The 144179-nt window shown below is 40.9% G+C and overlaps 1 protein-coding gene across 5 annotated transcripts; it reads left to right on the plus strand.

The window, feature by feature from the left end:
• Positions 1 to 13372: 13372 nt before the first annotated feature.
• On the plus strand, positions 13373 to 91902 carry PIK3R1 (phosphoinositide-3-kinase regulatory subunit 1). Of its 5 annotated transcripts, none has more exons than XM_084628852.1 (16): positions 13373 to 13505; positions 18323 to 19022; positions 61691 to 61783; positions 63747 to 63821; positions 66845 to 66976; positions 67873 to 68074; positions 68246 to 68325; positions 78870 to 78972; positions 79662 to 79760; positions 79885 to 80065; positions 80541 to 80666; positions 82574 to 82716; positions 82961 to 83137; positions 83237 to 83305; positions 86835 to 87005; positions 87515 to 91902. In XM_084628852.1, the coding sequence occupies exons 2-16, from the start codon at positions 18689 to 18691 to the stop codon at positions 87702 to 87704; spliced, it is 2175 nt and encodes a 724-aa protein (XP_084484978.1). In that variant the 5' UTR covers positions 13373 to 13505; positions 18323 to 18688; the 3' UTR covers positions 87705 to 91902. The 5 variants fall into 5 exon arrangements, with proteins under 5 accessions (XP_084484978.1, XP_084484979.1, XP_084484981.1 ...); XM_084628853.1 differs by having other exon boundaries at positions 61706 to 61783; XM_084628855.1 differs by lacking the exons at positions 13373 to 13505; positions 18323 to 19022; positions 61691 to 61783; ... (2 more) ...; positions 67873 to 68074; positions 68246 to 68325 and adding an exon at positions 75017 to 75340.
• The last annotated feature ends 52277 nt before the right edge of the window (positions 91903 to 144179 follow it).

The raw sequence follows: 144179 nt of genomic DNA on the forward strand, positions 1-144179 counted from the left end.
CAGAGGTTGCATCTGTTACAGTCCCTTCCTAAAGCCTGACTCTTTAACTCAAGCTGTTGAGACTCACTTTTAGCTTTGGAGGTCCCCACTCAGTAGGACCACGATCTTGGCTACCCTCTCTTCGAGTACCTCTACAGTGCAGCTGGGCATGAGAATAGCAGATCTGGTAGAGGTACTCTAGCTAGCTCATTAAAAATAGAAGTGAGGACACAGTGGCTGTACGAGCCCATCTAGCCCCCTGGGTACGTACTCGCTTGTAAAGCCCAAACCCAGGGGTTTTCAACCTGTGGTCCACTGACCCCTGGGGGTCTGCAAACTATGTCTGAGATTTCCAAAGGGGTCTGCACCTCCTTTCGACAGATGTTTAGTGGTCCGCAAATGAAAAAAAGGTTGAAAACCGCTGGCCCAAACCAAAGCTATTTTTAGTGAGCTAGCTAGACTACACACGCTGCTATCTGCACCTCTGGCAGCAGTCCAGCCCTCTGAGGGCTCCTGCGCCCCTCTACAGTCACAAACTGCAACTGTCTGCATCAGTGAGGATACATCAAGTTCATTGTTGCAAATCCCATTGACACTTACATGGGAGCATAAGGTCCCAGATACAACAGCAAAGCCATATTTCCAGTAGGCCAGAGAGTGAGCAGTGTGAAGGTACACAAAAGGAACCTGATTTTTCTCTTATTTAAGATAGGGTAACCAAGAGCATCTGTGGAAATCAATGGAGTTACACATAAGCATACACAAGAGAAGTATCAGGCCCACATAATGTCTATACTTCGCAGCAAACAGATCTCCATAGAGGCCCTGTGCTACCATGCTTATGTTGAGAGGAAACAAGACTGTGGCATATGGGGCCATGCACAACACAGATCCTCTGGGCATAAGCCTGTGAAAGGTCAGAGCAGTGGGCCACATCTGCAACTACATTTTTGAAGACAACCCATTCTGCACAGCACCTGAGGGGATGCTTCTCTCTCAGAAGCAACTAGATAACAGAAGTGAGCCTGCCCCTTCCTTGAAATTACCCTGGCCTGCCAAATGCCATACACATGCATCCCTCATAAGGTCTTAACATGGGGGTGGCTTCTTCTTTGGGTGGCTGAAAGAATCAGACAGGAAATAGATTTTAAAAGGGCAATATGAAAAAAGTGATGTAACTTAAAAAGGTTTCCATCTGGGGAAATGAAGGCCCTATCTGGCTAAGAATTCTACCCTGCCCCCTCCTTTCCCCTTCAAAACAGGTGCTCATGATTGGGGTGGTGAGGAAGAGAGAAATCCACCTAGCATTTAGCTGTTATATAGCACTTTCTATCAGTAGATCTCAAAGGGCTTTATGAAGGGAGGTAAATATTATCCCTATTTTACAGCTGGGAAAACAGGCACAGTGAGAGGATATGATTTGCCCAAGGCCCACCAGTAGCAGTCCCAGGACTAGAACCAAGGTCTCCTGAGTTGTACTCCCGTGATCTACACACTAGGCTTTGCCTAAGCCTTGTAATTCTGATGTCTTCGTTGGGAGGGGAAGAGATCTTCAGTACATATTAAAGTCTCATGAAGGAGATTTGGGTGCAAAATAAAGTATTTATTTCTACATCCCAAAATAAAAACCAGCTGTTTGTTTTCAAAGCTTACATGACACCCTAAAGACACAAGGTAAAATTTACCCCCATGCAACCAGCAGCAAGCCAATGCTTCACTAAAATCTCACCTGAGCCCTGCCTAGCTATATGGAGTGGGCATCCATCCAACCTGAGAATAAATGGTGCCCTTCTGATCCTGTTCCCACAATAAATCGTTGAAAACAGTCACTTTTCAATGAACTGCAGTACAAGTCTACTTCTTTTAAGGGTTAAGGTGAGACATCATACTTTATTAAAAGGTGCCACATAGATGGTCCTCTCCAGATGACAATTGTGTAGGAATTTTAGTCTATAGTGCAGAATCTTCACAAAGTATAGGCCCTTTTTTAAAATAGTCTGTTCCCTAAAAAGCATGTTTTTCAAGCCAGAGCTCAACAGTCCATGTCTGAAATGCCATTCCTAAGTGTTCTCTCGTTTGGGGAACCAATGGCAGCCAGAGAACTATTTATAAACACAGCTGGATTAAGGAGTCTAGAGCCCTCGGCACAACTCACAGTAAAATTAATGTACAACCGTGGCTCTTGTATTAGCACAAATCCACCCATCTCACATTCATTACAATGTGAAAATCCTTTGTGAATCCCATCATATTAGAGAGAATAAGGGTCTTCCAATATGTGAAGACCTAAATAACATCGAGATTCTGAAACAAATCCAGAAAACCTTTAGCTTGGAGTTCAAGAGCTTGAACACTCAGGGTTTTCCCCTGAAGATTAATGGTGAGCAAGATGGAAGGATGGCACCATCCCAAACAAATACCTGATCAAAGACCCAACCAAAGAACCCATTGGCTTTTCACTCCCGTAGAAAATATGGTCCACATCACAAGGCAGATGCAGCTACCTCCCTCATAAATAGGGACTGTGACACAATCCTATTTGTTTCAAAGTAGCAGCCGTATTAGTCTGTATTTGCAAAAAGAAAAGGAGTACTTGTGGCACCTTAGAGACTAACCAATTTATTTGAGCATAAGCTTTCGTGAGCTACAGCTCACTTCGTCGGATGCATCCAACGAAGTGAGCTGTAGCTCCCGAAAGCTTATGCTCAAATAAATTTGTTAGTCTCTAACATGCCACAAATACTCCTTTTCTTTTTGCAAATCCTATTTGTGACTTCAAACCTTGGAACACCTCATCAACCAATGTCTCACACAATCATATCCTGGTGGTATCTCTTCCATCCAATGTACATCACCTGAGGCAATCAATTGCATCCCCACCAGTCTAGACCTGAACATCTAACATTGATGTTTTTTTGCTATGCAAAAGAAGAAGACCAGGCTCCATCAGCTGCTGCTCTTTCTAAAGAATCACAACCCCCTCACCTGCCATCCAGGTCTCTCATCCCAGGCTTTCCACAGTGCCAGTGTGGAACAGCCCCAATACGGTCCCTTCCCAACCCTTATCTCTCTGTATTGGACACAGGCTACTTCTTATATGGCTCCCTCACAGGCAGTCAGGTGATCCCGGAGACACACGACTCTTGCTGAGAAACTACAATTCCCAGAATTCCTTTTCCTTAGTGAGTGACGCCTCAGTATCAGGCCTTCTTGGGACCACTTCTCTTAAAGGGGTTGCTTCCCTAGAAGAACTATGATGAGATGGAACTAAGCCACAATAGTACCCCCACTCCCATAGAGTTCTTTGCTGGGATGATCATGGTGAAGGCTTTCCCCGAGCCATAGATTGCGGAATGAAATTGGAAGGGACAATTCACAACTTTTGGCGCTTTTGTTTCAGGCTCTCTGCACACTGATGTAGGCGGCTGTTGAAAAGCTAATGCAGCTTTTGTATTTTCCACATGGCTTTGAGGGGCTGATGCTGTAGGTATCTATTAGCCAACCCTCCTCCCTCCTTTGCTATCCAAAAAATAACTAAATTTGTAACAAACATTACTTGAATTTAATAGATTAACTAACTCTATTCCAGGCATTCTTTCCCTACCTGAAACATTACAGGGAGATAGCCTATATTCCAAACAACATTTAAAATAAAGTGCTAGAATTGCCGGAGTTGTACAAAAGCCCAGGATCATCATCTCACATGAAATGTGCAATAACAAGGAACAATTCCAACAGTAATGGGCTGCATATCAGCAGCCTTATCTTTGAATTTACATGCTTTCCTCAGAACTCTCAATTTCATTTTAGTATAGCTGTTTTTTTTTTTTTTTAGGGTTGGGTTGTTGTTTTTTTTTGTGGTTTAACAGTTAAAAAGAGAATTGGGAGGGAGTTGCACCACTTCAGTTGCACGTAAAAACATTAAATTATTCTGTTATTCTGAGGCTCACTGATAATAGGGAGATGACAACTGAAGCATGTGGATAGCATTGCTCTCATTCTATTAGTAACTGATGGATTTTATTTCCAATTTAGCAAAGTCCTGGGCATACTTGTTTTGATATATTGTTCTTAAACGGCTACCCATAACTGTTTTTTCAAAACAACACTTTTCTGCAGTATTCCTTTAGGTTGGACAGCTGACACCTTGTCTTTTTCTGCTTTTGTAAGAAAATAACTTGTAAACAACAATTCTGTTTATATTTAAAAATACTAACTAAAATTTATTTGATCACTTTTTTGGTGATTAAAACATTAGTAGTACAAAAAATCTTTCTGTAACAATTTATTATATCTGGCAAACATTTCTTTTAAAGTTGCCAATGCCAACTGAAATGAATTCCCCCCCCCCAAAAGGTTGTATATCATTTTATTATGTTTGTTTTACACTGATATTAATTTTTTTCTTTAAAACATTTTATTGTAATGCATATTATTTCATAATATAGAATTTTTATAGCAGCTACAAACAGCAGAAACACACTACAAAAAAGGACAACTGCAGTGACAACAGTGGTATATACGTTTATATTATGGCCCCAATTTTCAAAAGTATCCTCTATTGGTGTCTCAAAAGTAGGTGAGTAACTTTAGACATGAAAATGCTTATGTCAGAGGACATGCTTGGCTACTTTCATTTTTGCCAAAAAAAAAAAACCCCTACCCGTGAGGATTCTCCTGATGAGGGTACTTGTCCAATGGCTCTGGCTGCAACAGTGGGGTGGAACTAATACAACCATTGTAAGTTTCATTCTGCTATTCCTGTCGGAAAAATGTTATGTGAAGGAACAATAGAGGCACTGCTTTTGTAGTTTAGTATCATATGCGAAGGTGAGAGACACTCTTCCACTCCCTTGCGTCCATTACTATCTCAGATTTATGAAACAACCTTGATTTTGTCAGTGCTACCATTTGGGGCCTGATGGAACAATATCTGCTACGTTGTGTTGAGATTATATTCCAGCATGACATTATGAAGTTTTGTCACTATGTAGCTTGATTTCAACATGGTGTCAAGTTGGCACAAATTCATCATTTGACAACTTTATCCCAAAGGACTAAGATTTAAAACTAACAACTCTAGTCCAGGGTAGCAGCAAAGAATCATTCTTGTCTGGTGCTTCAGCACAGGGTATTTCCCCAGCCCAAGCAGCGAATGAAAGTGATCAGATCCTGCATTTCTCATGAACCTTAAACTCCCACTGATTTCACAGGATAGGGCCCTAATTTCATGTTAGTTTCAAGCTACTGCTATCTCTCGAGGAATTTTATGCATGAACATTTTATGTACATACTACTGCCATGCAGAATTTGGATCATTCATATTTATATTGAAATATCTTTCCCCCCATCCAAAAATAATTCTGTTTAAGTTGGAAGATCAACCTGCTCCTAAACTTTCACCATCAACATGAAAATATTGCATGGCAGGGCCTTGTGCTTTGCATGCTTTGAAGACATGAAGGTGCTGCCTATCTACGAGATATATCACTATTTAAAGTGATCACTGACTGCTACGAATAATTGTTTTACGGGGAACTGGATGCCTCAGATGGCTGGAGTCCTTGGACTAAACCGGAGAGCCTTTACCATATGAGAGTTTACACAAAATGAGTTGCAGTTCATTTAAATCTAACTGGCAGGGTGGCATCCCAGAGCACAACCTCTCATGGACCAATGTGGTCCTGCAGGCATAGAATCATAGAATCATAGAATATCAGGGTTGGAAGGGACCCCTGAAGGTCATCTAGTCCAACCCCCTGCTCGAAGCAGGACCAATTCCCAGTTAAATCATCCCAGCCAGGGCTGTGTCAAGCCTGACCTTAAAAACCTCTAAGGACGGAGATTCTACCACCTCCCTAGGTAACGCATTCCAGTGTTTCACCACCCTCTTAGTGAAAAAGTTTTTCCTAATATCCAATCTAAACCTTCCCCACTGCAACTTGAGACCATTACTCCTCGTTCTGTCATCTGCTACCATTGAGAACAGTCTAGAGCCATCCTCTTTGGAACCCCCTTTCAGGTAGTTGAAAGCAGCTATCAAATCCCCCCTCATTCTTCTCTTCTGCAGGCTAAACAATCCCAGCTCCCTCAGCCTCTCCTCATAAGTCATGTGTTCTAGACCCCTAATCATTTTTGTTGCCCTTTGCTGGACTCTCTCCAATTTATCCACATCCTTCTTGTAGTGTGGGGCCCAAAACTGGACACAGTACTCCAGATGAGGCCTCACCAATGTCAAATAGAGGGGAACGATCACGTCCCTCGATCTGCTCGCTATGCCCCTACTTATACATCCCACAATGCCATTGGCCTTCTTGGCAACAAGGGCACACTGCTGACTCATATCCAGCTTCTCGTCCACTGTCACCCCTAGGTCTCTTTCTGCACCTGTCCTCTTTTCCCTCTTGGTTCTCCGGGTAACTTACTCATAGCCCTGAGTACTTCAAGTAACCCCTTTTGGGGGGATCTAATTTATTATGTCTTTACAAAAGTCAGTCTCCTTTGGCCCTTTCAGGCCCACCCTTCCCTCTTGGTGCTTCCATATAACCCTTATTCCAGGGCTTCAAGTTCCCCAATTTGATGCAGTTCCTCCTGAGTCAGGGAGCTCTGCCAGTCTCACTGCAGCCCCTGGCCTCTCTAGAGAGTCTTTTCCACAGATCTCCTCCTGCCTTGGTCCCTGTTGGTTCTTCCCATTGGTTCAGGGACCCCACAGCTCTTCTTCTTTGGGCTGTACTGTGATTCAAGATGACTTCCCCAGGTTACCAGTCTCCTCTGGTTCCCATCCCAGGGACTTTCTCTCCTCACTCGATATGCCCCTGCAATTCTCTTCTCCAGGCTGTCTGCCCTCTCTCCCTTTCTGAGAGTCACTTGGCAGCTGTGTTTATCATGATTATCTACCTGATTAAGACTTGGTCCCCATCCCCCATCTTGTCTGCTGCTCCCTTGAACACCTATTTCCTTAAAGAGCCCATGTCATGGAACCAGGGTTGGCTGGCCTTTCCCCCCCACTACTCCTTAAAAGAGGACACACCACCCTGTTATGTAAATCTATCTGTTTCTTGCATAGTGCCCATCATCATAGAATCAGAATCCCCCCAAGCTCAGATGTCCATATTAAAACCCATCTCACAACTGTCACCTTTATTAATAGTCTCAAAAGAAAAGACATAAATTTGATGGCTATAGACATTTAATTACATTCTCTAATTTCTAGGGGGTCCCTGTAAGACAGTTTTAACTTACACTGGGTGCATCAGTGATACAGTAGTTGTAAAAGCTTGTAAGACTATTACTCATGATGTATTTGTTGTCTACACAGAACACTTTAGTCTGCAGAGCTATCTGACCTATACCTTTCGTGAACATGAAATAATCTGTACAGGATGGCGGGAAGTGTTGTAATGGAACTTCACCAACAGAAGAAGAATTACTCATATTTAATAAGAGGCAGAATCTATGTTTATATCATTTTACTTGGCTGAAAAATAAACACAGATGTCACATTTGCAGATATGTTGTTTGTAATACATTATTTTACCACTTTCTGCAATGTTGCAGCTAAGAAAACCATTAAATATTTCTCTCTGTGTGTTGTAGTGCTGATCAAAAACATTCCACTGGCATTTTGTTTTGAACAGAAAATAGCTTTTTGACAAAATGAAATTTTTGCGAAAAATGTTTTTGTTGAAAATTTCTGGGGTTTCTGGAAAAAAATAAAAAATTCAGTGTTCGGTGGCTGAGAAATGAACCCCCACCCCACAACGTTTGGGTTTTGACATTAAACCTAAAAAACGTTAAAGAATTTTGTTGACAAAAACAAAAGAATTCATTTCAATTGACATTTTTTGCAGGAACAAAATAGTTTCCCAACCCACTCTAGTGTTTTGTAAGTTTGCTCATCACCATAATATCGGAGCACCTTCTAGTTAATAGATTAGCACATCAAGGTCCCTGGTGAATGTAAAAAATTCTTTGGCTTTTCTCCTTTTACTGATTGTAAAAAACTGCTCATGGGGTAAGGTTTTTTTTGGGTGTATTGAGGTTGGGTAATTGCTCTAAGAGTCATTCTGAATGATTCTAAGTATTGTGGAAAAGTTTAACCAAAGAGGAAGGTGGAGCAGTATGACTGGTCAGGATTTTTGGCTCCGTCAGATGAGTGATATTCATGTGCTTTTTCTATGTGCCTGGTCAGGCCAGGGTGATCTTGGTGGATTGAGGAAAAATCTTGGGAGCTTCGGAGATATCATCATCACAGCCATATTCTGTCAACTGCAGAACAAAAGTCTCATTCTTACCTCTGTAAACATTCTTGCTTTGAATCAAACAAAGCAAGTAGGTTCTGCAAAAGCTTTCCATTTGCAATATGTAGGGACTATAAGTACATATGACTGTTATCTTACATGGGAATTGTAAAGATATACAACTAGCAGCTAGCCTTTGCTCTCTTTAATATCAGTATGAGTCATAAAACTAGTCCATTCTTCACCTCTTTTACTTGCAGCATGGCTGTTACTCATGTGCCCATTCAGCTTCTTTACAGTCTATTTAGTATATATTTGGCTGGGTTTGCTTCCATGCATCTCAATATGATAGCAAGCTTGGGCTTTTTCTTTTATGCATTCCTGTGTGATTTTTAGCATCCCCTCCATCTCTGTAGGTCATGGGTGGCAATGTATTGATGTTAAAAACGCTTTTAAGCAAAGAAGCAGCTTGCTTTTCATGTTACTGTTTTGCCTTCCAAAGGCTATCCATTAAGTTTGATTCTTTGGAATACTATATGCCCTTTGTCCTAGCTCTGACAGGAATACATCACAGTTCACAGCCTTTAATTCTTTCTCTTCATTGAGATTTTTTTCTCCCTTCTTTCATGTTTGCAATGAACTTGGCTTGGTTTTCTGTGTTTATCCTGACTCCACATACTTCTGCTTAATCCCTTGGGGTTTTACATAAGTAACTTAGCAAAGACAAAGTGAACTGTGCTGGTGTAGCCACAGACTTACTATAGATACACACCCACCCACCCACCCACCCACACACACACACAGAACATGGAATAAACAGTCTATCTTACAGTTCATACACGGACTCATCTTCAACCAGCACTTCTCAACTGCATTTAAATCTGCTGGTTAAAATCTGTCTATTCCAGAATAGTATGATATCTCAAGTGTCCACAGGACTCATTCAGTTGATGACAAGTGATGCAGACACTTCACTCCTCCCAAAGCACTTTCTAACAGAACTTCCCTACACACAGACACCCCTTACAATCTGCCTCAATGGATCAAATTCATCCCCACTGCAAATCCACTGAAGTCAATGGAATTACCCAGACATGAATTGGACTTAAAATATAAAAGATTTTAAAAGCAGAAGAAGAATTTTGAAACTTCCCTGCCTCCAAAAAGTAATCTGACAGTGAATGCACAAAAGGGGCTTGTCAGGTGAAATTGAAGTGAGGGACCTGATGCTGTGGGAGATCTGGCTTCCCCATGGATTCTGTTTGGTGGATGCTACTGCCATCATCTCAGATTTTTTAAACAAATACAACCCTGGTTTCCTTTCTCTCACCTCAGTTTTTGTTTTTTTTTGAATTTCCAACTTGAGATCAGGCTGAACCTCTTTCCTACAAGGAAATATGCTCCTTGGGCTAATTTCACTCAAGTACAGCACAGTAACTGCCTCTGAATATTGGGGAGAGAAATGTGCTGATCCAGTTACACTGCTGCATTGCCCTAGATAGGGCTCTTACATGCATCAGGGACTGAGGATGTCTTAGAGTCAAAGGACAAAACTCCAGGGAGCCTCTTTAAACTCCAACTCTACTTTGCTGTGACACTTTGTATAGTTCCACACTACTTGCTGATTTGATCAATTGCGGCTTCCTTGAGGGCAGGGGGGATGGCACAGCTTTTTTACTTATTTATTTTTTATTTTTAAAGATGCTGGTATTCTGGCTCAACTCACCTAGTTGCTAACAGACAGCAATCACAAACCTCAAAGTGATCAGCACCAGCTCCAGAGAATGATATGCCTAGGGTAGACGGAAGTTCCGCTGATTTATTGCACTCCCTTAGGCAGCCTTTGCCAGCTGGCCTTCTGTGGAGCCCCGATGAATGCAAGATTAAAGATGTCCTTTACAGCACACACCTCCTGTGAATGTGGCTTGCACCTTGCTAATCCAGTTTTTGTGAATTGAGTCCTCTTTTATTTCACCCTTCCCCCACTTCTGTCTTTAATTCTTTTCCCCAATTGCTTGGTTTGACAATTTTCCCTGCTTGTTATGTTACATTGTGGCTTTGCCTTTCAGTTGGTTAATGAAATTTTTCAGAAGAAACTTTGGGCCTGATCAAGCAAGTCCTCCACAAATGTAACTCCCATTGAAATACATGCCCTCTTTACATGCAGAGGGCTTGCAGGACTGGTCACGTATTTCTTTCCAAGCAGCTGTTCAGAGGAGAAGCACCCACAAATAGAATTTTCGCCACCTGTACATTCACAGTTCAAGGCCCCAAACTGCAGAGGTTCTTGACGTGTCTTTAAATCCTTAACTGACTGACCAATGCCTGGAACTGGCTTTCCAACCAGGCCAGCCTTCTAACCCCCTTCAAAATTCATGTGGTTTCTGCCCTCAGCTACAGAAAATCCCAGAAGTAGCAGTCTGGAAAGAAGAGGGGTACCTTTCTTTTTTTTCTTTCCTCTACCTTTGCCTTTAGTCCTGCATTTTTTAACCCTTAACAGATGTGTGATGGATAGGCCTGGCAGTTCCCTCAACATCCCTCAATTTATTGTATTTAATATATAAATTACAGTAATGTTTAGGCAGGTCCCTATCACGATTGGAGCCCTGTTGTGCTTGTTGATGTACACAGAAGCAGAAAACACCTGTGCTGAGATAAGTCAACCTAAAGAACTGATGAAGGAGTGGTGCTAATGGTTCAAAGGGAGTCCATTCAGTTCTCCTTGGATGCAAAGGCAGAGGTTGCAATGAGACTGGGGATTCAGAGAGGAGGAAAAAATATTAAATAGTCCACAGAACCCTAGAAGGAAATCATGGGAAAACTTGCCTCAGGAGAACATCTTTGAAAAAAAAAAAAAGTTTGATTTTATGTTCTAATTAAAAACTTGTGGAGTCAGATCAGTGAAAAAATGTTCCTGCTGCAAAGTACACCCTACCCTAAAACTCATTTGTTTAATATTGGGCTTATATAATAGTAGTAACTAATTTAACATACCAAAGAGAAATGTAAAGTTTAATAATAGAGTTCAGGGTTTTCCAGAGTTTTGTGATTAAAAATCCCTTGATTAAAAAGAAAAATATAGGGTCAAAAGTAAGCCAGAACTCAAAAAATATTTAGTTTCCTCCATGCCCACTATCCACTAACCTTTTAGAGAGAGTGAAAACTAATTAGACTGTACTGAAATGAATCTGTTTTGCTCCCTACCAAAAGTAGCTACAATCAGTCGATGAACAGATTTTTTTTTTCCACGAATGAACCACTGAAAACAGGGCAGTTCCACACAAAAAAATGTACTTTTGTCTTAATCATCAGGCTTCACACCATATATGTTTTTGAGCATCTGCATCACCTTATCAGTCTAAGTCTTGCTGTTTCTTCTACCACATTTCAAAGATCTGACCTTTTCCCGCTTTCCAGATAGGCAAAACTCTTGTCAATGCCCTTATGTCCTGTCTTGATTACTGCAACTGCTTTTTGTCTGACCTCCTTGACACTCACATCACCTTTCTCCAATCCATACAAAGCACAGCTGCTAAAATCCTCTTCTTGGCTCGTCAATCTTACAATATCCCGCCCTTCTGAATCCCTCCACTGGCTCTCCCTGTTCCACCACATCAATATTACATTTCTTGTCCTTGCTTTCAAGATTCCACCTGTGCCTACACATCCAGCCTAGTCCCTTATCTTGTGACTCTGTCCACTCATACCCAACCCCCAATGACACGGCCTGGATTTCCTGTTTGCTTCTTGCATGGCTGTCTCTGCATGATTTTCCATGCTGCTGGCCTCTATGCATTACATGTCCTTCCAGAACTGACCTGCCAAGCCACTCTCTCACTGAAATCCCTCAAGACCCACTTGCACACTGACACCCACAAGTAAAGCATAACATTTGTATACATATTTATTATTTAATTTACAATCAAATACCTGTTCTAGCATGATGTGTATATGCCTTAACTGCACGATCCTGTTGCTGCAACCCATGTGCTTTTGTTACACCCACTGTTGTCACATATACAATTTAGAGTGTAAATTCTTTTGGAGCAGGGACTATATCTTTTTAATCTGTACTGTGTGGAGCCTAGCATACTTTGGCACTGTAAAATGATAATTAATTATACCTGCCTAATATCTTGGTTCCCACTGCCTCCCATTTCACTGTGCTTCTTGCTTTATCCTCCCCTTCCCCCCCCCCCCCCCCGGCCAAACCAGGGCTGTTCACAGTAGTGACACTTAGGTCCTTCGCAGCTCTGGGTTCGCTACAGCTTAGAGCATGTACCACTGGATGGAGGTGAGCAGTGCACAAGGGTTCGTTACCATCTGTACCAGATTTTGCAGGCTAGCCTCGTTTTTTAAATAGGACTGTCCCATGGTCAAGTTTGAGGACTTGGGAAATATCATCACATTGTGACAGGATGATGTTTTGACACAACACCATCCTGTTGCATCATGCCATTGGGTCAGCCACCAATGAAGAGGACACTGCGTTGCAGTGGGTACCTATAATACACCCACACGGGTACCTTCTGGACACTCTCAACCCGACCCTCATGTATTACATTATTATTAAAAAACAAAACAAAACACCCAAAGAGGATCAGGATGCCGAGAGGAGGGTGATCTCTCACTGGCCCAACTCTCCTCCCCCGTTTCCCTTCCTTCCCCTTTGTGCCTTGATGTCCTTTGCTGCGCTGAGTTGGATTCACAAGGCCAGTGGCCTGCCTTGGGGGCCGGGGCTGTGCGTACAGCGCCACGCACAACTCGGCTGCCCCCTCACCTGCCACGGCCAGGAAAAGCCAGCGGGCCTCGGGGTCCCTGCGGGGTAACCGAGGGGCAGCTGCGGGCCTTGATTTCCTTCTGCTCACCCGCGGGGCGGTGGGGCAACGGAGGGCCCCAATTTCCGCCCTCTCGGGGCTGCTGGGGGGTCTCCGGGCAGGCCGGGAGAGCGGCTCCAGGCGGCGCCCGCCCGGCCGGAAGCGCGGCGGCCGCAGGACCCGGGCCGGACCCAGCAGGCGCCCGGGGCCGCGGCCAGCGCTGAGGCTGCCCGCTGCATGACAGCGCGGCCGGGTGGGCGGCGCCCGGCCCTCGCAGCCGGAGCGGGTTGGTCGGGCGTGGGGAGGCGGGGCGCACGCCGGGCCGGGAGGGGGCACCGAGCGGAGGGGCGCTGGGGCGGCGAGCGGAGCTGCGGGAGGCGAGCGGGACGCGACGGCGGTGCCGGGTGCAGGGGCTGGAGCGGGCTCCCGGCCGCAGGGAGCGAGGGACGGCGCGGAGCCGCTGCGGACGGTAAGGGCTGTACGCGCCCGGCCCCGCCTGCCCCGGGGAAGAGCTGCCCGAGCGAGCCGGGGGCTTCGGCGCTGGGCTCCTTCCTGCACGGCCGGGGCCTCTCGGAGCGGGGGCAGGATCTGAGCCCCGCGCGCCGGGGGTGGTGGCAGGCAGGCAGGCAGGGCAGGAAGCGCTGCCCCGTGCTGCAGGCAGCCTGCGTCCCCGCGGTGGGGGGCGTTGGGCTGTTAAAAACCTAGCTTAAAGCCCGTAGTTGGTCCTGCCCGTGGCCGAGCGGGCGAGAGACAGCGCTCCGGGTTTGCCCTGTGCAGCTAGCCAGGCTCTTTGCAGGAGCCACTTTCCCCTTTGTGTGCAGCGTCTTGTGCAGTTGCTGCGGGAGCCAGCTCCCTTGTTAGACCGCGCCGCGACCCGCACCGGGGCTTGGGGAAGGGAGAGAGGGTCGCAGGACGCTCCCAACTTTTAAACTTCAGCGTTTATTAACTTCTCGTCAGGAACCAAAGCAGGCATGGTGTCCCCAAACTGTAGTAGCGATTCTTTTTTAATAAAGGAATTGGCTGACTTAGCAAATTAAAGAGTGGACGGCACTTCCTACTTCAATGATATGTGTGGTGTATGAGCGTTGCAAGATGTTAAATCTTTATATTGTTGAAGAGCTTTCATAGCATTGCAGCTTTAGATTTAAATGTCAGCATTCAATCTCTTGCTCATAGCCACTATGAGCAATCCGTACAACTTCACATGAAAAACTGCCCCGTTGGTTTATTCTCATTAGAGCTTCCAGGTATATGTACATAATGCATTTATTCCTGCTTTTATTTTTAATGGACTGTGTTTAGAAACTTTTTAAAAATAAATTAATATTTACTTGCATTTATGTTGGGAGATTTGTGATCTCTGAAAACTTTCCCCATATAGTTAAAAAAACAAAACAAAAAAACCATTTCAGAGTTACTTAGTAATATAACTAATGTCTTCCAATTTGGCAAGTTTATGTACAGATTTCTACAACAAACTTTTTTTTCATTGGAAATATTTAGCAGCTTGGTATGGGAATATTTTATACTACTTTTGAGAAAGTGCATTGCTTTCTGAATCTTAATGGTGGTATTTGAAGGAAGAATAGCTTTTGTTAAGTGTATTGCAACTTTCCTGTCTGGGTTTGTAGAAACAATCTAATGGTTCAAGGATTCTGGTCCATAAGTGAGAGGAAAAAGTACACTTGGTTGCCAAATCCCTGCCTCCAAGCGATGGATTGGCTGTACTTGCAGTATGTTGTGTTGACAATTGTTAGTTTGTCCCCCAATCCTACACCTGTGGGGACAGAATTCTGTCCCTCTGACTGATGGAAATCTGATTTCCTTGCAGAAGTGATTTCAGTTTATGGGTGACCTCTTAACTGCCTGTCAGAGGAGGATTCCAGAGGGGATTACTTATCCTTCCTCTTAATAGGATGGAAAGACACTTAGGCCTGGCTGCAATATAAATTGGTAAAAATACAAAAAAAAAAAAAATTCAAGATGCTGTCATTTATCTCCAGCATGGCCTTGCAGTCAGTGTATATATAATATTTTATGGAATGTCTGCTTAAATTTCAGAATGGCATTTCTTGCAGGAATCTGCAATTGATCAGTGTAGTTTGTCTATGTAAAAATATTTGAATTAATTCAGTGCAGGAAACCACAGATGCTTAAAGTGCTTCATCTAAGGATAAGGCATTATAAACGGTGTGATAAATCATATACAATATATTTTATGGTATTTCATTGGTTTATTATATTAATTTTCTTTTCTTTAGCAAAATAACATCCAAACAAGCTACTTATCTTTCTTATTTTTATTTAGAGAATGGTAGCATCACACTTTCATTGTAGCGATAACTGAAATTTGAATTGCACCTTGTAGACACCTAGTGGGGAGAAGTTAGTCAAGCAAATATCCATTGTTGAACTTCTATTTCAGTTCTTTCAGTGCATTGCACTGCATCTCTAAATTTGTTGATCCGGTCTGCTGACAAAGCTCATGTGATAATTAGAGAAGGAAAGTTTCTATGCTAGGCAGATTTTTCTAGGAATTTTCTTTTCCCCCACAGTGGATTAGGGAATCTTTGGAAAGAAAGGTCAGATGAATGCATGTATGATAGGAACAATTGTATCTTGTGTGAAGTCTATTGGGGGCGGAGAGGGGGTGGATTTTTGTTACTCTGATGATATAGAAGTATTTTGTGGATACATGTGAACGTGAGCAAATTGAAGCAAGTCTCCCTGCAGCCTGGCAAAGACTGAAAGCAGTATTTATTCATGGGGGTGGAAGGCAGATACATTTTCCTTTTTAGTTAGTCAACAGAGGAATGCTGCTGTGGGAGGAAATGCTTTGGTACCACAGGTGTGGGTGCCAGAACATTATTTTTTGGATATGGAGGAAAATACTTAAAAATCTGAGTGGGGGATGATGTGTAGGAACCTCTAGCAATCTAGTGTTTAATTTTAAGTAAGTGGTGTTAGCACAAGGCATTTTGTAGTGGAATTCTGCCCAGAATTAAGGATTGATAAGGTTACAAGTACTCCTATCTCCTCAGGATCAAGCCCTTAGGCTGCAAATAGAACAAATTAGCATTTGGTATGTTTACAATCCTCCTTCTACCCCATTGTGCACTACTCCACTCCGTCTGCCACCTGACTATTCATTCATATTTCCTCCCTAAATATAGCAATGTTTCTTGCCAATGGTATGTCTTCCCCCCCCCCCTTTAAACTCCCCTAGCTGAATAATAATTAAGGCAGTCTCTTAGCTATTTATTTTTAACTCAAATGTCTGAAGATAGAGACAATATAACTCCATTTGGAATAACATCTTAACAGGACAAAATAAAGAACTGGTGACACGGTTGATTTTTCTAAAGAGAGCGTTGCCATACAGCTAAACTAATATCTAAGACTGTCATTTATTGCTGTTTTTTAAAGTCTTTAACCACATTTGCCCATCAGTGTATAAAGACTGACTGGGCTTTATGTGAGGAACTTTGGTAGCAAGACAAAATGGCTGCTGTCCCCTCACCCAAAATTGACAGGCAGGCCTGATGTTGTGGTCTAACCTTGCGGAAACCGTTATTCCTGGTAGACACCACCTCTACTCCAGCATACTATCTGCAACTTCTATGTCATTGTTTGGGCCACTAGTTGTGTGCAAGCGTGGCTTCAATAATTCCTTCCTGGTCCAACTGCAATGGTGTGCCAGGTGCCATTATAGCAGCCAGAAATTAGCCAGGAGCAAGGATTTTATGCCCCCCCTCCCTTGGTAGCTGTGATGGAGGGTGATGCAGCAGCCCCTATGGCAGTGCTGTGTCTCTTGAGGATTCTACTATTCAGGATGAATCCAGCAGTGCCCAGTTAAACTGGGCTTAGGGCAGCTTCATGCTACCTGAGCAGTGCAAAATTTTTCGAACATACCAGTGAATCAGGCCCTTTGTTCTCACATTGTTCTTTTTGATATGGGACTATTCAGTCTGGATTTTTTCTACTACATTAAACTAGTTTATGAACATTTCTTACACTTGCACAGCACTTCAATATACAGTAGAATTATTGCCTACTCATATTACATAACTCTTAAGACTTTTATTCTGATGCATTTTAAAAGTTTTTCAGTGTGACACTGAATAGTTCGCACTCTTTGGTATCCCAACACAGCAGTTTGGTATCCCAACACAGGTATCCTTATGATTGGACGTAAATAGATGCAAAGGAAAAACAGTTGAAATAATACAGTTTAAAAGGATACTGTTGTTCTGCATATCTTTGTTACTATATATTAAAAGGTTATTTTCAACAGTGTTTTTACTCATTGCTTTCTAGTTAGACTTGATTGAACTTTCAGACCTATAGTTTCTTGTGTTAAGTAATTTAAGCACCCACTCTCTCAACCCTGCTCAACTGCTCCTTCTTAGGTGGTCTGGGTGTGTCATTTTCAGTTGCTGAGTAACATACTTTACCACTAGAAAAACAAATTAAAAATTGAGGGGGAAGACCCTCACCTAACCAAAAACATAACATAGCATAATTAAAGAAAAATTGAGAGAGGGCAGGATGACTTCTGACTTCTGTTGCACAGAGCATGAAAATTAAAGGAAACCGTGCTAAAAGGGCCCAAACAATCTGTTGGAGGGGGAGGGAGGCTTAGTAAAAGTAGCATCATTCGTCACTCCCCTTCCCCCCCTCCCCCCAAACAGCAAGTAAGCTCCTCTATGCAAGCATGTATGGAGGTCCCTGGGCTTACAGGAAAACAATTGTGCACATCCTCATTCTCCGGTAAAACTTCAGGGGAATACCCTTGATGTGAATTCTGGCCATGTCATCACTAATTCTAGTGGGTTCCCATTCTGTTCTGACATATCTCCTGTGAAGAAAGGTTGGGGCCATGTGCTAGCAGAAAGGCATTAGATGGAGTCCTGCTGCGAGGTTAGACAGCTGAGTGTGCTGAGGGAAGAAGTATGGAGCAGCTAGCCCTCTGCAGGTGCCCCGGTATCCGCAGTGTATGCCATGTGTCTTGAGACATGGTGGTTCAGAGGGACATACCTCCTATTTGACTGAAGGATTTAAATTGGTCTCTTCTGACCAGATAAGACTTTGGAAAATTAGCATGTGTAAAGGGCCATAGTTTTGGTGTGATTTTGACCCTCTTTTCAGCCTTTCCATGGGAATGTATGACCTCTCCCATGCTTTCAGGAGTATGTCTTGCATATAACTTAAATGTAACATAGTTGAAGTCTTGCAAACTTAATGAAGTCTGAAACAATGTCATGAATCTTTTTTTTCTTTTTCTAGGTACAGCATGTGCACGGAGCTCAATAATGAAAGTTCTATGGCAAGTACATCAGAAGAAGGTGTAACAGGCTGTAAAATTCAGCTAAACTTGAATTCTTGGTCCCAGGAGTGCCAGGAAACCCAGAAAAGGAATTAATTGGAAGAATATTGATCTAGACTTGAAGAAGTGGAACACATCAGCAACATAATACCGGATCCTGGTGCTTTTTGAATCTTTGGAGGATTGTATTCTTTAGGAATTGCTATTGACATTTTAACTATCCCATTTAGTACATTTTTAATCTGTTTGTACATAAAGATTAATCTGGACAACTTGAGTTTTGTTATTGTTTAATTACATTATTGAATGTTAAAATATTTGCCAAGATGAGTGCAGAAGGATACCAGTACAGAGCTTTATATGACTACAAAAAAGAGCGAGAAGAAGACATTGACTTGCACTTAGGAGATATATTAACTGTGAATAAAGGTACCTTAGTAGCACTTGGATTTAGTGAAGGGGAAGAAGCGAAGCCTGAGGAAATTGGTTGGTTGAACGGCAGTAATGAAACCACAGGGGAGAGGGGGGATTTTCCAGGAACTTACGTAGAATATATTGGAAGAAAAAAAATATCTCCCCCGACTCCGAAGCCTCGTCCTCCTCGACCCCTTCCTGTAGCACCAAGTTCTGCAAAAGTTGAAGCAGACAGTGAGCAGCAAGGTTAGTGCTGTTAGTTCAATAATTGTTTTTCTTGTAACATTTTTTCTCTTACTAGATTTCTCTCTGTTCCACAGTTTTTCATTTAAATATGTTTGTGTATAGGACAAAACTGGCAAAACTGTAGTCAGCAATTTATAGAAATCCTATAAAGATTTCATATGGAGAATGAGCAGAAAAAGCTGATGGCAGTTTTTCCATTTTTGGTGCATCAAATTCACTAGCAGGAGTTCTCTGCAAATATTGCATTCCCACTGTAAAATTCTTTTGTTTAATGGCTTAAAAAGATAGATATAACCCCAGGTGAAAATATTTCTAACGTTAAACATTTTCTCTTACAGTAAGATCAAGTATTTATAAAATAAGTAATAGAATTATCATAGAAGAAACTCTAGTTCTTTTACCGTGTTCCCTGTCCAGAAAGTGTCTAGTTTTTTTTCTGTATAAAGGAGAAAGAACTTCCTACATTTTAAGAACATTCTTGCCTAACTTCTGCAACATGGTGGTCAGAATTAAGGTAGGATTTGGTCTATGGTCCGTAGCTGACATTGGAGGGAGTTTAATTGAAAATTGTAAGTAAATATCTGTCTTAAGATGATTTGTGTAATCTACCTACTAAAATTCAAACTTTTAGGCAATGTTTACACTAACACTTTTGTCGGCAAAACCTTTTTGTTGGTCCGGGGTGTGGGGGAAAAAAACCCACACACCTGACCGACAAAAGTTTCACCCACAAAAGTGCCAGTGTCGACAATACTGTGGTGGCGGGAGAGTGTCTCCAGCCTACATAGCAACCACCACTCATTGGGGGTGGCTTAATTATGCAAGCGGGAGAGCTCTCTCTTGCTGGCATCAAGCGGCTACATGGGAGACCTTACAGTGGTGCAGCTGCAGCGGTACAGCTGCGCCACTGTAAGGTCAATGTAGACATAGTCTACCAAAAGAAACCAGGCAAGCCCAGCAGACAGTATTTTGATATTTAAATTAAAGGACACTTTTTGCATTAGTCCTTATTTCAAGTGCAGAAATGCTTAAAAAAAAAAATCACTTAAGTAATTGTTCTGTAACAGTTTCCTTTTTTTCTGTTTTGTTTGTTTTTACCAATAATTAACTACGTATAGTAGCATTTTTGTCTAAATCACCCTGATTTCTATGGTGGCACAATCATCATATACAGTGACGTCACATCGTGCTACCAAGGATGTGGAGGTGGTTGTGTTACTCAAAATCATGACATTAGTTAATCAGATGGAGTGGGATGGCAGCTGGTTATGGGAGATTCTGTTTAAACATAGCTGCTTTGATAATCTACAATGACCGGAAAGGGAATACAGAAAATCATACATAACTAAATGGAAATTTCTAAAACACACCTTTAAAATGTGGTGGAGGCTTAATAAAGAACTCACATGACTTATTCTTCACAGTGACCCAACCTTGAATATTTATGAATTACTTATAACTCTTAGTGTTTTGATCATAGGGACTTAGACCCTGGGTAACATTTTTAAAAGCATCTATATCCCATTTTTAAACTCTGGCCCTAAGTGCCTAAATTACTCAAAGTATTTAGTCAGCTAGTGGGATTTTCAAATCACCCAGGCCCAAGTCTTTAAAAGTACTTATGTTTTGCTCTGCTTGTCATTGTTATGCCTAATCCCTAGGTGGTCTGCCCCAGACTAGGCTCCCAGCTTCCCATACAATACATGAAGAGAGTTTAGGCACTTAGAAAGGGATTTTCAGAAGCTGATCAACTGGGCAGGAACTTTGCTAAGCTATTCAGAAGTGAAGTGGTGGGAAGAAGGGCTTAGGCATCTAATTGGCTGACCTGGGGCATGTGGCTGATGGGCCAGAGATAGCCACCTCTCCACTCGAGATCATCAGCTGTGAATCTTCTCCTGGAGTTAGGCACCTAAGCTGGGTCAGCCTCTTAGGTAGCCCATGCCCTAGCATCCAGAACTGTATCTCCTGCTTGTACTTGAAACCTGTTTTATACTTGCCGTGTGCCCTCGTTGCCTTTTCTGCATGTGCTTTGCTGCTCCTGCGCCTATTGGTAGCCTACCCCCGACCCTCCTGATGCAGGGGTTGGCAGGTAACAGGTATTAGGCTCTGAGCATGCCTACAGGATTGGGCCCCACTGGTGAGATAAGTGTTCCGCTGCCTACTGTACTTTAAGAATCCTATTTTGGTGTCTCCGGGACTTAGACTTGAAGAGGTGCTTGGAGCCCTAGCTTAGCTGTGGAACAGCATCAGCGCTCAGGTGGCTTTACAGAGGTTGACTTAGGTGCCATGGGTACTTAGATGCTGGTGCCTATGAAAATGTCAGTGGTGCCTAAATGATGAATGTGGGCACCTAAAGAGGCAGATAAATGCCAATGTATCTTTAAGGATTTGGGCCCTAACTCCCATTGATTTCAGTGGGAGTTGGTTTCAGAGTAACAGCTGTTTTAGTCTGTATTTGCAAAAAGAAAAGGAATACTTGTGGCACCTGAGAGACTAACCAATTTATTTGAGCATAAGCTTTTGTGAGCTACAGCTCATTTCATCGGTTGGGAGTTGGGTGTCTAAACACTTTTGGAAATCCCATTAGGCACCCTATCTGTATCTTTAGGCATCTAAATATTTAATCTGCCCCAGCCTCCTAAATCCCATTGGCTTTCAATGGGATTTAAGCATGGAAGAGCCTGCCTAACTTTTGCAAATGGGCTTTACATTCCTGACTCAACTAGGTACTTTTCAAAGTCCCAACCTTTCATTGTCTTTTTGGCAACTGGAACAGACTGATTTTGATGCGACTACAAGTCTGGTAAAGATTGGTTATTTCTGCTCTAAACTTGTTTCCTGCAGAATAACTTACTTGGGTGGGCAGTAAAAACAAGAAGTGAGCAACTCTACTAGGCAGTGCTCGTTTGAAAATACAGCAGGCTAGGAGTGGAATATATTTATTGCCTTATGTGCTGAGGCAGTCACCATTAACAGGTAGTGATTGCTGAGTCAGAAATTTAGGTGATGCATAGTAACTTGCCTGAGCTCCACATGTCTCTCCATGTTTACCTGAGGGCAATTTAGAAAGTTACCCTCAGAGCTTTATAGTGACTGTCAAACTTTTCAGAGAAGTCACACGGCTAATGTTGATGCTTTTGAGCCCCTTATGGAATGTGCTCATTATGGACACCTCTGCAAGCTCTGGCTCCGGCTGTTGAGTGAAATTCTGATATTGCCTTAGAGCCCATTGTTGGCTTGTGTATGAATGAGTGCAATGTGCTGGTAAAAATCCCAGACGAAAATAGGTATCTCCCTTTTTGAGTGGGACAGTGCCCAGAGCTCCAGTGGCAGAATCTCCCCTAGCTCTTGGTTTAATACAGAGTATTAATTAAATGTGAGATTAGCATTCTTTGATTACCTTGGAGGTCTAGTGACCTAAACTGCAAAACGTGCCAAATTTAACAGAGAATTTAATAATTTGAAAGGAGATTGGCCAACAGCCAGAGTGAGTTTTTGCAGAAACTTTTAAAAATCATTTTTGCAGTCCTAGACCTGTAACTTCCTGGTAAAAATCCTTTACTTCCCCAAGACTTGTTTGAATTCAGGGGTTTCTGTGTATCTTGTAACAGTTGACTATACAGTTAGCACGTAAAGATCATTGAATGGCGTTCTCTGCACAGTTGTGAGGGAAACACAAAACTCTGAAGTCCAAGTGGCATTGTAAAGAGTTAAAAGCTTGTATGTTTACTTGAGACAAATTAGAAAAAAGTAAAGATTGAAAAGGGATCTGTTTGTTGTTGTTAAATAACTCACCATACAAACTTCTTAAATTAAGGTACAGAGTATGTGCACCAAATACTGGAGACAAAAGAGGATGGGTTGAGGGGAAGGGGGAAATCAAACTGAAAGGAGGGGATAGAAACTAATGTTAAATATAAACACAAGAAAAAAGTAATTTGGACCCAAAAAAAAAAAGTGCAAAGTGTCACTGGGATGAGACCTGTAGGTGAAATGGGAGATACAGTACCAGACGAAAATAAGAGTAGTTAAAAGTGCATTTGATTTTCAGATGGCTGGTTCTGGTTTAAAAATTGCTGCAGGGAATGGAATAGTTAGTATTGTCTACAAGCCAAACTAACATGGCAGCAAGCCAACAAGATTCTTCCCAGGATAATAACGTATTGCTCTGCACACCCCTAGAATGCATTTTGAGTACATTAATGCTTGCTGAGAAACTTGCTTGACTGTATTTGGTCAAGTTTATATTTTCATTGCTTAACAATTTGAAACTGCTGTAAATCAAAGTGACAGACTGATGGAGGAATTGGAAATAATGACATCTTTCTTTACTGTAACTGTCTGTCTGTAGTTTGTGTGCTTTTTATTTGTTCTGTAATTTGAGCCAACTCTGTGTGTGTGTAATATAGACACAATGATAATAGTTTTAGTGAGCTTATCAGAAAGACAGTTCTTTATACCATATATACCATACCAGGTCCTTAAAATGAATTTGTCTGTCATTGTCTAAAGTTGAGAGAATTTTTAATAATCTAATGTTTGACTATTTATGTTTTACGTTTTTGTTGTTTTCGTATTTTTCTCATGCTAGTCAGTCTCTAGTTAACTTCACTTTCAGGTTTCCATGCACTAGATCATAGCTACAGTTTTTGGCCCAGATGAATAACTGCACATGTTAGTAGTCCTATTAAATTTAATGGCACGAGTAAAATTAAAATTACTCCTAACATTTGCAGTATCAAAGCCTTTGTTTATAAACTGCATAAACTCTTTATTATTCAAAATTTATAAGCTATTAGAATATTTGTCAATCTTAAATTATATAAAAGCACTTTTTACTAACTGTAAACTATAATTTTAGGGCACCATTTGAACTGACTGTCCCATTTAAGTTATTTATAGGAGACTGCAGAGGGCCAGAATTCTGGTTAGTTACATGAAATTTTAGGACTTTTCATTCTGAGTATCTTCCCTCCTCCTTCTAATTTCTCTGAATTCAGAACAAGTCTGGTTTGCATGGGGTTGATTTTTCTACTGCATCTGGGTGGGATCATGATTGTGGGAAGGGTGGGAGGAGGAGCTACAGGGCACTGATTCAGTGCTGGTCAGGGCTATGCTGCAAATAGCCAGCCTTACCTTGTGCCACTGGTACAGAGTTCCTGTCCTGACATGCACCTGGTGTACGGAGGAAAAAGGGAGGCATGGGGATGCTGGCATTATAGATAGCAGAGCCACTTCCACCAGGGGAGCGTTCCCCAACACAGCAGGGATTTTGTCTTAGCTTTCCGTAGCCTCTTGAAGTTTACACAATGCAAAATAGCCTTAGCAGGCTGGAGAATCCATCCGTGTGACTTTAATGGACATAATAAGTTCATGTTTTACAGTTTAGGTGAGCAATTCCCTTCCTCTGCCCTACAAATCCTTATCTTAATCCAAAATTAACAGGTTACTTGTAGCCCTGTTAGGTTCCCTGGTTTTTGACTCAGTGCTCATCTGACCAAATGTCTTCATAGAATATAATTTATGCATATCTGAATCAGTTTGCTGAAAGTGGATCTTAGACTCTGGGGTCTGAAGTTTCATTAATTTACAGAAATGTTTTCAGATTGAATTTTATATGCTAAGTTGTCCTCAGTTTTTAAAACTGAGTTTGCAGAATAAGGTGGGCAGTCAGACCAGAATTTCACGTTAGCCATTTGTTTCACTTTTACTGTTCTAAAGAGCTTGGTTACTTCCTGTACAATTTAAAACTGTCACATCTGTTAACAATGAACTCGCTCAAAGGGTATGCAAAGCATTTAATAATCACGAGTAGAGGCTATTCAGCGTCATCACAGAAATTCAGCCTAGATTTTTAAACCCTCCTTTCTCTATTCTGCTGTATAGATACAAATCAGCAAGTCAAACATGATGGCTGTGATGGGGTACATTCATTATAGGGGGCACTTCCTTGTGCCTTCCTCTGGGGACCAGCTCCTGTGTGGTGTGGTGCCCTCTTCCATTGGTTACTCACGCTGTGACCCTTCTCTCTCTCTCTCCTCGACTCGGGGTGCTCCCTCTTTGTGACTCAGTCATCCGGCCAGGCCATTATATAGTCCTCCCAGGGTAACAAAGTGCCTCCAGACTAGCTGTAGGGGAACCCAGGCCTGTTCTCTACACAGAGTCCCTGGGCTGGAACCCAATAATGAGCAGCCAAGATCTGCTCAGTTGTGCTCCTTGCTGCTGTTTACCTGGGCTCCTCCTACTCAGCCCTCTCAGGCATTCTTTCCCCACAATTCCTTCTTCCAGGGCTAGGATCCCAGGGTTTATTCTCCCTCTAGGTTTTCTCCTCCCCCATCTCTGGTCCCGGAGAGTGATGGCACACTCCCCCTTTACAGCCTTCTTTGGCTCTTGACTTCCTGGCTTTATGCTAACCAGCCTGCTCCTGTCTACCTGGGCTTCATGTTCAGTTAAGCTTGGTATTCCTTCCAGGTGCAGCCAGATACTATAATTGGCCTCTAAGGCCCACGTTAACCCCTTCAGGGCCTGTCTGGGGTGCATACCCCGCCACAATGGCGCATGCGCCAAAGTGTTGGGACTCCCTTTCCCCATACTGCTCAACCTGTCGATGACCAATTGTGGGATGCAGTGTGTGGCAAAGGCCGAAACGGAGGGGGACTAAAAACTTTATTTATGCCTGAAAATTAAAATGCTGTAGGATTCATTCCTTTATTGTAATTAACCTCAATGCAATTATTTCTTTCCAATATAAATAATGTTCAACAGTAGCAATAAGGGAGATGCTTTGTGTGAAATATAGGTAACGTGGGAAATAAAATGAGTGATGTCCTTCAAAATAAGGGGCATTTGAGAAGTATGCTTGGAGCATCACTTCTCTAGGAAGTGATGGCTATTTGATGACATGCAAGTTCAGCTATACTTGATGCTGTATGAGCTGTGAGACTGCATAGTTCTAAGATTCCTCTACTAAGAAATAATGTTGATTTGGTGCTTCACTTGCTTTGCTGCACTGCAAAGCTGATGGGAACACTACATCAGCACTTTCCGCTGGCAGCGGAGGGAAGAGTGAGCAGATGAACCCTAGTGGTGTGGGGAGAAGAGATGCCAAGGGCTCATTATTTCTTTCCTTCCTTTTTCCCTACACAAACACACTCTGAGGAGGAGAGTCCATCCTTCTCTCCAAGGTGTGGAGGAAATAGATCATGTTCCCTCCCAACCTATTATGGGTTGCCAGCTTTCTGACTGAACAAAACTGAACACCCTTGCTCCGCCCCTTCTCTGAGGCCCTGCCCCACTCCCTCCATCCCCACTCCCTCTGTCGCTTGCTCTCCCCCACCCTCGCTCACTTGCTCATTTTCACCAGGCTGGGGAGGGACCCTTTTTGACTGGGTGTTTGGTTGAAAACTGGACACCTAGCAACCCTACCATGCGGGTGGAAAAAGAAGGAAATTGCCAGGAGAAGGGAAGAGTCTTTATCTTATTCAGTAAATGTATTTGCCAGTTAGATGAAGGCTTCCAGGAAGTTCTCAGGATTGCTGCTGGTGCCTTAATATTAACAACCTTAGAGTTGTGAACTTCATTTCTGAAATGTTCACTGCATTACAGTGCAGAATTTGTGCAGAAATCAATGTTATGTACAGAATTTCCTTTTCCTCCCACAAAAATGGGCTGCAGAGCTGTTGGCCACCACTACGGGGCTCTGGACCTGGCAGAGCCCAGCTCACAAATAGAAGATGCTGCCTGGGGGATGGGGAAGGAGCTGGAGGGTTCCCAGCAGCTGCAGTACCCAGCCCGCCCTGAGGGAAGGAGGCGACGTGCTGGAAACACCGTACAAGACTAGGGCCCAGCATCAGGCTGTTTCTCCTTCTGGATCCTGGGCTCTGGTGGGGAGCAGGGGTGTGAGTGTTTGGGCTGGGGGTGCGGCCCACAGCTAGGTTCTGGGTGTCTGGCTTATCTGCTGGACGAGGGGGAGGGGGAGCAGAGAAGCAGACACTGGGTTGTCATAGCAGTTTACTTAACACTCTACTGCTGAGGGAATTTTTTCATCTGTATTGTTAGACACAGTTGCTGATATTTATTTTGAAATAAATTACAAAATAATTGAAACTGGCATGATTATATAGTGTTGTTTTGACAAAGTTTGCAGAACTTTAAAATATTGTGTCTAGAATTTTTAATTTTTTGGTGCAGAATTCCCCCAGGAGTAAATGTTTGACTTAACAGTGCTGCTGTAACCAGAAACATGACAGTAAAACAGTGTGGTAGTGCATCGGTGACTTCATTAGTTTACAAATCTCAACATTTTCTAACTGCCCGATCAGCCAGTGTATCTGAAAATCAAGTTTACTACCTGTTACATCATGAACGGGAATGAAGATTCTGGAGTCTACAGCTAGCTGAGGTAGAACGGAACACAGCTTACTTTCCCAGCTATAGTGACTCTACAGTACTAACAACGGGAAATGGTTTGCCCTGAGTACAAAGGTGTCACTTTATTGACCACGGCTTTTGACTATTAACCCACATTTAGATTTGGTTAGTTGTAGTTTAATGTTTTCTAAAGCTGCATTTAATAGTAGAAGAAAGTTGCCTTGCCAAGTGCCTAGTTTCTGAACTATTAAATTATGTGGACCCTTGAAACTTCATAGCACTGAATCTTTTATATCTTCTTGCTTTTTTTTTTTTTTTTTTGTTGGAGGAAGAAGCAAGTGTGAAAATATCCCCTCCATTATCTTATAAAATGATTGAGGAGAACTCCATCTGCAGATGGTACCTGTTGTGAGAGACACTTGCTGGGCTGTTGATTTTAGATGGAGTTGCTAAAAACAAAATGTACAAAATATGCAAACTGAGTATACAAAATAGCTATATATTTTGCAGTACAGTTCTACTCTGAAAATTGTGGGAGGCTTCTCTTAGGTGCTTTTATTTATATATATATATAATATTTTTGGTCATGATCATCTGCAAATTAGAAAGGCTAGTGTAGTTGTCAGGTCCTTGCAACATAGCAACAAGGCCAAGTAGTTGGCTGTTATGGTAAAGATTAAAAAAAATAAGCACCAAAATTCAAGTTCTGAAAAGCCACTTTTCATATTGTATTGCTGGCTTCTGGTCTTAAAAAAAGGCTTTTCAGAGGGTATGGGTGTGTGTGTGTGTGTGTTCCCCACTTCCAAGTCTGAAGTGCTCTTTTGAATCTTGTTTGTTCCTCAAATATGTGTTGCCTTACTATGCAAGATGTTTTAAAACAAATACTGTGGAAAATGTCATTTTTTCCATAGTTATAGGCATTTTTGTTAGCCTTTTCTCCATAGGATCAAGACATTTGGCCTACATGAGGATTTAAATGACTTCTTGTGCCAAATTCTGTCTTGGCTTACACTCTGTGTGCAATCAGTTGCATTGGGTGTAAGTCACTAAAGTCGGGCAGATTTTTCTTCTTAATGACTTTCTTTGTGGATACTGTTGAATAATTGCCCTCTATATTATTATTATTGTTCTGTAATGTAATAAACACCATAAAGACAAATGTCAAGCACGAAGGAAGCTCTAGTCTGTCTGTGACCCATTCTTGCAGTTAATGTGAAATGCTGAACAGATAGTTGTCAAAGGACATTGTCTTCAAGTGCCCTTTTTAGTTAGCTCAAAGAGTAATCATGCTTCACTTTTCACAAACAGCCTAGATATTATTTTTAAAAGAATATAGAAATTGTGTCCTTAGTAGACTTGTAAGGACACAAAATCCTAACAATGTTCTTGTTTTATTCAAAACAAGAAAAATGATTCCTTAAATCCAGGTTTCAGAGTAGCAGCAGTGTTAGTCTGTATCCGCAAAAAGAAAAAGAGTACTTGTGGCACCTTAGAGACTAACAAATTTATTTGAGCATAAGCTTTCTTGAGCTACAGCTCACTTCATCGGATGCTGTAGCTAACGAAAGCTTATGCTCAAATAAATTTGTTAGTCTCTAAGGTGACACAAGTACTCCTTTTCTTAAATCCAGAAATCTATAAATTTTTATGTTTGTGCGTGCTAATGCAGCTGGTAATTGTTAATGATCAGAGATTTTAACTGAACTGTTTAGTTTTCGAGTTGTATTTGCATTGCACAAAATATAGTGGTATATTTGTAAAATTTAGCTTAAATTGTATGTTAAACACTAAGACATGGGGAGGTGCATGATTGTTGCCTGACCCCACTGACTGGTAGAGGGAAGTAAACATGCTAGTACTGCAAAAACCCAGACTGACAAAGAAACTACCTGTTTTTTGCTGTAAGGAATACTCACCTGTTAGTTTGGCTCTGCAGTTATTTTAATGATGCTATTTTAGTCAAATCTGTACCATTATTTAGCTCATTATAGTTGTGTTTTAAAAGTACAAAACAACCATTTTGACTAATCTTTAAGTGACCTTCAGCCTTTTGTACTACCCACTCGCCACTTTTAATAGCTCCATATGTTGCGCACACGCACAGCAGATTTAAACTTTGGCAAATATCAAGTGGCCTCCTCATCTTAATCAGGATCATCGTAATCTGTTCTACCATCTATAACTCATGGCTGTCTGAAACAGACGCTAGACTAGTAAATACTTTTCCTTTAGGCTGTACATGAGAAAATTAAAACTTTGAGATTCAGCAACACATGTTGTCTTACAGCTGTTGAGTACTTGCCAAGAAAAAATAATTCTGTACCACCAGCAAATGACCATACCCTCTTAAATAGTTGTATGGTGCCAATTACACATCCACATTTTCTTGTGTGAAAGAACACAGATGTTAGCAATACAGCTGGCCATCAAATCTTTCACATGTATATCTTTCTCCCAAGCTGGTTTCCATGATAAACTACCATGAAATCAGCCTGAAGGCTGAAATCTGGCGAATTACATTATTTTAATAGCTAGGAATGAGAAGGACAATTGCATGATAAATACTTAAGAATAGTGAGAGGCCTTATATATTCAGAGCACTTACAATATTTTGGTCATTATATTGAAATCACCCTAAACTTGAGAACTTAGTTACGTTATTTTGACACCGAAGGGAAGAAAAAATGTAATCTTAGGTTTTATTTAGTAATGTAAATTGAAATTAATATCCCACTGTTTGGTTATTAAGACTGATTTCTGTTTGCACATTTTACTTTAAAAAGAACTATTAAAACTCTGTCATAACTTACAAAATGCCTTTTTAACTGTAACTTTGTATGGATGTATTAAATTTGCCTTCCTGTATCATTGCTGTTTGTTTTCAAAGTTAAAATACTTTTTTCACCTTTAATTGGCACAGTCAAGGAAAGGTTGATATGGCTATAACTTGTCACCTGAAGTCTTGTGATGAATTACAGGGAGGTACAAATGCTTGTACCAACTCAACTTCCCTTTGTCACAACTGATGTTTGGATTCCATAGTGCAGTCTGGAGTAATAGCACCTATATCTTAGTCTGCAGTTTCATGGTTCGACCGTTATTACAAAATCATTTACAAGGGGATGGTATCAGAAGTTATTAATTATGATGGTAATAAGTGTTTATAAGTAGGAGCACAGGCTTGATACAAGTAGTTAAACCCTTGAATAGTTAAACTGAAATGCAATCTTCACTGGAGATTTAAACCTTTATTTTGTTTTTTTTAAACATCTGAAATGGCAAAAACCAAGACATAGAAATGTAAACTTTGAGTGAAATTTGAATAAACAGAAGCTTGATTGAAAAATGAACTGATTGAGGGAGAATGAGTTTAAAAATCACTCCCTTTGGCAGCCTTTTATTAGATTGTTCTTTATCTCTTTTACAAGAAATCTAAAATACTCTGGGGTCTGTCATTTGTCTCCATTTTTGCTCCTTCTGTTTTCAATTATGCCAATATCAGTTATACCATATGGACAAGCGCTATATTTATTATCTTTTTTTTTTTTGGTGGGGGGGAGAGGGTTAATAATGACAAATGGGAGCATTAAGCCAAACCCAATGTATCTGATGTGGGTACCATCACTGACTCACTTTAGCTGGAGGGGAAAAGACCAAACTTCTACCTCTGTAGCCTAGGAGAAAGTTCCTGCGCTAGGAATGGTGAGTCTTAGAGTTCAAATCTCATCTCTTCTGGCTACTGGCTATATTTCCATGCACTTTACTTCCCTTACTATTGACTAAGGCCATGAATTCCAACCCTGGAAAGTGCTGGCCAAGAGCTGCTGAATCTCAACCTCCGTTTTTTAAATGTTAGCAAAACGCATATGCTAACTCCCTTCCAGCAGTCGGGAATAGAACCCAGACAGGTGTCTAATGTGACAAACCTCAATCTTATTCGCTGCACCATATTAGCTGTCATTATACTAATTTTGGGCATCCTGTCTCTGAGCACAGTCCTCTCCCAGAAACAACGGTGGAATCCAGGATTCTTGATCACCGGTATTCTACTGCTGACTAGTAAACAGTTGTGTAACCCCCTGGAAAGTGTGTGTGAAGTCTAGTTCCAGGGGCTGGTATTGAATACTGTAGCTCAAGTAGCAAGGGTCTAAACTAGAAAACTAGAGGGTGAGGGTGTTCAAAACCTATTGCTGACCTATGGTGGGGGATGATATGACTGCATGTGATTCACACAGTGGGAGAACCTCTCTGAAACATATTTGGTACATTAAAAACTAATCTGTAAACTATGGTGTGAATGTGTTTCACATTTCAGTAATTTGTCAAGCATTCTACTTGTGTAATTGATGTCATTGTGTGTTATGCCTCCTTTTTTTGTGCCCATTCAATCCACAGAGAATTTGAGTTTGTGGCAGCTCCTTAATGTGAGAGCAGAGCTCTTCAACAGAAGTGGTAAAAACATATTCTTTTAGCTCTGGGGCTCCCTAGTTCAGTCGCTGATGGATGACTTGGGATGATTGAAAAATTTCTGTCAAAAATGTGTTTTGACATCAAATTGGGCTTTTGACCTAAAAAAAAAAAAAAAAAAAAGCATGGAAAGTTTTTGCTGTCTGAGGAAAATTCTGATACTTTGTCATAAAACTCTGTGGCTGACAACCAAAACATTTTAGTTTTAAACGGCATGCAGTGCCTCATAGGACTGGTAATTTTGATGCCTTATGTGCCCTTTCTCCTCTATTGGCCAGCTTTTCTGGCCAGACTACATCTGCCATGATGCAGCACAACCAGCTACTCCTATGAGGATACACCTCACCACGAAGGGAGAAGGTAGTAGTAAATCACAGGATTTATAGTTCAGCTGAAGAGCATGTCCCATAGAGGAGAATGGAAGCAAAATGCCCCCAAACTATACCACCCATGCTATGAGACACCCTTGCACCACTTTCAGTGGAAATACTTAGGTTTTTTTATTTTTGGTAAAAACTCAATTTTCAGGGGGAAATGGATTTTTTTTTTTTTTTTTTTACTAGTTCTAGTGATATGAACTCCTTCAGAGGTTCCCCTCAGCTAACAGGTTATATCATTGGTAAATAGGGAGGGATGCTCTTGGTGCACTTACGTCCAGTAACTTTTAAACAGGGATAAAATGTTATAGACACCCAGACTTTACTGCAGCATGTCACAGCCTTTCTGATATCTTCTGTCACTGGGTTTTTGGTTAGGCCAGTGAACACAGAGCTCTCTCCCTCACACCAGGGAACTGTCCCCTGGAGGTCCACCAAACCTGTATAAAAATACTAGTAAATTAACAAAGAGAAACTACATATTGTGACAATTAAGGTTGAATCACATGACAATACCCCCAAAACCTTAAAAACTGTGAAATAAGATGCTAAGGTGAAAGATTCTTGCAGACTTTTCCACCTTCATATTGCCTACAGCACTATCAATAGGGCATCCCAATGCTCCATTGCTAGGTTTTGGTTTCTGTTGCTACCTGATGGTGTTAGATGGAGGAGTAAAAATGTCTACATTATTTAAAGAGTTAGGCCCAGATTGCCTCCAGCTTGGGAAGGGCTATTGGGGAGAGCATTATGGCTTCCTGATTCTCTGAGCTGGTTGGTGCTGCCCTACAGGCTTCAGTGCCAGCTGATGTGGGTTGGAGGTCTCCCAGGGACTGTAAACTGGCTGGGGAGGGGCAGAGTCTACTGTGCTGCAGCCATGTCCTCTCCCTACCCCAACCAGCCCCATATGTGAGCCAGATATAGGGGGTGATGCAAGGGTCAGCTATGTTGACTTTGTAGCATTTGAGAGCTCCACCGCACTGGGGGAATTCTTAGCTAGCCAGATGTGGTTACTTTCCAGCCCCGTTGTGCCTCTCACAGCAGTACAGGCAAGATCTGGCCATTCCTTTTTCATTTCATGTTTATTTTACTTGTTTGCAATGTACTTTTTCCCTGGAGAGAAACTTCAGAAAATGTCATCTCTTGACATTTTTGAGGCAAGTTATTTTGAGTAGTTTGGAGTGGATTCTGTACAATGGTTTGAATTCAATTTAAACTATGTTCCTGCCAATCCAAATCTAGTCAATTGTTCTAAAGCCAGAACAACATAGTTACTCATTAGCCTACATAAGCAATTTTCTTATGAAAAGCAAGGCTTAGCGAGGGTTTTTTCCAGTATAAGCCTGTTCTGAAACTTAAATTCTCTTTGTGGTCTTCACTTTTTGGCCTGTTAGCAAGAGAAAGCGTTTAGGAATACATATTTAGTTACACAATGGTAAGTAGCAAAAGCTTGCTTTGTATCAAATATCTGGAAATAAAGGACCTCTGTTCATTTAGTAAGGGGTCCTTGAGGGCACTGGGAGTTTTGTTGAATTCTTTTTGCTCTGCTGTATTTGTAATTTATTACTATTAGTTGAGGGATTAGCCTGCATTCCCTACTGCTTTTATGTGTTTCTAACTTCCTCTTGGGTTCAAATTTAGGGCTGACATCTACTAACCCCGTCCTTGTTTAATCTGTGTAATTTGCAGTCTGAAATTTAAACTGCTAAATATTCCTAATCTTATTCTTAGCAGGATACTTTCTTTTTGGTATAGTAAATCACTGGGTTAATAGCATTTACCACAGAACATTTTAAGATGCTCGGCTTCTTTTGAGCTGGTTATTGGCTGACTAGAGAATTCTGTTGCTCTGCAGAGCTAAAGGAACATTTTGCACCCATCTGTTGTATAGAATATTAATTATTGTCCTGGACTATGCTAGTTTAACAATCAGATCTGCAGATACCAGATGTTTTTCAAACTTATGTTAAATCTCACAGCGAAAAACAAATTGGTATCTCGATGATGATTAAAGATAAGAAACTTTGACTAGCTTTTATAGCTTAGTGAAAAAGGGAAGACAGTTATAGGCTGGTATGGTTTTTCTCCAGATGTTTCCTCCAAGGCAAATATCTAGGGTTTTATTATGATGCGGTAAGGGCACACCAACCAAATAATGGAAAGCAAAGAAGATTCTTATCTTACTGTTCTAAATATCCAGTCAGTCAAACACAGTGGTAAACAATGTATGTCAAAACGTTCAGCTGGAACATGCATGTGCTTGTTAAAAAGATGTGAGCAGTTCTCGTCTAAATTAAGACATAAAATATTTTATTCAAAATCCTATCAGATGCAATGAAAAGTTCTTTTTAGTACTAGAGTGCTTGTAAATGTTGCACATGAGTTGGGGGTGGGTGGGGTTAGAATCATAGAATATCCGGGTTGGAAGGGACCTCAGGAGGTCATCTAGACCAACCCCCTGCTCAAATCAGGACCAATCCCTAACTAAATCATCCCAGCCAGGGCTTTATCAAGCCTGACCTTAAAAATATCTAAGGAAGGAGATTCCACCACCTTCCTAGGTAACACATTCCAGTGTTTCACCACCCTCCTAGTGAAAAAGTTTGTCGTAATATCCAACCTAAACCTCCCCCACTGCAATTTGAGACCATTACTCCTCGTTCTCTCATCTGCTACCACTGAGAACAGTCTAGATCCTCTTTGGAACCCCCTTTCAGGTAGTTGAAAGCAGCTATCAAATCCCCCCTCATTCCTCTCTGCTGCAGACTAAACAATCCCAGTTCCCTCAGCCTCTCCTCATAAGTCATGTGTTCCAGTCCCCTAATCATTTTTGTTGCCCTCCGCTGGACTCTTTCCAATTTTTCCACATCCTTCTTGTAGTGTGGGGCCCAAAACTGGACACAGTACTCCAGATGAGGCCTCACCAATGTCGAATAGAGGGGAATGATCACGTCCCTCGATCTGCTGGCAATGCCCCTACTTATACATCCCACAATGCCATTGGCCTTCTTGGCAACAAGGGCACACTGTTGACTCGTATCCAGCTTATCGTCCACTGGCACCCCTAGGTCCTTTTCTGCAGAACTGCTGCCGAGCCATTCGGTCCCTAGTCTGTAGCAGTGCATGAGATTCTTCTGTCCTAAGTGCAGGACTCTGCACTTGTCCTTGTTGAACCTCATCAGATTTCTTATGGCCCAGTCCTCTAATTTGTCTAGGTCCCTCTGTATCCTATCTACCTCTCCTCCCAGTTTAGTGTCATCTGCAAACTTGCTGAGGGTGCAATCCACACCATCCTCCAGATAATTTATGAAAATATTGAACAAAACCGGCTCGAGGACTGACCTTTGGGGCACTCCACTTGATACCGGCTGCCAGCTAGACATGGAGGCATTGATCACTACCCGTTGAGCCCGACAATCTAGCCAACTTTCTATCCACCTTATAGTCCATTCATCCACCCCATACTTCTTTAACTTGTTGGCAAGAATACTGTGGGAGACCGTGTCAAAAGCTTTGCTAAAGTCAAGGAATAAGACGTCCACTGCTTTCCCCTCATCCGCAGAGCCAGTTATCCCCTCATAGAAGGCAATTAGATTAGTCAGGCATGACTTGCCCTTGGTGAATCCATGTGGACAGTTCCTGATCACTTTCCTCGAAGTGCTTCAGAATTGATTCCTTGAGGACCTGCTCCATGATTTTTCCAGGGACTGAGGTGAGGCTGACTGGCCTGTAGTTCCCAGGATCCTCCTTCTTCCCTTTTTTAAAGATGGGCACTACATTAGCATTTTTCCATTCGTCTGGGACTTCCCCCGATCGCCATGAGTTTTCAAAGATAAAGGCCAATGGCTCCGCAATCACATCCGCCAACTCCTTTAGCACTCTCGGGTGCAGCGCATCCAGCCCCATGGACTTGTGCTCATCCAGCGTTTCTAAATAGTCCCGAACCACTTTTTTCTCCACAGAGGGCTGGTCACTTCCTCCCCATGCTGTGCTGCCCAGTGCGGTAGTCTGGGAGCTAACCTTGTTCGTGAAGACAGAGGCAAAAAAAGCATTGAGTACATTAGTTTTTTGCACATCCTCTAAGTCACTAGGTTGCCTCCCTCATTCAGTAAGGGGCCCACGCTTTCCTTGACTTTTTCTTCTTGTTGCTAACATACCTGAAGAAACCCTTCTTGTTACTCTTAACATCTCTTGCTAGTTGCAACTCCAGGTGTGGTTTGGCCTTCCTGATTTCACTCCTGCATCCCCGAGCAATATTTTTATACTCTTCCCTGGTCATTTGTCCAATCATCTACTTCTTGTAAGCTTCTTTTTTGTGTTTAAGATCAGCAAGAATTTCACTGTTAAGCCAACCTGGTCGCCTGCCATATTTACTATTCTTTCTACAGATCAGGATGGTTTGTCCCTGTAACTTCAATAAGGATTCTTTAAAATACAGCCAACTCTCCTGGACTCCTTTCCCCCTCATGTTATTCTCCCAGGGGATCCTGCCCATCAGTTCCCTGAGGGAGTCAAAGTCTGCTTTTCTGAAGTCCAGGGTCTGTATTCTGTTGCTCTCCTTTCTTCCCTTTGTCAGGATCCTGAACTCGACCATCTCATGGTCACTGCCTCCCAGGTTCCCATCCACTTCTGCTTCCCCTACTAATTCTTCCCTGTTTGTGAGCAGCAGGTCAAGAAGAGCTCTGCCCCTAGTTGATTCCTCCAGCACTCGCACCAGGAAATTGTCCCCTGCACTTTCCAAAAACTTCCTGGATTGTCTGTGCACCGCTGTATTGCTCTCCCAGCAGATATCAGGGTGGTTGAAGTCTCCCATGAGAACCAGGGTCTGGGTTCTTTGCTTGTTTAAAGGAATAGTAATATAAAATAGAGCAGGCCCTGATCCTACTCCCGCCTAGGCCGGCGGCAAAACCCCCTTTCATTTCACTGGGACTAGGACCTGATTTATAGTCAAGAATTAGCAGCAATGGGACACATCCTGCAGTCCCTTAATTTGATCAATGGACATTTTGCCTTAGAAGTACTATGGGATTTGGACCACCAGAGACATAATTATGCCAGCTCTGTGGTGTAGAGCCACCATATTTACAGTATACCAAATTAGTGTATAATACACTATATACAATAATTTAAAGGAAAACAATTATTCTTAGTCCTTTCTGAGACTTTAAAAACAAAAGGGACCGTTATGATCATCTAGTCTGGACTGCATAGCGGAGGGCACAGAATTTCACCCAATAATTCCTGTATCAAGCCCATAACTTCTGGTTGAGGGTAGTCTCTCTCTCTCTCTCTCTCTGTCTCTCAGGGTATGTGTACACTGCAATTAGGCACCCATGCCTGGCCTGTGCCAGCTGATTTGGGCTCGGGCGAAGAGGCTGTTTAATTGTGGTGTAGATGTTTGGACTCGGACCTCAGCCTGAGGTCTGGTCCCTCCCACCTTGCAGGGTCCTGGAGCCTGGACTCCAGGCTGAGCCTGAATGTCTACACTGCAATGAAACAGCCCTGAGCCCACGCCCTGTGAGCCCAAGTCAGCTGGCATAGATTTTTATTTGCAGTGTACACATACCCTTAGTCACCTCTGTCTCCTCTTGGTGGTACACATTTAATGAAGTTGGTTTAGCTTTTTCACCATGCGTATCTCCTGTACAAATAAAGATTTGCTGGAGTCATGGTACAATTGCCGCCAATTATGGTCCACAAACTTAACTTAATTACAGCTGGTGCTTAAAACATAGCACTTTATAAGTAGATTCTGTTTAGCCATCTTGCTGTCTTTGTATTCTGATATCTTCACTAACTAATGTAAATAAGAGAGATCCATAAAACTAGATAATCTGGCAAGCACACTTTGTTTCTTAGGTGACAATTGACTAACTAGTATGGCAGTAACTATGGTTTCTTATAAGTGAGAAAATGAAATGGCCACGGTTTAAATTTAGTACTCTGTAGCAATATTACTGTACAGGAGTAAACATGCAGTTTTACAATTTTAGTGTAGGTGCGTACTGTACATAGAATATTTCCACACAGATGACTATGTTTAAAAGAACATTAAGGTTGCAAAGTCAAGCGCTCAGAAGTTAAGAAATGCCAGAACTTAAGTTGCCGGTGCAATCGTAATTTAGCCCTGCTGTGTGTATACGTTGCAATTGGGCTCGGCAGAATTCGATATTAGTCGACAACTGTTGGTAAACCTCGATTTCAGCTGACAATGAAATCAGTGGGGAAAAAATATTAGTTAGTAACAGCTGACGTGCCTGCAGAGACTGGGTGTCCCCACAGCAGCCCTGCTGTCACAGGAGCAGGTCCCTCACGGTGGAGCTGCAGAGGGCTCCCTGCACTGCTTGAGGGCGATCCCTGTGGACACAAGGTGCGGGGTGGCGGGGGAGAAGCTGTGGCTCTCGCAGGGCAGAGCGAAGACCCCTGGCCATGGGGGAGGCCACCCCACTGCCCAGTGGCTGTGGTGTCAGTGAAGTGAGCTCTTTGCAGCCCTGCTGTCGCAGACCCTCTCTCACTCGCCACATGGGAGTGCTATGGGTCTCTGCTCTGCCCTGCTAGGAGTACAACTGTCCCTGCACGTTGTGCCAGCAATGTGGCTGTGCACCAAGCCCTGTTCTGCAGCCCCAGTGTAGCTGGAGTGTGGGAGCAGGACTGTGACAGCGGAGCTGCAGAGGGCTCCCTTAGAGCCACAGGACTAGTGACACCCACTCAGGTGTGGGGAGGCTTCAGTCGGCCTGGGGCAGAGACGCTCCCCTCCCCCAGCTCCCTGCCAGGATTGCAAAGGGGGAGGACAAGTCTCTGGCTTGTGGGGGAGGTCACCCTGCTGCTGAACAGTTCCTGCCTGGGGATGGCTCCCACACTCCTGCTGTTGAGTGAGTGGGGCTGGTGACACCTGATCCCTGCAGGCACAAGGTGCAGGGAAGTACTGTCTGCGTGTTCTCTTTCTGAGATTGTTTGCACAATCCTCCTAGTTGTCATTCCTTTGACGTCTCATGTCTTGCTGGATCTTTGGCATGTAAAGAAAGAGTGCGTGCAAATGAAAATGTCTGTGGGGAGGTGCGGCACGGGCACAGGACTCACGAAGAACCACAATATTTCCACTTTTGAAAACCAAGGGTGTATGAATATACGTTCTTATGAAAAACCCAAATTACAGGAATTGTTGTGTTAGGCTGTAAAGGCATCTGACAGATTACGTGCAAGTACATACATGTGTGTTTCATTATTTGATTGCCGTAGGAGACTGCTGTTTAAATTGGCAGATCTACTTATTAAAAGCAAAGCTTGTCTGCTGGCAAGATTACAGAATGCCAAAAGAAAAATAAATGGACCAAATGCCAAGGAAGGAGGGAGTGTATGTAGTGTGTTTAAAGCGTGGGGAAGCTATAAAGTGAACAGGAAAAAGTATAATTAAATGTGGTTCCAGTCTGTTTTACTGTGTTCAAGATGATAGCAGTTCAGCAGTAAATGATGAAACTTTCTTATTTCAAGATCAAGTTAATATACTGGAAAACCTAGAACTCTCTATTCTACTAACTGTTAGTGTGATTTGACTTCTCATTTGAGGCTGTAAAGAAGCCTGCGTTTCCCCCCCTCAAATAAGAGTAGGAAACTCACTTTGGGCCTGATCCAGATTCACTGCAGTCAGTGGAAAGGCTGTCATTGCCTTAAATTTGACTTTGGAAGGGGCCCTTAAGTTTTTGTTCTGATTCTGTATTACTGGTTGTAAAAGGTGATGACAGCTCCCAATATGTCTTAAATTTATACAGGTAAATTGATACCCTATTCAGTCACACCAGTTTAGAACCGGATTGGTCCCCTTTAAAGCTGACATGGAGACAGAAGCCAAACAGGTTGAATTTTTACATCTCCACCTTTTACCAACATTTTCTCATTCTGTTCTATTCTTGGAAAACTTTGCACAGCAACTTCAGGCAGCATAGATAAGAAGCATTATATTCCCTTTCACTATTTTCTCTTAACTGGATGTCATCGATACAGCCATCGTTTACCCACTTCTGTGCATTAGACCAAGTACAAACCCTAGGGTGTGATGTAGTATAAACCTGCAACCTTAACGAACAGTCCTGCATACCTGCCTTAGGCCTGGTCTCCCAAGTGTCCTCTGATTTAAGCATTGGTGTAGATGAAAGTGCAAAGCTGACTAAAGTGCAAGGAAAAGAAGCAACAGAACTGAATGACTCCTCTGAGAAAATCTAATTTCTTGGTGTAAGAAATCCAGTGTTTCTGTTTAAAACAAGGCTGTAGTCTTAAGTGAGTTCCTCTTAGTGGCCTCCATTGAGACAGTCGATAGTTTAGTATGAAATACTACAACAACAAAAAACCATTTTTGTAATATATTCTAAAAAGTGACTGAATCCTGAAAGAACCACAATTTTGGTGGTGGTAATATGTGGATAAGGTAGTTTATATAAGCATCTGCAGTATCAACAGTTTTTAAAGTAGCTCAACTTCATACAACTTCATAGAAACTTCTAAAAATAAAAGGGTACAAGTTAGTTCCAGCTTCACATTCAAGTTCAATAAGGTAAAACTAAATGGATATGGATAGAAAGATTACAGAATGTTCTGGAGCTGCATGGGGACATCTGCAATATACTCAGGAATAAGGGATCATTAGCCCATTAAAGAGAAACGAAGTCTACTTAAAAGACTGGTTCTTCCTCTTCTTTGGGCAGGGAACAGTTTTGCAATGAATTAATTTTGGTAAGCAGGAAGGAAGTTCTGTTCCTTCCTCAACAGGGTCCAAATAAGCAACTCCCTTTATTCCTCCTTGTATGTAGGGAAAATAAAACGGGGGAGATCTCCTTTTAGTAGGGTCAAAGAAAGTCAACTTTGGTTCTGTCCTTTGGCAAGAAGAAAGCCAAGGGATTTCCTCTTGGGCACAATAGCAAAAACAAAGATCCGTTTTTCACAGGGTAGCAAAAAACAAGTAGAAAGTGTCTGGCCTCTTAACATAAGGGCAGCCAGAGCCAAGTCCTCACTAGCCAGCATGGAAGAAGGCAAGCTCTCTCCAGCCAGAAGCCTCTCAACTCAGCAAACCTCCACCCGTTTTATGGCTGTGTCTTGATGAGTCATAGCTGGAAGACCTTTTCATGTACATTTTTATCATAGCTTGTGCAACTGTGGTTATTTTACTAGTCATTAATCATATATTCGAAGAAGCAGCTAGAATATTTTGCCCTTCCTCTATTTATTAGTTATAGAGATTTTGTTAATTATGTTTGAAGAGGCTGGTGGGCTGGTCAAGATAGTGGATAACATACGGGTGGAGGCAGCTGTCAGATTTTCCAGATCTGTGGAGATGGGGAAGGAATCTGCCTTATGCTTGCAACACTTCAAACAAATATATGGCAGATGTGTATTTTTTGGCATACTGAGTGGTACATTTAGTGCTCCCGTAGGCTCAGATGGAGCCAGTTGACTCAAGCTCCTATCCTGCTCCTCTAAGGTTCTCACAGTCTGATAGGGAAGCACCAGAGCCACCACAGCTGCTCCCTCTGCCCTCCCCTGCAATATGGCAGTTGGCTTGCAGGGGAGCTGCTGATCAGCTGCAGCAGGGAAAGGACAGCAGATGCTCAGAGTGCTCCCCTATCTCAGTAACACCTATCCTGGCAATGCAGGAGTAGCAGTAAGAAGCAGTGCCCCCTACCTCCTCTCTGTAGCAACAAGGCTGATTCAGACACTTGAAATCAGCTTAGCAGGGAACACCTCTTCAGTTCCTAATCAAATACATGTGGTGGCTGTTTGTTTGTTTTTGTTTTAAGCACAGCCATCCTCAAGCACTCCAGTTCAGCACCGCCAGGGTCCTTCACGTTCATAAGTGGTTGAAAGGAGAATTAAATAGTCTGTCCCCCCAATTGAACATGCTGCTTTTGTTTAACATGTTATGTTTGAGCTGTAATCTGACCTTTAAAATATTACATTACTTATCAAGGGCTAAATTCTATCTTAATTTACATCCCAGGCAAGCCCATTGAGACCATCAGGGTTGCATGGAGTGGAAGTCAAGCCTTGTCCCAGAAGCTCAATTGTTTAAAATTTGGATTTCCTTAAAGAGAAAGCATCTTCATGTTATTCCCATTGTCTCTTCAATTTAACAGCACCAAAACATTCAGGGTGAAATCCTGGTCCCATTAAAATCAATGGGAAAATTCATTAGGGTCAGGATTTCACCCATGGGCACAAACATTCATACTATAGCAGATACTAGTGTAACTTCCAGCTTTTCAGTAGCTCCAACCTAGCTGTTCTTTCCAGTTCTCCATCTTTTCCCTCTTACCAAAAATATACTTTGTGTTGTTTGTGTCTAAACTGAGCACTGCTCTGCAACATATAGAGAAAGACAAGTTGTTGTCCTGTTTAGATTAAATGGACAGTACAATTCAGAGACTTACTGCTTTGAGTTCAATTGCTAACTTAGCAAATAAGCCTGAATAAAATAAGTCAAGCTCCTAGCAGTCATTCAGACAGTAAAGTTTGAACAAATTTACAATGGATTACGTAGGTGCTAGAGTAGATTACTTTGAACGCTTGTGCAATATGTGCCAGTTCTTCATATTCTTCAGAATGACATTTGGACAGCACCCTGTATGATATGTGGGGAACATGAAGCACATTAAAATGAGAAAACACACACATGTCTACACTGCAGTTAAAAACCCACAGCTGGCCTGTGCCAGCTGACTCTGGTTCAGGATAAGGGGCTGTTTAATTATAGTGTAGACATTCTAGCTCTGAACTCTGAGGCCCTAACAACTTGCAGGGTCTTAGAGCCTGAGCCTGAATGTCAATGAAAAGCCCCTTAGCCCAAGCCCGTAAGCCTGAGTCAGCTGGTACGCGTCAGCCACAGGTTCTTAATTGCAGTGTAGACATACCCTGATACTGGTGCATAAAGGAAATCTAGGTGGCTGGGTGGCAGGGTTCAAGGATCTTCTTATATTCTGAGTAAGAATCATCATCTTCAGTATCTTAAATAAAATATTGTGATGATCATCATTAGATTTGCCATTGCTGGTCTACAGGGACCAGTTTGTGAATTTAAGAGGCAATCTGATTTTTGGAAATCTCCTGATACTGACCTTTATTGTTCCTTACCAGTAATATATTCATGTGAGGTCAGGCTGTAGTTTAATGGCTCTAAAGTATAATTAGCCCATATTTAGTTCATGGTGAATTCACCACAGCATGAATTAATAAAAATTTTTTTTCACATTTAACTGATTTGCCATCATACTTCTAGCATTGCTCTGTTCTTTCAAATTCCTAGCATAAGAGCTGCAATTCCCCTTTTCTTCCAGGGTAGGGAAAAGAAAGAGACCTAAGTTGAAACATGTTGACTTGCAGAATAAAAAACCCATCCTAATGCTGGGATTTTGTTGATGGGTGACTGCTGCTGTGCACTCATTATTTTTAACTTTCTCATTTCTCTGGAAGGCTACGTATAAATGCTTTCCATAATTCCCAAGATGAAGTCGTTGTTTTGGCTTTTGTCTGTCATCAGCTTCTGCCAGGGTTTTTATGTAAATCTTCCAAATCTAAACAATTTAACTTCTCAAACACAATCGCACACAGTATTTTTCTATTGAAAAAGCAAAGATATTGTTTTACTTCTCTAAATCACCTGGCTGGATACTGTGAGAATGACTTGATTTTTTCCTTCACTTCCACATTCGTGCAGTCACTTGATAAAACAGAATTTCATTCTTTCTGAACAAAACATCTTATTACCTCAGAGTTGCATATTTTCACTCAAATTATTGAATAAACAGAATCATTTAAAAGATGTCTCTAGAGTCGAGCACTAGCACAAGCTGGTGGTTCTTCCTGGCCTTAAACTCAGTGATTCTGATGAGGACCTACTGCTGTATAAAAGACAAAGCAAAGTAATTTGTGACAAAATATTGAAGCAGTGCAGGAGTGTTTAATCTTTAAAGTTGAAGATATTGTCACAGGATCAAGGTTCTTTTGCAGTTGTTTTATTTTTATATCAAATCACTGCATGCTACTTTGTCCAGATAGCAATGTTACACAGTACATCTGTTCTGAAACCTGCTCGGTGACAAGCTTACCTTAAGACAAGTATGGTTTTTGAAAGTCTACTGGATTTCTACTTTGCTGTAGTTTCTAAAGTAGTTGAAGGTTTTTTCCCTACTTGTGACTAATGATTAGCTCACCAGCAATATTAGTTAGTACATATTCAATTTGATACAATACAGAAACAAGCCAAAATAGCATATGCCTTAGTACAACTGTTGTGCAAATCCTGGGGTGAGTGTGATACAAATTGGGGTTTGTGTTGTTAAAGTAGTATTCCATTTTAAAAAAATTTCCCCAGCAAAAATAATTGTGGAGGAATTTTTATGTGATCAGTATTTCTACTATGAAAAATAGTACATAGTAGCAAATGACAGGTTTCAGAGTAACAGCCGTGTTAGTCTGTATTCGCAAAAATAAAAGGAGTACTTGTGGCACCTTAGAGACTAACCAATTTATTAGAGCATAAGCTTTTGTGAGCTACAGCTCACTTCATCGGATGCATACTGTGGAAAGTGTAGAAGATCTTTTATACACACAAAGCATGAAAAAATACCTCCCCCCACCCCACTCTCCTGCTGGCAATAGTTTATCTAAAGTGATCACTCTCCTTACAATGTGAATGTTACTCAAGTTGGGCCATTTCCTGCCCAAATCCAGGTTTTCTCATCCCCCGCCCCCCTAACACACACACACAAACCCACTCTCCTGCTGGTAATAGCTTATCTAAAGTGACCACTCTCCTTACAATGTGTATGATAATCAAGGAAACTGTAGGAAAGAAGCTGTGGATGCTTTTTCTCTACTATATAAAATTATTTGTTTTCTCTAGTTTCATTTTGTTAAGGTTCTCTGAGGTTTGGACCCTCTCTCTCCAGCCCTTGTGAGCCTGTTTGCCCTTCAGCAGCACATCATGGCCTAAGAGACACTCTGATTCATCAAAGCACTTAAGTTCATGCTGAAGTCCCACTTTAGTGACTAGGAATTCGGATGTGTTTAAGTTAAGCATGTGATTAAACACTTTGCATATGATAGGTGCTTTGCTGAACTGGAGCATTACATTGTTAATCAAAAACTATGGCTATGCTATGAACTAGGCCTGTGATTCCCAGCTTGTGTAAACACTCATGGTAGCTCTCCTCTGAGCTAGCATGCTAAAAATAGGTAGTCTAGCCACAGGCAGTAGCAAGGGATGGCCCAGGCCAGCTGCCCAAATATGTATCCTAAAGTGTCCGGGGGGGGGGCGGGGGGTTGTACTGTGGTCTGCTAGCCCCTCATGCCGCTGCCTGTACTACTGTGGCTGCAGTACTGTGTTTAGTGCGCAGACTCAAATGAGAGCTAGCACAAGCATGTCTACGTGAGCTGGGACTCACACCCCTAAATTGTAGGGTTAGCCTAGCCTAAGAAGTTAAATAGGCTTAGATGATCAGCAATACCAACTCCAAACATTGAAAAATCATGAGTCAGACCCTCCCCCCCCCAAAAAAATAGCTTAAAAATCAGTTGGTTTTTGTCTGCTTTTGGGTTTTTCTTCACATTTTGAGAATGATGGTACCTCAAACTTGTCTGTGTGACTATGTCAGGGACAAAATGCACACACACACACGAATTTAAAACCCCTTGTTCACTGATTACAGGGAACTTGGCTTAGCTTCTCCTATCCCATGTTATGGGGACTTACCATTCTGTTGGTCTCCCTAGTAAGATAGGACAGGCAGCTACCCAACTCACATTGTCCCTTCTTTCTTCTCCACAGTCACCTGCCTTTACATTTACTTCCCTACGTGATGCCTTCCCACCCTCCTTTTCCCCTCACACTTTCCTACCTGTCACATTCTCCCTTTATACCATGCTACATTTCCCTGTCACCCCCTCCCCATCTGCCTCCTTTTTTTCCCACCTTTCTCACAGTTTCTTGTTCGGTTTCCTAACGTGTTCCCTTTCCTGCTACTTGCACAGACTCGTACTCTCTATTCTCTTGTCCCCTGCTGGGCTCTCACGTGGTGACTTAGGGACCACCATTGTCCCTAAGGGCAGCCTGACTTCAGCCCCACTGGAAACACTAGGAGATGGTGGTTGTCCTCCTTGCTGGGGCATTGTCATTTTCAGAGGGTAAAGATAAGGTGGTTATCTTGCTGAGAACAGCCTGCAGACCAGCCCCATTCACTCCTGTGAGGGTCTGGCGATGAGTCAGCAATGTCTTGTGATCAGTGGTATTGAAGGTTGCTGATAGATCTTATACTACCAGCCTGGACACCTGGTCTTCATCCATTGCCAGGAGGAGATTGTCAACCAATGTGGTTTCTATGCCATAGCCAGGTCTATGCCCAGACTGGGAAGGGTCAAGGAGACTGAAGGCCTCTAGTTATGTGAAAGTTGACCCATCACCTTCTCCACAATCTTTCCCAAACAGGGAAGATGTGATGCTGGTCAGTAATTACCAAGTTTGTCAACTCCAAGAAATGACTTCTTGAACAAAGGCTCTACTATTGCTTCCTTCTGAACAGTAGGCAGCCTGCCGTCTCTTAGAAAGGCATTTGCAGTCTCTGCAAACAAGTGATCCAGTGCTTCCCCACTTGCCATCATAAGGCTAAGAATATGGATCCAGAACACAAGTTGTACGACAAAGTTTCCCAGCACCTCTAGGGTGAATTACTGGGTGGAGAAAAGTCAGGCTTGAAGGGGAACAGGGGCAGAAGGGTCTGTGCCCACTAGAGGATACTCCCCTTCCAGAACCTGAATGGAACTCAAGAAAACAGCCTCTTCTGCTTCTTATCCCCAACTAATCCCAAGAGTGCTGTCCTTTCTGTACACAGAAGGAGGCAGGGATCCTGTGGGGGAAAAAATAGTCCATGTAATTAAAGACTTACCATAATACATATGCACAAGAGGGGGGGAAATTAAGATTTCATAGGCGCCCTTAATTCTGGCATTTCCTCACTTCTGAGTGCTTGGCTTGGCAACCTTAATGTTCTTTTATGGTAGGGTATTTTTGTATGTGAGAGTAATTTGTATTTATTATATCCCTTGTAGTGTACCACATGTCCGCCAGAGGGAGCCCTGCTGCTCCTAATACTCCCTTCAATATGTTCACAATAAGTGAAATTCTATGTAAATGGCTAAAACAGTATTATCTCCCTGCACCTGGTATGTTGAAAATAAAGTGTGTTCTTATTGAAGTTGGACAGTGTAGTTTTTAAATGGGACTATGGAATGCAGAAGTAGTGTTAGAAATAATTGCATGGTTTTAAATGGAAGGATTAACATTCTGACAAGTCACATGTTTAACTGTAAGGTCATTGGGACAGGGACTGTGTTTGGACTTGTGCCTTAGAATCATACACTCGGAGAAGATTAGGGTTGGAAGAGACCTCAGGAGGTCATCTAGTCCAGCCCCCCCGCTCAAAGCGGGACCAACACCAACTAAATCATCCCAGCCAGGGCTTTGCCTTCCACAATGGTGCTTTGACTAGGGATTGCTGCATTATAAAGTTATACAAGGATCTGGTAAGTAGGTTACAAGACGTTGCCCTCTGTACAACACACTGGTAGTAGTCACAGCCTATCCAGGGTACACTCTAATATTCAGTGGAGCACCTTCTCTCCCACCCCCGCTTTTAGCTATAAAACTATTGCCACAAGCTGGAACATTAAGTCATAGCCACTCTGCTGCAGTAAAGTTCTTAACCACAGTGCGTGCTGTGAAGGAAGTTGGATAGGATTCATACTTAGGAGCACAGCTCTGCTGTAATTCTGGAGCTGCCATCCTGAACAAGAAAGAGAAGGGGAGAGTGTGCCTCAGAACATGCACATGAAAACAGGAAATGAAGAGTGCAGCTTCTGTGTAAAAAATAAAACAACAAAACCAAAGGCGCGGGGTGGTCAGCAAATATTCCTCCACTAAATATGTCCTAAATTTTCACCCTGGTGATCATGTAGGCTGCTTCAGCTTAGAGAGCAGTTTTCCCGATGAGTCATTTAAATAAATGATTGACTTGGGGAAGCCTTGGTATATACTATGCTCCTGTAGAGTCACTCAGGTAGGGTGAGGGGCATGGTATACAAATCTAGATAGAAATATGTGTTGGCTCATACTTGACAACTGCTTCTTTTCTTTCTACCTCCTCCACTCATATTTATGCTTTTTACAACATAGAATAAAATTCATACAAACAAGGCATGTAGCTTTGTGATGGAATATATTTTGTATAGATCTGGTATCTTTCTTGTTCGCCTTCCAGATGTTTGTTTTTTTCTCCAGAGTGCGACTTCTTGTTTCTTTTCATGTGCATATATTTCTGTAGAAAGTGCTGATTAGTAATCTAATGCAATGATTTCAATAACTAAATGCAATTAGAGAGACAAGGTGGATGAGGTAGTACTTTTTACTTGACCGACTTCTGTTGGCGAAAGAGATCTACATGGCTACAACACTGTTTACGTAAATGCACTTAGACCTTTAAGGGGTACTGCAAAAACTGACTCATAGGGGGAAGCAGAATACAATCTTTACAACAGGCTCTTAACTTCAGGCTGCTGCTTTTTTAAAATTATCTGTGCTCCAATAGAAGCCAACAAAAAACATCTGTTGGATTATTTATAGCTCCTATTTCTAAGAAGTATATTCTATAGCAGATGAAAAAAGTGGATGACGGCTCATAATTCATAAAGTTACTGAGGCCTAATCTGATAGAACATTATGTACACGATTCCTCCCCACCATAGACAATATCACTTCCTTTTCAACAGAAGATAGAAACAAGGCTTTATGAAACATTAAATTAATAGGGGCAGGACCTAACTTGCAGCAGTTAAGTATTACTTCTTAATGAAGAAAAATAGTATCCCAGAATATCACCTGTTGGCTTTAAGCCAATGGCACGGTGTCACTAAGATTTATTTTGTTTGGACATTCACACCAAGCTTTTCCAGTCAGATGCTTTTTTTCTAAAGTTTGTTGTGGAGGGATTTTTCCATTATTAATGCTGGAGCTCTAGCATGCTCTTTTGTGGGGGAGGGGGACAGAAGGTCAATATATAGTAACGTATGACTTGCCATATCAGATCAGAGCATTGTTCTGTCTAGTTCTGAAGCCTGTCTATCATCTAGGAGTGACTACTACATTAGTATTTATAGCAAGCTAATTTTCCCACATGCACGCTCCCCTGACTTCTGCAATCACCTCCTGCTTCCTCCTCCCCCGCACCCCCCAAAAAAAATTGCCCCAAGTCTTGTTCAGTGTTGTACATGCTGACTGGGGCAGGAATTGTTTTCTGCTTTTTTCTCCTCGTCTCACCCCATTCCCTCCACCCCATTACACGAAGCTTGACATTTGCTTGTATAGCTATACTGGTATGTCCTGAAAATATCCAGGCAAAGTATTTGACTCAGCTCACTTTTAGCATTAATTTCTAGAAGCGACTGTTAGACTTGTAGTACACTTATTTCCCTTTATAATGAGTAGGCAGGGTAAAAAAGAGGGTACATTCAGCTTTCACTATGTCTTTTATATATTTGTTGATCAGATGGATGGTCCAACTGGATTGTATTTTTATTTGCCCACTTGAAAATCAGCTGTATTCCTATTCATAGAATCTCAGGGTTGGAAGGGACCTCAGGAGGTCATCTAGTCAACCCCCCTGGTTTATTCTATGAAATATTGTGTGCATTTTAAAGGTATGTGTGTTTTCTCTCAACAACTATACAAAAATATTTTTGCAGCTTCCCTTGAACATTTTTGTCATAAGTACCTACCTCATTTACGGGATTCTACAGATGTTCAGTAAGCATTCTGAGCAATATTATGGGTAGGTTGAAGTTCAAGTTATTAAGGGTGCCCCTCCCCTTGACTTTACAGTCCCTCTTAGGAAAGAGCATTATTTTTTCCTTGAAAGCATTCTTACCATTATTCTATGCATTGGTGTAGGACCAAAAGAGGTTCTTTGTTTTACTTTTTTCTTGAAAAACAAAAGGGCACTTAACAGAGTGCTCTGTATCCATGAGAGGTCACTGGCATCATTGAGAGAGATGTTGTAGGAAAGGTACTGCTGGGCCATTCAGCTGTCTCCAAAAGGAACATATAAATGGAGTTGTCATTCCCGTCCTCCATATCATAATCACAGCCTACTGTTATGGTTGCAGTAGCGGGACAACTTGGAAGAAAATCTTTGATATGCAGCATATTGTGAAGAAATTTCTGAAGGGTCTCTAGGCACAAATCCAGTGCTGCCAAGTTTCCCAGTTGGACTTTGCTTCACACCAGGTGAATGGCAGTGGTTCTTTCTTCTACTCCTTTTCCTGTCAGAATTGTTCGGGACTTTGGAATCGTTCACAGCTCAATAAATCTTGACTTGCAAATCTCTCTCTGTTCAGACAAAAAGGGGTCATTCGTCTAAAAGGCTTTTAGCCCAGGTAGGCCAAATTGCTTCTGTATCTAGCTCAGCGACATTCTGCATTTCTCCCTTACTCCCAAGGCTTTCCTGGTGACCTGAATCTGCACCGTCTGCCAGGTTGACAACATCAGATAAAAATAAAAAGCCAAATTTAGTAAACAGGCCTATTAAGCCACCTGTAATCACACATGTCAAGATTAGAGATGTTTGAGCCCCCTCTTTTTTCCAGGAACCATGTTGGCTTTTAAAATATCTTCTTAATGAGGTGTTGGATAGCTCTGTCCTAATAGTCTCCAGAGCCCGGAACAGATCTCTCTCCCATGCTGAGTGGCACTTTCATTCTTCATATAGCCAACCCAGCCTCCTTGGATAATGAGGGCCTTAAGAAAGAGCCTGCTTCTTCCCTCCCAGCAGCTTGACTTTCTACTCTGTTACAGTACTTGACTAATTAATGACAGACTGTGCATTGTTACTTAACATCTCTCTCTTTCTCTACGCACAACTTCCTTTTTTATATACATAATCCAGTTAAAGCCTTGGTTAACAGAACCTGGCTTGCTTGCCCCTTTGGCTAATACCATTAAACTCTTTATCATTACTAATCCCAAAACGAAGTTGTGGTCATAGGTTCCAAGGCCAGAAGGGACCCTTATGATCATGTAGTCTGACCTCACATATAACAAAGGGCAAAGAACTTCCCTAAAATAATTACTAGAACATAACTTTTAGAAAACCATTCTTGATTTAAAAATTGTCAGTGATGGAGAATCTACCACAACCCTTGGTAAATTGTTCCAATGATTAATTATTCTCTCAGTTAAACATTTACCCCTTATTTCCAGTCTGTATTAGTCTCGCTTCAACTTCCAGCTATTGGATCATATTATACCTTTCTCTGCTAGATTGAAGAGCCCATTATTAAATATTTGTTCCCCACATAGATACTTACAGTCAGTTATTAAGTCACCCCTTAACCTTCTCTTTGTTAAGCTAAATAGATCGAGCTCCTGAGTCTATCACTATAAGGCATGTTTTCTAATCCTTTAGTCATTCTCATTGCTCTTCTCTGAACCATCTCCAGTTTATCAGCATCCTTGAATTGTGGGCACCAGAACTGGATACAGTGTTCCAGCAGTAGTCTCACCAGTGCAAAATACAGAGGTAAAATAACCTTCCTACTTATACACAATCCTAGGATTGCATTAGCTGTTTTGGCCATAGCGTCACAGTAGGAACTTGTGTTCAGCTGATTATCCACCACAACCCCCGAATCTCTGAGAGTCACTGCTTCCCAGGAGAGAGTCCCCCAACCTGTGAGTATGGCCTACAGTCCTTGATCCTAGTCGTATACATTTTCATTTATCCATATTAAAATGCATCTTGTTTTCTTGCACCCAGTTTACCGAGCGATCCAGATCACTCTGAATCAATGACCTTTTTTCATTATTTACCATTCTCCCAATTTTTGTAACATCTACAAACGTTATCACTGATGATTTTATGTTTTCTTTCATGTCATTGATAAAAATGTTAAATAGTATACGGCCAAGAACCGATCCCTGTAGGACCCCACTGGAAACAGACCCACTCGTTGATGATTACCCATTTACAGATGCATTTTGAGATGTATCAGTTAGACAGTTTTTAATCCATGTAATGTGTGCCATGTTAATTTTATATCATTCTAGTTTTAATCAAAATGTGATGTGATAACTAAGTCAAATGCCATAGAGAAGTCTATAATACATCAACACTATTACCTGTATCAACCAAACATGTAATCTCATCAAAAAAAGAAAGTTCATTTGACAGAATCTAGACAGAATCTAGTTTCCATAAACCCATGTTGATTACCCTCCTTTTAGTTCTTTATTAATCAAATCCTGTATTGGCTGCTCCATTATCTTCCCTGGGATCAATGTCAGGCTGAAAGGACTCTAGTTACGTAGGTCATCCCATTTAAACATTTTTAAAATTGCCACATTAGCTTTCTTCATGTCTTCTCAAAATTCCCCAGTGCTCCAAGGCTTATTGAAAATCAACATGAGTGGTCCAGGAAGCTCCTTAGCCAGTTCTTTTAAAACACTTGGATGAAAGTTATCTAGACCTACTGATCTAAAAAATCTAACTTTTTAGTAGTGGTATGGAAATACTGTTATCATCATCATATGAGGAGAACCCTTTCCCTGTGAGTAGAAGTAGTCAACTTCTGGAATTGGCGGATCAGAAACCACATAACCCTCTTAGCAGTTTAATCACCAGGAGTGCAGAATTCCCTAGCAGACAGTCTCAGCAGATATTTGTCCACCGAGCACGAATGGGAGATTTATGATTCTGTTCTGAACCAAATCTTCAACCAGTGGGAAACACCATCTTGGGATCTTTTTGCCTCAAAAGGAAACAAGAAACTATCCCAATACTGCTCCAGGGAAGCTCTGGGCCATGGCTCAAAGGACAATACCTTGCTTCTACCCTGGACGGACCACCTCAGGTATGCCTTCCCTCCAATCTCACTAATGCTACAAGTCTTGCAGAAAATCTGCCATGACAGGGCTTGGGTCATCCTCATGCCCAACGGACTGACACAGTTCTGAATCTCAGAACTCCTGAGGATATGAACCCATCTGACCATCAAAATCTGACTATTTCTGGATCTTCTGGCACAACACAATGGTACAATGAGGCATGCCAACCAAAGACAGCTACAACTCAAGGACTGGATAAGAATCAGATGTAGAGCCCTCATGTTCAGTGGCTGTTCAATCCATTCTCAACCAAAGCAGGAGGGATTCAACCAGGAGATGCTGTTTGGGCACATGGAAGTGCTTCTCCTCTTGGTCACAAGAATGCCAGCTATCTCCAGAATCCACTAGGATCCCTATTGTTCTAGAATACTTACTTAACCCCAAGACATCGGGCCTCTCGTCAGTTCCCTGCAGGTCCATCTTGCAACAGTTTCCCCCAATTGGTGACCATACGATCCTTACTAACCCCACAGTGACTAGATTCCTGATGGGACTTCTTAGAAGTTTTCCACCAATGGCGAAGCCAGCACCTCAGTGGGACATCAGCCTGGTACTTTCAGTTCTCACCAAACCTCCTTTTGAACCATTAGCCCATCTCTCCATAAAAGTTGCCTTGCTAGTTGCCATCACATCAGCTAGGATCGTGAGCAAGTTGGGAGCACTCATGGCAGATCCATCATTTCACACGAATTAAACCGTTCACTCACTGGTGTTTTTTCCAAAATTGCTTGCCTCTGATGAGGAGAGAAGGCTTCATTTTCTAGACATCTGTTGGGCACTGGCCTTTTATCAACAGAGAACAAAAGCAATTAGAAAAACACGCAAACTTGTTATCATAATGTAGCAATCAAATGGTCAAGCTCTATCTGTGCAAAGACTCTCAAAGTGGATTTCAAGCTGCCTCATTTTTTGTTACCAAGAGAGCCCATTCCACCAGAGCTCAAGCAGCCTCTGAGGCATGCCTTCACTAGATTATATATATAGGGCGGTGACCTGGAACTCCACACACACGTTTACGAGACATTACTTGTTGATCCAGACTTCTACCACAGGTACAGCTATGGACACAGCAGTAATATGGATAGCTGTACTATCTGCCTCCTTGCACCTGCCTCGTGTTTGACTACTGCTTACTCAGCTCCCACATGTTGAATGCACATAAGGGACCATGCTTCATTTTTTTCTTTGAATGTACTTATCTGTAACTGGAGGGTCTTCTAAATGTATGGTCCCTATATGTATTGCACTACCCAACTTCTGCCCCCTCTACTGTGGAGTATGACCATATTCACGGTAAGATTAGGAACTGGAGAGGTGTCTGTCCGCACTGCGCTTTATAAGGTTGATTCAGAGCACAATGAGATCTGTTGTGCATGTGCACACCACTGGGCACTGCTTAGTAAAAATTTATAGACTCCGGCACACGGTGTGCATATATACCAACATATGGACTACAGATAGGGATGACATATCTTGAAGATGTGTCAATAGATCTTTGTATCAGTAGAGGGAGTATAGTGCTTCTACCTTTTTGAATCCCACCTTCTCTGTATTTTGGAGTCCGGATTTGTGTACACATATGGAGATAAACAAGTCCACGCAATCAAAGTAATGTGGTGGTGGGTTAGTTTATTTGTTTTGTTTGTCTGTGGTTGGGTGGTGGTGTTTGTTTTGTAAACTGTCAAGTAGTCTATTTTGCTGCCTTTGACAGTCAGGTGTGCCTCATCTCTAATTTGTACCTTCATTTAACTTTTACTGCACAAGCATTTGCACTTAGTCATTACGAATTCTAAATTTAAATTTAGAGGCTCCTTTGGGAATATGGATGGTAAAACGAAACTTTTTTTTTTTCATTTTTCCCCCCTACCAGGTATTGTACATATCTGCTTATTTTCTGGATTTAAATACATGTGAAGCAGCTAAGAAAGAGAATTTATTTCCCATCAATTTTCAATACTTAGTATGGGTGCTAAATTATCTGGAGGTTCTTCTAATATCATAAATTATTCTGAGGGCATCAATTTAATTTGAGGATATTGTTTGAAAATAATGCATTGAGTGGCTCCTGATGATATCCACTGTTTCCCAATCATTTTCCTAGCTACTCATGTTGAAAGCATTACTTTACTGTTATATATTTAAGTTTAGTGTTCATCAGGATCTCCTGCTAACGAGGCAAACTTTTTCTTACTCAAACGTGAAGTGTGAGATTTTCAAAGCTTGTGTGTGTGATGGACATAAGGAGAATGATACCCATTTTGTCCACTCAACTGTATCTTTGCACACATAACCTGCTATGCAGATAATAGGACCTATACACTTTCATATACCAGACTTGCATGCACCGCTCTGATATTTACATGTGCAGTTTAAGTGTTCACAATTGCACATATCCATGTCTAAAAATCTCAAAAATTGCGTGGAATCATTTTGGTTCAGACCCAAATTCAGTTGTTTGTTTATGGTCTCTTCTGTAAAAGACTTCTAAATGAACCTTTTTTCCATAGTGTATCTTACTACATATTAAAGGGCAGGCCTTATTTTTTTCTATCCACTTTCATGCTTCTTCCAGCAATAATGAAAGATTTGGCTCAGAGACTTGTGAATCCAATATTCCACCTTTAAATTTCCATTTGGCTTTGCCAGGTACTAACTCTAAAATATCTCTTTTTACTGAGAACTCCTCCAAAAGGTGCAGCTGTGTGCTGGTTTCATCTTGCACTTTGTAGCTATGTTGGCAGCGCTTAAACGTAAGGTATGCTATCGTCTCCCACCCATTGCTGTTGCCTTAGAGCTGTTCAGGCCTGCCTGTATTAGTGAGAGAGAGAGGAGCTCTCAGATTGGAGGGAATCCTGACTTCTATTTCATCTGATTGGTTATCACTGTGGCAAGGTAAAAATAGATCTAGTGGAAAATTCAGCATTTATGATGTGTCATCAGAAGGCTTACTACTATCTGAGATACATACTACTCCTGAGACTTAATGGCTGGCAAAGAAGGCAGTAGTAGTAGTAACAACTTGTGAGAGTCTTGATATTTTGGATACAGTGGGATTTTTAAAACAAGTTACGGAATTTGTTTTGTGAAAAGCAAAATGATTACTTTAAGTGAAAAACTGATATTGGATTGTAGCAAAGGAATCTACAAAGTTGCTCAGATTCTTAAGAGTGGATTTGGTTCTCCAAACCTCTGTGCTGTGCTACAGCATGCTTCAAAACAAAATATAATTTTAAAATCAGGTACTAAATGAAGGTTGCATGATTCTTTGTGCTTTCACTGAAAATGGCATGCTTAAAAGGGTTTTTCCCTGCCACAGTAAATCTCCTTATGTGTGCTGTGTTTTGCTCTAGAACATCTAATCCGTGTTCAGGACATTCTTTAATGATAACTTTGTTTTACGGCTTCAGAAGTTGAAACAGAGACTTTTTCCAGAGTTGGTCATATTTTTTCCAATTCAAATGCTGCCATTTCCTTTCAGTATTTTAAATGTGAAGGGCACTGTGAATAAATCTGGCTTTCTTCTGTGTAAATGTTATGAACTGGCATTTAGTTCTGAGAGTGGTGTAAAGTCTCTATTCTGGCAGACATATGTTTTCTAAGGTCTTTCATCTTGAAATGACTATAATTTTCTGTCTTATGCCAAAGTGAAAAGACTAAATTACCAGTGACAATATAATGCTATGGGAATTTTATGAAGGAAATACATTGAATAGCATAAGTAGGAGCAAAGAATAGAAAACTGTAGAATTGTTTAAAAAATAAATTGTATTTTTTTTAAATGGTATCTCTTAAACTTTTATATTTTGTCAATTTTGATGACTTGTGTATCTGTTGTTCAGTTGCATTGTCCTTTTATCAGTATATTAAAAGCCAACTTTACGTTTTAAAAAACTTCCTTTATATTTATAGCCTTTTGTTATAAACTCCTTATTTCTGTTGTGTATCATTACTGAAATGGGGATTTGTAGCCCAAATAGTCATGAATTCAAAAATATTTTATCACTTACACAGTATGAAACAGTATTAGTGGTTTCAAAAGTATTCTAAGTACTTGCAAAATTATCAATTTCCGTGATGTAATAGTTATCTGTAGCAGTGGGAAAAAATAAAACCAAAATCCTCCAAGCTCTCTCTATTTTATTATATTATGGTATTTCCCCTTTAAAACACACATTTTCTTTTGAGGAAAAAGTACGGGGAGAGGGGCGTTAATTTTAAAAAAGATTAAAGTTTGCTCTAAATGTATATATTATATATGTAAATATATACTCCAGAGAGTGTTTCCTTTTCATTGAAATCTTTATAATCCAATACTAATATACTAAAAGAGGATTTGTGCAAAGGTTAAATAGCTTGTAAATTAGGCATGTGCTTCAGATACTGCATGTGTGTTGAAAGGCCGTCATCAGCACTTTTACATGTGCACTGGAAAATCCATGGCCTGATTTTCAGAGGTGCTAAGCACCAGCACCTCCCATTGATTGAGAACACCACCAATAGCTAGGATCTGTGGGGAAAAATGAGGCTACTTTAAGTGCCCAAAGATGGATTTAGGTGACCAACTTTACAGATTTCAAGGTCAAAAGACTGGGGAGAGGGGTGATTGATTGTTTGTTTTGTTTTGGAAGAGAATGGTTTTATGTCTTAGACAGGGTTTTATATCATTATAGAGAGTCTTTAGTATTTCAGGGTATTTCTGAAAATGAGTACTAGACCTAACGTCTGCTTCTGTTTCCAGAAGAATGACATGACCGAGGACTCTGTTTGCATTTTGCTCTCACTTCATGGATGCTTACATATGTTGCCATAAGTCACCTGCTTACAATGTAAATCAAAAGCAAAGGAAGTGAGATAGGGTATGGAGAAGCTTTCCATTTTGGAGTAAGTTGAAGGCTGTTAGTGTCCCTCCATCTTTGCCCTTTTGAAAAGAAAACATGTTTTCTGAGAATCTTCTGTATCCTTCCCAGTGGCTTCCTCCCATGACATAAAGCCTTCAGGGGACACCAGATGCACAGGTTTTCATTTTTGGTCTGCCTGGACTACACCTTTAACTTTCAGAAATAAATATCAAGTTAGAAATTAGTTGAAAGGTATTCCTTTTCCTAAAGACAACTTAATTTTTCTAAGTAGGCATTTGTAATGTGCCTATTATCATAGTCCCTAGGCACCGCTCGCTTAATTTGACACAGTGTGTAGCTCTCTAGTTCCTTCTGTTGTATGAACCAAAGAGTTTATAGTGGATTAAGATCTGTAACTGGGCCCTCCCTGTCCAGCTCTCTCCCCAAGCCTTTCATCCTGGATGTCATTTAACCTTACCATCCTCTTTGTCCTCTCCCCTTCCTTTCAATTTTGTGTCATAGCTCTGCATCTTGTCTTCAGTTAGAAGAAAGAGGTGAGCATCTCTGCTCAGAGCTCATGGCATTTCATGACTTGGCAGAAGGGAGGTGGGAGAGTAGAAATTAATGCAATAACTGCCTAACGGAGCAAAAAGTTATTTTCATCATGGAAAAAAATTAATCTCTCTATTTTTAAAACATATTCTCACCTTGATATTGGGAGGGATTTTATGCCTTTGACTTTCCAAACATCAGAATGAGACTTAGTAGTAGTAGTAGTAGTAGTGTTAGATTATATCTTGCAATTGGTATCTTGTAATTTGAGGATTTTCTTGGCAGAGCCTTTGATTTGACACTGTCATATTCTTTGAATAAATGTACATTTATTATAGCAGATACATACATTCTAAGGCCAGAAGTGACCATTAGATCATATACTCTGATCTCTGCTATATACAGACCATGATATTTCACCCACTTACCCCTGCACTGAGCCCAGTTAGTTGTCTGGCTAAATCATATCTTCTCAAAAGACGTACAGCCTTGATTTGAAGATGTCAAGAAATGGAGAATCCACCACTTCCTTTGGTAGTTTGTTCCAGTGATTAACTACCCTCACTGATAAAAGTTGTATCTAGTTTCTAATTTGGTTCTTCATATGCCTTTTTAGTACGTGGTATTTTCTCCCCGTGGAGGTATTTACACACTGCAATCAAGCCACCTCTGAGACTTCTTTTTTGATAAACTAAACAGAGGAAGCTCTTCAAGTCTCACTGTAAGTCATTTTCCCCAGCCTTCAAATAATTTTGGGGGCTCTTTTTTTCACTCTTTCCAATTTTTCAACATCCTTTTTAAACGGTGGAGACTAGAACTGTATGCAGTATTCCAGTATTGGTCTAACCAATGCTGTATACACCTCCCTTCTACTCACTACTCCCCTGTTTATATAACCAAAGAATGTGTTGACCCTTTATGCCACAGCATCACGAGGGGAGCTCATGTTCAGTTGCTTGTCCACTATGAGCCCTAAATATTTTTCTGAGTCACTGCTTTCAAGGATCCAGTCTCCCATTCTCTAAATATGATCTGCATTCTTTGTTGCTAGGGATAAAACTTTGCATTTGGCTACATTAAAATGCATTTTGCTTGAATGGGCCCAGCTTATCAAGTGAACCAGATCACTTTGTTTGGCTACTTTACCCTTGTTATTATTTACCCCTCTGCCAGTCTATTGTCTCAGGTGCAAATTTTTATCAACAGTGATTTTATATTTACTTCGAGCTCACTGATGAAAGTGTTGAATAGTATCAGGCCTGGTGCTGTTCCCTGTGGAACTCCACTAGAAACACCCCCGTTTGATAATGATTTCCCATTGACAACGACTTTTCATAGGTGCTAGAACTAGGGGTGCGGGGGGTGCTGCAGCACCCTGTGGCTTGAAGTGGCTTCCATTGTATACAGGGTTTAGTTTGGTTCAGTGACTCTCAGCACCCCCACTATACAAATTGGTCCACCACCCCTTCTATTTTTTGAGCTCTGTCAGCCAGTTCTTAATCCATTTAATGTGTGCTTCTCTTATCAGTTTTCTACACTTCATAACATCTAAATTCTATCAATTGGTATCTGTTTTCCCTTTTTTCCATTTGTTATATAGTACTCATTTATTTCTAATTTCTGTCTTCACTTCACCACTGAACCAGGATGGGCTTTTATTCCAAATAGTCCTTTTTGTAGATTGTGGAATCATGGCTTTTTAGCCATCTAATAAACTCTTCTGAAAGAATTCTCAATTTTCATTCGTATTTTTCCTTCTAAATTTTTCTTCCCATTAAATTTTGTTCATAATATTTTTCAGCATTGTGAAATTAGCCCTTTTAAAGCATAGGGTATGTATATTACTGCTTGGGACTGTCCTCTGTTTGCCCATACTGAATGTAATCAGGTCATGATCACTGGTCCCTAGGCAACCATCAATTTCCAATCCAGTGATGAATTCATCTTTATCCATCATAATCTGTCAATCATGCCAGATGTTGCTGGTGGCTGTTTAGTAAGAATATCTTTCTGTAAACATCCTAGCTTTCCAAAAATCAAACACGACTGCTTTTAAATTTTGAAATTACTCTTTTTGGCAAAAATAATGCATTTATCAGAGCGAGAACGTTCTTGTGTTAGTTTGTTCTTTCAGTAAAGAACTGGCTTTGGATAAAATCAGTATGCAGCTTTGTTTCAGTTTGCAAAAGATTCATTTTAGAATATCTTATTTTTATTCTTTCTTTATTGATCATTGTACAAAACAGGAGGCTCTCTTTGCACCATCGGGCATATATTGTCAATATTGTGACCCTATAAAAATTAAAACAAACTGCAACTGTTGTTAAGCTTTCTCATTAATATGACATGTTGGTTGTTCCTGCAGAGAGTTCATACCAATAGAAGTGTGTTTCATTCAGTAGATTAGCAGTTCCAAGGAGATATGTATATAGCTCCCTCATCTGGTTCACCATAGGGGAAAATATTTCAGGTCCAAAAAACTGTTCTTTTTTTATCCACCCCTAAGAATTTTATATGGCTTCTGTGTGGATTCTACACTTTTTACTTTATCTTACTTACCTTCCTCACAGGAGTAGTGAAAATGTATTAATGATTTATAAAGCATTTTGGGTATTCTCTGAATGAAGGTGCCATAAAAATGCATTTTCGTTATTGTTATTGTTTATCATCACTATTCAGTCCTGGAGAATGGATTTGTGTAAATACAAAAGGTGAAGGGATAGAATACTTGGAGGAACAAAATGTCATGAAGTGGACAGCTTTGCTTGATTAAAAAAGAAAAAAAATAAGATAAACAAATGAGGGGAATAGTTACTAGGATTTTGCTAATTATGTACTGGATGTTTGTCTTTAGTTTAAATATAGTAGTGATATTTAACATGTGAGAGTTGTTTTTTCTAAAATAACCAATAAGTAATTGCGTAGTATTCTACTTTGCATGCAGAACAGACAAGCAAAATGTCTACATGGACTTTCACAGCTGATAAAATGAATTTGTTCAGTGTTTAAAAATTAACCAGTTGCATTATATCTCATGACATTCATAAACTGAAATTGCATCTAACTGTAGCTTAACTGCTTTTTTAACAGCTTTTACACTTCCAGATCTTACAGAGCAATTTTTGCCTCCTGACGTCGCTCCACCAATTCTTGTCAAGATAGTGGAGGCTATTGAAAAGAAAGGTAGGATAATGAACAGTCTGCCAGTGTTTTAGTTATGTTTGTGAATGGGGACTGCAGGATCAGGCCCAGAGTTTGTACATTTCCCTACCGAGGGTTTGTAATGTATCCCATTGCTCAATTGGTATTCAAGCAAATTTAGTCAGAGCCTTATCTTGTTGGTATGTGCTCAACAGAGGTTATTTGGGTTATAGAGGTAATAACATAGCTTATACCACCTGACACCTGGTAACCTGCTACAGAGCAAAAAGAGAGATTTTAATTTGCGGTTTTGAATAATGTAATACTCTTGCACCCAGTTGATATTTGTAATCACAGAAACGCATTGCCATGAGATAGCAAGGGGAAATATCTCAGAATGCTAAGTTTTGGGAGGTATTTTTTGCCCTCCAAAGAGGCTGTCCTTTATTGCTACTGTCTGTTCAATCAGCCCATATTTGTTGTATGCCCTTTGGCTTTTCTCCCTTCCCACACTCCCAGCTGTCCCCCTCTGTCCTGGTCCCCTCCTCCCCATACCATTCCCCTTACCCCTACTGGCCTTCTCAGTCTTTTGTTTCTCTTCCCTCTCCTGTTTAAATAACCCATTCTCTGTCCATCTCTTGCCTCCTGACCCCCTTGTCTCTTTCCCCAGCTTCTCTGCTGATGTCACCTTCATCAACCTTATGTGGCCAGGAGATGCCCACTGTTCCCTGCTCTCCTAATGGTCATGTAGTTGGGAGTTGGAGGGCAAGACAGGATTTGTGGCCTGGTTACTATCAGTGTCAACACTTCGAGGGCTGGGAAGATACACAAGTTTAATGGATGGATCAGGGGCTGCTGATGCCAGTACTGAGAGCCAGAGTTTAATGGCAACCAGCATAGTCAGCTACTGTTTCTAGGAGACCACACTGGATGTTATTAAATCATATGTGGCCTGTATCCCTGGGCATGCTCTTTAATGTAAAATATGGAGCAAAAAATCTTACATTTATTATGGTGCCTTTTATTTGGAAGGATGTCTGCACTTTACAGAGTATACACAGGGATCACTAACTCCACCACTGAAATGGGGCTAATACAGGGCAACTGTTTAACATGTCTGCAGCAACACCACCAGCACTGACAGCTTACATACTGTGTGTGCTCTCTATGTCTGAAGTCAATAAAATAAATATGCAGAAAACCAGATAGTGATTGGCTTTAGGATATGAACAGTAAAGTATCCCCCCAAAAGGAAAAATAGCTCCTTCGGCTTTGGGTACCATACACTGTCACAATCTAAGGAATTATTTATTCTCAAGTAGCTTTTCAACTGTTTGTTTCCTCTTGAGGCAGACCATGTTTGCTGTCTCTGCTCAAGTTGTATTTCTGGGGTGGCAGGCCCTGAGCTTCTTCTCTCTTTTGGTGGGACACCTCCACTTCATTTTCTCTGTCTCCTCCCTGTATCCCATCTCTTCTTGCCTTATGAAGGCACTTTGGAGAGATGGGGCAATAGGACATGGACAAGGGAGCAGTAGTTCCTAGAGGGTCTAAGGCCAGCTGTTCCTTAGCTGGAAAGGTGCATAGAGTGGCAGGGAAGGGCTGGGGTGTTTCCTACTGAACTTCACTTCGCTCCACTGCAGGCAAATCTTTACCTTGGCAAGTACACACTTCTTCTGCTGGTGTTGGCCTCCTAAAGCCAGTGCTTGGCAATTTGGTTGAGTGTGGGAGCGGGGAATGAGGGTTGACTGGATTTCTGCTGTTTCTTGGCTGGCAGCTTCTGCTGGCCCAGCAGTTTGCAGGCATGCATGTAAGGCATGGTATATTTTCCTGTGGGGTATGTTGTTGCCCTATAAAAGCAATAGCATACAGTATTTTGTCATGGTGTGTAAGAATTATACTAACTTATACTGTAAATGGTTATTTGAGGACAATAGAAATATGTTGTTTCCTATATAAAGCCACAAAGGATATTAAGTTCATGTATTCAATCTATTGTGTTTTTAAGGTCTGGAATGTTCAACTTTGTACAGAACACAAGGGTCAAGCAGTATTGCAGAATTAAGACAAATTCTTGAGTGTGGTAGGTACAACTGTTCTTCTTAAAGTACCAAATAGGTTTTGTATTAAGGTTTTAACATTTTTTTTCTATGCCCCCTATTCAAACTATATAATTTGATGTTTAGTTGATATAGTTTTATTCCATTGCATTTGCCATAATATTAACCTTTCCACTTTCATGGAATAGATATTTTTCTCCAAGTCCCCATTATACTGGTATTTTGTCCAAGAATAATTAGTTTAATGTTTATTAGTAACTTAATTGTTTGAGGAGGGCTCTGGAAGTGGAAAGGAGTCTCATTCAGAAGCAAGATAAAGATGCGCTGTCCCAATAATGCTGTGGGATACATTTTATTTATGCATGTACAGCTGCACATAATTTTGTGCATACATTAATACATTCAGCCCTCTGCTTCCTTTGGCCCAGTGTAGGGGGTTGGAGGGGAGACTCCTGGCTCTGCTGCATATTCCATCTGGTTCTGGTTCTTTTGGTTCTGAGAGTGAAGGAAGAGAACCTAGCTGATGATGCTACTTTGTGCAGGGATCTAGGTATCAGGGCAGTAGAATTCCCCCCCCCCCCGCCCGTGTACAACATGCTTCCCCAATTCCTATCTCTCTCTTTTCCTCCCCTGTGCCAGAGTCCTAGGGTTTCGGACACTCATCTGGCCCCTGCAGTAGGCCTAGTGGGGTGGGGAGATACCCCCCGGCTACTTGTCCTCTTGCCTCAAGTCATAGGTGCTGGAACTAGGGGTCTAGCAGCACCTCCTGGCTTGAAGTGGTTTCCATTATATACATGGTTTACAGTTTGGTTCAATGGCTCTCAGCACCCCACTATATTAATTGGCCCAGCACCCCTGCCTCCAGTCTCCTTTAGCAGATTCTTAAAAATTTAATAAAACCTAACCATCTAAATGAGAAATAGTTCCAGAGCAACAGTCAGTCAAACTGTGGAAAAGCAGAGCTCTTCTGTTGTGGTGGTAGCATTACCCAAGCTTCTGCAAGCTGTGAAGGAGAGTATGTGTATGGACTTCCCCTTTCAGAGAATTGCGTGAGGGTACCAGGGCATCATACCACTGCATGAGGCTAGGAATTGAAACTGATTACACACCGTGTTGTCAAAGGCACAAAATATGGAAACTCTAAAAAGAGAAGTAATTTCTCTATTCTTTCAATTTTAGTAATTAAAAGTAATTAAAGATTAACATTGAGGAGGAAATTATTTTTGAGTTCACTATGTTTTAAATCTAGCCGGCATCATGATCTTGAATGATGGTAGAGAAAGGTATGGAATTGTGGGTTAGCAACGGAAGCTTTATTCTTAATATTTTTGTTTTCAGCACTGACTTTCCAAACCACAAATACCTGAATCTCTCTTAATTTATTCAAAATCAATATAGAATCTCACATCTGAAATGTAGTTTTATGCACAATCCACCTGTATCCTGAGACCATTGTAAAACTGGGGTTTACCTGTATTCTTGTTCAAAATTTAATTAGGTTGGAAAACAGGAAAATAAGGCTTTAGCCTTTGAGGAACTGACTGTCCTTCGTTCCTATTGAGCAGCGCGCTCAATCCTATTGAGCAAGCCAGTAAAGGTGATCAAAAATAGAAAGGTCACAACAACAGCAGCAACAAATAGCTTGCTATATATCAAATAGGTCCAGCTCTCACTATAGCTCTCGTTCCAGTCATTTGGGATGTTTCTTACAGACACTGAACCAACGGAACCCGGACTTGATCCAGCATAGAGAATAAAAGCCACAGTGACTAATGGAGTTTGAGTTCTTGCACTGATAGACTGGGTTTTTAAAGAATTATTTCCCTTCCTTCCCCTATTTCCCACCCCAAATTATTGGGCCCTTTGAAACTTTCTGGTTTTGGGAGCATTCTGGAACTTTTGTGAGAGCTTCATGTCTGACAGGAAACCTGTCTGGCTTGTAATACACACTTCTAAAATTTTATATTTTTTATTTTGACTTCTTTTATTCACTACACCAATGTTAACAGACAGTCCTATAAGTGATAGAATATTCTATTGAACTTTATCCTAAGTTGTAATTACACTAGCAGGCCATGGGCCATTACAAATGTGCAAATTCTAACTGCTATTTAAGAAACCAAGGATCCGATTCTGCAAATATATCTACACATGCTTCAGTTTATTCACATAAATGTTTCCAGGTTCAAGGCCTGAGTTGCTAATCAGCTACCAATAGAAATACTGCATTTGCACCCAGCCCTAACTATGGATTGCTCCTTACTATAGTAGTGGTTACACAAAATATTTACATGTAAAACATAAACCTGTTAAAAATATCCAGGTGCAGCCCTAAACAATATTACCACAAGCATCATTTGTAACTGTATAGTAACATTTGAAAAGTATGCAGAATCCAGGGTCTTCCTTATATAATTTACAAGGTTGGGATATAAAAAAAGCAAGGTGTTTTTAAACACTGTGGTCACTTCAGAAATAATCCCAGCGAAAGTATAATAACCTTCACTAGGGGCTGTCTACAGCGTTTGAACCCAGGACCTCCATCACCAATATACAAACCACCACCACTTTAGCTATAGTAGTAATTCTATCACGTGACAGCTATAGTATGCTGCTAGTCTCTATGTAGATTAGCCACTAGAGGGGACATGAGACAATTTTCAAGCATGCTATAAAGCCATTTCTTGAGTAATAGAATTTGTGTTACTTATAACATTTCCACATAAATATTTTCCTGCACTGCATATTGACTCCCGTGCATAATTTACATCTGATCATTTATTAGTCAGAATCTCTTCATGATTGAAGTTTCTGACCCCTTAACTTTACAGTGTATTGCTGAACAATTTTGGTATCTACTGTGGGAATTCACTGCACCTTGTAAATAACACATTTCAGCAAAGACTCATTTAGATGTCTTCAGACATTTCTTACAAATTGTTCTTCATAAATCAGATTTAGGTTGTCTGTTCTGGTGTGGTATGAAATGACAATTTTAAGGTCCTCAGAAATTTTTAAATTGCATATGTCTGGGTTTTTTCTTCAGATGCCTCTTCAATGGATTTTGAGCCAATTGATGTGCAGCTCTTAGCAGATGCTCTCAAGAGGTATCTCCTGGACCTGCCAAATTCTGTCATTCCAGCATCTGTTTACAGTGAAATGATTTCAGGAGCTCAAGGTATGAATGTGAAAGTATTTCCACTCACAGGAGGGAAAAAAAAGATTTATTAGGATCGGCACTACCCAGCATGAAGGGGCTGTGATACTGTCTCAGCCTACATAAAATGTGGAAGGTTTTTGTACACCGCAACAGGTGGTGCTCATAAAACAAAAATAAGTCTTTTCCTCACTTATTAGATATTAGCTGGTTTTGATAAAAGCTGCTGAAATTACCTAACAATATAAACATAATGAAAATTGTAAGATATTACACAGCTTGGTGCATTTAGTAAGTAAGAATAACTGTGCATGTACCGGTTAAAAAAAATCAAGGACTTATCTGTGTGCAGAAAGAGCTAATTGTTAACCTTTTATCAGTGCTGACAAAGTAAATGTATTCGAGAACACAGTGTTCTGAGGTCCATTGGCAGTTATGGAATACAGAGCAATAAATATGTTAATATAAGGTTCATCTTTGGCAGTGGTCATTTCGGACAGTACAGTTGACAACTTTCGGTATGTGGGCCTCGTACTGTTGCATGTTCCATGGGCAGGACATTGTGGCTGGTAACCTTCAAAGTTAGAAAAGCACCTGTGATTCTTATCTACTGCATCTCAGAATTACCCAATCATGTGTGACGCTAAACACAAGACAGACTTCTACCAGTACGCACTGCACATATTGTGGTTTTTACCAAACGAATGTTCTGTTTCCATTTTACTTTTATACAGTTGTTTTCTTCTGTCACTTGAGTTTTTCACTTTTGCAAAAGAAGAAAGAAGAGGCTGGGTTCTATTGAAGAACAGAATATTTTTTCTGTAAAATTGATACTTACCAGGGAACCATGTAATGGTTTCATTTTATTTGTTGAATGTTTCTGCTCTGATATCAAGAGACTTTCTATTTGCTTGCAGAAGTGCAGAGCTCAGACGAATATGCTCAGTTGCTGAAGAAACTCATCAGGTCTCCAAATATACCTCACCAGTATTGGCTCACTCTCCAATATTTGCTCAAACATTTCTTCAGACTTTGTCAAACCTCCAGCAAAAATCTCTTGAACGCAAGATCCTTAGCTGAAATTTTCAGCCCTCTGCTTTTCAAATTCCAGTTAGGAAGGTATGTGAGACATCTTAATTATCTAGTGTATTGTAACCATGATATGTGGCTCTGTTATTCAAAATAGTTAATAAGTTAATGTAGAGGACTTGTGCTCATGCTGTTATCTTTGCATTACTTTTCTAAAGGCATTAATGTAAAACTTTAAATTTTTTCCATTCTATTTTACAGCTCTGATAATGCTGACCACCTCATAAAAATCCTAGAAGTTTTAATCACAAGTGAATGGAATGAGAGACAGCCTGTACCAGGTAAAAAAAAGTTTGGATTTTAAAAAGTAATTGGTTATGGATGATTTTTATATAGTTCAAAAATCAGTTTGGTGACCATTAAAGGTCCATTATTTTTTTCTTCAGATTAAGTAAGCTCATTGAACAAATGTCTTAAAGTAATAAAATTATGGAAGTAAGTAGATATGCAGCAGAAGTTAATTTTTGTTTTCAAGGAACTGTTCTTTACTCTGAAATAATTGAATAATGTGTGCAGATTTTTCCATAGCCTTAGAATTTGTATTGCTTCTTATTGAACACTGTATGAAAAATCAAGAATGTGAGATACTTGTGAAGCAGTATATATGTACTTTTGCATTCCTTACTATTAAAAGCGGACAAATTATGAAGTCCTTTCTTAGCTCTCACTCAAGCCTTTCTAAGCATATTTCCTCAAAAGAACTGTGCCCAGTGGGGACTGATTAAAGACCTCAAATTTAGTTCTCTGTTTAGCTTTGTGCATTTTTCAGCCAAAATCTACATTCTTATTAGTGTAGGCAGAATCAAAACTGCTTCAGGATAGCTAGTTGACACGTTTTCACTGTCTGTGTTAGCATTTAGTTCATACAACCAAGAGCAAAGGTTAGCACTACTTTAATGCAACAGATTGTATTTGAAATCAAGCGTTCCTCTTTTTCTTAGTATGGGTGAGGCAGTGTTGCCAGACTTGTGCAAAAGAACTTGTGCTGCTGTGCAACGTGATTTCTCAGTTCAGCAAAGCAAGCGCATGTCAATATAGAGAAGCTGAAAGCCTTGACTTACAGTAATATTAGCAAAGGGTACTTTAATAAAGAAACAGAACGTTGTTTTAGTGTTCCTCCCTCTCTGCTTCTAAAGTACAGTAAGAGACCACAGCAGTAAGGTTTTGCAGGATTGGGTAAGAACTGGAAGAGCTGGTACGGACTTCTCAGAGTGTTGGAACAAGGTATCTTCCAAACCCACCGTACATTGATTTGAGTGAGTAATCTTGCAACCTGATATGCAGAGTTGCAGTACCTTTATGCTGGAGGGGCAGCTAGGCCAAACCAGACAGGTGCAGGGAGCCAGGCCTAGCCCCAAGCTGCAGAGTGAATGCGCAGTGGGCTTGCTTTCCAACTTCCTCTCTGTGCCTCCCCGCAACACTGGGCCAGGATTAGGGTTCCAGTGCCAGGGCAAAGGGTGCTCTGAAGGTGGTCTATGTCCCCTCGTTAAGGCAAAGAGAAGCCGGTGAAGGATTGTGGCCTATGATTTTTGGTCTCTCCATGAATATGGGCCCTAGGAACATGCCGAAGTGGCCTCTTCATTAATCCTGCCTTGCCTACTAGCTTTTAACTCTGCATTTTGATAGGATGTGTTATAACAACTTCCATTCTTATCTGTATATTTCAAAGTCCATACTTGGCAAAAGGACAATCTGTGTAGTAATTGCCATACTGTACATTATTCTTCAGTTAAATATAATATCTGCCCATCCATTAATATGTAGCCAAAAGGTTTAGGCCAAAATTTTCAAACTTGGCAGCCTCCTGAAAAGACTTTTGCTTGTGCTTAACTTTTGCATGCCTGAATATTTTTCAGAAGCATATGAGTAAATCTTTGCAGGTTTAGGATCCAGATCTCTGCTTGAGCTCCTGAAAAATTGAGACATCTGTTTAGAAGTGCAGAGTCCCCACAGCTCACGTCGAAGATTTAGGGACGGATTTTCAAAAATGCTCAGCCCCCAGCAGCTCCGTATTGTTCTCAGGGGAAACAGCATTTAGGTTCCTACATTAGAGCTGAGCTCTTATGAAAATTTGGCCCTTCATATCATTTAGGCAGCTAAACTAGAGAATTCTGACTTGAATTGTTTTACAAACATCTTGACACTAACTGAATTGTAATGGTTATAAGTGGGGAAGGGGAATTTGCAATTTACCGAGGCAGGGGTTTACTTTTGACTTCTTTATTTTGACAAGGCTGGCTCCCAATGCCCAGTCAACCCTAAACAATGTAAATGTTCTACCAGACAAAAGTACAATAAACTGGGGTTTATATGTGTTATATTTTGAGATGACACTTTCAAAAATGCATCCATGTGCTTCTGACTGTCTCTAAGAAAGTATCTCCTTCTCTTGTATATCTTTAATTTGCTGGACATTTTTCTTTCTGGATGGAAAAGCTGTCATTTCTAGATAGTTATGGTGCATTGCATCATAACTGAAGTCTAAAAATTGAACACCTTAAGCGTATGTAAAAGATGCAAAACCCACTGTCAAAGTTCATTTCTGATATCTGGTATGTTGCAGAATATTCATGTGCAGTACAGTTATGAATCAGGCCTTTTAACATCTCTGGCTTGAGCTTCAACCAGGGATATTGCAAGATGTTAAAATGAAGGAAGATTCCTAAAAAAGTGAAAGGCAACTTTCAGCGATCTTTTTCCTGGTGTTGAGCAGTTTGTGACAATGCCCTAGTGAAAAGAATTTCAAAGATGAGAAATGGAAGGACTTTTTTTAAAAGATCTTACTTTTTAAAAAAAGATTGACTTCTTCATAAAGTGATTTGGTTTTGCCTGTTTGTCTTTCTTTCCTGTTACCCTTTAACCTGGAAAGAAATAAGTCTGTCTAAAATGAGTTGTGTGAATTTTCGTGGTGTCATATACAGGAGGCAGATGTGTTCATTGCTTGTTTTCTTTTAAATGCAAATTTTCTTTCTCTCCATGCAGCCATGGAAAGTGAGAAAAGTAGGACTTGTATGTTAAATTGAGCCATGTGCAGCTTTGCATCTGTAGTTATTATGATGAGCATCCTAAGCCCATTTTTGAAATGTTTTTAACACAAGCATGTATTGACCTTACCCTGCCAATATGTCCAACCCAACACCTACAACGTTTTGTTCATGAACTGAGGACACAGTTTAATATCATACAAAAATATGCCACAGTGAAATACATTTTGTCAATATCTGTGTAATCCTATGGAGAAAAAGTAAGGTTACAGGGGGCAAAGAGATTAGAAAAAAAAGTCTAGTCGCAGAAATTATTATTAACCAGTTCCATTTTCTGTATTACCTTGTCCCTCTCTCGTTCTGTGTAGCTGTTCAGTCTTTTGACTAGAATTACCAGATTTTTTCAATTTTTTTTTTTTAACATCCAAACTTGATCAGCTAAACCAAAATATCAAGCTGGAGGAGAGAGAGGGGAGAGACTGCTTCTACTGTTTAAGTCACTGGGAATTTTGACATTGAATTGACGGGTATAGCATCCGGAAAAAGGTGTGTGTTCCTTATATGTGCCATATGAAACAAAAGTATCTTAACTATAGTACAGTTTAAAAAATATCAAGGAACATGTCCTTTTACATGTTTTAAGAAGAGTATTTGGGAGTTGGGGCTATAAGTTCCTACAGGTCTAAGAAGCCAGCTGATTTTTCAGGTCATGAATGATGTTAGCAGTGTAGTTGTGGCTGTGTTGGTCCCAGGATATTAGAAAGACAGGGTGGGTGAGGTAATATCAATTATGGACCAACTTCTGTTGGAGAGAGAGACAAGCTTTCAAGCTACATAGCAGAAGAGCTCTGGGTAAGCTGGAAATTTTGCCTCAGAAGTTGGTCCAATAAAAAATATTACCTCACCCACCCTGTCCCCCATCAGTGACCTTGGCTTTTCTATCTAGGCTATTATCCTAATTTATTCCACGTTTGCAAATAACATTTGTGAAGGACGTCTCCTGTGACAAATGTTACAAACTTTGGTGTGAGATGTCAGATTTTATTGTTTTTATAGGGTCAAAGGTAAAAGAACATATGAGGTAATGAGACTATCTTACACTTCTGGTTTATACACAAACTGTCACTTGCTGAAATGTTGGTTGGTGGGGTGGTCATAAATGTCAATGGCAAAGCTGAAAGACAAATTCTCTGTTTTTATAGCTGTAAATGCATTAGAGAGATTTCCAGCGTAAATGTTATGACATATACAGAAGCTGTAACTGATGCTAGTTGTTTCGGGTGAGTTTAGTGGAGTAATAAACAGAGCAGGAAAATAATGGCTCACTCCTGTTCCCATTGAAATCAGTACCAAAGCTCCCACTGATTTCACTGGTGCAGAATCTGCCCTCTAGTTCATAACTGTATTTTTGTTTTGTATCACAACACACTACAAAAGTAAGACTATTATCAGTTGTCAGTACTTTACATGCAATGTCAGAGATTTAGTCTAAATGTTTATCATAATTCAACATTATTTTTTAAATGTTAATAGTCCTGTGAATATTGTGGCCTATGCTAAGACTGTTTTGACTTTTCACAATTATAGCTGTTGTACATTCTCTTTTTCATCCAGCAGAGGGCTCCCCTTCTAAGCTAATAAAAATCATGCGGTTTACACCTAATCTAACGAAATCAAAATACATTGTTAACTAATCTCCAGCCTGGGCAACACGAGGTTGTCCTGTTTAAATTTTGACACTATGTAGAGCTTAGGTTTCTCAACGCCTTGTAATTATTGGTAAAACCACATGTATTGTATTATAACAAGTATGTACCTATTAACTGTACACCACTCAGCCCCATGCCCAGCTCTCAGTCCTGCTTCTTACATTGTATGTCTTGCATGTAAAGCACTTTAAGTAGCAGCAATCATGTAATAAGAATTAGTATGAAATCTGATCTTTCAGCAGTTGTAAAAGCTATCGGTTTGATGACAAAAAGTGCATACCAGTTGAGGTGATGTAACTTGTAAAGATAAGTAAAGTCTCAGATGCAGCTATAGTGCGCAAATGCATGTGTGTTCATATATTCATGTGGACACACACACCTGAATCGCATGTGTGGGGATGAGTGGGAATTCATTTTTGCATGGGTCATTAGACAAACATTGGACTAAACAAACATTGGACTTGGTACTGCTTTTCCACAGTGAAATTTCAACAGTTGTGTCTTGTTTGTGTGCTAATTACAGTGCTGGTTTGGCTGTTGTTCCTCCCCCTCAGATCTCCTGTGGCAATACCATAGTGTACTGTGGATGGTTGATGGAGGTTGTGTGATGCATGCTGTACTCCCCCACTACCCCACTCCCCTTGAAAAGGGAAAGTGGCATCTCCAGCAGGTGAACAGTCTGTGCCAGCTCTAAGATCAGGACTTCTCTGATGACTCCAAAACTATGAGCCTTCTACAGCACTGTTTAGTAAATCATACTGGCTAGATATTTTTTTTTAAATCCTGTAGTAGAGTGCATATCAGTTACTACCAAAAGCTAGGTTTTTCTGTTCTCTCACGGTTTGATAATTTAGTACGGAAAGACAGATTACCATCCAAGTGTGAAATATGCCATGTTCTTTTCCAGACAAGACTGCTTCAAAGGGCAAGTAAAAATGGCAATCCTTTAGTATGCAAAGGGAAAAAAACAACAACAGCAAGAAATTGTTGTAGGTGAAACCACTTATTTGGAAAATTAACTAAAAGTCATGTATAGGGGTTTTTTTCTGTGTAGTTTGTGCGTATGTGTGTAGTTTTATTTTGGGGGACAGGAGTTGGCCTTGCAGTAGCATTTTTGACAAACACAGAGGATCCCAAGGAATACAGCTAATTAGGAGAAATACTAGTTATGGCTTGGTAAAGGAAACAGGAAGTCTTAAGCCCCATCCCTTTAGGAGGCCTGTTTCTCCTTTCACTTACTCCTGATTTCCTTCCATGTAACAATTGAAGTGGTTACTTAACTGTCTTCACTCTTGAAGGTAAAGGAGTGAAGCCATGTAAGTGAAGGGGGAAACTGACCCTTTAATTCCCTCTTCCTTCCCTCATCAAGCATGCATACTCTGACACTAAAACGAGGAAGATTGATTTGTCCGAGTGACCTTCCTGTACCACATGCCCATGAAGCTACCTTTGGCTCACCAAGTAATGAAGAGAACATGTATCCAGTATTGGAAACCACCATGGACATAGACATGTGTCTGTCTAGTGGTTAAATTGATATTAATCTGACTATGCAGTGTTGTTGTAGTCCTCTTGGTCCCAGGATATTAGAGAGGCAAGGTGGCTGAGGTAATGTCTTTTATTGGATCAACTTCTGTTGGTGAGAGAGACAAGCTTTCAAGCTTACACAGCTTTCAGGCGTCTTCTTCGGGTCTGTGTAAGCTTGAAAGCTTCTCTCTCTCACCAACAGAATTTGGTCCAATAAAAGATATTACCTCATCCACCTTGTCTCTCTGTTGTTCTGACTAACAGTTTAGAACTTCATTCTAAGGGTCTTCAATCAACACCTGTAGTTGTGGTCCTGTAAGTATGTGGGAGGTGGTGCGGGGCATGCAAACAAGCTACTTTTGCACTGGGCTGTTCTGAGAGGTACAGAACTTTACAAGGAAGCCTTTGATTCTATTTTTTTCTGAACTAACTCAGCCACTTCCTGTATTTGGCTGCTCATAGTGCTTTTCTTGACACTCAGTTACTTTAATACTGCATTGAGCAGCCTGTTATGGAGACTATTTTAAATCCACTTACAATGGTCTTCTCATTTACTTGGCGAAATGAGAAAGTTACTCCTGCATTGGCCATTTGTTAGCTGATGACAACTTTTACTTTGACTCTGGCTCTCCCCCCTCCCCCATCTGAAATCCCTGGCTCAGCAAATATTTGAACCTGCCCAAGTTAATCATGAAACTGAGATCTTTATCTGAGAGAGCTGTGCAAGCTACTGAGGTTTTTTTTTTGAGTACTACAATCCTGTTCACTTTTTAATTATGAACCAGAAATGTGTGGATACCCAATGCACAGTACAGAAGTTTAATTTGTTTAGAATAGAAGAGGGGACTTGGATTTTCTGACTTCATGTTACAGGTCTTACAAGTGGATTTTATGGAGTGTTAATTGGAAAGCACAGAGTCTTTTCAGAACTGTTCACCTAATTCATTCAGAGAAGTGTCCTAACAAAGGAATTTTTTTAAAAGACTTTTCTATGTGAAAGGATTGCTATCTGAACTTTTCAGGTTGTTGGATACAAGTATTACTGGGGTGAGCATTTGCGATGCATAATTTACAAAGTAAGTGGTTTTGAATGTGTATGCAGTCCCCCCCCCCCCAAGTCCTTACAGAAATAGGGTGTATATATTTTCAATACTTTATTATAATTGATCACCAGTCATAACGTGCCTGAGTGAAAGTCAATATCTATCCAGGTTAAGCTGGGGCAGTGGAAAATCACCTGTGTCCTGTCTGTTCTGGTTTGCCGTATGGTGTCACAGCAAGCTAGACTAGTTTGGGCTGAGCAGTAACCTGATTTTACAAGTGTGGCTGTCTAGAATTTGGTCAATGGTAAGAAAAGGTGGGAAGCATTTTTTTTTCCTGGTAGCAGTTTTTGATGGAAGTTTAAATAAAAATCATACTAACCTCCTGTTAGACTAAAGGTAGCAATATATTATTTGCAGGAAATCTCTCATAACCTACTTTAAGTAATGTACTGTTGCAACTGTTTGAGGAGTAGGTGGGCTAACCCCTCAAGTTCAATGTTTGGACTTGTCTGGGAGCATCTTATGTATCCTGTTACACTCTGCAAATGGAACAAATCTTTGGTGCTTGTCTACCTAAATGGGGAAGAGAGGGAGGCTACTTCAAAAGGAGCTTAAACATGATCATGTGCAGGCAAACCAGCATGTACAAGTATTGATGATGTTGGTACTATAGCCATCTTCTTGCATGCTAGTACTTGTCTAAAAGGATAAAACTACAACGAGATAGTTGGGTTGGGATGTGGATGCAATATTGAGGAGATGCAAATAATTTTGTTCATTTTTAAGTATGTAACAAGTATTGGCGTAGTATGTACAGATTTTATCTATCCAGTGGTCAAAAAGATTTCTTAAGATGACTGTATTGCTAATTGCTTCAATTACTTATATTTTTGGTATCTAGTTTTCTGCCTAGATAGAGGATAGTGACTATTAAAGTATTCATAAGTGCTATGCATAGTAGCCTACTGCTGCGTTAATAGTATTCTTTAGAGGAGGCTCAAAGAGTAATATTCAAAAAATCTTTTTTCATATTCAGTACGGTTGAGAAGAAATATTTTTCAATAGCAGGAGGCTTTTGTTGATATAAAGTCAGATATATAAAGAAGAAAATGACAATGGCTCCTGCTTTCAGAAAATAACTAGCATGGTAAATGATAGGAGCAGGGCAGAGAAACAATGGGAAAAGGCAAACTATATCATTATTCTGACAGACAGGCTCTGTATGTTCAGAAGAGTCATTTTTTGAGATTTTGCTTATTTTGGTTCACTGCCCTGGTTTAAAAAAAAACCTCATTAACATCTTTAGCATAAGATTGCAATATTTTATTTCTAGCTTTCAAAATTAAAGTGAAAATGTTTAACAGTTGTATTGCACTACAAAATGATAAGGAAATAAGGCACTTGGTACGATACAAAACGTATCAGGGCATTGTGACCATTTAAAAGTTTAAAACTCGGCACAGTATAGAAATACAATTTCTGTTCATTACATATTTGGAGTGCATATTCCCCCCTCCCCCACCCTTTTTTTTTTTTGAAATATGTAACGTAGGTACAAAAGGCCTAAAAGGATCTTGAATGGTCATCTTTAGGTAACTGAATGGGCTACTGAAACTGAGAAGTTACCTACCTATCTGTAAACACAGATCCACTATATGTATTTAAAAAAAAAAAAAAAAAAAAAAGCTACGTGCTGCAGCATATCAGCCTTTGTCAACCTGCCAGCAGTGGAATGTACCATGCTGCAAAGAGTCAGAAAAATAAAATGGAGAAGTCAGCATAAGGAGAACATAGTCAGTCTGTTTGTGTATAACATCATTCATATATTGCAATTCTGTTTAAATGTAGAGTCTTTCTGAAACTGAAATTGTTTTAAGATTAGTGTAGAACAAAATGATGAAACAGGAGTGGTCTGGTGACATTATTTTGACACGATTGGCTGAGGATGATGATGTAATAGGTTACAGTGCAGCCCCTTATAGGTTTTAAAATGAATTCCAAGACACCATGACAAAGAGAGCCTGATTCTTTTTTCTTATAACTGAGCTTTACTCAGTGAAACTCATACAAATGTACAACACTGTTTGGAATATGGAAGAACTGGATATAGAATATCCCAGGACAGATATAAATTGTGGCACAGACTTGATGTTTTACATAGAAATGGATCCACCAGGTAATAATACTGCAGTCTTATTGTAAAAGACTAGTTCATTTTGGTCTTTATGATAGCTGCTGCAAAATCTCATTAGATGTTTAGGATTTACTTCCTTTGTCATTGATGCAAATGATTTTTTTCATAACTTGGAATTAAATTGTGGTTTTAATGCATAGAAGTAGCAATTAGAATCATAGCCTGTAGTAAATACCTTTTTTCTTCTTTAATTGGAATTGAATTGAATTCAGGTGTTTCAATTTTGATTTTATTCTCTCATATGTAGTCTTAGTTCTGTTTTAGTGTATACTAAAAATGTTGCATCATTTTTATTTTTATTTTTGCTATTTCTGCTCTACATTATGACTGACGAGATCCTATAAAAACACTTGTATTTCCTGGTACAGTGATTACACATCAGTATGCAGGATTGTCTCGGGGAAAACATTTTAAAATCTAACAAATTAATTCCTCACTTTGTATCTGTTAGTCATTTGATAGTGGAATTGTTATACTATCCTGACACTCTCTTTATTATTATAAAAACATTGTCTTTTGCAGTCAAGCATATTATACAATCATATACATAAACTATGTAAAATTTACTATAGAACTTAAAACCTTGTTTCCTTTTTAACCCTGATTCCAATGTTGTCCTCCTAGCTAGTAAGACAGAAATGCTGCAGTATCTTTTTTGGCACCCAGTGGTGTACGTATGCAGCTTTGACATTGAGAAAAGGGGATGTGGTTTTTAATCAGACTTGCCATTTGGAACACAGTTTATCCTGTCAAATACTAAGATTAACACTACGGATATTTGGGTGACAGGTGGGTTCCTTAAAGGGGTTTTTAGCAGATCATTGTACAAAATGCTGAGGATCAGAGAAACTCAATTCCTCTTCCTAAAACATACAGTATTGCTGTGGTTTTGCTGCTTTTATTACCCACAGCGGCGCTTGTACTAGAAAGTTGAAAAATTCCTCTTGGATAATTAAATGGGAGGAAAAATAAAAATGAAACTTGACATGTTTTGTTGTTCGTAATGATCGCAGGATGGATATTTGTTGTAGGAGGCAGACAAAGGTGAAAAACTTTAGTTTAAACATTTTTGCCACAAAATGCCTTTTTTGGTTGTGTTTTGCTTGAAATGTATTCTTCAGTAACTAACATACATCTTTTGGTGTAGTACATCCTTATGGAGTAATTAAGTTTGTTGCCAGTAAAATATCTTGATTTACTTGGTATCTTTCAAAGATTGCCAATAACAGAAACCTGTGTTTTGCAATCATTTTAGCTTTCTTTTGACATAATGATTGTTGTAAATCATAGCACAAATTAGAATTTTGAGGTATGTACTATTTAATTTGCAGCCGGGCTACAAATAACTTTTTTCCCCCTCCTCTGCAGCACTGCCTCCTAAGCCACCGAAACCTAATACTGTAATTAACAACGGTATGAATAACAACATGTCTTTACAAGATGCTGAATGGTATTGGGGAGATATCTCAAGGTAAGTCAGCAAAAGGCATGTATGTATTTGCTATATTCTCTTTTGTTTTCTACTTAACTACAGAAGAATGATTGTTGTATTAAGAACCATTTTCAGAACATTTTCCAACACAAACATACCATAGATGGTTTTGTTGCAAAGATGACTAAAAAGTGACTGACAGTCAGTTAGGATGCCGTATGTCCAAAAATATAATTCTTTGTAAGTTGTTCTATTATTTTAAGACCTCTATATGAAACACTAGCATGAAAGGACAACACTGATAACCATCATTTTTCCTCCTTCTAGCATCCAAGACCATAACTCTGAGGCACAATACTGTTGTGTTAATAAACCAGACTAAAAAATGCTGTGTATAAGCAACATTTTTGACCTTACTATATATAGATACAGTAGTAGAGTGTCACTGGATGCTCCAATTGTGCAGGCTTGTATGAACAAGTAGGAAGAACTTTGCAGAAATATAAATCTGTTCCAGCAGTGGGAGGGTATTGGATACAGCATTTTTATATTCCATTTGTTCACCAGTAGAACTATGAAATAAATGTAATGTTCTTAAGGAGATAGAGAAGGCTGATGAAAAAAGCAAAGATGTATTTCTGTTTTAAGAAAGATAGAGGGAGAAATGATAGATTACAGTGAGGAAATTAGTAAGAGGTAGTCATTGTTTACTTTTGCTTTCATTTTAGGGAAGAAGTAAATGAGAAGCTTCGTGACACTGCTGATGGTACCTTTTTGGTACGAGATGCTTCTACCAAAATGCATGGAGACTACACGCTTACACTAAGGTAAAATACTCAGCTAGATTCTGATATTGGAATATATTCTTACAGAGCTGCATTTAAAAATGCTACTTTCTTTTGGCAAGAGCATCCGAAGTATGGCTGACTGTTTTCCAAACTATATTTACAGGAAAGGAGGAAATAACAAATTAATCAAAATATTTCACCGAGATGGGAAGTACGGCTTTTCAGACCCATTAACTTTCAACTCTGTGGTTGAGCTAATAAACCACTACCGGAATGAATCTCTAGCCCAGTATAATCCGAAACTGGATGTAAAATTACTTTATCCAGTATCCAAGTACCAGCAGGTAATATTTTTTATTCTGTTTATGTACAGAAAAGTTATTAGCGTGTAGAGCCATTTAATATGGAGAAACTCTCTTCAGTTAATATTTGAGATACGAATAAACTGGATCTAAGACTTAAAAAAAAAAAAGCAACTCTACAAATTGTACATAAAACAATACAAACTTTAAATACTCTACATAGTTTATTAAGAAATAAACTTACCAGGTTAAATATGACAATTTTAATGATGAAATATATAATTTTCAGCATAATGCTATGTGCTGGCAGTGCAAAATTGTCTTTTGTGCTTAATTTCATTTCAAATGTGCATATTATATGCATTCAGTACATCTCTTCTCCATATTGTGAGAGAAATGTCAAGTTATAGTGTATTTCTTTCTAATGGTCACTTTTTTCTTAACCAATTTTATTATGAAATTTGTACTGTGTAACTGTTCCTTTACTGGATATATTTCCTTCTGCTTATCCTCCCAGGATCAAGTTGTGAAAGAGGACAGTATTGAAGCAGTGGGAAAGAAATTACATGAATATAACACTCAGTTCCAAGAAAAGAGTCGAGAATATGACAGACTCTATGAAGATTACACCAGAACATCTCAGGTGAGTTATCTTTGAAGCAGGACTTGTAGAGTGCAGGACTTCTTATTTGGTTTTAGAAGGACATTGACATAAATTGCTAATGTTAACTTTGAGGTACTTTTTTCTTTTCTTCTTTTAAAAGACAAAAGTTGCTTGATGTGATAGTTCAGTAAGTTGGAATCATTTACTCATGTCTGCGCACTGTTACCCACTGCGCACTATTGATATTGAACAAAATCAGTCCTGGGGCCAGTTTTGTTCAATATCTTCATAAATGATCCGGAGGATGGTGTGGATTGCACTCTCAGCAAATTTGCGGATGATACTAAACTGGGAGGAGTGGTAGATACGCTGGAGGGGAGGGATAGGATACAGAAGGACCTAGACAAATTGGAGGATTGGGCCAAAAGAAATCTGATGAGGTTCAATAAGGATAAGTGCAGGGTCCTGCACTTAGGACGGAAGAACCCAATGCACAGCTACAGACTAGGGACCGAATGGCTAGGCAGCAGTTCTGCGGAAAAGGACCTAGGGGTGACAGTGGACGAGAAGCTGGATATGAGTCAGCACTGTGCCCTTGTTGCCAAGAAGGCCAATGGCATTTTGGGATGTATAAGTAGGGGCATAGCGAGCAGATCGAGGGACGTGATCGTTCCCCTCTATTCGACATTGGTGAGGCCTCATCTGGAGTACTGTGTCCAGTTTTGGGCCCCACACTTCAAGAAGGATGTGGATAAATTGGAGAGAGTCCAGCGAAGGGCAACAAAAATGATTAGGGGACTGGAACACATGAGTTATGAGGAGAGGCTGAGGGAGCTGGGATTGTTTAGCCTGCAGAAGAGAAGAATGAGGGGGGATTTGATAGCTGCTTTCAACTACCTGAAAGGGGGTTCCAAAGAGGATGGCTCTAGACTGTTCTCAATGGTAGCAGATGACAGAACGAGGAGTAATGGTCTCAAGTTGCAGTGGGGGAGGTTTAGATTGGATATTAGGAAAAACTTTTTCACTAAGAGGGTGGTGAAACACTGGAATGCGTTACCTAGGGAGGTGGTTGAATCTCCTTCCTTAGAGGTTTTTAAGGTCAGGCTTGACAAAGCCCTGGCTGGGATGATTTAACTGGGAATTGGTCCTGCTTCGAGCAGGGGGTTGGACTAGATGACCTTCTGGGGTCCATTCCAACCCTGATATTCTATGATTCTATAACCATAGGTTGGTACCCTCCTCTTGGCTTGGCAGCAGCTCTGCATATTGACCATTTGTAGGGTCTGGATCCCCATGCCTTGAAGGCACAAATTCAAACTACAATGCCTTAGAATTTCTCTCGAGAGAAAGGTATCATGTACAAAATGTATGGCACGTGGGTATGACAACTAGACACAGTGCAGGAATGAATAGCAACCCACCTCTCTCATATTTACCAGTAATTAGCAGAGCCTGGGAATGCCAGGGAAGTGGCACTGTTTTATAGTTGCAGAATGAATACTGTGCCTTCTGGAACCTGCAAAAAACATACCTAAAAGATAGGAATTTTGAAAGATACTGGAGATGTGGGTGAAACGCCAAGTAATCACTCAGATCAGCTTAGTATTTCAAGAGTCCCAACTATACCTGTAGGGGTACAAAGGGTAAAGTGAGGACAGTTTCGAAAGGCTCCAATTGTAAAAATAAAACTAATATATAAAACAAATGTAGTAGATAATTCTACCTATGGTCATTGCCTTTCTTGGAAAGCAGCATCATTGTAGCAAGTTGTACAAGGCTCGCTTTTCATATATTGTAAAGGTCTACAGATGACTCACATGTTGCTTCAGGGATATTAAAGTACAATCATTTTGCTACAAAATAACTTAAACCTTTCCAGAGATATAGGCCAGTAAATCATCCCTTCAGTTTTATAGGGTCTATAATGATGATTACTTTATTTACAGGAAATTCAAATGAAAAGAACGGCTATTGAAGCATTTAATGAAACAATAAAAATATTTGAAGAGCAGTGCCAGACACAAGAAAGATACAGCAAAGAGTATATTGAAAAGTTTAAACGGGAAGGAAATGAAAAAGAAATACAAAGGTTGGTACCAGTGCTTATCTGTTTAAAATGTGTGTGATTTAGACAAAGTAAAAAAATACAAAGTCCATACATGAGAAGGTACGTCAACGAAATAAATCTGAAATGCAGTGGGTGACAGCTTACAAATTTTGCAACTGAATCTTGAAAAATAAATCTTCTCTTAGATGTTTACAAGTGAAAATAGGAAACCTGGATTATGTACCAGGATCTAACAAAGTATAACAAACCTAATTCTTCTTTTCAGAATAATGCACAACTATGAGAAGTTGAAGTCTCGAATAAGTGAAATTGTGGACAGCAGACGTAGACTAGAAGAGGATTTAAAGAAGCAAGCGGCTGAATATAGAGAGATTGACAAACGTATGAACAGCATTAAACCAGACCTTATACAATTGAGAAAGACAAGAGACCAGTACTTGATGTAAGTACATATATGAATTACAAAGAATTTAGTTTTCCCATAATGTCCAACTTTTGCCGATTAAAAATATATATAAACCTGTTTTTAATTATTTTCCAGGTGGTTGACTCAAAAAGGTGTTCGGCAAAAGAAGTTGAATGAATGGCTGGGCAATGAAAATACAGAAGAGTAAGTATTTAAGGAATTGAATACTCCTGAAATCAAATAATGCTACACACTAATGAGTTTAAGCATGTTTAGTTCAGTGACTGTAGGAAGACTCTCAGGCACAGCACATCTGAGCATAGCTGATACTGGTTTGGACCTGACAACCTGTTTTACTGAGAATATTAGCAAGGGCACCAGTCTTATCCTTTGCTCTTCTATGAATACCTAAGAGAGGTATATGGTCAGGTGACTATAATGAGGAATTGGAATCTAGGATTCTGGGTTCGGCTCTTGACTCCATCACTGACCTCTTGAAAGACTTGAACTTAAAACTCTAACCTTGCTGCTCCTGTCTGTAAAATGGGGATCATAGGATATACATTCCTCAGAGGGGTATTATGTAGCTGAATTAATATTTATAAAACACTCTGAGAAATTCTGATGACAGGCTCTCTACAAGCGCAAAGTATTGGTGGTGGTTAGTATCAACCATCACCAGAGATGGACATGATCCAGAGCGTGGATCTGCTCTGCCTTTATATTCCAGTTTATGACTTGTCTGAGTAGAGGCAGATATTGTTCTGTCATTAAAGCAAATGAGTTGGATACAGGTTTTTAACTTGCTTTGGCCACTGGACCATCACCACACACAGATCATGGGTGAAAAGTGTTGATTATGTAACTGTCAAGTATTCCAGGCTAGGTGAGGTGACTATAGTGATGGATTCTAGTTTCCCTTTAAAACCAAATCTAACCAACAGAAACTTCATGAATCAAAGAGTAACTTCATGAATCAATAGTGTAAAAAAAGTAAAACCTGAATTTCAGAAGAGATGTCAGTGGAATTCATATCCTGTTTAACATTATCACCCTGTGTTGCTTCCTGTCCTTGCCTTCTACACTTCCTTTCTTAGTCAGAGGTAGCTGCAGCATGGTCAGTGATGTGTTTTTCTATGGTTCCACTCTAGCTTTGTCTAAAATAGTGGTTTGGCTTTTCTTAGTTGTCTTCTATTGCTATAGAACTGGTGCAGCTCCACTGGGATTGGCAGTCGTGGAAGTATTGGATAGACAGGGCACAGGCATTTTTACAACCATGTTGTTTAACCTTTCAGAGCACAGGTAGAAGATAAGGTGGTAAAAATGTAGGCAGCCAGTCTCCATTAGCCCTCCCATCATTGTTATGACAAGAATTCTGCACCAAAGTGCAGATACATAATTAGTTAAACAACCACAAAAAGTAACTATGAATGGAGTGATGTCAGATTGAAAGGAGATCTCAAGTGGGTTTCCACAGGAATCTGTTCTGGGTGTTATTTAACATCTTTATTAATGACCTGGATGTAGGACTAGAGAGTCATACTGATCAGATTTGCAGATGACACTAAGGTGAGGGAGCGGGGCCCGCAAACACTTTAGAGAACAGAACTAAAATTCAGAGGGATCTTGATAAATTGGAGAACTGGACTATAGACAACAAAATGAAATTCAACAAAGACAATAAGGTGCTACAAATCACTAGAGGTGATTGTGCCACTCTACTTAGCGCTGGTTAGGCCTCAGTTGGAGTACTGTGTTCAATTTTGGTCACTGCTATAAAGAAGGGATGTAGAGAAACTGGAAAGGATCAAGAGGCAAGCGACAAAGATGATCAAAGGGATGGAATGCAAGCCATATGGGCAAAGGCTGAAGGAACTGGGTATGTTTAGTTTGGAAAAGATTAAGGGGGGGATATGATAGAGGTCTTCAAATACTTGAAAGGCTACCATAAAAAAGGATGGAGAAAAAATTTGCCCTCTTGTCACAGGGGGCAGGACAAGAGGCAATGGGCTCAAACTACAGCATAGCAGATTTAGATTAAATCTCAGGAAATACTTCCTAACTGTAAGAACAGTAGTACAATAGTACAAGCTGCCTAGGGAAGTCGTGGAAGCTACGTCACTGGAGGTTTTCAAGAAGAGGCTGGATAGCCACCTGTCTTAGATGATTTAGACACAACTAGTCCTGCATCTTGGCAGGGGGATTAGACTAGATGACCTGTGCAGTTCCTTCTAATCCTATGGCTCTGTGATTTTCTTCTTAACGCTAGAGCCAATTGGAGATTGCTCCAAAATAAGGCTAGTGCAGACAAGGCCACAGTTTGGGAACATAGGATCCAAATATGAAATGAAACATTGAAAAAATAGCTTTTATTTATTTTGTCTTTCCTTGCTAATGAGCCATCTGATTTCTGCTCAAATTTATGCTGACACCATTCAGATTGTTTTCTGAAGTAATAATATAGCCAAAATAAACACTGAAAATGAGAATAAACAGACAACTGGGATCCTTGTCTAGGAGATAGCTGGAGTTAAAGTGGTAGAAATACAAATAAGGGCAATGGGGTGTGACAGGATAAGGAAGGTAGATGGTGTTCATTAGTGAGAGAAACCAGAATCTTCCAAAGAAACTGAATTCCAACAGTGGACACTGATGTTTGTAGCACAGATTGAGGCTAACTAGAATCAAGGAATTGGGGATGAATGAGAAGCCGTATTTACTCAGTGCTTGAAAAACTGACCAGACACCTACTAGCCAGAGGTCTAAATCTACTAGCCAAAAGTATACCGATGGACAAATTTGGAGGGTCCCATCAGTGCAGGCTAGCAGCCATACCTTGGTGTGCGGAGGGAGCGTTATTCCACTTCTTCACAGTCTCCAGCTGCTTGTTTACTGTCGAGGTGCTGTCCTTTAACCCTGGTTGGAGGCTTTATCTAGCTACAGTAGTCTGAATAACTATGAAATTCCATCCTATGTGGCTGATGGAAGAGAGAAAAGCTTTCTGTATCCTAATTGCGGAAAGGCATGGGGAGGGAAGAGCCTCTATTCTGTACCTTTCTTAGAACCCCCCGTTTGCAGCAGAGAGGAGAGAGAAGTCTATTATGCTGCCCTTTCCAGACCTTTTATTTTTTTGGGTCTCTTTCCCAAAATGAATAATTCACTTGCCCCTCTCTGCTGTTGCACATAACTTTCCCAAACAGCAGCATGAAATTGAACTGATTCCTGACAATTTCACTGCTGACCACAGAGTTCTGACCATCAGCAATGAAACTGACCTAGGGTGCTGTTCAGTTTGCTGGGTCTGTTGCTTGCCAAAATTAGGAGCAGCAGCAGAAGCACTCTCTGAAGACTCAGGAAGATAACACTGCCTCCATTTATATTTCTTTCATACTTATAAGGGTATCTGCACAGTAATGCTAGAAATAACATTTTTATTTTTACATGAAAACTTAAAGTCAGAAGAATTATATGGCTTGGGCCCCTGTACTCACCTTCCTACTAGTGGGTTTTTTCAAGTCTTGCTGCCTGTACCTAGTTTCTTCTCTGTGACATTACTGAATGTGGCTTGCTGGTGTAGGCATATGATTCTTGCTTGGGGTGAGAGAGAGATCCCAGGTTCAAAAAACCTTGGACAAGCCCTTGCAAAGGCTGTGTTTGAGGGCTGGACTTGATGACTTCTCGAGGTCCTGACAAGCTCTACATTTCTGTGATTATCCTTTTCATATTTGTACAGCCAATACTCTATGGTTGAAGATGATGAGGATTTGCCCCATCATGATGAGCGAACGTGGAATGTGGGAAATATCAACAGAAGCCAAGCTGAAAATCTGCTGCGGGGAAAACGGGATGGAACATTCCTTGTTCGGGAGAGCAGCAAACAGGGTTGCTATGCCTGCTCTGTGGTGTATGTATCCTGATTTTTTGCTTTGGTTGTAAAAGCATAGAGGTGACAATGAGGTTAAAAAAAATTGTTGCTAGTAAGTTTATCTGGGTGATGAGCAAGAAATCCTGTTAGGGCCTGATCTCAGTGACTTCAGCAGGCTTGGGACTGGGCTGTCAGGATCATCTACTCTCATCACTGCTCCTCTGCGTCCTGCAAAGTTCAACCCTGGGAAGTTCCCACAGACGGACCTTAGAGTGAAGGGGGAGAATGACAGCATAGAACTACTGGCTGCTGATCCACTAAGTTCTTTGTACCTTCTGCCTACCCAAACAGTGTGTAAAGCATGACACCCTGAGAATTCTAGTTAGATGTAAGATGTATGGAATTATTCCAATGTAGAATACTGTCATTTTGTATATTTACCAACATTTATATATTTACTGTCAATTCGCTATTCCCTAGCCTGTTCTTTAACACGTAAACTTTGCTTTCTTGACAAATTAAAAACCTTTCTATTTTTTTCCCTTTAGGGTGGATGGAGAAGTAAAGCACTGTGTCATAAACAAAACCCCTACTGGGTATGGATTTGCAGAGCCATATAACTTGTACAGCTCTCTTAAAGAACTGGTGCTACATTACCAACACACATCACTCGTGCAGCACAATGACTCTCTCAATGTCACATTAGCCTATCCAGTATATACACAGCAGAGGCGATGAAGACCTTAATACTCAGTTTTAAAACAAAAAAATTAACAACACTGAGGCCTCTGGAGAGAGATGGTTCCTTTCAGCCTGATTTGTGAATTTCAGCTGCAGTATCAAAGTTGTCTGTCTTCAGATGGGACTAGAGCTTTCTTGACAACTGCAGTGGGAGAGATCACAGTATTAAGCTGTGAATGTATGTTTCTAATCTAAAGTGCTTTTTTATTGAGAAAAGAAAAACACAAGAGAGGGAAATGCTATACCTATCTCCCTGCAGGAACACAGAGGCCTTTAACCATGGTGCTTGTTTACGATCTCTTTGAAGCTTTACCAGCTAGAATGTGGGATTCTGCAGACCCCAGGGGCAACAGGTCTGTGTAATTCTGTTTATGGAATTTCTCGGTCATGGCGAGGTTCAGATTTGGTGTTGCTGTACTCAGTGGATCCAGGCACAGAGCATTGTGGATTTTCGTTTCCTGATGAATGATATGTAGCAGAATGGCACTTTCACTTATAAGGGACACTTTAAAAAGACTTCGGTTACAGTATGTTGTTCAGAGGAAATGATGTAATAGCAAAGTGCCAGGAAGTGTTTTGTTTAGACGTTTAAAATCTCGTGTTAAGAACATATTTAAGACTGAAGAGAATGGGACTTTCAATGGCATATGGTATATAAAAATGTACATAGTGGATGACTAACTATCATCAATGGAAACTATCAATACCAAACTGCTTCTAGTTTCTCTTTTCTGTTTGCTGAAAGCTGAATCCTTAGACAGTGCTATGCAATACTGAATTTTCTTTTGGTTGTATTTCTTTTTCAAGTATACCTACAGGATAAGCTTTTTTTCCTGTTTTTTTGTTGCCTGAAAAATGTTTTTCCTGAGTATTATTTTTTGTTAATATTCATTTTGTTGTTCGGGTTTTGTTTTGTTTTGTTTTGTTTTGTTTTTAAGAAATGTACAGGATGCCAGTAAAAATTGGCTTCAGAATTAAAACTATGAATAGTTTACAGGTTTCCTTGTATAGAAGGTTAAAAAGTTCCTTTCCCCCCCCCCCCCCCCGGACTAAATATTTTGTTGGGCCGTGCCTGATAAGCTTCAAAGCTGCTTTATTCAATAAAAATATATGAGCATTACAAAGTATCACTGAGTCTAAAAATATTGTTTCAAGGATATCTTTAGAATACGGTACCATGCTGTATTTGCTTCTTGGCGCATTTTGAACGTCTGTCCCGATTGTCTTTATATTTGGAAGGGGAAAAAATGTACACCCCCTCCTGAGCATTACTGCAGAAGAACAAATGAAACCCTGGATACTAGAGCAGTCCGTTTGGATTTCAAGCTCCATCCACATAGTAAATCCATCGTAAAAAGCAAATCCAGCATCTTGACCTACCATAGTAGACTTTTTGTCAGCATGCCAAGCTACCTTTCATTTCATATGAGGGAAGAAGTTTCTCTAAAATGTGTTTGTTTTTTGTATTACTAGAAAAAGACTCCCAAGTTTGTTCTGAACAATAGGGTACAAGACAGGGTTAATTCAGATGAGAAACCCTTGGTTTTTTAACATTAGGATTTCCATAACAAACTTTTGATGTTTTTCACAAACTTATTTGCTGAAAGGTAATGTCATCTAAAAGAATAAATTTTAGGTACCAGAGAGTTACAGGATTTCTGTTAGTTAAAGAAACAAAGGATGTCAGTGTCCCACTTACCAAAATTGTAAAGGGTTATTCACTGTGGGTTTCTGACATGGTTATCCACTCACAACATTGGAAAAATTCATGCTGCTGCTTCACGTTTTACAGATTAATAGGGCAGTGATGTCTGAGAGGACTCTTGAAGATTTTTAGTCCAGGTGAAGATATGAATTTGTTTTTCCTTTGACCTACAAGTGGAACACCTTTTATTGTTAAAGGGAGTTAGTCGCATGCACAATGGAAGGAATAAATCCCATTGAATTCTCTGATTATTGCCACCTTTCAAAAATGTACATCTCTTAAAAGGAAGTATTAAGTACTTATTTAGAAATCTGTACCTTTTAGAAATACTGTTAGGCAATTAGTTTGTCACCTGTGGTTTATTTCTACATTACCTCTTCATTTCTGATGCTGTGAGATTTTTGTTGTTATTTTGGTTTTGGTTTTTTAGCCTGTTGACTTTGCTTTTCTGTGGAATGTATTTTATCTTACCAGAACCTAATCTTTCACATATCAGGGAGCAAAGCTCAACCATCATTAATGTCTCAGGACAATTACAATTTCAAAATCAAACTGAACTTTTTTCCAGTTATACAAGCCTACAGTTCATCTCTCCTTCCCAGGCAGACTTCTCAGAGACCATCTGAATTTGTTTTTTCTAATGCCTTTCCTTGACTTTACCATTTATTCTGCTTGTAATGTCATTCAACAGAGCTTGAAATTCAAATCCATCCAGTTTTCAGCAATTAAGCAACCTTCGTGGTATGTCAACATATCCTTCTAAGGATAAAACAAAAATTAAAAATATTAAAGATGTTGGAGGAAAAGTATTACATTTATTTTCTTTAGGCAAAATGTATATAGCCTGGATTGATGTGTCACTTAAAACTTTTCAGCAAAGGATGTAGTAGACAGACATTTGGGACCTGACTTTCCTCTCACATCCACAGAAGTCAGTGGGCCCAGTTCTCAGCTGGGATACATTGGGTTGCTCCATTGCTTTAAGTGGTGCTAGGCCGATTTACACCACCTGAGGATCTGTGCTTACAGTGGAGAAAAACTAGTATATGTGAGAATCAGGCCCCTGACTTCTCTTGCACAAACAAGGACAAACAAGCACAAAGCTGAGAAGATTTTTTCATTAAGCCATCTTAAGTTGAAATTTAGCCTGGACAAGGTCCATGCACTACTTAAGGGTCATTTAAACCCTCAAAATAGGGCTTTAGTTGGTTTGATGTGGTGCCTAGGCCATGTGTGGGCTCTCTGCAAAGTGAGTTGTACAGTCCTGCAGCTTTGCCAAACACCTTTTTTGATTGCTGAGTTTTATGCCCTTTATATATTGTATGATCCACTCACTTTGGTTGAACTAAACCAGCTTTACTATACCTGGAAACTCAAACTTCATATGAAACAAAGGTATGTTGATATAACTGAAGAAACATGGTCCTTCTAATGTCATTTCAGCGGTAATTTTTCCATCTAATATGATTAAAGTTTTTGAATACTTAAATCTCTGAGCTGCCGCAGTACTTTTTACAAGGCTGCTGAAAGGTAGATGTACATGTGACCACAAGAAAAGTGAGAGAAAGCAAATTATTGTTTCTTTAAACTGAAGCTTGGATTTGGGGACCGGAGGGGGGGTGTGTGTGTGAATGGATCATAATCTAGGTGCATCTTACACCAAACACAGTCCTTTTGCTCAATCAAAACACATGCTGTCACTCATTTCTTTGTTTAAAAACAAACACACACCCCTTTTTTGGTGAAAGTTGTTTCCAAATAAAGTGAGAAGATTGTGTAGTTCTGTTTTTAAAAACAACTCATCTGGATGGTTCACTTATCTATCAAAAAATCTGTAAAGCCAAATCTTCTGTTTAATGCCAGCTGTTCTGTAGAAAAGGAGTGGCTTTGTCTTGTAATTGGCAATGAACTATAATGCTTGGGAAATCCTTCTGATGCTTCTAATTGGGAAAACTTCTGCCGGTTATAACACAGTGCTTTTGCTATGCATGGTATTCAGTTGGGAAAGTGAGTCCTGATATTATTTTTTCTTCAGGGTCACTTTAGAAATGGGCAGCTCAACGCACAATGCCTCCCATGGGACAAGGTTCCAAAATGCAACATTCTGTACAAAAAAGAAAATGAAATATTACTATCATAGAAGGCTAAACTGGACTGGTCTGTGAGCTGATAGTTACATTGCACTTGTCCCTATGAGACTGCATTAGCTGCCCAAGATGCTGCTATTTTTTGTATTCTTGTTTTAAAAAAATAAAACTCTGTTCTGTTAAATGTCTTTAAAACATTAAAATTACTTTGTTTAAAAAAATGGTCTTGGAGGAGATGGAAGGTAGGATGGGTTGTAAATTGCCTTTACAAGGCAATAATAAAAATGTGCCTCCTTGAAATTTTGTTCAAGCTATAGATTTGATGGAGCTGTGTCTTGTTTTTAAGTTGCTTTAAAAATTGTACTAGGTCTTCAAACAGAATAAAGATTGTTTTGAAACTGCATTTTACTTGTTGAGGCCTCACTAAGGACTTTTTGAGAAGTTACTTCAACAGGTTACATCACTGACTCCTACAGTGTGCTTGTTCCCCACTTTGTAGAGGAGAATTGAAGGTGCATATTGGTGAAGGGAGCTAGTTAGCTTATGATTTATACTCATTCTTAATTATTCGTTTAACTTAGTGAAGTGACAGTAGCCACTGAAGAGCTCTGAAGTAGTCTCGTGCATATAATGACACCAAGAATGGTAGTTTTCTTAGATCAGTGACACTGCAAAATCAATGTAATGTTATAAGCCTGTTCCCTATAACTTCAGACTCTAGGTGTAATCCTGGCTCCACGGACGTCAATGAGGGTTTTTCCATTGACTTCCGTGGGGCCAGTATTTCATCCCTGTATCCAAATTTAACCTAGCAGCATGAACACAATCTACAAAAAACAATGAGAAAAAAAGAAGAAAAAAAGTCATTCTCAATGTTATTTTCTTCCAGACTTTGCTAGTGGGAAATGTCTAATTGTCCCCACTTTTTAAAGAGGGTGGACTTGGGAAAAACAATCAAGATTTCCCTTTCCATATCCCCTAATAAAAGAACAAATCCAGACGTCTGAAGGCTTATAACCTTATCTGGGCAGGGCAGGCACCAGTTCTATACATAGCAAATGTTCCATTTTAGAATTTGCACAAATAGTGCAAATTATAAGTGCATACTGGGGCCTCCAGAAATCACAGCATGCAAATAATAATAGTTCTTAATGTTTTCACAGCCCTAGTAGAGCTCCCATTGCTGGACACTCACCAGGGTCCCATGGTTTGGGTCCCATGATCTCATAACCTTCCCTGAGTCCTGGAGCCTACCCAAACCATCTCTGTGGCCTCTCTGGAATACTGCCTGGGCATAGACACTGACTGTTATTCCTCTGCAGAAGTCATACCTCGCAATCCAGTTACACATGGCATCTGGGTGACCTGTGGTGATCCCCCAAAACACTCCAATAGCTTAAGCAGAGCTCCAACCTTGTGGGCACTCTGGTTTACAGTTTCTCTCACCAGAGACACGGGATAGTTGAAACACATAACACACAGGCTATGTAAAGGGTTTCTAATACACTCTACGTTAGCCCAAGTGATATACAGATCTAGACAAAACAATAAAACACCTGTATGTCATTCCCTGCCCCAATTCCCTCTCCACTTTTGAAGGTTGTTTGGGATTTGGTCAGAGTCCTATAGAGTATTCAGGATCCCACATCCTGCACATTGTTTCTCCACTGAATCCGGGAGTTTCTGTCTCACTGTCCTACTTCCTCAGCTGATCTTACCATCAAAAAGGAGAAAAGGGTTCTCCTCTATTCTTCTCCCTTGCCCCAAGCCTCCTTATTCTTTTTAAACGTCTGCTTTGTCATCTCTTTCCCTTTATTCTCCTGCTGGGGGGGGTTCTTTGAAGTAGTCAGTGATGCAGCAATATCATCAAATCAACCAGAATTCAGAAGCTGTATCTAGATAGATTCCCCAAATCATCGCAAACATCTTATTTAAAATATTTACTATGGGCTACTATTAAGTTTTTATTCCTCTCAATATCAAGTCTGGTTGGGTTTTTAAACTGGATTACACACACTGCAGTTCCCTTCTGCTAAACCTGAAAACATAGCACACTTGTCTCTTCTACCAGAACACGTTAACACAACCGTCTCTTCTAAACAATGAATTTCCACAAGATCCAACTTCAAGATGTAAACTTATATGGTGTTACGTTGAGCCACGGAATATTTCATTGTCCGCTATTGGAATGATTTTGGTTAAGCGTATTTCTGGACTATGTAGATGCGGTCCTTGGCGGACAATGGAAATTTGCAAAAATGTTGCTGTTCCATTTTGAATGGAATGCCAACCGTACCTCCCCCACAAAATACGTCTAATGTGTGCAAAATAAGGTTCTTGAACAAGTCCTCCATGCTAGTCCCTTTGCCTGAGTTTATGAACCCAGAAAAGAGAGAAATGGTAAACCCTTCATTTGTTGCCGCCTTCAGATTAAAAGATACACACAGTGTGATTTCGGGAAGTTGCACGTGCTTAATAAAGCATCCTGAAGGATGATACTGTGGGACTAGTCCCTCCTCCTTAACGCTTCTTCCTGTCCATTTTTCCTTCCCTAAAGCTAACCTGCATATGCCCATGGGTCAAACACTGATGCAATAAAGTGAATTTTCTTTCCTATACAGTAGAACCCCTATATAGGAACTAATTGGAAATTGAGGACTTTATAAAATCAAAAAGTTCATAAAATTGAACAGCTCAGAATTATAGTAGATAGATGCATCCATTAATTAATTGTTCAGTGGAGATGTACAAAATGAATGGTAACAAAGGTCTACAATCTGCCTGATTTTTCTTTGCGAGAACTGCATCTTTTCTTTGCTATCACATCTCTCTTTTCAAACCTGTACAACTGCCTGAACAGTGGTTGAAGGATTGAAGTCACGTGCAGTGGAAGAAAGATGACTTTGGTGGCAGGAAAATGGCTCATATAACTAGTCTTCATAAGATCGATGTTCATAAAACCAGGGGACTACAGTACGTTGCTCTAAGTCCATAAATCAGAGACCCAGTAACTCAAGTGCCAACATTAATCAACTGGGCATTAAGCAGCAATGCCACTGGTAGGCATAGTGCAATTTATGCCAACTGAGCAAGGTGCAGATAAACGGCAACACTCCACACAAAACAACTGGAGCCAAAGGACCAAAGAACAGGTAGAGACTACATGAGAAAGCATGGGGGGAGGGTTTACTGCATGTGCACAACAGCAAAGTTAGACCTCAACCACCCTTCCTTTTCCTGAAACACATTTAAAGTACAGTAATCACTAGTCAGTCTGACCTGTGACTTGCAGTCAGCCAGCCAGCCACTGGACTGAAGGTAAGTATGACTCATCGTCATGCTGCTGCCAATTGGGGCTGTGAAATCAATGGCTAGGAAGCAATAAAAGATAGCAGCAGTGGCAGCTTGTGTTTTATGCTATTACTCTACTTTTTGAGTGGTTTTAAACACTTGTCAAGACCCAGTTTGGTGGAATGAGCCCCCCCGCCCCAGCATCCTCCTTGCCAATTAGAAGAGTCCTCTCCTCCGAGTCGAGCAGCAGCTTCATTCTCTTTGTGGCTAGTCTGCACCCTTCCTTCTAGCTCCCTGATTGTTTGGTTCTTCGAATCACAGTGGGTAAATTAAACCTGTTTTGGGGCCCACAACCCAAGCTGCCTGATTCTAAACTGACCAACCCTGAGGAAACTCTATGACAGCCCCTACTTATGGGCCCTGCCATACAACTGCAGCTGCCTGATAAGTGCCTCAGCTGGAGACACGGCTTTACTTTGGCTCTTCTGCCCTGGATCCTCTACTTTGTAAGGATGAGGAATGCTTTTGGTATTTCAGGGGTTCCCTTTAAAGGATTCATAGATGTTCAGGCTAGAAGAAACCATTATGATAGTATAGAACAGCATGCTAGTACATCCTCAGGATGATGTACTACTCCAAAACTGTACATTTAAAGCCCTCCAAGTGCTTTACCGAACAGAGGGAATTAAAGTCTCTGAGGCTGGACGCCTTGCCGAAGGCCAGAGGGGATGTCAGTGCCACAGCCAGGACTAGAACCCACTGGCCTGACTCTCAGTACTCTGCTGTAGCCACCAGCCCATCCAAATATGAGGCTTATTTAGAATCTAAGCTACTAGAAAAGGAAATCAGTAAATACAGGAAGGTGCTGTCAGATTCTCTGGCTAAAAGTAGGACAATAAATGTTCGTCCATTCCCTATGGTCAAGGAGAGTGGGCTTAAACATGGCCCCAATCAGCCTTTAATCACATCAGAGACACAAGGCCTGTATTAATGATATTGACACAACAAAAAAAGTTCATTAATTGAGGCCCGATGGGGATAAAATTCTTGTACAGAACAGTCCTGAGTCTTGATCTTTCAAAGGACCTATGCCCTCAGATACGTGGAGTGCCAAAAATAGAAGCTGTGCAGGGGCACTTCTGACTGTAGGTAAACAGCTGTACTGATTGATCAGCCACTATTCAAACTTTGGATGATCTTTATGGAGACTAGCACTTTACTCTCTGACTGGGTACTGATGTCATCAACCCGCTGATCAGAAAGGTACTGAGGTTTCCTCGAAAAATTAGGAATATTAACCATGCACGTGCCCAGCCATGGCTATTGCCAGAACAATATTATGAGAACCTTCCACTTCTTACCACTCATTCCTTATATTTTGGCAAGATGACATTTGTCCTATTATTAGATGAAATTTAGGCCACTAATTTAAGCACATGCAAATAGTTACAGAAGGAAGACCTGATGGCTAACGCACAGCAGCACACTAAAACCTCCCACGTTTAGTCATTTGAACACATAGTAACTGACTAGTGACAATAACACTGGACATAAATTCAGCTAATTAAAATGATAGGTTTAATTAGAATATGTATCTTTTCCGAGTCATTAATTTTAGTCTGAAGCTGCAGGATCATGGAAAAAAACAGGTAATATGTTTAGAACTGGCAAAATGCTTATTGTTTTATCCTTTGAAATGTAAAAAAACTGGCATCCCCATCTCCCCCCAAGGCAAACCCGTCAAAACCCCAACCCCCAACCACAAGGCAACTCTGCCACTCCCCTACTTCAAGAGCCACTTATCATACCTAGAGAGAGAACGCACGCAGATAAGATTGCTAACACCAAAGGTCTCCTCACTCTCACATGACTCAAACCGTCTTTCACACACAACACTGTGCACTTGGGAGTTGGTGAGCAGACAGCTGCTGTATTTTCAGTGATTTTCATCTCTTATCACTTAAGCTGTGGACGTGGGAACTCTGCAGCATCTTTTGCTGGACACAGAAACTTTTCACATGAGATATCCCAGTGTATTGTGACGATAATGAACATCTTTAGACCCCCCTGGAACTCGACCATGAACTCTGCTCCTCTCAGCCTCTGTTTGACTCTGCTCTTTGACTCTGACAGCCCTTGTCAGGATCCTGACAGTTTGCCTAGCCTACGGTGAAGGCCTACCTTGGGGGACCAGGCAGGCAGTGGGCCACTCCCTGCCCAGCATGCCCCAGAGGGTACTGGAGATAAGTGAATGAACTGCCTGCTCCCAGGAAGAGTTTCCCACTCTTCGAGCCCAACTATTGCAACTCACAACAAAGAACTAGGCTCTTCACTGGCAATCCGTGATGAAAATATGGGACTGCAGGCCTGACTGGCACAGCATGTGGCAGATAACCTGATGCTGTGAGAGCAGGTAGCCCAGCTGCAGGATGAGAACGCTACATATGGGCACACACTGCAGCTGCCTATCTGGATCAAGGCCCCCAGACCACCTCCAAGAAGATTTTAACAGGTACCGCCAAAAATTCAGGGGTAGTTATTAACCAATGCCCCCTACTGTTTCTGCTTCACCCCCTGGTCCTACCCCACTGACCAAGCAAAAGTAGTACTCTGTATTAGCCTCACCTGGCTCTGTCTGACTGGGATGGCTTCCTCTAGGCATTTTTGAGCCATATTTGATGATTCCCCCCCACCACCCCATGCCCATTCAGCAGAGACATCCCTGAGCAAACTCTAGCCAGGCAGGAACCATCCTCCTCCTAAGCTGCCCACTTTCAGCAACTAGTCTCTGACACTGGTTGGAACGGAGCAGCCCTACTCAACAAGTTCTGGTGGGTACTACACAAGGAGATTAAGGATGAGCTAACTCATGTGGAGGCTCCAACCAACCTAGATGCCTTGGTTGACCTTGTCCTATACATTGACAATAAGCTCCATGAGTGATGTGAGGAGAGGAGTGGGTCCAGGGCACCCCCAATTGGTGCCCTTTGGTTCTCATCTCTGACCTGGACCTTGAACCAATGCATCTGAATACTACCAGCCGCCTGGTGAAAAAGAGCAATGTTGTTGCCACAGACTGTGTTTCTATTGTGGAGGATCTGGCCACACTCTCACCAACTGCCCATCATGAGCTCCAGCATGACTCAGTTCAGGAAAAACGAAACTCAGGCCTGGTAGAGTGGGTTGGCCTGATAGGGTTGCCAACCCTTCAGGATTGTCCTGGAGTCTCCATGAATTGAAGATTCATTTTTAATTAAAGATTATGTCATGTGATGAAACCTCTAGGAATATGTCCAACCAAAATTGGCAACCCGATGGCCTGAAGATAACACCCCTTCAACTCCTCACCTTCTAGCTATCAAAGTAGCCTTCAAAGAGTGGCACCACTGGTACCACTATTTACAGGGTGCTTGATACCCAATACGGGTTTACCTAGATCCTAAAAATGTAATGTCTCCACTGAGCCAGAGGCAACTGTGCTCGGCCCTGTTCTTCACAGGCTTCAATTTCACCATCACATACCCCGCAGGGGCCCGGAAGAAGACTACCAGTGCCTTGTCCTGAAAAGGGGAATACCTCACCAGCCAATACGTGCTGAGTCCCCAGGCATTCTTATGCCCTGGAACTTCCTGGATGCTACGATTACCCAAGACCCCGTGTCACTGATCTGCTCAGCTGCAGGGAAGGAACCGCTTCCCAAGGAACTTGAGGCAGCAAGCCAGAGGCAACACCAGATTCAGGATGGCTTTCTTCATGTCAAGGGTTGCTTGTATGTTCTGCCAGGACTCCTTCAATTAAAGGTACTATGGCGCTGTTGTGACTCACCATTCGTAGGACATCTGGGTCACCTCAAGACCCTCTGTGTGACCATCTGCTCCTGCTGGTGGCCCTGAATGAGCACAACAATCCAATTGTATGTTGATTCCTGTGGGACATGCGCCTGCACCAAGATGCTGGAATAAAAAACCCTTAGCACCCTAACGCCTTCTGAGAGCCCATTTGGACCCCTGGTCAGCCATTACCCAGCACTTCATAGTCAAGCTCCTTGTGTCTAACAGGTACACTGTAGTCTTCACTGTGGTCAATCAATTGACAAAAATGGTCCACTTTGTCCACAGTGTGCACCTACCCTCCTCGAAAGAAATGGATCAGCCCCTGGTGACTCATGTAATTTGTTTCCATGGACTCCAGAAGCGAGTACAACTGATTGGGGTCTGCAGTTTGTGTTGCAGTCTTGGTGTGAAACCCAATGATTGTTCAGGGTCCATACTTATCCACAAACTGTCAATCCAAATGAGTGAACTGAGTGTTAGAAAATATAGAAAATATTCACATTGCTTCATGAATTTCCATCAGGACACCTGGTCGAGCCTCCTACCCCATGCAGAGTTTGCTTATTACAATGCCAATCATGTCTCCACCAGGCAGAGTCTGTTCTATGCAAACTGTGACTTCCACCTCCGTCTCCACCTGGCTGTACCTATGAACTCCACCAATCCTGCAGCCACCGACCGGGTGCACCAGATCCATGAGATCCAATAAGAACTCAAGGCACACCTGGACACGGCCAAGGAAGATTACAAGATTACAGACTGCCGGCACTGGGAAAGCCTGGGATTCACCACCATTGGGCAAAGTGGGGCTCTCAGTCAAATACCTCTGCATCGACTGGCTGTGTTGTAAACTGGATTACGGATACCTCGGGCCGTATTCCATCTGTCAGATAATCAACACACTGACCTTGAGACTTCAATGACCCAGATCCCTCAAAATCCACCTACTGTTCCACATATCATTGCTAAAATCCTACATTGAGAAACCCTTCACTGCCCCCTCCAATGTGGGTCCAAAGGCATGACAATTATGAAGACCACAAGATGCTGGACTCAAAAATCAAATGCAGGTCCCTCTGGTACCTTGTAGGCGAGGAGGGCTGTGGACCAGGAGAGTGGTCCCGGGAGCCAGTGTTCCAAGTCTATGGTCTTGACCATGGCAAACACAAATCACAGAATGTCCCTCCTCAAGAGGTTTGTCAGGCAGCAGCCTCATGGCTTCTGATTGGCTCCCTGCCCTTTATAAATCCAAGGGGTGATCCAGAAAGTGTCTAGTCAGCAGTAGGGATCTTCTGTAGCTGCCACATTCATTTCTGCTCTTGAATGCCTGGCTTTGACCTTGCCTTAATTTGAACCTCATCTCCTGTTCTGACCCCTGAAGCCTGACTCAGACTTGGATCCTTGGTATCAACCCTAGCCTGGAGCTTAACTATGAAATCCTCTGCTACTCTTAGCCTCAGGTTTGACCCTGCTCTGATCCTTAGTCCTGACAGCCCTTATCATGATCCTGACAGCAGTAAACTTTGTGTTCATCACATCTATCAAGATAGGTTTGCATTACAAAGTCCCCCAATATCTTTTGCAGATGTGGGCACACGGAAATAGTGCAGCTCAATCATCTAAGTGTCATATGTTTCAGTGACATGCCTGAAGGGAGTGTTGTTTAGCATTCAAAGTAGGGGATGAGAAATCAGGCCTTCTAAGAGTCTGTGCCTGACTAATACTGAGTTGCTGTGTGATCCTGGACATATCACTTATCAGAGATGGATAAGGCCTACCTATTACCCAGCTAGAGAATGCATAGAGGAACAGTCACATATTTCACTAGCATGGTGTGAGGCTTAATGGTTGTAAAGAACTTATAGATCCTCAGAGGAAAGATATTCTGGAAATGCAAAGAAAGAGAGTTATTATACTGTTTAGTAATGGTTTCTTCTTAATGCCAAATGGAGTTACACCTGCTTACATAAGGTCTGAATTTAATCCAATCCTGTTCATTTGACTTCTACAGATTTCTCCCCCTCTCTTGTTTCGATAAGACAGTAAATTTGGATAACTTCAGGGACATGAGGCGATGGATAGGAAACTAACTTCTCTTAACCCTGTCAAATGTTGTGTGATATCATTATAATGAAGAATATAGCGTAAGACATGATTAGTTTGTGACATGAAGGTCAGCCCGTTTCATATCAGTGTTTCTTGTAGTTCATTTTTCACTGCTGAAGGAGGTAATGTTTGAAACTTTCAGGACCATATTTTCCTCATTGTTATATCACTGTGACTCCATTAAAGTTAATGGAGATAAATATTGTAAGGGGAGAATTTGCTGCTCTGTTTCTATTCTTGATTCCAAAACAAGCCATGGAATTATCGTGGGCATGTCTGATCAGGGCTTTGGACTGTACATTTTTAGGGGCAGGGATTCTATCATTGTCTGTTGTGTAATGTACATGCACATCTGTGGTGCTCTGTAAGTAGGCTTGGCAGCATTCAATTGTATTTTTATAACTGACAGATAACATCTGTTTCTTTTTAAGCATTTTTATATACATTTTCATAGTTGTGGGATATTATGGTGGGAGGAGATAATGTGGGGAGTTCAACAATTATTTATAACAGTAGACCCTGAGATTTAAAAAGTCACAGCTTTATAACTGCTAAAACACAAATTGTCAACATCACATGTCAAAATAGCCAAAGGAAATAGCCTTAAATCAAACTCTAAGTTCTCAAGCAACATTTTTCTTGCTTTGCGTATCTGTAAATTTCAATTATCATCAATGGAAATATTTTTTGTCTGTTTGTGTATGTGTGCGTAATGAAATCAACTTTTACCAACATTTACTGATTAAAAAGCTAACCCTTCCAAGCCTATCTGTAAGTAATAATACAGCCTCTTGCTAAATCATGTGATCCCGGTTAGCTGAAGAAAGATGACTGAATGAGAAGACAGGCTGCCGAATTTCTCTAGTGACGTCAGTTTGCTACTCACCACATCGATGTTTCCCTCCTTAGCCAAAGGGAACGTAAGCTGCTTGCTTTTCCAGCTTTTCTTTGTTGTCAAGAGGGTCCATTGCCAGGCATACAGGGTTGGGGGGATAATGAAGATAAAACTATGTTGAAAATCTCTGCAGTCAAACCCCCAATCAGCCTGACTGTTCTCTACCTTAGGCATCCTGACATGTCCCATGCACCCATTACCCAGATAATGCAAGAAGACAGCAGATCCTGGAGCACTACCCACATCCTACAATTACACTGCACTTTGTAGAGCCCTTTGCGGAACTGTTTTTTTTAATCCCGCTCCTGCTATTCTGGCAGTGGGTCCTGCAGTACCCCCGGGATCCCAGTCCTGCTGCAGGTCTTTACTTTGTAGTAGAGAAAACTCTTTAAATTGCATTAGGCAAGGGTGTCACTTTGCAAGAAACCACTAGTAAAATGAAAGCTAAGTCCCCAGTCCTGAAATTAACTGTTGTGCCCATGTAGAGCCCCATTGACTTCAACAGGGTGCTGTGCAGGTAGAGTGAATTGCGGGGTTGGGGTGGTAACTGAAAAAATATATGAAGTTCCTTAGCAAGGCTTGAGACAAACAGGCCAAAGCTATTTTGCAAGCAGCTGTTGCTTATACTGATAAGTGATAGTGTACACAGGAAAAATTTGAACTTTCTGAAGCTCCTTGAAATCTAATAACTTTTGAGTCCCAGGATTCCTTTAATTATTGGTGGCAGATCCTTGGAATGTGTTGTTTGCCATTGTTTTGTGCTAGGCAACATGTAAATTTTGAAATAAAAACAATCCCTAAAGCCTAAAAGAGCGAGTGGGCTTCTCATACTTGAATTTTGATAAAAGAATTTACGATGTTTTTTAAAAAAAATTAAGAGGAATGGCTTTTTTTTTTAAATGGATGTTAAAAGTCAAGTTTTATTATTTGTATTACAGTAGTGCCTAGAGCTACCAGTCTGTTGTGCTAGAAGTTTATATATTATAAGACAACAACAGGTGGATAAACGCAAAAAACTCTTTGCGGGGGCAGGTCATGGAGGGGGAAGTGTTAGAGGAAGGCAGGGTAAACAGAAAAAGAATCCAGATTGGCTTAATAAGTGGAATGCTATATTGTGTTGGTGTTTTAAATGTCCAGAGCTATGTTATTAATAACACCTTAAGTTATTAAAACTGAAAATACTTTAACAATCTAGTTTACTTTCCACTGCTTGCCTGGTACTTTCTATTTTCATAGAAATGTAGAACTGGAAGGGACCACAGTAGGTCATCTAGTCTAGTCTACTGAACTGAGGCAGGACTAAGTATTATCCATACCATCACTGACAAGTTTTTTGTCCAACCTATTATTAAAACTTCCAGTGACAGAGCTTCCACAACTTCCCTAGATAATTTGTTCAGTGCTTAACTAACCTTCTCTGCAATTTAAGACCATTACTTCTTGTCTTGTCCTGTGGGGAAAATCCATAAGAGCATTGTACAAAATCAAACAATATTAAAATACGTATGATCTAAAATCTATATCTATAGAGGACAATTTTCCAGGTGAAGTTTGCAAATAACCAATTTTCCTATAATTTATTTTTCACTCCTTCGGACCTCCCACAACTTCATGAATTCAAAAACAATTTCCCTTTATAAGCCAGGCATCAATATCAGATGTTATATACAGGAAGAAAGAAGACACATCTTGTCAAAGCTAATAGAGTCAAGAGATAGTACAAGTGTATTTCAGATGCCCCTTGCCCTTTTCAGGTTGCCTTGAGAGTTTACTCTTCTCCAGCATGATCACATTCACACTGTATACCCCAGAGTAAAGAACAAATGTATGTCCTCCTGTAATTCTGAAGAACCACATTGGCATTGATGCTCATGCTGAGCTCATTTCAGGATTGCAACTTTAGGAATAATCCAGCACTTTCTGAGCTGGAAACACTGCATTTGAAGTAAGGGGGAGTGTTGCCTGAGTCAGGAGCATGGGTCTGGGCACACAAAGTTAGACCTGGCGTTAAGTTCCCCAGATGAATATGCCCCATAAAAAGTTTTAAATTTCTTCCACCACTTCTTTTTAAATTACTTTGTCTCTTAAAGTGGCTGAACATTAATGAAGAAAACTGATGACCCCAGAGCCTTCTAATCCTAAGAAATGCAGGGCACTTAAACAAAGGAGTGATTAAGCTACATGTGCAAAATAGGCAATCACGGGCCTGTTCAGCAGCACAGTGCATCTATGCACTCGTGGCCATTTTAGTTGGAGGGACTTTAAAGTACAGTTCCAGTCTGAAACAGCATGTCTGGATTCCATGTGTATGGTATGCCTACGACTTCCACTTCAGATCCTTCTCAGTTTATTGCCAGCCACACAAATTCAGTTTGGGATCTAAAAGTCAAACTATTCTCTTTGACTCATGCCTCATCATCAGTAACGTTCTGCAGGCCACACTGTGCCTTCTGTTTCCCCTATGCACTAGTGATGGGCAGATTCAGGCTGGGTTTTCAAAGAATGCTAAGGGGGCTAGGCACCAACTCCCATTGCATTTCATTGGGAGTTGAGCACCTAGCTTCCTCAGGCTCCTTTGAAAATTCCAGCCCTAATCTCTGGTTACTAGAAATTGCTGAATCAGCATATCCCTTGGCCATCTACTTTTGGGATTGAACTGGCCATTTGTGGGCTCTCCAGCAGAGGAAAGATTGTAAGTACCTTACAGATTTTTCAACCCTACCAACTCTCCACCAGCTCCCATCTTTCTAGGTTCTAGAGGCTTGAGAAGGTTCTCCTCCACTGAAGGCGATATGAGTTGTTGGAATGCATTCCACTTTCCATTTTTGTTCAAGTCTCCCATTTCTACACCTCAACGTACTGTGAGAGCTGCTTGAATGGGGTGCAAAGAATGGACACTCCACAAGAGAGGCTGCTACTTTTCTGCTCACATCGCCTCACAAAGACTGAGTGGATTTTTTTTTTAGTTATCTCAGTCATTACACACACTCTGTTAAGGATTTTTTTACAAACTACCATCTTTAATCAGTTTATAGTTATACGTGACTCTGTACATTAGACATTTCTGTAGTCATATATTTGGCATAATATTTGGCATAATCAGTGACTTGTGGTTGCTGACTTCCTACCTTTTTGTAGTAATACACTTCAGCTCTGATCAAGGACACCGGACAATAGAGACGAGATAAACAGAACTGATGTAAAGTTACATATCCTACGGAGGTTGTCATAAATATAAAGGGAAGGCTAACCACCTTTAAATCCCTCCTGGACAGAGGAAAAAACCCTTTCACCTGTAAAGGGTTAAGAAGCTAAAGATAACCTCGCTGGCATCTGACCAAAATGACCAATGAGGAGACAAGATACTTTCAAAGCTGGAGGGGGGAAAAACAAAGGGTTCTCTCAGTCTGTGTGTTTTTCTTTGCCAGGACCAGAGCAGGAATGCAGGTTAGAACTCCTGTAAAGGGCTAACCAGCAATCTAGTTAGATATGCGTTAGATTCTGTTTTGTTTAAATGGCTGATAAATAAGTTGTGCTGAATGGAATGTATATTCCTGTTTTTGTGTCTTTTTGTAACTTAAGGTTTTGCCTAGAGGGATTTTCTGTTTTGAATCTGATTACCCTATAAGATATTTACCATCCTGATGTTACAGAGGTGATTCTTTTACTTTTTCTTCAATTAAAATTCTTCTTTTAAGAACCTGATTACTTTTTTCATTGTTCTTAAGATCCAAGGGTTTGGGTCTGTGTTCACCTATACAAACTGGTGAGGATTTTTATCAAACCTTCCCCAGGAAAGGGGGTGTAGGGTTTGGGAGGATTTGAGGGGGAAAGATGTTTCCAAGCGGGCTCTTTCCCCGTTATATATTTGTTAGACGCTTGGTGGTGTCAGCAATAAAGTCCAGGGGCAAAAGGTAAAATAGTTTGTACCTTGGGGAAGTTTTAACCTGAGCTGGTAAAAATAAGCTTAGGGGGTTTTTCATGCAGGTCCCCACATCTGTACCCTAGAGTTCAGAGTGGGGAAGGAACCTTGACAGAGGTCGTGGATCCCATGATTTTAAGTGACCTATGCAACATCAGCCTCAGGCAGCCGAGTTCAGGCTGTCAGCCTCAGGCCACGCGGTTCAGGCACCCGTGATTTATTGTTTATTGCCCATGACCTGTCTGTGACTTTTACTAAAAATACCCATGACAAAATTTTAGCCTTACCTATTAGTAATCTGGGGATGACAATGTTAGTACCTCTGTTACCCACTGAATGTGCCTCGGGTGGGCCTAGTGATTGCAAAACCTAAGCAGGCTCAGTCTGAGATGTATGCTTACGCTGTTAATAAAAGTGCTGTGATTCTCTTCTCCAACCAACTTGACTCCTTGGCTTTTGACATAACGTTATGGCTAAAGATGTCGTATCTGCATCGGGATTCGTTTTAGGTTAATGTTGAGGTTCAAGGCCTTTGGAAACATTGACTGTCAAAAAGATTTGGGTGCCATGGTGGATAATCAGCTGAATATGAGTTTGCAATGCAACAATGTAGCCAAAAGGGCTAATGTGATCCTTGGAAATCTTGAGTAGGAATAGTGAGGTTATTTTAGCTATGTATTTGGCACTGGTGTGACTGCAGCAGGAATCCTGCGTCCAGTTCTGATGTCCACAGTTCAACAAGGATGTTTTTGTTAAATTAGAGAGGTCTCAGGGAAGAGCCACAAGAATGATTAAAGGATTAGAAAACATGCCTTATAGTGATAGATTGAGCTCCTGGAGTCTATCTAGTTCAACACAAAGAAGGTTAAGGGGTGACTTGTTCAGTCTATAAGCACCTACATGGTGAACAAATATTTGATAAGGGGTGCTTCAGTCTAGTAGGCAAAGATATATAATATGATCCAATGGCTAGAAGTTGAAGCTGGACAAACAGACTGGAAATAAGGTGTAATTTTTTTAACAGTGAGTGTAATTAATCACGGGAACAATTTCTCAAGGGCTGTGTGGGATTCTCCGTCATTGGAAATGTTTAAATCAAAATTGGATGTCTTTCTAAAAGATCTGCTCTGGTTCAAAGGAATTATTTTGGGGAACGTCTGTGGCATGTCCTATACAGGAGATCAGACTAGATTATTTCAATGGTCTCTTCTGGCCCTGGCATCTCCGAATTTAATTTAATTTAATTAGGGCTCAGTTTTGAGTTCAGGTTTGAAGTCTAAGGTATCATAAACTTGTGAGTTTCTCTCATGAGATTTTGACATAAGATGGCTGCATCCAACCCAGAACAGGAAAATAAGCCCTTCCGGACTGGAATCTAACTCAGAACCCAAACTCATACTTGGAGCTTTGAATCTTGACCCAACCAAAATTCAAGGGTCTGGTTTTGGCTTATATTTACCAAAAAGTAGCAGCTGAATATCTAGAGCTCTTGGATCAGAAATAAAAAGCAGGTGTATTCAGTGGTAACAAACAGGCCACTGAATGCATGGTACTCTTATATGGCCCTTCTCTCTACTACCTGAGCATCTCACAACCCTTAATGGATGATTTAGTTGGGGTTGGTCCTGCTTTGAGCAGGGGGTTGGACTAGATGACCTCCTGAGGTCCCTTCCAACCCTGATATTCTATGGATTCTATGATTTATCCTCCAAACAACCCTGTGAGATAGGGCAGTGCTATTATCTCATTGTACAAATGGGGAACTGAGGCACAGAGAGCTTAAGTGACTTGCCCAAGGTCACATGGAAAGTTTGTACGAGAGCAGGCATTTGAAACTAGATTTCACAAGTCCCAGGCTCTGGACCATTCTGCCTTTCTCAGTGGCTCCAGGAATCGTGGATTTTGTGGTGTGGAACACTGATTGTGGTAAACTGATTTAAAGATGCCAGATCTGAAAACAAAGGTCCTTAATGATGTTAGCTGGAGAACAGTACTCCAAATGCCAGACTCCTGTGGTCCCATCATATATGCTTTGGTATGAACACATGCTCTGGAAATGGATTAATATGCATTATAAGTGGGGTGGGGGGCTGAGAGAGAGACAGGAATTTCTCTGGGATTACTGCATCCACCTAAATCCCTGTACTACAATCTAATAAAAATTTTCAGTCCCTATAGTCAGGGCTGGATGTCAGCCAGGTTTCGAAAGGTTTTTATTATTGTTAAATTAAAGTGATTTATCTACCTGTCTACTTGCTGGGTAAATATATTTACAGTTGGTTTCTGGTTTTTTGCTTGGCATTTGTAATTTTAAATTCGTAAGTAATAGAAACCACCGATTTTCCTTCTAAGCTTAAAGAAATATGCAATATGTTAAAGGCTCAATCTGACTCCCATTTGTTTGAATGGGAGCTCTAAATGGAGAAACCTACTTCGACGGTAGAATTGTTTTGAAGAGTATTCGTTGGATAAAGTGCTTGATGGATGAATTTTTAGATTAATACTTTATTCAATTAATACTCTTTTTGGTGTATTTGAACAACAGCTGTTCAAACACTATTCAGCCAACAGAGTATTTGCCAAGTAACAATAATATTAATTCTACTGACATTTATTAGTATTATAGATCCAAGGTGGGTGAGGTAATATTTTTTATTGGACCAACTTCTGTTGGTGAGACACACAAGCTTTCAAGTGTTTCTATATTTCAGCTAGCTCTGGTTAATGTATTGATATTATATGTTTGAAGTTTTATATGAATGAAAGTAAGGAAACCTAAGTTATTGGTCTCATTCAAATGTTACTTGTGCTTCTTGCTCACACGCACAATTCTGTATTAGTGTAATGTATGTTTTTATAATACCATGTGACCAAATTACATTTTCCCCAACCAAGTCAAGGTTGGCTAACATTTCTTACAGCTGAAGGTTATCTCTTTTTCAAGAGTCTGCTTGCGGGGCTAGGTGGGTGGAGGAAGTGGTTTGTTGATGGGCGGGGCAGAGGGAGGTCTCCATTTCCTCTAGCAAAAAGGAACAAATTGTAGATTCTTACATGTTGATAGCGTGTATTTTATAATTCAATACATAATTGAAATTCATGCAGCTGCACACCTATTTTGTACATGGAAATATCTAGAAATTGCTCACTCACTGCTTCACAGCCTCCAAGGATCTGAACAGCAGGCCCACTGGTTCTGGAGCTTCACACGACTGTGTTGTCTTATCAAACATAAAACCTGTGGGAAGCCCTGGATTGTGTACATATAGGTACTACCCACATTGGTTCAGAAATTCCTAAGATTTTTCAGGTGTTTCAAACATCTTCAAATATAGCTAAGGCACTTGTGCTCGTTGAGAACTAATTTAAAAATTTTAAAATAAAACCAGTGACAACTAAGAGCATAAGAATGGCCATACTGGGTTGGACCATTGGTCCATCAACTCCAATATCCTGTCTTCCATCAGTGGCCAATGCCAGGTGCTTCAGAGGGAATGAACAGAACAGGCAATCATCAAGTGATCCATCCCCTGCTGTCTACTTCCAGCTTCTGGCAAACTAGAGAGGGGTCTAAGCTGCTAAATTCACACCTGGATTCTGAACTCCTCCTGAGTCCAGGGTATTTTGGTTCAGTCCATTGTGTGTCTAGGGTCAGCTGCAAAATTCAGATCCATGTCCTTGTTTAGACTTTGAATCCTCTAAAGTTTGGGGTTCTGTTTTCTTTAGGATTTTGGTTCAAACCCATCGCTAAACAAATAAGTAAATAAATAAAATTACACACTTTTTTTTATTTGGCAAAATTCCATCTCTGGCTCATGAGGAATTTCAATCTCATACATCATTTTTTCAGAAAGATACAAGTTTTTGACTGCAAAGGCAGACAATAAAAGTACCAGCTCAACCATAGCTACAAGTGCTAGGAATGCACTATTTGTCAGCACAAACAGATAAGGCTGTGTTTTTACTGAGTTGCAGTGACCTTTTGCTTCAAAGGTAAATGCAAGCTTAATTTCTAGTATTTCTCAGCTTTTGCGCTACATTCTAAGAGGCTCGGTTTTAAACAAGATTAAACATGTTCACAGCTGAAATCTAAATGGGTTCTGCATAAATGTTGAAATGGTGTGCTTAAATGCCTGATCCCTAATGCAGCCTACACACTACCCACAGCAAATGTTCCTCCCAGCTGCTGTTCTTCCCATTAACAGAATGGGGGAGAAGAATTAAGGTATTGCTTTATCTAAACAATCTGAAGCCAAGAGTTCAGTAGCTGTCATCCAGTCTGTGGAAGCCTGTAATAGATGAATAATTGCCTACCCATGTATGCAAGGCTCAAACTGAAAGGAAATAACATTCTCTATTAAAATTATTATGGTCCTGAGCCTGCAGTCCTTAAAACTCCAGGAGGATTTTCCCATTCATTTCAGAAAGAGAGCCCAAATTACTATCTGGAGGGGACAGAAAAGAAGGTGGTGTTCCTCTTGCACAATGACTGGCAATGAAGGAAGTTTAATCTAGTGGCTAGAACACTCGATGCAGACAGAGCTCAGTTCTGTCACAAATTTCCTGTCTGAGTTTAGGGGACAAATCACTTAATCTCCCTGTACCTCATTTCCTCATCTGCAAACTATAGGTGCTTATTTTCTCCCATCCTTCTTCTATCTTGTCTGTTTAGATTTTAAGCTCTTTGGGGCATGGCCTGTGTCTTACTAGGCATATAGCACCTAGCATAGTGGGGTCCAAGCTCTGCTGGAGCCCCTAGGCATTGCCTAATCATTTATTTCAGACTCGAGTTGGGCATGAACTGAATATCCTCCAGCCTTTGAGAGAAAGATCGGATCTGGACCCAAGCAAAACTGTTCTGGGTTGTTTCTAAGGGCTTGTCTACAAGCTGAGGTGTGATGCTACCCTGCACTAGCCTGCTATGGAGCCAACTGTCCATGTGCATCCTGTTGGCATGCATTAACAGTTTATTAGTTTGCTTTGATCTAGTCCCATTTCAAAGTAGGGTGGCTGCCAATTAAATGTTTGCGTGGCCAAGGCCTGAATGGGGAGATCTGTGGCAACTAATTCAGGCTATTAATTGAGGATCTATCACAAAAGGGAGTGTTTCAACTTAATTTCATTTGATGAACTCCAGGTTCCACTCTGAATTTCATTTGACAGCCTCCAACCATTTGGGGGGGGGGGTGTGGGTGTGGGTGTGTGTGTGAGAGAGAGAGAGAGAGAGAGAATAGCAGATGTAGTGGTGGGTAATGACTCAAGGGCGATGGTTAATCAGAAGGTGCAGCCATTTTGTTAACCATGTGAGAACTGAGATCAGAACCCTCTTCATGTATTTCTAGAAAATACCATTTACTGGGCATGCTCAGGTGCTTAACATAATCATTAGAATAGTCACTCCCAGATTGGTAAAAAGGGACCTTATACCTACAACTAACATCGGCACAAATCTTGGAACAAATTCACTACTGGCATAATTGGACGCAATTCAGTTGACGAATACAGTTATCTCTGCTTACAGGAGTGGTGGGTTTGGCCTATTTTTGTTTGTTGTGTAGAACTTGGAGATATTAAAGGGTTTTTCTGTCCCCGGAATTTTTCTGTGGGTTCAAGTACGGCGTCTTGCTGCAACAGCTAACTAGTGCTGTTGGCAGGGAATTCATCTGACTACTTGATAAGTTACCCAATGCAAACTTGTCATTGCAATTAGTCACATGCCTTCTTTTTTGCTGTCTCAGCAAAGTCTTATCTCCTCAGCTCACTGCCACCGGCTGATTTGAGGAGGGAAATGCTCAGTCCATATGTAATGGGAAGTTACAAATGAGAAAGTTAATGGGAGAAGCTCCCACACGCTCTGGTGCTTCTAAAATATCAGCTACAGCTAGAGGGGTCCCCAGTGTCAGGAGGGATATGCCAAGCACTACAGCACTTGTAGAAGAACAGCGTAGCATCAGCCCTCACTGCAAAGCTCAGCAAACCCATGATACTACCAAACCCCACAGCAACCAGGGATGATGATCCCTTCCTTTGCCTTGCTGAAGGAACCATTAAAAGACAGAGTAAAGGCAATCCCCATGGCCTAATGATAGTGTACTGTAGTACCATGTGGAGACCTGGGTTTGAATCCTAGTCCCGGTCTCTCATTCCCTGGGCTAATGTGAACTGAGAATATGTGGCAGCAACACATTCAGTCCCAGACAGGGGATGCCTGTCTTTCCCTCGGTAGTTACCTTACTGGTGGGCTCTGGAATCAAATGAAAACCAAGTACTGTTGTAAAGCTGACAACAAAACCATGTGAAGCAGGTTTCACATATGGAATCACTTAGCAATATGGCACAACTTATGCCTGTCTAATATGAGTCAAAGCAATCCCCTGCCCCATTAAGAGGAACGATTGAGACCCTCAAAAGTTCAGAATTGGAAGGGAGGGACTAAGAGTTCTGGCCCCAGAACTGATCCCATGGAGGAGAATTTGTTACAAATCAGCTTAGCTAAGAAACAATTTTGTAAGGATTACTGAAAGAAAGCCAGCAGAAGCATAATTTGATTAGAAACATGGAATTATGAGATGGACTGGCTTGAAATAAATTGGCTTTTTTTAAAAATGAGTGCTATGGGAGAAATGTGGAATGTAGAGAATGTTCAGTAGTTAGATTTTCATACAGCATTTGATAAGATTCCTCATTGCCAGGGGTAGCAACGCATGGTACAGGGGTATAATAGATAGGGACAGACAGGCTCAAAAGTAGGAAGCAGTGAGTGTCAACAAATGGTAACATCTCTAGCTGGAAAGGGGACATCACTGGGTGGAACTGGGATCTCTCCTGTTTCCATAAGACATTATTTGAATGAATGTAAAAGCCCCATTGTCACTGATGTGCACTGCAGTTTGCTGCAGATGGAAACTGAACCACAAGATGGGGGAGTGGAGGGGGGGAAAGAACACGGAACCCTCTCCCCTACCTGAGAGACTGAGGAAGCAAAAAACCTCATCCTGCTTTGGCCTTGGGAATAGAGATGGACCGGCATCACAATCAATATCTAAATACAGTACACTTGTACTTCAGGGAAGCCTGGATCTGAATTAGAAAGTTGCTATATGTGAAATCTGTCCTCTGAAAATCTGAAGTAGATCTGGACCAGTACTTAGCACCTTGCATCTTGTGATAGAATACCTGGGAGCTGAGACCGCTAGTGGGCTTCCTAGTCTTCTACTGCAGAAGGCATCAGAACTCTGCTAGAGCAGCCATGTCTATATGGAGCTAGGCCTTCTATATTTATATATAGCTTGTGAACATGAAGAAAAGGAGGACTTGTGGCACCTTAGAGACTAACCAATTTATTTGAGCATAAGCTTTTGTGAGCTATAGCTCACTTCATCAGATGCATAACTGTGGAAAATACAGAAGATGTTTTTATACACACAGACCATGAAAAAATGGGTGTTTATCACTACAAAAGGTTTTTTCTCCCTGCACCCCACTCTCCTGCTGGTAATAGCTTACCTAAAGTGATCACTCTCCTTACAATGTGTATGATAATCAAGGTGGGCCATTTCCAGCACAAATCCAGGGTTTAACAAGAACATCTAAGGAACAGTGGGGGGGGGGGAGGAATAAACAAGGGGAAATAGGTTACTTTTTATACTGAATCAATGGATTTGGGGGGGGGGGAGAAAACCTGGATTTGTGCTGGAAATGGCCCACCTTGATTATCATACACATTGTAAGGAGAGTGATGGGGGTGGGGGGAAAGAAAACCTTTTGTAGTGATAAACACCCATTTTTTCATGGTCTGTGTGTATAAAAACATCTTCTGTATTTTCCACAATATGCATCCGATGAAGTGAGCTGTAGCTCATGAAAGCTTATGCTCAAATAAATTGGTTAGTCTCTAAGGTGCCACAAGTACTCCTTTTCTTTTTGTGAATACAGACTAACATGGCTGTTACTCTGAAACTTGTGAACATGGTTATTTGGACCCCAACTATGTCTGAGTGGTTTCTTCATATATTAATGTGTAGCGAGCAAAAGACACATTTCAAGGGGTTTTAGCTGGTGGTGTTAAAGCCTAGACTCCCCACTAGGTGAAAACACAGCCAGCCAGCTAACACCCCTTTGAACATGTTAGCCTGCCTGCATCTTGATTGGGGGCTTTTCAGTCACTCTAAGCTAATTCACTTGAGCTAACATGACTGAAACACGCACCCTTTATCTGTTAAGAGAGGGCCTCTGAGGCACAGGGAACGAGGGTCAGGGACAGAAGGGTGCTGCAGGCAAAACCTCTACACACAGCCAGGAGCAAGCAGGGGATTGTTTTGTGTTGTTTAAGAAAACCATACTGGCAAATCTCTGGATTTAATCATACAAAGGCTGTATTTACTGTATTAGGAGCCAGCTATGAATGCTACCCACTTACACTCTCCTCTCTAGTTCTGGGGGTGTCTATCCTAACCCTCTGCCTCATACTCGCAAAAATAACAAAGTGAAACACTTTTTAAAAAACTATAGCTTTATAACCATTCAGGTAGATAAAAAAAATGAAAAGCCACTCTATTTTGCAAGTGGTATTGTAGACTTCAGTTTCAAGGTTTCCACTGCAGTCAGTGGGAGTCATATGGACGGTTCCCAGTGCAGTTCTTTGGTAAGTTATGCCAAACAGCTTGAGGACTTGGTCTTACAAGGTGACAAACAACTTCTCAGGAATGCGGAGCAGCTTTCAGACCCCATTGGCTTCAGTGGGAATCGAGCGTTCATCACCTTTCAGGAGGTGCTCAGCATCTGGCAGGATCAGTCCCTATGAGAGGAAATTCTGAATGTGGTATATTTCTTCAGTTATATCTCTGCTAGTAGCTAACTCAAGTGTCAGTCCAAGCACAGGCATGCCATACAGTTAGTGTCTCACAACTGCGGGTAGTTTTCAGTAAGCCTTCAGTATGCAATTCACAGTACTCTGCATCTTCACTAAGCTCAGAATGCATCATCTGCAGAAAAGATGGCACTTCCACTTCACATTTCATCTAGAAGAAGGAAAAACTTCACATTCTAAATTATCTGACTCAAAAATTTTGAGACACTTCAGTACAGTAACTGAAAGCTCCCTGTTACATCTGCAATAAATTTAACTTGAAAAAAAAATAAGAAAATGAAACTTGCTTCTGTGCAGTACCCATTTCACCTCACCTATTCCTCTTTTTGCCTTCTTAGATATTAAATTACTGGGACCAGGGACCATATTCACCTATATATCTTCACAGCACCAAATCCAATGGTTCTCAAACATCTTAATGCCTCGTAAGATACCTCCTCTCCCACACACAACGATGGAGGCAACAGCTCCTTTTGTGCTCAACTTCAAGGACCACCTCCACTTCGATACATGATCCCATAAGGTCCCAGTGGCAATGACTACACTTGCTCATGCATTAAGCTCCAGAGGTTCCAGGTTTGATCCCGACACTGATGACCCATATTTTATAAAGTTGTCCCCAATCGTGCAGCCATTTGTGCACATGCCTAACTACCTCTGAGGAGTCCCATGGAACTCCTTATGGACCATGTTTAAGTGTTTGCAGGATTGGGGCCTAACATATGTACTGTGATACATTTGTCATTCATATAACAAAAACACTACTGATCATTTCAGTTGAATGCAGCCTCAGTCTATTCAAAGTGGTACAATCTCACAGGAACCACAAGACATTTCCATCATGTCTGAAGTTATGTGCCAGCACCACACCATCCAGTTGTGGTGCCCTTCCTACGTAGACACCCTGTATGCAGCTGCTTCTTTTGGGCTTCACTCAGGAAGAGCCTCTTTCATCTACTGTGTCCATGTCTGTGTATCAGACTACAGCTTATGTGAAAGATGAGAGTTCACAGATCAAATGGAAAAAACCCTCAAGGTACCAACAGGGCACTCAGAAGTCAAGGGAAAGACTTAAATGTACAGAACTACAAATTGTCCACACACCACACAGGCCACACATCAATATGTGCCAACACTGAAATATACTCTGCCTGTTTAGACTGTATAGCAATACCACTCAAAGCAAATGACCACTTATCTCTTCAGGCAGATAAGATAATGCTCCTGTGGGACCTACTGTCAGAGCAGGGATTCTGGGCACACACAGCTATTCCAAGTACAGGTATTCCTCTTCCCAGAAACTCTCGGGGATTTAATTTCCCCTAACCTTGTCGGGAGAACTCAGGGATTCATTGACCTTTGCTTGTTCTGTAAAAAGGAACCTGGAAAGAAGTTGGTTTTACCCATATTTGGGGATTAGGTTTTTATCTGGCAGATCTCTGACACTGCCCATATTTTAGGGGTTTCGTGATTGCACATAGATCAGCAGGGCACCAAAACTATGCGGTGGTGACCTGCAGGTAAGGATCTCGCTCCCACTAGAATTCTACCTCAGTCCATCTTGTAAGAGAGGATTGAACACTGATTTTTTTCAAAGGTATTTTCTATTTCAGTTGATTTTTTTGGTGCCTGTGTAGAATCAAACTTCCCTCCTGGCCCATTTTCCTATGATAGTGGGAGGTGTTCTGTTTTATGTTGCAGGTTAACTATCTGTAACATCTCAAGCACCTTCATAGGCACTAGAGTGCTTTTAATATTATTATTCTTTGTATTTCAATAATGCCAAAAGCCCCCAACTGAGATCAGGGTCTCCTTACACTAGACACCACACAAGTGCACTGTGTGAGATAGTCTTTCCCCTGAAGCGCTTACAGTCTAAATAGACAAGACAGACTACCGATGGGAGGGGGATAAAAAAGCAGAGAGGCTGGGTGACTTGCTCAAGGTCACATAGCACATCAGCAGCAGAGGCCGGAACAGAATCCAGGTCTCCTGGTCCAGGGCCCTACCCACTGGACCATGTTACCTCCCCAAACGAAAATACTGTTATCATAATTATTATTTGAGAATGAAACCAGGCCAGATGTGGATGGAAAGAGAGTCCTTTGCTTGTGTGTGCACTCTCTCTTCAATTCAATTCAGCTTCAGCAAGTCTGGAAGACTTTCCACAAAGACAGCTTAATAGAAATGTTGCTGCTAGTCCTTGCCATTCTGCTCCATACGGTACATGAGCTAGTTATCCATTCCAAACTCCTAAGGCCTGGGTCTGCTCCCCTGCCCCCCCAGTTAACCGAGCAATTCTTTAAGTGTCATTTTGACAGCAAGATTGCGGCCACAATAAGGCCCACATCATTCACAGATGGTTTTGTCACCCATTTTCTCAAACAGCTCTAAGCTTTTACAGTAACTGGTTTTACTTACGTAGTAAAAACTAAAATAAAAGAGTACATTTACAGCTTATTGCACTACCGATCACAGCTGTAGACCCCATTAACAGTCACATTGTTCAGCTAGAGCAGTAGTAGGACAGTGCATCTTATGGTATATAAAAGGATTTGACATTGCCGAGGTCACAACTCTGTGTCTCTTTTTGAAAGATATCAGTCTAGCTGTCAAATATAAAAGGCAAGAAGGGTCAGGTGTGCCAGTTTAGAAAATGGCCAGACAGGAGGGGGAGGAGAAGACATAATAATTTAGATGCGTGTTTTTTATTATGATTTTACATATGTTATCCTGGTATTAATTCACATTACTAATGAGAAAAGGGGCACCTGCTCATTTCTCGCCTGTAAATGGTATTGCTTTTTCCTTTAATCAAAGAATGGTGAGTTGTCTTGGGTCTTCCTTGTCCAAGAGGTGAGCTACTGCATGCTGTATCAGCTGCAGTTTCTGTATGGTCTCGACAGTCAGCCACATGATAAGTGAGTTTCAATAAACTGATCTTCAGGTGGTGAACATATGGATCAATGTGGACAGAACCCAGGAAGAAACTTCTGGAATCAGTGAGAAAGCCCTAAACCCTGTGGGGGTTCTCAGCTGTGGAAATTCTTCACATTAGCAGCTCTAGTTAAAACCTATATGGGAGCCTGGGTTTGAACTTGAGCAGCATACCTTTGGTAAAGGCTAAGTTGCTGTCTCTTCACTGCTATTTTAATTAACCCAAGTAATAAAGCACCTTTTTGCAGTGTAGACCTACCCTGAACCTGGTCATCTTCACAGCACAATGCAAGAGACAATTTGTATACAAGCCTTACTGAAAAAATGCTCACAGAACACCAGCCAGACTCTTCATGGAATGGTAGTAACTTCAGAAATATAGTAACACCAGGTAAGACAAGAATGTTACTATGGAATCATACGGTTCTTTTCCTATGTAGTCCACGCTCATTTGTAAAAGAGCCTGTCTGCCAATGAGTTAGTTCAAGACAGCTGCTGCTATGTGGGGAGTGTCACACACGGTACTCTCTCATGCAAGCTTTGCATGTATTCTTTTCTTTGATTCCTTTTATCTGACACCTTATCCAAACAGTAAGTACATGTTTGCTCTGTCTATGAAAACACATGACCAGAAATAGCAGACTGTAATTGCATCTGTGGATAAGCGATGCAATTTTTCATGTTGAACTTCATTGCTAACTTCCATGCAATGGTGAATGCATTAGAAGTGCATAGATCAATTAAATGGTTTACATTTCCTGCTGGACATCAGGATCATGGTGGCATCAGTATCTAAAATGGCCTTATGTCACCTCCAGCTTGCTAGCATGCACTGGTCACCTCCAGGCTGGATTACTGTAATTCACTGTACCTGACAGTGACGTAGAGACTCCAGCTAGTATAGAACGCAGCTGCCTATCTTCTCCATGGTTTAGGCTGTCTCCAGTACCTCAGGCCCTTGCTCAAGTACTTCCACCAGCTCCCAGTCAGCTTCCAAAGCCATTTAAGTCTTTGGTTCTAATCTTCAAAGCAATTACTGGATCAAGCCCTTGTTACATTAAAGATAGAACTTTGAACTATGAACCACCATGACAGATGTGCTCCTCTGAGACAATGCATGTGAGAGCTAGGTTCAAAGCATTCTCTGTCAAGGAGCCATGCAACAATCTTCCAAAGGAGATAAGGTGAATGCAGTCTGACCATCTTTAGGAAACACTCCAAAACCTCTCTCTTTGAAAAAGGACTTTCCACCATACAAATGACGCTTATAACACTTATACCTCTTCTGTGCAAAAAGACCCAATTGACCAGAAACCCCTGAAACAAATCAACCGAAAACCAAAGTAAATTAATAAAACCTAAAAAGGTCAAATCAACAAATTCTCCCTTTTCAGGGTTAAGCTTTGCTTGGGGGAGAAGGACCAGAGACTTTAAATCTATGGGGTTCTGTGCTATTTTTATTGACTTTTTTTTTTTAACGTGGAGGGCACTCAGATACACTGGTGATGGGTGGCAGTATAAACCTCTAAAATAGATAGAGACCTATATGGATTAGAGAAATGTTGGATAAGGTCCCCTATAAACTTGTCACTCAGCAAAAAGTTGTGAAAGTTTTATTTGCACTGGGCCCTGTATGATGATTATCCAAATCCACAACTCCTAACCTGTTCTAAACTGTAAACATCAGTAGCACAGCATCTCCTTGGAGCATGGCCTTGAACTCAAAATGTTCTTGTATACCAGAGCTGGAGTTTGGGGTCTTGGATTCATGGCCCTTACCCCTTTCCTTCAACAGATTTACAGACTATTCTAGATACAAAATACTTAATCTCATTTTAGTACAAGTATTCCAAGCATCGACATATAGTCAAAGTATTTTTCTATAACAATATTAATAGCAGCATGTAGCAAGACAAGGTATTGTTTCAGCAACATCTTGTTCTAAACAGATACAAAAAGTAACTGTGAAAATCATCCCTTAATGGCTGATAAATACAGAACTGCAATTTATGCTCCCAAATACTATCTTTATCTTAAGCAGCGTTTTCAGTAATAATGGCTGATTTAGATGGATTCCCAGGGTGCTGGATCATTGCCGATGACATTAATAGTTTAAGGCTCCCTGAATTTTGATTGATTGCTGTAATCTGCAGAAACTATTTCAGGACATAGATTTATTATTATTAAGCCTATAAAATGGTGTCAGGGTCAAAGCAAGCTGATGATTTGTGTTGTGATGCAAACATTACACAGGAGAAGATGAAATCTTTTAATAAATGTGAAATGCAGGCGAGAACAGTGTTCCATCTTCTTTCACTGAAGGATCTGTGGCCAACAAATACAGATTACAACAGCAGGGAGAGTGTATTTAGGTTAAGATTGCACTGAAAAAATAACCTTCAAAACCACACTGAGTACACTGATGATATTCCCCCCAGTGATTGAAATCTTTCAAGGTGCCTCCCTCTGTTAACATGGTTACCAGCCCTTCTTCGTACTATATCTAGCAGTCTAATCTAATCTCTTGATTTTATAAAAACCTACATTTTGGACCTAAATCTACTTGATAGCAACTTGACTTTCAAAGATAATTTTCCTGTTGGTCCCCTGCACCTTCACCTCTTAGTCTTCCTATTTATTGGCAGGAAGGCCATATTTCCTACCTCATTGTTACAGTGTAAAAGCTAATGATTCCTACAAGAACAGAGAGGTTAGATAGGCCAGAACCAAATCTCAAGAGCTTTTTTTTCTAATTTTTATTTTTATTACTGATCATAAGCACAAACTGAATAGCTGGCATCCTTAATGCTGTACAGGGGACATTGGATTTTAAAGAAAGCACATCACAGTATTTCGTAAAGGGGATACAAAAATATCCTTGTTCTCTTATGAACATGTGTTGTCAGGGCTTGTATTAGTAGCAGTGGGCGATATGCATGTTCTCAAACAGTCAGTGGACATGTGTGCCAACCAAGCCTGCCAGGTCATTTATGTAATTATACTACTTCTGGCAAAAATTAATTTGGTCCATTTGAAAGGACCACTGCTGAGGCACTGAAAAGCATACAGACTGTGATAATTCAGTCATTGTAGTTGTTGTAATCAACTAACGATTTGGATACAAAACTAACAGAGTTCCAAAATCATGACAGTTTGTTTTGTTCATGGCAGCCTGATTTGATTTTCTTGTGACATGTTAGATCCAAAACCACTGTCATCATCATTACTGTTCATTACTACTATTCTTATGGTCGTGCCAACAGTCTATTAGATACTGTGCAAACCTAAAAGGACATACAGTTCTGGCTAAAAAGACAAGAGTTGGGGGGTGGGGGAGGGCAGAGGAAAGGTGTGTGTGTCAGTCATTCATATATATATATATAAAGCGGTTAGGGTTTCAAGTGGCCACATCATGTTAGCTCTATGATAGGTTGTGCTCTTTGTGTATCTATACACTGGGCATATTTATATTCTAATAATGTTTCAAGGAGCATTCATTGGAATAGAAATGGGATAACGGAAGGGAGAGGAAGGTAGAAAGGAGAGCAGTCAGGAAGAAAATAAGTAGGGCATGGAGCACATTTTGGCAGGGATACTAAGGTGGGCAGCTGAAGTAAAAGATGGGCAGAACCAACAGCTAATGGCTGCAGAGCAACTGAAAAAAGAACATCCAGGGTCCAAGGTGCAGAGTTTAGTGAATCATGATGTCAGAAGGCTGTGAAGACTCCTGCCAGCTGCTCCTGCTGGTGAGATCAGATGTTGCTGGGCAGGTGCCCTGGACAAATTCCACTGCGTATGGTGGGGGAGGCTGGAAGTAGCTTATCCTTGCATCCATAGTACTTTTGTGGGGAGCCCTCAGGGTCAGGGAATTCCCACCATGTGACTAAGATAATCTATTGAAAATGGCAATGAATATCACCAAATCCCAATCAACAACTAACGTTGTCCAAAACTGGTGAATTTTGAGAAAATTACAATGTTTTCATGACCATTTTCATCTTTAGAGTAGGCCATTTTTTCAATGAAATATCTTTACTTCACAACATTTTGACAAGCTATGTTGGCTAGGTTTATCACTTTTTGCTCCACTTAGTGCATTATCTTTAGCATGACATTTAGAGGACAGCCTTTAATCTCACAGATACAATCCAAATGAACTTGTTTTGCCAATAGGTTGTAGATATCATTAGTAATGAGGGCTTTCTTAAGGCCATTTCCTATTATATGAAAATTGCCTTTGGCTCAGCCATTTCACTCGAAGCCAGGGCACCGAGAAACATACAGGATGTGAACAGTCCATCGAAGGATTGTGCTCAGAGTTATCTTGACACCTGAAATAGTTTAGGATTCTAGGAGTGTGACACTGGGTTACTGACCACATTTCAAAGCCCTGATCATATGATCTGCTTTACCTGTGGATGGAGAATCAGTGCTGCTGGAATTATTGCTAGTAACAGTGCTGCTTGGATGTCCTTTCAACTCAGTTGCCACTGCTGAGGATGCCTGGACAAGAGTTTCTTCTGGTGTGTGATTGGAAGCATTTGGGAAAACTTTTTTCACTTATTTTCCAGGGATTGTGAAGCAGGACTTCTGAGAGGGAAATAATTAAGGCAACTGCTGTACTTTTTGTGCACCTATTCAAACCTATTTTCAAAGACACTATAATATACATTAAAATCATCCCTTGTAGGCCAATAACTTCTACCTTCAATATATTTTAACACTTTATATTCTGTGATGCCTAGCAATATGCTCCATAATTCTTTTTCAGGAATGGGCACCCTTAGCCCCTACTCCCTCCATTTACATGTAGATGATAATTCAAAGCCACTGCATTTATTGAGAAGAGAGGTACATAATGTGATAAAGCCTCTGCAGCATTAGTAGAAGTAAAAGCAGCTTGATGGGTTTCTCTCTCTCTCTCTGTGTTTCTAGTCTCTCTACATTACCCTTAATGTTTCTAACCTCTTTACGTTACCTTGATCAATCTGTGAACTCTCAGTTCAATAGCGAGCATCTGGGGAAAGCTAAGGCAGTATTTATTGAAGTTTGCAGCATAATAAACTTTCCCCACAACACCTGTGGGTCTGGGAAGATGGATGGTAGGGAAGGTTTGTTAAGGAAAAGTTCAAGTACAGGGCTGTCTCTGCGTACAGCCTGAGAAAATGTTTATTTGGAGTTAGTAACAAACAACCTCTCCCCCTCCCCCTCCCCCGACCCCCACTCGTTACTCAACTATCAGTTTGCTCTCCCCATTCCAGGTCACCTGATCTTAGCCCTATGCAGCAAGTGCAGCAATACTTAAAGCATTCACTGAGCACCAAGATGAAAGTAAGGAAAAATTGACCAAAGCCATCAGTACCCTGGCTTTGGGTCTGGGTGATCTCCTGCACAGCTCTTGTACAAAATGCTGCCAACAGGTATTGAAACAAATGGTGCAGCAAATGGGATGTGAGTCTTAAAAACTCAGTAAATAATCTGGGGAAATTAGTACATATTAGCTGGTAGAAAGCAAATAAACTGATCAGTAATGGCCTGGTGAGGGTGGCTGAAAAAAAAATGAATATTTATTGAAATGGCATAAATAAAAGGTGAGTAGAGGCAATTTCTTACAGAACTCCAGGTTTGACTTTTATTTTACGATTACCTTGAATGGTGTTGCCTGCAAGAAAAGACTCATTTAACAATCCATTGCACTGCAGTCCATTGCAATAAATAGTGCAATGTACCAGTGGGTATTTGGGAATGTCCTTATAACATTTCTGAAAGAAAGTGTAGAGGCAAATGAAGTAAAAATCTTAAATGAACCGAACTGTACAATAGACTCTCAATGGATATTCATGCTTGAATAATAAGAATATAGCAGTAGGGATATACTACTGACCACCTGACCAGGATGGTGATAGTGACTGTGAAGGGATATTAGGGAGGTTATAAAAATAGAAAACTAAGTAATAATGGGGGATTTCAACTATCCCCATATTGACTGAGTACATGTCACCTCAGGACGGGGTGCAGAGATAAAGTTTTCTTGACACCTTAAATGACTGCTTCTTGGAGCAGTTAGTCCTGGAACTCACAAGAGGAGAGACAATTCTTGATTTAGTCCTAAGCGGAGCACAGGATCTGGTCCAAGAGGTGAATATAGCTGACCGCTTGGTTATACTGACCATAACATAAAAAAATTTAACATCCCTATGGGGGGGAAAAACATCAAAACAGGCCACTAGGGTAGCATTTAATTTCAAAAAAGGGAACTTACAAAAATGAGGAAGTTAAACAGAAATTAAAAGGTACAGGGCCAAAAGTGAAATCCCTGCACACTGCATGGAAACTTTTTAAAGACACCATAATAGAGGCTCAATTTAAATTTATACCCCAAATTAAAAAACATAGTAAGAGGACCAAAAAAAGTGTCACTCTGGATAAACAAAGTAAAAGAAGCAGTTAGTTGCAAAAAGGCATCCTTTAAAAAGCGGAAGTTAAATCCTAGTGAGGAGAATAGAAAGGAACAAACTCTGGCAAGTAGGGTGACCAGATGAAATGGACAAAATATCGGGACACATGGGGGAAGCAAAAAAAAAACCAACAACAACAAAAAACAACCACCGGAGCGGCCAAAGCCGCAATATTGGGACAAATGGTGTCCCGACCGTGCATCGGTCGGGACGCGGGACAAAGAATTAAAAATTGTGACAGTCTGGTCACCCTACTGGCAAGTGAAGTGTAAAAATATAATTAGGAAGGCCAAAAAAGAATTTGAAGAACAACTAACCAAAGACAACAAGTAACAGCAAAACAATTAAGTACATCAGAAGTAGAAAGCCTGCTAAGCAACCAGTAGGGCCACTAGACAATGGAGATGCTAAAGGAGCACTCAGGGAAGATAAGGCCATTGAGGGGAAACAAAACGAATACTTTGCGTCGGGCTTCACATCTGAGGATGTGAAGGAGATTCCCAAAGCTGAGCCATTCTTTTTAGGTGACAAATCTGAAGGGTTGTACCAGATTGAGGTGTCAAAAGAAAAGGTTTTGGAACAAATTGATAAATTAAACAGCAAATACGTCACCAGAACCAGATGGTATTCACCCAAGAGTTCTGAAGGAACTCAAATGTGAAATTGCAAAACTACTAATTGTGGTATATAACCTATCATTTAAATCAGCTTCTGTACCAGATGCTGTGAGGATAACGTGCTGCCAATTTTTAAAAAATGTGCCAGAGGCAATCCTGTCAATTACAGGCCAGTAAGCCTAACATCAGTATCAGGCAAATTGGTTGAAACTATAGTAAAGAACAAAATTATCAGACACAGCAACGAACACAATTTGTTGGGGAAGCGTCAACGTGGTTTTTGTAAAAGGAAATCATGCCTCACCAATCTACTAGAATTATTTGAGGAGGTCAGCAAACATATGGACCAGGATAATCCAGTGGAGATAGTATACCGAGATTTTTAGAAAGCCTTTGACAAAGTCCCTCACCAAAGGCTTTCATGGGAGAAGAGGGAAGATCCTCTCATGGATCAGTAACTGGTTAAAAGATCGGAAACAAAGGGTAGGAATAAGTGGTCAGTTTTCAGAATTAAAAGAAGTAAATGGGAGGGTCCTCCAGGGATCTGTACTGAGACCACTACTGTTCAACATGTTCATAAATGATCTGGAAAAAGGGATAAACAGTGAGGTGGCAAAATTTGCAGATGATACAAAACTACTCAAGATAGTTAAGTCCCAGGCAGACTGCAAAGAGTTAAAGGGATCTCACAAAACTGAGTGACTGGGCAACAAAATGGCAGATGAAATTTAATGTTGATTAATGCAAAGTAATGTACATTGGAAAACAATCTGAACTATACATATAAAATGATGGGGTCTAAATTAGCCGTCAGCACTCAAGAAAGAGAGCTTGGAGTCATTGTGGTTGTGCAGCAGCAGTCAAAAAAGTGAACGGACTGTTGGGAATCATTAAGAAAGGGATAGATAATAAGACCGAAAATATTTATCTCTATATAAATGCATGGTATGCCCACATTTGAATACTGCATGCAGATTTGGTCTCCCCATCTCAAGAAAGATACTGGAAGTGGAAAAGGTACAGAAAAGGGCATTAAAAAATGATTAGGGGGTATGGAACAACTTCCATATGAGGAGAAATTAATAAGACTAGACTTTTCAGCTTGGAAAAGAGAAAACTAAGGGGGGACATGATAGAGGTCTATAAAATAATGACTGGTGTGGAGAAAGTAAATAAGAAGGTGTTATTTACTCCTTCTCATAACACAAGAAATAGGGGCCACCAAATGAAATGAATAGGCAGCAGGTTTAAAAACAAACAAAAGGAAGTATTTCCTCACACAGTGCACAGTCAACCTGTGGAACTCTTTGCCAGAGGATGTAGTGAAGGCCAAGACTATAACAGGGTTCAAAAAAGAACTAGATAAGTTTATGGAGGATAGGTCCATCAATGGCTATTAACCAGGATGGGCAGGGATGCAAAACCATGCTCTGAAGTGTCTCTAGCTTCTGTTTGCCAGAAGCTGGGAATGGGCAACAGGGGATGGATCACATGGTGATTACCTTTTCTGTTCATTCCCTCTGAAGCACCTGGCACTGGCCACTCTTAGAAGACAGGATACTGGAAGAGATGGACCTTTTGTCTGACCCAGTATGGACGTTTTTATGTTTATTTTTGTATTATTATGGAATTGGCTGTTGCCTGAAGGACAGCAGGCATTAGGACTATAAATTTCATTTAAATGTCATTAGATACCAAGGTGATGGGTCCAACAAACATTCCTAGAGAATGAAATAATTATATGAGTGCAGAGCTTGAGGGCGGGGGAGCCTCTTATAATTTTCCCACTTGTCATTGCTTGTCTAAAAGGATACATTAACACAATTGACTGAGCTTGTTATATTTTGGAATTAGGCCTATAGTCAGAAGGTCCAGAGTAGGAGGAGCTCTCTGCTCATGCTGTTGGTGGAAATGTAAAAGAACAGCTGTCGTGAGCTTCATTTACATATGTTGCATACCCACAATTCCAGTTGCACTTGGAATCCCCGTAACTGACTCATACTTAGAATGAGATGGGTGTGTGACAATGGGCAGCCTGCCTGCTAAGGGCAAACAGAGGAGGATTGATTTATGCTTCCCAGAATTCTGGGTGGGCTTTGAGCCAGTTTTGTTAGTTTTCAGGAAGGACTTTAGACATATTGAGCCCTTATTAGTTCTTATTGCTGCTTTTTAACCACTTGACAAAAGTTTACATATATGTGGTAGGTAGGTAGATAGATATAGATATTGCATAAATTAATAACAAAATGAGTGTTAAAAGGGCTCTGGACTGATAAATGTCAAAATGTTTCCAGAGACACTAACCCTGTCCTCTCCCTCTCCCATTTGTTGAGGAAATATCAACATGTTTCTAATTAGTAGGGCTGTCAAGTGATTAAAAATATTAATTGCAATTAATCGCACTGTTAAACAATAATAGAATACAATTTAAATATTTTGTGGATATTTCCTACATTTTCAAATATATTAATTCCAATTACAACACAGAATACATTTAGTGCTCACTTTTTATTATTATTTTTTATTACAAATATTTGCACTATTAAAAAATAGTATTTTTCAATTCACCTAATACAAGTACTGTAGTGCAATCTCTTTATCATGAAAGTTGAACTTACAAATGTAGAATTATGTACCAAAAAAACCTGCACTCAAAAACAAAACCTAAAACTGTAGAGCCTACAAGGCCACTCAGTCCTACTTCTTGGTCAGCCAATTACTCAGGCAAACAAGTTTGTTTACATTTGCAGGAGCTAATGCTGCCCACTTCTTGTTTAAAATATCACCTGAAAGTAAGAACAGGCGTTCACATGGCACTGCTGTAGCTGGTGTCACAAGATATTTACGTGCCAGATGCACTAAAGATTCCTATGTTCCTTCAGGCTTCAACCATCATTCCAGAGGACATGTATCCATGCTGATGATGGGTTCTGCTTGGTAACTATCCAAAGCAGTGCAGACTGAAGTAAATTCATTTTCATCATCTGAATCAGATGCCACCAGCAGAAGGTTTACTGTCTTTTTTGGTGGTTCAGGTTCTGTAGTTTCCACATTGGAGTGTTGCTCTTTTAACTCTTCTGAAAGCATTCTCCACACCTTGTCCCCCTCAGATTTTAGAAGGCACTTCAGATTCTTAAACCTTGGGTTGAGTGCTGTAGCTATCTTTAGAAATCTCACATTGGTACCTCCTTCGTGTTTTGTCAAATCTGCAGTGGAAGTGTTCTTAAAACAACAATGTGTGCTGGATTATCATCCGAGATTGCAGTAACATGAAATATATGGCAGAATGCAGGTAAAACAGAGCAGGAGACATGCAATTCTCCCCCAAGGAGCTCAGTCACAAATTTAATTAACACGTGGTTTGTTTGGTTTTTTTTAAACAAGCATCATCAGCACGGAAACATAGCCTCTGGAATTGTGGCTGTAGGGGCATACAAATGTTTAGCATACTTTGCATGTAAATACCTTGCAATGTCAATTACAAAAGTGCCATGCGAACGACTGTTCTCACTTTCAGGTAACACTGTAAATAATAAGTATGAAGCATTACCTCCCATAAATGTAAACAAACTTGTTTGTCTGAGTGCTTGGCTGAACAAGAAGTAGGACTGAATGGACATGTAGGCTCTACAGTTTTACAGTGTTTTGTTTTTGAGTGCAGTTATGTAACAAAAAATCTACATTTGTAAGTTGCACTTTCATGATAAAGAGATTGCACTACAATACTTATATGAAGTGAACTGAAAAATACTATTTCTTTTGTTTATCATTTTGACAGTGCAATATTTGTAATAAATAATATAAAGTGAGCACAGTACACTTTGTATTCCATTGTAATTGAAATCAATATATTTGAAAATATAGAAAAACATCAAAAATATTTAACAAATTTCAATTGGTATTCTACTGTTTAACAGTGCGAGTAATCGAGATTACTTTTTTAAATTGAGATTAATTTTTTGAGTTAATCGTGTGTGTTAACTGCGATTAATTGACAACCCTACTAATTTGCCTGAGCAATATTTTTATACTCTTCCCTGGTCATATGTTCGACTCCCTCAGGGAACGGATGGGTAGGATCCCCTGGGGGACTAACATGAAGGGGAAAGGAGTCCAGGAGAGCTGGCTGTATTTCAAGGAATCCCTGTTGAGGTTACAAGGACAAACCATCCCGATGTGTCGAAAGAATAGTAAATATGGCAGACGACCAGCTTGGCTTAACGGTGAAATCCTAGTGGAACATAAAAAAGAAGCTTACAAGAAGTGGAATGTTGGACATATGACCAGGGAAGAGTATAAAAATATTGCTCAGGCATGTAGGAATGAAATCAGGAGGGTCAAATCGCACCTGGAGCTGCAGCTAGCAAGAGATGTCAAGAGTAACAAGAAGGGTTTCTTCAGGAATATTGGCAACAAGAAGAAAGCCAAGGAAAGTGTGGGCCCCTTACTGAATGAGGGAGACAACCTAGTGACAGAGGATGTGGAAAAAGCTAATGTACTCAATGCTTTTTTTGCCTCTGTCTTCACTAACAAGGTCAGCTCCCAGACTGCTGTGCTGGGCATCACAGCATGGGGAGTAGATGGCCAGCCCTCTGTGGAGAAAGAGGTGGTTAGGGACTATTTAGAAAAGCTGGACGTGCACAAGTCCATGGGGCCGGATGAGTTGCATCCGAGAGTGCTAAAGGAATTGGCGGTTGTGATTGCAGAGCCATTGGCCATTATCTTTGAAAACTCGTGGCAAACGGGGGAAGTCCCGGATGACTGGAAAAAGGCTAATGTAGTGCCAATCTTTAAAAAAGGGAAGGAGGAGGATCCTGGGAACTACAGGCCAGCCAGCCTCACCTCAGTCCCCAGAAAAATCATAGAGCAGGTCCTCAAAGAATCAATCCTGAAGCACTTACATGAGAGGAAAGTGATCAGGAACAGTCAGCATGGATTCACCAAGGGAAGGTCATGCCTGACTAATCTAATCGCCTTTTATGATGAGATTACTGGTTTTGTGGATGAAGGGAAAGCAGTGGATGTATTGTTTCTTGACTTTAGCAAATCTTTTGACACGGTCTCCCACAGTATTCTTGTCAGCAAGTTAAAGAAGTATGGGCTGGATGAATGCACTATAAGGTGGGTAGAAAGTTGGCTAGATTGTCGGGCTCAACGGGTAGTGATCAATGGCTCCATGTCTAGTTGGCAGCCGGTGTCAAGTGGAGTGCTCCAGGGGTCGGTCCTGGGGCCGGTTTTGTTCAATATCTTCATAAATGATCTGGAGGATGGTGTGGATTGCACTCTCAGCAAATTTGCGGATGATACTAAACTAGGAGGAGTGGTAGATACACTGGAGGGCAGGGATAGGGTACAGCGGGACCTAGACAAATTGGAGGATTGGGCCAAAAGAAATCTGATGAGGTTCAATAAGGATAAGTGCAGGATCCTGCACTTAGGACAGAAGAACCCAATGCACCGCTACAGACTAGGGACCGAATGGCTAGGCAGCAGTTCTGCGGAAAAGGACCTACGGGTGACAGTGGACGAGAAGCTGGATATGAGTCAGCAGTGTGCCCTTGTTGCCAAGAAGGCCAATGGCATTTTGGGATGTATAAGTAGGGGCATAGCGAGCAGATCGAGGGACGTGATCGTCCCCCTCTATTCGGCATTGGTGAGGCCTCATCTGTAGTACTGTGTCCAGTTTTGGGCCCCACACTACAAGAAGGATGTGGATAATTTGGAGAGAGTCCAGCGAAGGGCAACAAAAATGATTAGGGGTCTGGAACACATGACTTATGAGGAGAGGCTGAGAGAACTGGGATTGTTTAGTCTGTGGAAGAGAAGAATGAGGGGGGGATTTGATAGCTGCTTTCAACTACCTAAGAGGTGGTTCCAGAGAGGATGGTTCTAGACTATTCTCAGTGGTGGAAGAGGACAGGACAAGGAGTAATGGTCTCAAGTTGCAGTGGGGGAGGTTTAGGTTGGATATTAGGAAAAACTTTTTCACTAGGAGGGTGGTGAAACACTGGAATGCGTTACCTAGGGAGGTGGTAGAATCTCCTTCCTTAGAATTTTTTAAGGTCAGGCTTGACAAAGCCCTGGCTGGGATGATTTAATTGGGGATTGGTCCTGCTTTGAGCAGGAGGTTGGACTAGATGACCTCCGGAGTCCCTTCCAACCCTGATATTCTATGATTCTATGAATTTGTCTATAGTTGTGCGGACCTGGTCAGAGTTTTCCACAGGCTCCCATCCAACTCCAGATACAATGGTGATGGGAGTCATATGTATCTGACCAACTTAAATATGAATTAATTTATCCTCACAACAATCTTGTTTAATATTTTACAGATGGGGAAATGGGACACAAAGAGACTGGAGTATGTCTGTACTGCTAAGAAAAACCCTTGGCGATAAGTCTCAGAGCTCAAGTCAATTAATTTGGACTTGCAGGGCTAAAAATAGAAGTGTGGATGTTCCTACTTGAGTTGGAGCCCAGGCTCCAAAACTCGGAGAGGCTCCGAGACTTGGTGCTGCAGATTTTTCTAAGGGACTTGCTCACAGTCATCCAAGAAGTCTGTAACAGATCTGGAAACTGACCCCAGATCTTCCGAGTCTCAGTCATCTTACCCACCACAACCATCTAAACACCCTTTTCAGATACGCTTCGTGTCTTAGTTCAATGCAAAAATAATTCAGTGTTGCTGAGAAGATGGTTAAAGAATGTTTGGAAGCAAAAAGTGACATTTAAAGTTAATTTGTTTTCAAGATTAATTTGTTCTCAAACAAACAACAGTAGGAAAGGCAGTGCAATAAGTTGGCAGTAATATTTTTTTAAGATGACAGACAGCTCCACACCCATAAACTCTCAAATCTCTAATAGCAACAATTTGATTTAGAGCTTGATGGCATGCCCCAAACCCAGTTTTTGTCTAGAAACTCCTTTGTGCCAACTGGTATCTGCCACCTGTAGCACCTCAAATTGCCTGTACTGCAATGCCCCAAATATTTAATGGCACAATATACACCTGCTTCCTTGTAAGCCACGGAGCGTTAGATTGTATGTTTCAGATTTCTGGGAACCTTGGATTAAGTCACTAATTCTGTAAATGAGAGGTAGTAAATTTGGACTGTCTTTTTGTTCTGTTTTTGTACAGCACCAAACACAATGGAGTCCTGCTCCATGACTAGAGATCCTAAGTACTATGGCAATACAAATAATATTATTAAATACAATCCATTTGGGTTCACATATACAACAGTAACTACAGTTCCTGAAGTCTGGTCCCAGCATACATTAGATCTTCTGTGAAATGTGGGAAGAATTTCTTGGAGCCTCAGATATTTTTTAGCTTTGGTTTATCCAGTGTCCTGGTATGGCACATGAAAAGAATCTTTCTAATACGTTGTCCCCAGAATCAAACAGATTCCAACAAACTATGCATGAGGAAAAAATGGTCTTCCTGATCTGCAGTACATCATTGCTTAGTGCCACTTCTTTACCAAGAATGAGCTTAAATATATTCGTTATAGGCAATAAGAGAAAGCCGGAGCTTTAGAGTAGAGACTCCCCTAGTAAAGGGTTCTGCTTCTTTCTAGATTCCAAGAGTGTATGTAAAACATAACTACAGCCTGACTTCATGGGAAAGTACCAGCCTTATTCTTAGGTACAGGAGTCTCATTGGAAAACCCCCTACAGAGTTTAGGCCTTTCTGTCGCTTCTGAGTAGTATGTAGCAAACCCGTCACAATCCAGTAATACTAAATCAGAATAGTCATCAGAGTTCAAGTCTGAAGGAAAATATTTCACCTGTGAGTAAGAAAGGGATTCAAGAGGCCTTCAGGGAAAAGACTATGTCTACCTCTTTTTTTTAAATACAGTACCTAGCGCAACAGGGCGCTGCTCCTGATGGGGGTACTCTGGGTGCCATGGTAATAAATAATAATGATCATAAGAACCAGAGATGGAAGCATAATGGAAACAGAGATAGAGAAGGAAGGAGGCAGGAGTTTAGAGAATAGAGAAGTCATTGGCAGTCATCTTCATCCTTCATATGTCATGCACCTTTGGTATGATGCTAAATAATTTGATAAGCAGATAACAAATCTTACTGGGGCTGAGACTGATATATGCCAAAAGAGCTGGGAAACTGAAGAAATGTGATTGGGGACCAGGAAAATAAGACTAGCATGCTAACCAACAGTAGTTGTTATGGTGGAGGGAGGAGAAATGAGAAATGCACAGGATGGGAATGAGCACTGAACTGCTGGACAACAGTTTGTGTGTGAAGTATCGCCAAAAGTACCTTCAGCACAGGAAGAAACACACAATTCCAGAAGGAATCAGGCTGTACAGTAATTTGGAAGGGGAGTGCAAATTCCTTGCCAATTTTCATAAAAATCCTTTCTTGCAAAGACTTCAAAGGTTAATTAGAAATAAGGAATAATAGCTGAATCGATGGTTCTCTAGGGAAAGAATTAGACCTTATGAAATTTGTTCTATAAGCAAAAGAGTACAGTGCCCTTACTTGAGCATAGACCTGGTTTTGTGCATTTCTTTCATCAAGTTGGAACAGGAGTTTGGATCAATATTGAGAACATGGTCAGAAGAAGTGAGTTTTAAGGAGGGATTTGCAAGAGAAGAAGGATGTTGTATTGAATACAGGATCAGGGAGGTCTTGCCATGCATAGGAGCAGAGGACAGCATGGGAGAAAGAGACAAAAGTGTTTGTGGGAGGATACAAAAGAAGCGTGAAGGAAATTGGCCAGCTGTAGGGTAGAAGATGAGGGATGAAATGTAAAGGCATGGAGCTGTGCAGAGCCTTCATTGTAAGGAAGAGGAGTTAGAATCTGATATAGCACGTCAGGTGCCAGTGAAAGGACTCAGGAGGTTGAGTGAAGGAGGTGGGAGCACTCAGGTTGCTCATCAACTACATATTGATGAAACGTAAGAGGGTTGCTTCAGGCAAACACTTAAAATATTGGGATGCTTCTCTGATCCTCCTGATGTCTGTTTGCCTTTCCTCCTATTTCTCTCATCCCAGCCAGATTTATCTTTCTTCTTCATTTTTTCTTTATCTAATCACCTAAACTCTTTCATCCTGACTCTTAACAAGCTTTCTTTCTCTCCCAACTTCTATTTTCAATGATTCTCCTAAGACTCAGCTACCTCTGCCTGACATGGCACCCCATCACCACCACCCTGTAGCTTCTCCCTGATCACGATTCCCTTTTCCCCAGTGGGCTCTCCCACTTCACGGAACTCTCTTTCCATGCCCCAAATGGCTCCCTCTCTTCGGGGATATGCCTTGGTGTGTGTTGAGTGAGAGGTCAGATCTAGCACTCTCTGTTGGCTGTGGCTGGCTAATTTACTTGAATTCCCTGAGATCTGGGATTTCTGGGTCTGAGGACCTAGAATGATTGCTCCCACACAAGAGAACAGCCAGACGAGAAGCCTCACTGTGACCCCAAACTGGCTTTCAGTGTCAGGTTGGTAAGAGGCTACACAGGGTCGGAAAGAAAAGAGGTGACAATTCTAAACTTTTCAAAGCTAGAACAAATTGGGATTTTAGTTTGAGATTCAAACTGAATTTTGGTTCTTGTTTTTTCTGAACCAGTTTGTTTGGCTTATTCCTATCCTTACTCCAGGTAAGGGCCTGCACCAAAGAGGCACTGCACAGTTTGTAGTAATGTCCAGATGCATCGCTTTTCTTTCCTCACCATATCTTTATGAAATATTTTTAGCCAGTGAGAGAGGCACCTAGTGCTGTCCATCTCCAGCGTGACAGTACAGTAAAAGTGCCACTGCGTGTGTGACTGCAACTCAAATTGACAATGGCAAAACTTCTGGTCTCTGCAGGTGTTACTTTTTTGTACATGTTTTAAACACTGCCTTCTGTGAACAGGTCAAGGAGAATACATCAGCTTTCTTCATGCCAAAATGAAATGCATGCTTTTTATTTACATGTAAACGATTAACAAGGATACTAACTAGCAAAGGCTGAGTTCTAAACCATGCCGTTGTTGCAGAGCCATATCTGAATTGTGTCTTTGTGTAATGTAATCTCTGCAAAGTGCCCTTGGGCAGGGAGCCATTGTAAGCAAACTGACTAGTGCACCTCGTGCTTCTATGGAAAAGGCTTACCTAACTAACAATATCCTGCATCTACCTGACAGCTCTGTAAAGAAATACAAAATAGACTAACAGAATAAACCATGCTGCTAAATCCTGGGGCCAAGTGCATAATGCACAGTTAATAATTGACCCAATTCATTTAGCCTATTCATCTGCTTACAGAATACTCATACACGGACTATGATTCCCTCTCATTTATTCTTTATTTGAATTTACTGAAAAAGTATTTTGCAAGTCTGATTTTCCTCTATGACTCACTCCCCCACTGAACAGCACTCCCTTTGTCTGTTCCCCTTTTACCCTCCGTGTACCTCCTCACAGTCCCCCACCCCCATTCTCAGGAACATAATCTTATTCATTGCTACCCCTCAGCCTCCTTGTCTGTGCTGCCATTGGATATGCAAAATGCCATCTATGCTGGTTAGTTGCAATTGGCTATGTGCTATTATTTCTGTTCCCTGATTGGATGAGCATAATCCATAATCATCATCACCAGGAGGGGAGTTTGAAGAAGCTTTGACTTTCTCAGGAAGGAGGAACTGTAGCAGATAAAAAGGATTACGAAATTTGACATTTTTTTCCCCTTGTGGGCCACGAAGTCCCGTCAGCTAAGGATTCATTCCAAGAACAGTTAAGATGTAGTGAGATCTATTAGCTGTATGAAGAGTTTAAATGAAATTCTCTCATTCTCTGTACACCAAAGAACTTGCCTGTGAACTACAGTCTTAACTGCAAAGGGTCCAGTGAGAAGATTCTTCATGGTTTCATGAAGGCTCCAGTCCTGCAAAATAATGCACATTTATCCCTGCAGATCTCCATTTGCTGCAGTGAGGCTCCCCCCATACACATTAATTTGCAGGATCAGGGCCTTAATTGTTTGTGTATCAGAACTCTCGAAAAGAGTTTTGGAAACTTGTTCCCTTCTTTTTGCTAAAGGCAATCCCATCCCATATAAAAATATTCAAATTGCCAATTATTCACTGACTGGTAATTTCTGGGGCATGGAGAAAAAACAGTGCGTGCTGAACATCCACTGGCAGCCCCGCATTAGCTCCCCCCTGCCCCACAGTGTTTGTCACCTGCCAGCGGCCCCGCTGATCAGCGCCTCTCCTTCCCTCAATCATATATATCAATCTTGCCATTGGGTTTGATATTTGTCTAAGCCCTTGGTGATCATGTATACCTGCTCCACTGTATTTGTTATATATGATGACAAGAAAATTGGATCCACTTTGGTTTCACCAAGGACATACTTGTACAAGCCTGTCAGTTCAATGAAGTTTTATTATAATATGGACATTATGAAATGAGGGATCTGATTGGCTGTGACGGTTCTGATTGGGTAGCTATCTGGTATAACCATATAGGTCAGTACTAGCTAGTTAGTTTGCCTGCCCTCTAGAAATTCACTGTACACATCCAAAGGAACAAATAGTAGGGTAAAATATAGTTATCCTGTTTTCCCTAGGCTTTTTGGTTTTGCTCCTGATCTGAATAAGAAGTTCTGAAAATCCACACAACCTGAAGCTAACTCTACTTGTGAGAATTGCACCTCATATTTGCAGCTGCCCACTCTCTCGCCCTACTGTAAGTTTTTCCCCCTCCTATTCTATTTCCATGAAACTGGTAGTGAGAAGGGCAAACATATAGCAAGGGTAATTAAGGTATTGTTAAGCCTTTATTTATTGTTCCATTTCTCACTTTCCTGGAATGCATATCAGATGAGGAAGTCAGAAGTTGATTTTTTTTTAAATTCAGATGGTAATAGTCATTCTGCTTCTGTTCCATGGAAAGCTGGAAACAGATATTGCACCCAGAAAGAGGGATGGTCTTGTGGACATAAGAGGCAATTAGGAGTTAGTATTAGAATCAGAATGTAAATCTTATTATTAGATATTTATATTATGGTAGCACCCAAATGCCCCAGTTAGAATTGAGCTGTTCTGGTGTCTGTAAAACTACAGAACAGAGACAATCCCCATCCTGAAGGGATCTATAGATTGCCTTCATCCTACAACAAGTCACTTTTCTCTTAGTTTCCCCATCTGTAAAATGGGAATATTTACCCTACTTCAGGAGGATGTTCTGAAGCTAAATTAATTCAGGTTAGTAAAGCACTTTGAGATCCGCCTGTGGAAGGAGCTTGTAAAGGAGCTGACTCACCCCTGCAGCGCTTCCTACTGGTCATCCATGGGAATTAGCTCTTTTCCGCACAGCTCTGGCCCCCATGTCCCTCACAGACCCCAGTGCCCCTTTCTCTGGGGTTCAGCCCCCCAGCCATACCCCCACACTCTGCCTCTGGGTCTCCCCTTCCTGGGGAATCCCCAACCCACTATCCCCACCTTGTCTCAGTTTGGACTACTGCCAGTCATCACCAAGCCCCCGCGCCCTGGCGCAGACTGCAGTGTAAAGGCCACTCATCATAGGCAAGGGGGTTCAGACCTGTTGCTTTCCTCTGCCTCCCAGTACCTCTCTGGGCCTTGGACCAGGCCCTACAGCCTGGAGCACCCCCACTCAGCCTGCTCCTTCCCCAGGACTGCACCACTCTCAGTATCCTGGCTGGCCCTACTCTCTCCCAGCCTAGAGAGAGACTCCTTGGGCCACTGGCTCACAGCCTTTTTATACAGGCCAGCTGCGGCTGCTTCCCCAATCAGCCATCCCCAGCCACAGCCCTCTCCAGGGCTGCTTTTAACCCCTTCTATTTTAGGAGCAGGGTAGCCACTCCACTACAGAGCTATAGAAATGCAAAGTATTTGTCTTATTGCTCAGCAAAAATAAGATAAAGATAGTATTCTACTATCTTTTAAAAAAACTTATAGTCACTCTACTAGTTTCCATTTCCATGGAAACAGGACTGGAAAGGCCGTTAGGAGCTGTGTGTTACCTATAGTTGAGAATTACATGTATAAATCTTAGCTGCTGGATATCAGCTGCTTGCCACAAAAATCAAGTCAAAATTTAAAAGGAATGATAAAGGGAATGCAGTGTGAGAGAGAGGAAATGCTCATGGACTTCAAAGCAGTGAGTGTTCATCCTTCCTATTAAAATCTATAGGCATTCCTCACTTGTCTATTAATACCTTTCAGACTTCTTATCCTTACTTTCAAGTTCTTACATCATGCAACCACTGCCTACATCTCTGACCTGGCAAACTTTTCATTATGTGTTAATATAATTATTTATCTGCTTACCATAGCACCTAGCAGTTCCAGCCAAGATGGAGGCCCCATTGTGCTAGGGGCTGTACAAACAGAGCCAGAGACAGCGCCTGCCCCAAACAGCTTGCACTCTAAATAGACAAGACAGAGAGAGGTGGGAGGGAAAACAAAAGCAGGGTGAGGTGAAGTGACTTGGCCAAAGTGTCACAGCAGGTCAGTGGCAAAGCTGGGGTGGAGTCCTAATCTAGTGCTCTTTCCACATAGCCTCTCTCCTTTTGCTATCCTCCCTTGCACCAGACATGCCCAGCCAGGTGGACCTTTCATCTCCTTTCACAGACATCTGTGCAACTTCTTCCATGTTCCCCCTACACCTGGAATTCCCTTCCAAAATCTACTCCCAGGCCTTCATCCTCCCTTCCTTCAAGTTACTTTCCTAAAATCCTGCAGCTGTAGCACCAACTAAAAAAATTAAGCATGTTTGCCACATTTACCCTCCATCAAAAAACTCGAGAACAGAACATTGGCACTGTGAAGACTCTTGTATGCCTAAAATCAGTCACTATTCAATTATATTTCTGTAACTCACCTCTCTCCTTTCCTCTGGTTCCTGGTATATGTTATATCTTCAAGTCTACTCTCAAGTCCATCATTTAGATTGTAAATTCTTCAGGGCAGTGTTTTACTGGGATGCTTCTAGAATAGAATCATAGGACTAGAAGGGACCCTGAGAAGTCATCTAGTCCAGGCCCCTGCACTCAAGGCAGAACTAAGTATTATCGCCATCACTAACAGGTGTTGTCTATTATTTTGGTGTTGGTCCTGCTTTAAGCAGGGGATTGGACTAGATGACCTCCTGAGGTCTCTTCCAACCCTAATATTCTATGATTTTCATTGGGTGACCCCTGATTCTTGTGTTATGTGAAGGGGTAAATCATAGAATCATAGGACTGGAAGGGACCTCAAGGTCTTCTAATCCAGTTTCTGGCACTCAAGGCAGGACTAAGCATTACCTAGGCCATCCCTGACAGGTATCTGTGTAACCTGCTCTTAAAAATCTCCACTGATGGAGATTCCAAAACCTTCCTAGGTAATTTATTCCAGTGCTTAACCGCCCTGACAGTTAGGAATTTTTTCCTAATGTCCAACATAAACCTCCCTTGCTGCAATTTAAGCCCATTGCTTCTTGTTCTATCCTCACGGGTTAATGACAACAATTTTTCTCCCTCCTCCTTGTAATAACCTTTTATGTACTTGAAAACGGTTATCATGCTCTCCCTCAGTGTTCTCTTCTCCAGACCAAACAATGCAATTTTTTCAATCTTCCCTCATAGGTCACATTTTCTAGACCTTTTAATCATTTTTATTGTTCTTCTCTGGACTTCCTCCAATTTGTCCACATCTTTCCTGAAATGCGGCACCCAGAACTAGACACAATATTTCAGTTGAGGCCTAATCAGCATGTAGTGGAAGAATTACTTCTTGTGTCTTGCTTACAACACTGCTGCTAATACATCCCAGAATGATGTTTGCTTTTTTGCAACAGGGTTACACACTGTTGGCTCATAGCTTGTGATTCACTATGACCCCCCAGATCCCTTTCTGCAGTACTACTTCCTAGGCAGTCATTTCCTATTGTGTGTGTGTGTGCAACTGATTGTACCTTCCTAAGGTACTTTGCAGTTGTCCTTATTAAATTTCATCCTATTTACTTCAGACCATTCTTCCAGTTTGTTCAGATCATTTTGAATTTTAATCCTATCTTCCAAAGTACTTGCAACCTTTCCCATCTTGTATCATCCACAAACTTTATAAATTTACTCTTTATGCCGTTATCTAAACCACTGATGAAGACGTTGAACAGAACTGGACCCAGAACTGATCCCTGTGGGACCCCACTTGATATGCCCTTAAAGCTTGACTGTGAACCACTGATAACTATTCTCTGGGAATGGTTTTCCAACCAGTTATGACCCACCTTATAGTAGCTCCATCTAGGTTGTATTTCCCTAGTTTGTTTATGAGGTGGTTATTTGAAACAATTTCAAAAGCCTTACTAAAGTCAAGATATACCATGTCTACCACTTCCACCCATCCACAAGGCTTGTTACCCTGTCAAAGACAGCTATTAGCTTGGTTTGAAATGATATGTCCTCGACAAAGCCATGCAGACTGTTACTTATCACCTTATTGTCTTTGAGGTATTTGCAAATTCATTGCTCAGTTATTTGCTCCATTATCTTTCTGGATACTGAAATTAAGCTGGCTGGTCCCTACATTTTTGTGTTGTTTATATTCATCCTTTGCAATTGGACCTAGTTTCCACTTTTTGTAGGACTTTTTTTTTTGAGATGCAGATCAATGAAGATCTCCTGGTTAAGCCAGGGTAGTCTCTTGCCAGACTTCCTATCTTTCCTATGCAGCAGGATAGTTTGCTCTTGTGCCCTTAATAATGTCTCTCTGAAAAACTGCCAACTCTTTTGAAATGTTTTTCCCCTTAGACTTGCTTTCCATAGAAACTTACCTACCAAATCCCTAAGTTTGCTAAAATCTGCCTTCTTGAAATCCATTATCTTTATTCTACTGTTTTCCCTCCTACCATTGTTTAGAATAATGAGTTCTATCATTTCATGGTCACTTTCACCCAAGCTGCCTTCCACTTTCAAATTCTCAGCCAGTTCCTCTCTATTTGTCAAAATCAAATCAAGAACAGCCTCTCCCCTAGTAGCTTTCTCCACCTTCTGAAATAAATTGTCTCCAATACATTCCAAGAACTTGTTGGATAATCTGTGCCCTGCTGTATTATTTTCCCAACAGATCTCAGGGTAGTTGAAGTCCCCCACCACCATCAAGTCCTGTGCTTTTGATGATTTTGTCAGTTGTTTAGTAAAGCCTCATCCACCTCTTCTTCCTGGTTAGGTGATCTATAGTAGACCCAGACCATGACATCACCCTTGTTTTTTATCCCTTTTATCCTTCCCCAGAGACTTTCAAGAAGTCTGTCTCCTATTTCAACCTCAACCTCAGTCCAAGTGTATAATTTTTTGATATATAAGGAAACACCTCCTCCCTTTTTTCCTTGCCTGTCCTTCCTGAGCCAGCTGTAGCCTTCTTTACCAATATTCCAGTCATTATGTATTATCCCACCAAGTCTCTGTGATGCCAGCTATGTCCTAGTTGTTTTTATTAACTAGCATTTCTAGTTCTTCCTGCTTATTTCCCCAGACTTCTCACATTAGTATACAGACATCTAAGATACTGATTTGATTTCTCCCTCAACCCCACATTCTCTCGTCTCTCCCCTATCCCTGCTAAAATGACCCATGTTCCCCCCAGATTCCAACCCTTCTTCCAGGTCTCTGTTTTTTACTTACCTTTGCCCTTTTGTCTTCTACCCCCATCAAACCTAGTTTAAAGCCCTCCTCACTAGGTTAGCCAGTCTGTATCAAAATATGCTCTTCCCCAGAAATGTATATCGTGTACTGCCCAGCCCTTTCCTGGACAATACAAGCTTATGTGAAGGTAGTCATTTAATTAATAAAAATTATATATACACTCTTGCTGTCCCAAATGGAGTTTCCAAAACACTTCAATTCAAACACACTGGCTTAGCCAAAACAATAAAACAAGTTTATTAACAACGAGAAAGATTTTCTGTGAACACAAGAAATGAGGCATAAAAGTCAAAACTGGTTAACAGGGCAGCTGGCAGAGAGGCATGGCCAGCAGCCAGCAGGGGCGGCTGGCAGAGAGGCATGGCAAGTTGCAGTGTTTTCCAAATTAATTGTGAGTTACTTCCCTCCTTTTATTAAAAGTTTTGTAGACTGTGCTTGCGAGAGGGGAAGTATTGCCTCTTAGAGGTGTCCAGGGGGTGGTGTGTAACTGTCCCAGGTCACTGGTTGGGAGCTCAAGCCAGCTTTGTGTTGTATTATTGAAAAGGAACCCTTAGATACTGAACCCAGGCCTGGCTGCTGGCTCCCCCTGGTAGAAGGTTTACATTAGCATTGTTTGGCTGGGGATCTCTCAGTGGTTTACAAATAGTAATTAATTTAGCCTTACAACTAGAGCTGGGTGACTTTTTTTTCCCAGCAACTAGTGAATTTGCCAAAAATGCATTTTTGGGGCACCAAAACTCTTTGGGACAAATGCAGTGAATAGATTTGTCCCATCCTCCCCCACCCTCCCCAAAATCAAAGTCAAACAGTTCATTTTGGCCATTTCAAAATGAAACATTTCAAATCTTTTTGTTTTGAAGTGTTTCATTTTGAAACAAAATATTATTACTACTTTTTTTCAAAACAGCCTTTTATATTACAACTTAGCTACTTTAAAAAAAAATGTGAAAAACACCTGAAATTAACCCAATGTGGACAAAAAAATTAAGGGTCAAACAAAATGTTTAGTATGACCCCAAATTAAATCTTTTTAGGTATATGTTGTTGTTATTGTTCTGGTGAGGACAAACTGAAAAATTCTGTATGTACTTCTACAGTGTAGCACTGAAGTGTCATTATTAATTATTATAAGAACAGCCATACTGGGTCAGACCAAAGGTCCATGTAGTCCAGTATCCTGTCTTCCAACAGTGGCCAGTGCCAGGTGCTTCAAAGGGAATACACAGAACAGGTAATCATCAAGTGATCATCCTCTGTCACCCATTCCCAGCTTCTGGCAAATCCACTATGCCAATTAACTTACCAGGTCTCTCACTCTAACCAATGGAGTTGCACAGGTTGTTTCCAAAAAGGTGAAGCCTTTAAAATAAAAAGCTGGTGCTGTTAAAAATAACAGCATCCTTCACTGTGTTGCCTAGAGGCCACAACTTGCTAAAATAAAAAGGCCAAAGGGGAAATATTGTATTTTATTTTTTAAAAGAAAAAGGTAAACTCTATCCAATTCTTTTGTGTTACCTACATTGTAATCCATTGGAAGTTAGAAATATTCCAGAAAAAACTCACATCTTCCACAGCAGATGCTTAAATGCTCATGGTTTACAAAGCGGAAGTAGCCATAGAGTTAAATAATGCAGCTCGATTTTTAGGAGGCGCTGGTTAATTTTATGATCAATAATATTTGCAGTTATGCATGAATGTAAAAGTAAGTCAAATCTTATGCTTCATGGCAAAAGATTACCCTGGTAGGGTACAGGAAGGAAATAATTCACAATGAGCCAGGTACCCTGCATGCTGGCCTTTTAAAGGATGCCCATTGACAAGCTACCCAGATGGGCAGTTAGTTGAGGCAAAGGCTCTCAGCCAATGGTTGGGTGAACCAAAGAACATGGGTTAATAGGAGTGTTGCCATTTTGTTAGAATTACGCTCGCCACCCAACAACACAGCTACGAGTCATTATGTAAGGGCAAGACTTAATGATGACACTGATGTTAATGGCTCCAATTATGGGAGCTTGGAGGAGGAAACTCCCCCTGCCCCAAGGTTTTTGAACTTGGTCAAAGTTCCATAGGCCACAAAGCCAGAGGGGCCATGGCCTGACCACTTTTTAGTAGTGGTTCTGTACTAAATCAGTACGGCTGGTGCAGTCCAGAGCACGGTCTGGCTGCTTGGTAGCAATGCTGCTGAAATTTGTCTGGCTGCCCCACCATCCTGGTGGCACAGGCAGTGTGTGTGAGGTCATGCTGCACAGAGGACACCATTTTGCAGAGAACCACTCTGCCCCCACAAGCATGAACTCACATGCACCATGCCTGCAAGGTCATGCTGGCGAGGATTGGGTCACACACACAGGGGCAGCCCAGGCCGTTCTGGACGTGCTGGAATGTCCGGTATTCTGGGGATGTGTCAGTGGCCACCCTAGGCCTCCATCCACTGGCCCTGACTACCAGCACTCATCACCCTCCCAAACAATCAAACACGGAATTCAAACACATCGAGCTGGCTGGCCATTTTTTCATGAAACCTGAAAGCAGATGAAACAAGTATAGTTTTTGAGTTCATAACAAACCTGAATTTTGGGCCAGCTTTACTGAATTTTGCAAGCCTTTCAGTAAGCCTGGGCCAAGATTTGAGAGCGCTTAGAGTTTCAAGCCAACAAAAATGAGTTGACAAAGATATAGCACAATTCAGTGGCTGCAAGCTGAAGCTGGACAAATTCAGACTGAAAATAACACGTAAAATTTTCAAAGTGAGGGTAATTAATCACTGGAACAATTTACCAAGAGTTGTGATGAATTCGACAATTTGTTCATCAAGATTGGATGTCTTTCTAAAAAGTATGCCTTAGGAACTATTTTGGGGAAGTTCTGTGGCCTGTGTTCTACAGGAAGTCTGACTAGGTCAGGGGTTGGCAACCTTTCAGAAGTGGTGTGCCGAGTCTTCATTTATTCACTTTAATTTAAGGTTTCATATGCTGCTAATACATTTTAATGTTTTTAGAAGGTCTCTCTCTCTATAAAAGTCTATATATTATATAACTAAACTATTGTTGTATTGTAAAATAAACAAGGTTTTCAAAATGTTTAAGAAGC

This window comes from Lepidochelys olivacea (genome assembly GCF_965140295.1).
Source record: "Lepidochelys olivacea isolate rLepOli2 genome assembly, chromosome: 5".
Classification (NCBI taxonomy): Eukaryota; Metazoa; Chordata; order Testudines; family Cheloniidae; genus Lepidochelys; species Lepidochelys olivacea.

Excerpts from the sequence above, each read along its gene's own strand:
- PIK3R1 (XM_084628852.1), top strand. The coding sequence starts at position 18,689 with ATGAGTGCAGAAGGATACCAGTACAGAGCTTTATATGACTACAAAAAA. Across the intron at positions 80,667-82,573 it reads ATTACACCAGAACATCTCAG|GAAATTCAAATGAAAAGAAC; the intron begins GTGAGTTATCTT and ends CTTTATTTACAG. Across the intron at positions 83,306-86,834 it reads GGCAATGAAAATACAGAAGA|CCAATACTCTATGGTTGAAG; the intron begins GTAAGTATTTAA and ends ATATTTGTACAG.